Genomic DNA, 144,179 nt, shown 5'->3' with positions numbered 1-144,179 from the left:
AGATCTCTTCACTTCAAACAAAGGTCCCCCTGGTTATTTACTGATTCCGATATTTTTAAGTGCTGTCAGAGCAAATCATTTCCCTAAAAGAGACACCCCTCTCAATGCTGCTTTTAATCGCCACCATGAAATAATTGTGATGTCACTCCTACCTGAGTCAGCTAAGCCACTGCATCCATTATGTGATTAGTGCATTTCAAACAAAATTAAATCTTAGTAATTCAGGTGATTTATCCCATAGAAACAATGTGGAACATACGTGAAGTACTCTCACTATCCAACTGCAGTGCAGGCTGCAGCAGTCACCACAGCTTTCTAGTAACAACTACAGCCAGGCCCAGGTGACAGAGACACAAAAGGTTATTTTGTTGTCGTCATTTCCTAAGTGAGTTCCTTAGCTACTTATGATTCTCATAGGGCCACAGTAAATCTTTGGGGCTGGAACGATAACTGATAAGACTGCTAAGTCATATTTGTGCTTATTTCAAAAGCAATTATAGTGATTTATACTTAGGAAGAAAAATACATAATAAAGAGAAACTCTCTGTTTTCCATCCCCCACAACCATACATTTTAACTGCTTGTTATTATTTTGATTCAAAGTGCAATGAAAGAATCTATCTTCTCAAAGCTCAGTATACACATCAAACTCTAAAGTATCATGTTGAAATAGTCTCTGAGGCAGATCCCTGTTCTAAATACACAATTAAATAATGTGATTAGATCAAGTTTATTAGCTACCACAAGCTCAGAGGCAAGATGTTTCGTTTTCAATAATAGAGATTCTTTTTGTGTGAATACTGAGCTTCTAGATCTGCTTAAATTTTTGTTTGGATTGAAAATGATTTAAATTTTTGTTTGGATTGAAAATGAAAATTCCCTTTTGTTTGAGCTATTTATACTTGATGTAGCAGAGAAATATGTTTCATTCATTTAGAGAACATTATTGAACAACAGCTATTTCTCAGAAATTGTTCTACTTATGGTTTTAAGGATAAAAACACAAGCACTCTTGAGGTACTCACAGGTCTAAATACAAGAGAAATGAGAAATTCCAGAAGCACATGCATATAGGAACACAAAACTATAAATGAAACAGAAGAGAATGTCCTGAAGATAGGCTGAAAATGGAATTAATCACTCCAAAGTCTCCATTCAAAGGCTTCTACTTGAGGTGCCACTCTGGCAATCCTATTCCAGAAACTCTCAGTGTTATTGGTGTCTTACTCAGCTCAAGCTGCTATAACAAAATACCATAAACTGTGTGGCTCAAACAACAGAAATCTATTTCTCACAGTTCCAGAGGCTGGGAAGTCCAAGGGCAAAGTGCTAGCCAGGTTGGTTTCATTCTGAGGCTTCTTCTCTTGGCTTGTAGGCAGCTACTTCTTGCTGTGTGCTCAAGTGGAAAGAGGAAGTTCTGTTATCTTTTCCTCCTCTTATAAAGACACTAATACCATTATGCCTCTACACTCAGGATCTTATCTAAACTAATTACTTCCCCAAAGACTCTACCTCCTACTGCCATCACATTGGGGATTAGGACTTCTTCATATGCATTTGGATGGGATACATTCGGTCTATAACATTTGGTCTAACACATGGGTATTAGAAGCTAGAAAGAAGAAGGTAGCAAAAATACTGCATTAAAATTTGAAAAGCTAAAAATATTTTCTTAGTTTTGTCTGGGAAATAAAGAGATGATATCTGGAATGTGGCACAAAATTAGTACAATTAGTAAACTTAAAATAATAAGTGGACATTTTTGGAACATTTATCTAGATACTTCAGAAGAATAAATCTGATTTTGAGAAAAAGTGTTTTTAATCATTCAACCATAAAAATACTTATTGTTCTGAGTTCTATGGAAAATATAGTCGAGTATGTGACATGGTTTTCCAGTGCAGAGAACTTACTTTCTCGTTTACTTCTAATCATAGCACATAACACAATATAAAAGATGTATTGCTCCATTCTAAATTCTTGACTCAACATTTCTGGTTCAAGATGCCTGTCTTTATCTTTCTTACTTCAAAAAATCCCATTGAAATAAAATAAAAACAAATCCTCAGCAATCCTGTCAAACCAGGAAATGTGTCATCAGCGCAGCAGAACCTAAAAGCGTTTTTATGAGAATAAATTGATGGAAAAATGCAATAGAGCTGAATCATGAAGACTAAGATCATAGGGAATGGGGCCCAGAAAAAGTGAGCTGTGTGTTGTTGGCTTTACTGATCTCATGTGCACAGAGGCTAACTCTGAGTAACTGCCTTCCACCGGTAAAGCACTTCAAGATGGGATGGGATCCGCAGCATAGAGAAGCAGGACGAAGCCTCAAGTGATCTATTGTGCCATAAAGGACACAAAGCCTCCGCCCACAGAAGATATACAACTGGGGCTCCTGGGTGGATCCGGACGTTAAGCATCTGACTCTTGGTTTCCCTTCACGTGGTGATCTCAGTGTCGCAAAGTGGAGTACTGCACTGGGCTCTGGTTGAGCTTGAGATTCTCTCTCTCTCTGTCTCTGTCTCTCTCTCTCTGCACCCCCACAGCTCACTTGTATGCTTTTTCTAAAATAAATAAATAAAATCTTTAAAGAAGAAGAAGAAGGAGATACAAGTAAGTATTCCCCAACAGAAAACCAACCTAGGGGTGGCGTCTGGGTGGCTCAGTGGGTTAAGCCTCTGCCTTCTGCTCAGGTCATGATCTCAGGGTCCTGGGATCCAGTCCCGCATCGGGCTCTCTGCTCAGCGGGGAGCCTGCTTCCTCCTCTCTCTCTGCCTGCCTCTCTGCCTACTTGTGATTTCTCTGCCAAATAAATAAATAAAATCTTAAAAAAAAGAAAGAAAGAAAGAAAGAAAGAAAGCCAACTTGGTCTCATTTTTGCTACTGTGGGCATGGGTGCACACACACACGCACGTGCACACACACACGCACGCACACAACACAGGACTGAGTCTGCATCATCTGAATCTATATTCGCTGCCAAGACAACATAAACTTTCATGTGAACACTGGAATATTCTCCTGCTGTCAACAGCAATCTAAAATATCAACTGTAGATCTAACAGACAATGAGTCTTAGGCAACCATTTCAGGAAAATCAACAACATAAAGAAAAGCCAATAAAATCTATAAACAAAAGAAACAAATGACCCCGAGCAACCAAGGAGCATTTGAAAATAAGCACAACTAGTAACTTCTAAAAGATTCAAAAGGATAACTCATCCATTAAGAATGAGGCTGCTAAGAGAAAGAAATTACTAAAACAATCAATAAGCAGGATGAATAGAAAGTGAAATGCAGCAAAAAATCAATCCTACATATTGCCCCAGAATGCCATGCAAATAAGTAAAGAAATAAAAGAAAAATGATCAAAGGTAGGAAAGAAGAAGGGATAAGCCATGGAGTATAGATCTATAAATTCCAGCATCCATTGACCAAGTGCTTCTCTACAGAAGCACAGAACACAGAAAGAGATGGAGAAGAGGAAATAGGGAAAAATAAAAAGAAATATGTTAAAATACCCTATTCTTCAAAAAATGCTCCAGTTTATACTTTGAATAGCTCCAACAATTCTGGTCAAAAAGTAAATCAGGCTGATCCCAAAATGTGTACAAAAAAATAAAGGGCTGGGGCACCTGGGTGGCTCAGTCGGTTAAGCCGATGCCTTCGGCTTAGGTCATGATCCCAGGGTTCTGGGATCAAGTCCTGCATGGGGCTTCTTGCTCAGCAGGGAGCCTGCTTCTCTTTCTGCCTCTGCCTGCCACTCTGCCTGCTTTTGCTCACTCTCTCTCTCTCTCTCTCTCTCTCTCTCTATGACGAATAAATAAATAAATAAATAAAATCTTTTTAAAAATAAGATAAAATAAAGGGCCAAGACAATTAGGTAGATAAACAAAATAGGAGGGTTCTCTTTCCTAGAAAGCAAGACGTTACCAGCCAGAGTGATTAGATAGTGCGGTCTAGGTCTGGGAAAGACAGACAGTGCTATAGGACCAGGCAGCGAGCCCAGAAGCAGGGAGAGGTAAAGGAAAACTTAGCATACGGCTAAAGCAGTAACAATCTGTGAGGCCAAAACGGACTGCTTAGTGTTGGAGTACTGATTAGTAATATGGAAATAGGATCCCTGTCTCACTTCTTGCAAAGATAAAATCATTGCCATGAAAATTAAAGACTTATATGTGAAAATCAAAACTTAAAATTTGTTTAAAAAAATGGAAAATGTGTGTTAATGAAGATACAAAAAGGTGGAAGGTTCATGCACTCATAATTTGAGTGGAGCTGGCTTTACCGCTTTGGAGAGCAATCTGGCCATATCTATTTAATACCTACTAATAACTATTGAAGCTGAAAATGTGCATATCCTAAAACCCAGAAATAGGTAGCCTTAAGTAGCAGAAAATAAAAAATAAAAATAAAATGAAATTGGAAAACTAAACATCAATTAATAGGAGAGTAAACAAATTGTGGTATATTCATAGATTTTGGAATAATCAATGAATACTATATAGTAAGCATAAAAACAAATCAGAGCTACTTGTATCAAGATAAATAAATCTCAAAAAAAAGCAAGCTGCAAAATTGTGTGCATGGTATGATACTACCTGTCTTGAGTGTAAAAAGATACAAACATCGTATTTACCTGTATGAGTGTGTATATTCAAAAATATTTGAAATTACGTGGGAATCATGCACATTGTGTCATGGGAGTGACAATAGTGAAGGAGGTAAAGTGTTAGGATCAGGGCCAGGTACACAGGAGGTTTCAACTCTGTCTGCAACTTTTTTGTTTATGATAATATGACAATGTGTCATATGAAATGTCATAGAAATATGTCATAGAAAATATGACAAAATAAGATTTGATAAAACTGGCAAACAGTCATCCAAGTTTATCTTTATTTTTGTCCACATTTTTGTATGTTTAACATGATTCATAAGTCAAATATTTTACAATTAATTCAATAAATATTAAGTATGTTTTAAAAATAAATGGTGAACAAATGAATCAGTGAAACTTGTAATTAAATACAAATAAGGGTTAGTGTGAGATATTAAAAAACTATTAATAATCTGACCAGTTTGAGTGGCTTTTCCAGTGTCACACAGCTAATAAATGGCAGAGACAAGATTTAAACTGAACCTTTATTGAGCACCTCACTCCTCTTCTTAAAATACCAGAATAAAATATAAGAGCTGATTTAGAATACTGATTTGGCTAGGACTTCCTAAATAAAACACAACACCCCAAAGTCATAAAAACAAACAATACCACCAACACAATTAAAATACAAATAAGCACTGGGGGAAAATATTTGCATCCTTTAAAAAGGATTAATATTCAAAATACAAAGAGTTTCAACTTTGAAAGAAAAAGATGACAAAGTAAGAACATAAACATATGAAGAAGCAATTCACGGAAAAAGAAATATAGAGGGCCAAAAACAATATGAGAAAATGTTCCAAAATAAAACAGCATTAGATTAAAAGAATTTAAGCTGCTCATCACAAGCACTGCAGGCCAGAGTGTGGAGAAACACTTTTTCCTGTATCAGTTCTGGGACTCGAAAACTGGGTGTTAATTTAACAGTCTTTCAAAACTAAAACTGCACATAAAGAACAGATTTCCCACATAAATGTAAAGCTATATATACATGATTATTTGAAATAAAGAAAAATGGGAGGTGTCCAAAATACCCAGCCATAGGGAAATGGCAAGACAGAATAGAGAGTACAAATACATTATATATATTAAGTTATATATAAAACTATATGTTACATATAACAACAATAAGATAGGCACATGTATACTGAAATGGAAAGGTTGTCAAGAAAAATCAGGTAGTGAAAAAAGCACATCAAAGAACAATTTACTTAGGTTAATTCCATTAACTTAAAAAAAGGATAACAAAATTCAATATAAAAGTAACATAACTGTATAGTATACTCATGACATAGTGACACATATATAGATCTTATAATATTTTACACACATGTGTAAAACTATGAAAGTTCTCTAGAGAAACATACTAAACTATGGCCACTGGAGCTGCCCTCATTGAGAGGGGTGAAAGGGCAAATAGTAAAAGGAACATAAACATTTTACTCCATGTGCTTCTATTTTTTTAAATACAAATGTATGACTTTGAAGAACTTTCTAAATAAAAGTTATGAAATGTTCAAAATATAAATATCAAGTGTGGATTATTTATAACAAACAAATGCATATGTTATAGACTGAATCGTGTCTCCCTAAATTCAAAATTTTGAAGTCCCAACCCTCAGTACCTCAGAATGTAATCTTATTTGGTGATAAAATCTTTAAAGAGGTGATTAAGTTAATTGAGTTCAATAGGGCGGGGTTCTAATCCAAAATGACCCGTGTTTTTATAAGGAGATGAAGAAACACCAGGATGGTCACACATGGAGGAAAGACTATCTGAGGTCACAGTGAAAAGGCAGCCACCAACAAGTCCAAAAGAGGGGCCTTAGAAGAAGCAAACTCTGCTGACACCTTCATCTTCTTGGACCTCTAGCCTCTAGAGCTGTGAGAAAATTAATTTCTGTTGTCTAAATCATCCAGTCCGTGGTATTTTGTTATGGCAGCCCTAGCAAACTAATACACACGTTTAGGATTTCATTCAGCTTGGCCTGTGCAGACATGAGCTTAGCAGATTAGTAGAAGAAGAGTATGTGGGAGAATTTCAATGAAGCAATGAGATTCAGTTTGGATTGGTCCTGGAACCTCACTTTTTACTTTCCTTTCCTTGGACAGAGTTATCAGGGCAAATTAATGTCTTCCATGGCAATATCAATAAGCGCTAAATTGTACTTGCAATATACCAAGTGTAGTATATAAATTATCTCATTTATTCCTTGCAATAACCTCTTATAATAGATACAAACTTTAGTCCCATTTTATAGACAAGAACACTAAGCTTAGAGAGAGATTAGGTGAACTTAGAACTTAAACCCAGCGGTCTGGCTCTAAGACTTGGTTTTTTTAACTACTTCCCTCTATGGATCCCAGATTCCAAATCACATTTTTTTTTTTTTTCTATCTCTTCTGTATTGTGTCTGCCGCCTTTGGAGCAGGGAGATATATTCTGGGTTAAAACAGTGTGTTATCAAATCACTTAAAACCTTAATAGACTCTAAGAAATTTCAGAATGAATTGGTCATGTACAATATTACTAATTTGCTCACTGTACCAGTAATAAATATTCCTTTGACAAGACTAGATGTTATTGAGTTAAACACCCTGAAAATTGTTATTTTGGTATTCTTTTCTTTTATTGACTACTCCGCAGCCAGGCTTCATTCAGAATGACAGTAAGTACTACCTTACTTGTCTCTTTTGTTACAGAGCATCAATATTGATCCTTTTTCTAGCTCAACAGTCTTAATGTGATTGAATACTTACTGCTAGTCTTGACTAAAAGTACAAATGATGATAAGATATCAAATTCTAGAAAGTCACAGATTTTGGAAAAGGTAAAAAATGTTTTAGGCTTAAAAGATGTTATTTGGGGGCGCCTGGGTGGCTCAGTGGTTAAAAGCCGCTGCCTTCGGCTCAGGTCATGATCCCAGCGTCCTGGGATCGAGCCCCGCATCGGGCTCTCTGCTCAGCAGGGAGCCTGCTTCCTCCCTTCTCTCTCTGCCTGCCTCTCTGCCTACTTGTGATCTGTCTGTCAAATAAATAAATAAAATCTTTAAAAAAAAAACAAAAAAAAAAAAAAAAAAAGATGTTATTTGGAGGATTTTTTCTTTCCATCCATTGGACCATGAATCAGTCTCTCTCTCCCATCGTTACCCTCTTCTACTTTAATTAAAGAAAGAAGGGGTCTGTTCTGAATTAGTTCCTGAACCATCTTTCTGCAAACGAATTTCTCATCAATATCATATGCTCCAGTTACCTCTTTTAGCTCTTCCAGGGCCACAGATCATTCACTGATGGGCCTATTTGAATTATGTGCTATCATATGGACTAGACATGAGTAAAAAGATAAATATCAGATGTGCCTCTTTTTTAGTTACTGACACACCTCTTTGTCCCCCACGTTGTGATCAGAATTTTATTGTGTATCAGAACTTACTAGTTTGAATATAGAAAAGGAAAACTTTTTAATCTCACATGAATTTACTTTTCTTTAGCAGCTTGAGAAATAGGCATCAAAGAAAGTTAGCCTTTTACATTTGATCTTTAGAATACCTTGTTGTGTTCCACTATTATCCTCAAGTTCACATTAGAAAGAGTATCAGATAACATGCAAGTCTGCCATCCATGGTGATGAAATTCAGTCCCTACCCCAAGGCTGGTTTTCCTTTAAAACATGCTCCTACCATCAGACAATTCATGGAAAGTAAATATCACCCAACAACACAGTTCCCAGCACTGTGATTATTTAGTCCAGACTGACCTCTGGTCTGAGAAGAGGAGATTCTTTTTAGATAGGCCAGAGGGCTTTGGTGCCCTTAAGTATAATATAAAGTGGGGAATCAAGGTTCTCCCTGGACTTCTAGATGCATCAGTTTAATCAGACACAGCTCTCCTAAAGACAAGCATTCATTCTTATAGAGAGCATAGCCCAGGTCCATATTTTTGAAGAAAAGCAGTTTCCTAAATGCAACATGATCCACACAGATCCCTTACACAATAAATATCAGGCTATAATTTATACTAGTTAAAAGAATGATGACAGTCCTATCAACCCCTCTCCTTGGCTTTTTGGGTTGTTTAGAAAATAGCACAACCATAAAACCATCCAGTCACTGGTGCCTAGAAAAAACAACATGGATATTTCCCACTATTCTATACCTTAGGCCTGTTCATATTTTCATACTATTCTCTGTACTGGAATGAAATCTTAATATTTATGAGTCTCCTGAGAACACCCAGGTGGACAAGAGGGGAATGGGCCTCTCTTCTAAACAGAGAGATAAAGATAGCTTTAGCCTGTCTTTCTGGTGTATAAAAGATGTATGCTTTTGTTTGTTTTAAATGACTGCCTTTATCTCTATTTGGACATATTAACAAAATTATTTAATGAATTTTTAATCTTGAATGATCTCACTTCTTTTTACCAATTCTTCAGACTTATGTACAATATAGAATTAAGACAAATGTTCAAAAGATCATTTTATATACACAAATACCTCTCTATGAAGTACAGGTTAAATTATGAGTTTTGCTCAAGTAATTTCCTTTCTAACATCACTGTTGAGCAGACTGGTATTATCAAAGAAAATAAATGATCTAGAAAAAGATCTAGAAAAATAACCTAGTAACTGAATCACATCGATTTTTACAGAAAGAGATGTTTGTGGTTTCCTCTTTGAATAGTCTCCATTCTGCACTCTTCCCTCTAAATTCATCTGCTTTCATAGCTTTATTGTTATACAGAGGATTTCCTGTTGAAAATGGTATTGCTATACATTCAATTGATAATGTGTATTTTTGGAGATGATTAGGAATGTGTGTTTCAGAAACACTTAATTGCATATTTAAGAAGAATTGAGGTGTGTCAGCATACCACTATTATTTTACAAATAAAAAAGATAATTCAGGATGGAGGACAAACTCTCCAGAACTTGAAGATTCTCCTGATTGCACCAAATGACCTAGAGAATACATAAGAATGTGAGTAAGCTCCATAAGGGCAGGAATCACTCTTTTGCTTACTGATGTATTCCAAGTGCCAGATTTAAAATGAAGGGGTAGAAAACAATTTACCATGCTAATGTACATCAAAGAAAGCTGGAGTGGCAATCCTTATATCAGATCAATTAGATTTTAAGCCAAAGACTATAATAAGAGATGAGGAAGGACACTATATCGTACTCAAAGGGTGTGCCCAACAAGATCTAACAATTTTAAATATCTATGCCCCTAACATGGGAGCAGCCAACTATATAAACCAATTAACAACAAAATCAAAGAAACACATCGACAATAATACAATAATAGTAGGGGACTTTAACACCCTTCCCTCACTGAAATGGACAGATCATCCAAGTAAAAGATCAACAAGGAAATAAAGGCCTTAAATGACACACTGGACCAGGTGGGCCTCACAGATATATTCAGAACATTCCATCCCAAAGCAACAGAATACACATTCTTCTCTAGTGCACATGGAACATTCTCCAGAACAGATCCCATATGGGTCACAAATCAGGTCTCAACCAGTACCAAAAGACTGGGATCATTCTCTGCATATTGCCAGACCACAATGCTCTGAAGCTAGAACTCAACCATAAGAGGAAAGTTGGAAAGAACTCAAATGCGTGGAGACTAAACAGCATCCTACTAAAGAATGAATGGGTCAATCAGAAAATTAAAGAAGAATCAAAAAAATTCATGGAAACAAATGATAATGAAAACACAACTGTTCAAAATCTATGGGACACAGCAAAGGCAGTCCTGAGAGGAAAATATATAGCAATACAAGCCTTTCTCAAGAAACAAGAAAGGTCTCAAATATACGACCTAACCCTACATCTAAAGGAGCTGAAGAAAGAAGAGCAAAGAAAGTCTAAAACCACCAAGAGAAGAGAAATAATAAAGATCAGAGCAGAAATCAATGAAATAGAAACAAACAAACAAACAAACAAACAAAAACACCAGGAGAACAAATCAACAAAACTAGGAGCTGGTTCTTTGAAAGAATTAATAAGATTGATAACCCTCTGGCCAGACTTATCAAAAAGAAAAGAGAAAGAACCCAAATAAATAAAATCATGGATGAAAGAGGAGAGATCACAACCAACACCAAAGAAATACAAACAATTATAAGAACGTATTATGAGTAACTGTATGCCAGAGAATTTGAATATCTGGAAGAAATGGATGCATTCCTAGAGACAAATAAACTACCAAAACTGAATCAGGAAGAAATAGAAAACGTGAACAGACCCATAACCAGTAAGGAGATTGAAGCAGTCATCAAAAATCTCCCAACAAACAAGAGCCCAGGGCCAGACAGCTTCCCAGGGGATTTCTACCAAACATTTAAAGAAGAATTAATTCCTATTCTCCTGAAACTGTTCCAAAAAACAGAAATGGAAGGAAAACTTCCAAACTCATTTTATGAGACCAGTATTACATTGATCCCCAAACCAGACAAAGACTCCATCAAAAAAGAGAATTACAGACTAATATCCTTGATGAATACAGATGCAAAAATTCTCACCAAAATACTAGCCAATAGGATCCAACAGCACATTAAAAGGATTATCCACATGACCAAGTGGGATTTATTCCAAGGCTGCAAGGTTGGTTCAACATCTGCAAATCAATCAATATGATACAATACATTAATCAAAGAAAGGACAAAAACCATATGATACTCTCAATAGATGCTGAAAAAGCATTTGACAAAGTACAGCATCCTCTCTTGATCAGTGTATGGATAGAGGATACATACTTCAATATCATCAAAGCCATCTATGAAAAACCCACAGCAAATATCATTCCAATGGAGTAAAACAGAGCTTTTCCATTAAGGTCAGGAGCACAGCAAGGATGTCCATTATCACCACTGCCATTCAGTATAGTACTGTACGTCCCAGCCTCAGCAATCAGACAACAAAACATCCAAATCAGCAAAGAAGAAGTCAAACTATCACTCTTTGCAGATTTTATGATACTTTATGTGGAAAACCCAGAAGACTCCACTCCAAAACTGCTAGAACTCATACAGGAATTCAGTAAAGTGTCAGGATATAAAATCAATGCACAGAAATCAGTTACATTTCTATACACCAACTACAAGGCAGAAGAAAGAGAATTTAAGGAGTCCATCCCATTTACAACTGCACCCAAAACCATAAGATACCTAGGAATAAACTTAACCAAAGAGGCAAAGAATCTGTACTCACAAAACTATAAAGTACTCATGAAAGAAATTGAGGAAAACACAAAGAAATGGAAAAATGTTTCATGCTCATGGATTGGAAGAACAAATATTGTGAAAATGTCTATGCTATCTAAAGCAATCTACACATTTACTGCAATCCCTATCAAAATCCCACCCATTTTTTTCAAAGAAATGGAACAAGTAATCCTAAAATTTATTTAGAACCAGAAAAGACCTCCAATAGCCAGAGGAATGTTGACAAAGAAAACCGAAGTTGGTGGCATCACAATTCCAGACTTCAAGCTCTATTACAAAGCAGTCATCATCAAAACAGACTGGCACAAAAACAGACATATAGATCAATGGAACAGAATAGAGAGCCCAGAAATAGACCCTCAACTCTATGGCCAACTAATCTTTGACAAAGCAGGAAAGAATGTCCAATGGAAAAAAGACAGTCTCTTCAACAAATGGTGTTGGGAAAATTGGACAGCCACATGCAGAAAAATGAAACTGGACCATTTCCTTACACCACACACAAAAATAGGCTCAAAATGGATGAAAGTGTGAGAAAGGAATCCATCAAGATCCTTGAGGAGAACACAGGCAGCAACCTCTTTGACCTCAGCTGCAGCAACTTCTTCCTAGAAACATCCAAAGGCAAAAAATGAACTATTGAGACTTCATTAAGATCAAAAGCTTTTGCACAACAAAGGAAATGGTCAACAAAACCAAAAGACAACTGACAGAATAGGAATAGATATTTGCAAAAGACATATCAGATAAAGGGTTAGTATCCAAAATCTATAAAGAACTTATCAAACTCAACACCCAGAGAACAAATAATCCAATCAAGAAATGGGCAGAGGACATGAACAGATATTTCTGCAAAGAAGACATCCAGATGGCCAATAGACACATGGAAAAAGTGCTCCACATCACTCGGCATCAGGGAAATACAAATCAAAACCACAATGAGATACCACCTCATGCCAGTCAGAATGGCTAAAATTAACAAGACAGGAAATGACAGATGCTGGCAAGGATGCAGAGAACAGGGACCCCTCCTCCACTGTTGGTGGGAATGTGAGCTGGTGCAGCCACTCTGGAAAACAGCATGGAGATTCCTCAAAAAGTTGAAAATAGAGCTACCCTATGGCCCAGCAATCGCACTACTGGGTATTTACCCTAAAGATACAAATGTAGTGATCCGAAGGAGCACGTGCACCCAAATATTTATAGCAGCAATGTCCACAACAGCCAAACTAGATGCCCATCAACAGATGAATGGATAAAGAAAAAGTGGTGTGTATATATATATATATATATATATATATATATATATATATATTCCACACAATGGAATACTATGCAGCTATCAAAAGAAATGAAATCTTGCCATTTGCGACAACATGGATGGAACTAGAGGGTATTATGCTGAGCAAAATATGCCAGTCAGAGAAAGACAATTATCATATGATCTCCCTGATATGAGGAATTTGAGAGGCAAAGTGGGGGCTTGGGGGGGTAGGGAAGGAAAAAATGAAACAAGATGGGATTGGGAGGGAGACAAACCATAGTAGACTCTTAATCTCACAAAACAAACTGAGGGTTGCGGGGGGTAGCAGGGTAGGGAGAGGGTGGTATGGGTTATGGGTTATTGGGGAAGGTATGTGCTATGGTGAGTGCTGTGAAGTGTGTAAGCCTGACAATTCACAGACCTGTACCCCTGGGGCTAATAATACATTATATGTTATTTTAAACATTAAATTAATTTAAAGAAAAAAAGAAAAGAAATAATCTTGGGGCACCTGGGTGGCTCAGTGAGTTAAGCCTCTCCCTTTGGCTCAGGTCATGATCTCAGGGTCCTGGGATCGAGCCCCGCATCAGGCTCTCTGCTCAGCAGGGAGCCTGCTTCCCCCCTCCCCCTCTGCCTGCCTCTCTGCCCACTTGTGATCTCTCTCTGTCAAATAAATAAATTAATTAAATCTCTAAAAAAAGAAAGAAAGAGAGAAAGAGAGAAAGAGAGAAAGAAAGAAAGAAGAAAGAAAGAAAGAAAGAAAGAAAGAAAGAAAGAAAGAAAGAAAGAGAGAGAGAGAAAGAAAGAAAGAATCTTGCCAGGTTCAAGGCCCAGATCCTATGACAGCACAACCAGAGGATAGCCAGCCAGGAGAGATGAAGTAGTAGGGGATGAGATCAGAGAAGAAGGGCACACAGCCATGGAGACATTGTATTCCTGGTTCATTGGGAACCCACTGAACATTCTAAAGCAGGAAAGTAACAGTGTGACATTTTGAAGAAGAGCACATTAGTTGTTTTGTTTTGTTTTGTTTTACCTGTTGGTGCTTATCTTTAGCTCTAGAGGCATAAAGAGAAGAGGTCAAGGCCCAGAAGAAAAGAAACACTGAGAGAGGACACTCAGAGTTCTCTACTAGTTTAGAATTCTTAAAGGATCACCAAGAGTGTTTGTTTAAAACGCAGATTCCTAGAACCTACTCCTAAGAAATACTGATTCAGGGGGGTTTGAGTGGAACCAGGAGTTTGCCATTTAACAATTTCCCCCAGATGATTCAGGTTCAAGTGGCCTACAGATCACTTTGATTCGGTAATCATTTTGAGTAAAAAAGAAAAGAGTTAATGATTCTTTAGGGTGACCAACCCAGTCCATCATTAGAGGAAAAGAGCAGGAATCAGGTGAACAAAACCCATCCAGAAAACAGCTGGACCCTTGACTAGAATCGGATTTCTGATGAAAGTTTTCTGATGTTCCTTTAAAAGAAAGAGACAGAGAGACAGAATGTATGAACATAAAGGATATATGCTCAATAGTGCTTGGGTTCAGCTTGACCTGGTGCTTTGTGCAGGGCATCACATTAAAGCACCACATTTCATCAATAACTCAGTTTCCTAACCTGCCCCCATGCCTTCCATACTTCAATCCTTGTCCTAAATCTCTTTACAGCTGTGATTACAGTCCTCGTTGCCCATTAAGCTCTTGCTTCTCCTTGAATCATGGCAAGTCTTGTCTCTCATGGTTACAGGTCTTTGATTCTGGCTTTTGCATTTCTCTTTTGGTAACACACACAAAAAGCTGGAGTGGATAATGAGCACCATGACTCTCGCTGGTTCATCCTTTTCAGACAATACTTAAGCTGACTTTTCTGATCTGTCCATAATTGAGGGGACACCCAAAAAAGACATTTTGCACATACAGTAATGGATTGCTTTCCTCTAAAACTGTACCCATTTCATTCTGCAACCGTGGTGGCAAGAAATTCAACATGGCTTTCTGTTTTCCCCCTAAAAATAAAGAGGACTGAACATATTCACTGCAGAATTCCACACTCTCTCGTGAGATATGATCTAAAAGAATATTGCCTGAGCATATGGCTTCAAGAGAAGTTGGCAAGTTTCCTGGATAGCAACGGCAGGCAGCCAGGCCAAACTATGGCATATTATCCTTACCTGTAGGACAGACGGGGCAAGCGCATATCTTAATGGCAGTCAGGTCAAGGGTCCAAGCAGCCCACCACCAAATTTAAAAAGAAGCTGGTGCAAATAGAGAAAATCTGTTGCCTACAGCCAAGAGAGCGCAGGGCTTGAGAAAGGGGTGGGATGGGGCCCAGAGAAGCTCCCATCCCCACTGTGTCTACTGGGGCCCTCCACATATCTGAGTTGACAGCTCAGCCTTGACTAGAAAGAAGGAACTCTTCTTGCCCCTTGCTTTACTCCTTCACCCCTGAACTTGATTCCTTCATCAGAGAGAGGGAATGAGGACAGTCAGTGCCGGTAGTCTGGAATTACTATACTTGAAGAATGACCCCAGGCTGCAGATTCAATGGGAGTGCTAAGACAGATTCTTAGACCCATTTGTACGTACTTTCCAACCTGGATGTTTCACTTTTCTAGGTATAAATATAGTCGTTTTCTTTATGTTCCCAGGCTACCCAACCTCTTTATCCTGACTAAGAGAACAAAGAGATTGGATAGAGCTGGGTTAGCCATAACTATTAAAATTATTTAAATTATTATTGTTATTGCAATCGCCATACATTTTTAATAGGAATTTTAATGAAATTGTCTGCCTGTTAACTCGGGTTTCACCATCTGAAAGCTAATTCTCTTTTTTAAAAGCAAGTTCCTATGCCCCTTGCAGCATTTTATTGACAAAATTATACAACTTCTGTCCCACTCCACGTGCAGTCAGGCCTGAGGGGTCCCACCTGTCAGAATGTTCCACACAACGCCTCGTGCAGAGAAGGTACAAATGAATAATTATTGTATAAATTTGAAGGAAGAATTTTTTCTTTATGATTCTGAGAAGAGAGGAATATTTTTCCTTCCTAACAGGTATTTAGTGGTGATATCCAAGCATGTACTATTCGAAATACCCATTTTCCCAACCTCTTCTTCCTTCGTGATTACTAGTTCCTGGTGGTCACACTGACTCTGATTTCTTCCTTCAGGTCTATCCTCCAGACTGCCAACAGGATGTTATTTCTACAATGTAAATTAAATCACACAATTATCTTCCTTATAATAGTTTCACCCTCTGTAGGAATAAAAGCCAAATTTCTTTGTCTCTGCACAGGTTCTCAGGGATCCTTCACTCACACGTTTTACACCACACCAAACTCCTGGCATTTTCAAGTTCAGCACTTCTTACTTTTGCACATGCTATTTGTCTTACCTCAGATATTTCTTTTGTGCCTAGACGACACCCCATCTCCCTTCAATGCTCCTGAATTATCAACTGTCCCCGGGAGATGTCCATGAATTTGTCTGCTGAGAAAAACTTAATCACTGACAACACAACCTTGGCTCACTCCTTTGATGTGCTACTTCGTGCACAGTTGTTAGGAAGCCAGATGGAAAAGCAGACGGCTTGCCACGGAATACCTAGTTACCGCTCACTGTGTAAGCTGTGTGACCCTGGGCAAGTTCCCTAACTGCTTAGTGTCCCCGTGTCCTCACTTATCAAACGAAGATAATATAATAACTATTGCAGAAAAGAGTTGGGAAGGTTAAATGAGCTAACACAGGCAAAGTGTCTGATACCTAAGACGTTTGATAAATGATGGCTATTATTATTACTAAGTATACTTTATATTGAGGCATAACAGGCCTGAAGTATACAGTTCGTAAGTGTACAATATGATGAATTTTCTAGTAGTGAAACATACCTGTATATCCACTTGGATAAAAAGTAACACACAGAACTTCACCAGCACTCTAAAAACCTCCCTTGTCATTACCCATCCCTTCAAGGTCACAATTCTGACTTCCATCTGCTTAGGTTGGTTTTGTTTAATGGTACCTGTACAAACAGTATGATACGATATATAATTTTGTGTCTGGCTTCATTCACTCAACATTGTACTTGTGTGGTCTGTCCATCTTGATACATACCATGTAGCAATAATCCATTCATTTTCATTACTGTAGACCTGTGTATAACATTCTGTTATCCGAATACACCCTCAGCTTCATCGTTTATCCTAATGGAGTTTTGTGGCAGGGGGTTGGGGGTAAAAAAAAGCAAAACACATAACATGAGATCCACCATTTTAACAGATTTTTAAGTATACAGTACATTATTGTTAACCTTAAGCACAATGTTGTACAAGCAGATCTCCAGAACTTTTTCAGCTTGTATAACTTAAATTTATACACATTGAACAACAACTCTCCACTTTCCTCAAACCTCAGTTCCTGGGAATTTACTTTTTGTTTCTATGAGTCTGACTTCTTCAGATATTTCATATAAATGGAATTATGCAGTATTTGTCTTTCTGTGACTGATTTCATTAAGCATAATGTCCTGAAGATTCACCCATGTTGTCACATCTGACAGGATTTCCTTCTTTTTTTTTTTTTAAGTTTTTATATATTTATTTGACAGAGAGAGACACAGTGAGCGAGGGAACGCAAGCACGGGGAGTGGGAGAGGGAGAAGCAGGCTTCTCGCTGAGCATAGAGCCTGATGTGGGGCTTGAACTCAGGACCCTGGGATCATGACCTGAGCCTAAGGCAGACGCTAACGACTGAGCCACCCAGGTGCCCTGGATTTCCTTCTTTTTAAAAACAAGTAGGGACACCTGGGTGGCTTAGTGGGTTAAAACCTCTGCCTTCAGCTCGGGTCATGATCCCAGGGTCCTGGAATCGAGCCCCGCAACAGGCTCTCTGCTCAGCAGGGAGCCTGCTTCCTCCTCTCTCTCTCTGCCTGCTTCTCTGCCTACTTGTGATCTCTGTCTGTCAAATAAATAAATAAAAATCTAAAAAAAAAAAAAACAAGTAATATTCCCTTGCGTGTATATACTACATTTTCTTTACCCATTCATCTACTGATGGACTCTTGGGTTGCTTCCACATCTTGGCTATTGCTAGTAGTGTGCGATAAACATGGCAGCACAATAAGCACTGGATAAGTACCAAGAAGTGGGATTTCTGGATCACATGGATGGCAGTTCTATTTCTTTACTTTTTGAGGAAACTTATTGTTCTTCATAGCGGCCATTTTCCATTCTCAACAACAATGCACAAGAGTTTTAATTTCTCTACATCTTTGCCAATACTAACCATTTTGTGTTTGTTTGTTTTTAATGATGGTCATCTTAACAAGCATGAGGTGATAGCTCACTGGGGTTTTGATTTGCATTTCCTCATGATTACTGACCCTGAGCAGCTTTTCATATACCTGCTGTCCATTTGTAAGTCTTCTGTGGAAAAATGTCTGTTTGGGACCTTTGTTCACTTTTTAATTGGGTTATTTGGTTTTTGCTATTAAGTTGTAGAATTTCCTTACATATTGTGGGTATTAAGACCTTATCATCAGGGGGCACCTGGGTGGCTCATTGAGTTAAGGCCTCTGCCTTCAGCTCAGGTCATGATCTCAGGGTCCTAGGATCGAGCCCCGAATCAGGCTCTCTGCTCAGTGGGGAGTCTGCTTCCTCCTCTCTCTCTCTGCCTGCCTCTTTGCCTACTTCTGATCTGTCTGTCAAATAAATAAATAAAATCTTAAAAAGAAAATGCTTCCTCTTTCTTTCCCTTAAAAAAAAAAAGACCTTATCATCAGATAGGTAGTTTGCAACTATTTTCTCTCTTTCTGTATGTCGTCTTTTCGTTTTGTTGCTAGTTTCTTTTGCTGTGCAGAAGTTTTTAGTTCATTTTACTTTTGTTGCTTGTGTTTTGGGAGTCATATCCAGGGAATCATTGCCAACACCAATTTCATGAAGCTTTGTTTCATGAAATGTTTTCTTCTGGTAAGTTTACAATTTCTTACATTTATAGGTCTTACATTTAAGTCTTTAGTTCATTTTGAGTTGATTTTTGTATATGGTCTAAGAGAGGTTTGATCTCTTTCTTTTCCATGTGGACATCCATTTGTCCAAGCACCATTTGTTGAAGAGACTATCCTTTCCCCCTGCTGTATTCTTTATTCTACTATTGATGGACAATTGGCTCATTTCTAGTTGCTGTTTCTGTTTCTGTTTTGTTTTTACTGGTGGTGGTGGTGGTTATAAAGAGTATTAACATTCTCGTACAAGTCTTTTGGTAAATCCGTATACATTTCTCTCATCTAGAAATAGAATTGTAGGGTCTTTGGGCATTGTATGATCAATTGCAGTAACTGACAGTTTTCCAAACCGTATCTTCACTGATACTTGGTATTTTCAGTGTTTAGTTTCAGTTTTCTTTTATGGGTATCTTACAGTTATTTTAATTTGCATTTCCATAGTGACTAATAATGCTCATTACCTTCACAAATTTTATTGATCATTTGGATATCTTTTTTGTGAACTGGCTATTCAAGTGTTTTGCCCATTTGTAATTATGTTTTCTGGAGTATTTTTCTTATCAAGGTATAAGTCCTATGAATATAATTCTTTTCCAGATATACATATTACAAATATTTTCTCCTACTCTGTGACTTGTTCCCTTACTGGTATCTTTTAGTGAATAAGAGTTCTTAATTTTACTGAACCAATTTATCAATCTTTTCCTTTTCAGCTAATACTTTTTTTTTTAAGATTTTATTTTTATTTATTTGACAGATAGAGATCACAAGTAAGCAGAGAGGCAGGCAGAGAGAGAGGAGGAAGCAGATTCCCTGCTGAGCATAGGGCCTGGATCCCATGACCTTGCCCATGACCTGAGCCGAAGGCAGAGGCTTTAACCCACTGAGCCACCCAGGGGCCCCTCAGCTAATGCTTTTGATGTCTAGTTTATAAAATCTTTATCTACCCAAACATAATGAAAATATTCTCCTATGTAATTTTCTAGGAGTTTTGCTTTAATATTCACATTTAAATCCACAATCCATCTGGAATTTTTTTTTTTTAATATGTTGTGTGACAGTCAATTAGATAGCCACTAACCCAGCACCACTTTTTAAAAAAATCTTTCACCCCCATTATGCTTCTATCATTATCATATCACAGTCACTCTCATTAGCATTATCATCATCATTACCGTTTGTATATAAACCTGTCTTCTTACTAAACCATGAACATCTTTGACCAAGATTGTTCTGTTCAGTTTTTCTTCTATGCCTAACTCTGCTGCCAGGTAAGAGTTTATGTTCAAAAGATGTTTATTTAATGATGATGTCATGCCCATCTATAACATGGGTAGAGATACTGTGAGAAATCACATGAGGATTTTCAGAATTCAGGCATTCTGTCTCAGAATATTATAAGCAAAGGTGCTGACTGAATGTGGAGGGCAGTGAATCCGTATTGCAGATCCAGAGAGAGGGACTGAAATACTGCCAGTAGGTTAATGTTCTTTTGATTTTTCTCTACATTCTGGTATGATTGGATTCTCAGAAATACCCGCAAATGGATTTTAAGAACATTTTTTTAAAAATAAGGTAAATAATCCTAAGAGCCAGTGATGACAGACTGAATTCAATTGTTCTTCTGTAGCATATTTAGCTTTGGTAGAGTAGGAAAATGTAGTTTATATATTTTAGAAATGCACTTGGTAAACCCTCTCATGACACCCCAGTGAGTAAGAGCTGTGACTTCTAGACAGTAAGTTTCTCTGAGTGACTTTTTAACTATGTACTATGCTTGGCACCTAATACACCTAAATAAATCACTGTTAACAAGAGACTTAGAGTTTGGTGGATTTCTATAGAGCAGAGTTTCTCTGCTGAACACGAACTTATACACAGAACTTGTACGCTATTTAATGACCTGATAGTCTAGTCTATTCATATGATTCAACAATGCATAGGATTTTGAGGGGGGGGGCGCTGAAATAGAATAGAGAAGTTTGAAAGACTGAGAAGATGAGGAGAACAGGGCTCAGTATGCCAGGGGATGGCTTAGATCTACTTCTTTCTGACTGAGGTCAGGATTTCTCTCCTGATGATGAGAGGGATTAAAGACAGAATTTTAGGAGATGTGTTTATAAAGGTCACTTGAAATCATGGGCACAAAGGTTACTGCTCTAGGTCCAGGTGAACATTTCTCCCCAACTTTGCCATGGACCACTGAGGGGCAGGCAGCCCATGAGCCCAGCAGAACCACCTTGGGACAGTCTCACAGAGAACACAGGCAGCAGAGGTTGTGGTGATGTGACTCATGAAGAACATAAGCCACTTGCTCCTGGTTGCAAGTGACACACCATGACATCCCAGAAATTAGTACGGGTGGCTTTGACAGGGAACTGAAGAATTCCTTCTGTATCAAAGATAGAGCCCAAGTCACTGTAATTTGGAAGTTAAGACTTCATTTTAACAGGCTGGTGAGACCTGTGGAATTCTAGAACACATAACTAAGTGTCCATGCATAAAACTGCAATTTGAAATTCTAATCAATCCCAAAATCTTTGTATATGTTATGCCCCAACAATGGGTCTGTGATTAAAGGAGCGAGACTGATACAAAGCGAAGATCAAGCAAAGTTTTATTTCGCACCTAGCATCAAGAATCTAACCGAACGTTCGGGGACGCACCTCTTACAAGAGAGGGCGACCCTTCTGTTTCACAGTCTAGCTTTTAAGGGCAAAGGCCATGCGATTGGGCCTGGCCATGCACAGGTGGCCAATGAGATTGTAACACACACAGGAAACTCCACGTGATGCTAGGTGACCAACTGAATTACAATTTACCCTAGAAGACATTTGAATCAGCCTTGACTAGGATTGGCGCCAAAAGGGTTCCCAAAGGGCGGGGGCCCATACTCCTTGGTAGCTAGGGTGACAGTATGCAACCCCCTACTGATCGATGTCTCCACCTGGCCTGACCCACCTTTGTATCTGGGCTTTGTTACCTGGAGCTGGTTTCCAGGACTTGTTTTTAAGTGAATCCCCTGGGGGAAGGGGAGCAGGGACAGTTTAAGGGTTAAACAACAAGGTTTTTGTTTAACCTCAATGAAAGCCTCTTGCTAAAATATAAAATAGGTCCTTACAGTATACAATGTTTTATTTAAACTTTTTAATAATCCAACTAAGTTTCATTGGCAATAAATTTAGTTCTTTTTGTCTATTTTTCCAGAAAAACCTTGGAAATATATGTGTCAACTGTACTTCAATCAAATCAAAATAAAACAAAACCTTAGAAACATTTGTAAAGTTGTTGATTCTTCAACTTCTTTTGAATTTTCACTAGAATTATTTTTGCATTTGTATTTGAAAGAAAATATTCTCATGATACCCATAATTCCCTCATTATTAGAGCAAAAAAATGTGTCTCCAAGTATTCCAAAGGCATATCATCTGTTTATTAAAAAAAAAAAAAAAAAGTAGTTCACTTCATGTAATCACTGCAATTCTTGATAAGGTTATTTCTAACTTATTTTGTGTATCTTGCTAATACGTGAGCTCTTCTTTCATTATATTTTCTAAATGAGAATTGCTGGAACAAAACAATTACTATTAATTTTTTTCTTATATGCCATTTCACTGAACTTTTTTTCATATATGCCATTTCACTGAACTTTTAAAACTTACAGTGCTTTTTTATTTAGTTACATACATTTTCAGGTGTATCTTCACATATGCAAATAATAGCGTTGCCTTCACTTTTCCAAAATGTATGTCCAATTTATTTCTAGTTCAATCTTATTACATTAACCAGAACTTACAGAACATTGTTACGTGATAATGTGATTGTGGGCAGAATCGTCTATTTTTAAACCCTTCCATGTGGCAAAATGGAAATAATTTAAACAGTTCCTAACTCACTTATAAATTGAATTGAAAACCAGAAGAGAAATAACCCTAAGGGAAGAATGGACGGTGGGAAGGAAACAAGCCTATTCACAAATCTACATCTGGGAAACTGAGAAGAAAGGTACGGGGGAAAGACTGTGATCTGGTAATGTTCGCATGAAATGAGTATACCAGACCCTTCCCTGAACTCAGATCTTGAGAGAGAGAAGTAAAGAAGGAATGAGAACATTAGACGCAGTGTTGTGAATGGGATGTGAAGGAAAGGCAGCAGGTGCCAAGAAAGGAGACGGTGGATCACATGAAACAAATTTTGTCTTCCTCATGAATTCACTTGGGGTCAAGCTCGAAAGCACATATGACATATTGTATGAGGCTAATTTTAAGTTTAGCCGGAGCCATGGGTTCCCATATTTGATCTCTCTATATCTCTTTTGAAGTAAGAGCCAAATTTTATTGTCACCATCTTAGACATGATTCATAATTCACTCTGGGAATGGGATGGACAGTTTTTCTGAGGAATCTGCCGTAAGAATAAAGGTAATGTTTGGAGTCAAAGTGACAAATAATTGAGAGAAATGGAATGAGGGTTTCCCACAAGGACAGCTTGAATTTTTTTAAATAGAATCAATGTATTGGCAGAATTTACTGGAAGAAGAGAAAGAGAGTTAATTAGAGTTGAGTACATGATCACACTGACATATACTTTCATAATAGATGTCAAGCTTGCGGATAGAATCTGTACCCTAGATTTCTCTAAGATGCTCCCACAATTGACAAGCCTCTGGCTCAGCATGGAAACCTCTTCTTTACATAAAAGTGTTCTTTTCTAGTCAGAGGTTTTCCTTTCAGAGAATTAAATTTTAGGAAACAGGGGGTGGAGTGGGCTGTCAAGAACAGTAGGCGGAAGAGTAAGTCTTTTGGAAGTGCAGTGTCGGCTTGAATCGTGGCCTACCCCTTATTATATTTAATAGGCTGGACAAGTAACTTGAAATTCTGCAAACCTCAGAAATAAAACTTTCCACATAACAGAGTAGTGTAAAGGTTAAGCCATATATATAAATTTCATGACCTGATACCTGACACCCTTAAAGGAAATCAAAAGTGTTGTTTCTCTTTTATCGCTATTTATGTAGCATTTTGAAATATGCTATCATTTTAATATTTGTATTTTTTTAAAAATCTTTGTTCACTATCTTCTCCTTATTAGCCAGAAGTATCCATTGCCTCAGAGAAGTTTAATGTCTTTATATCTGGGATATAAGCATAAACAAAAAACTTATGTCCATTTCTGGACTTGCAAAATAGTCGCTTAAGTCCATCTCTGGACTTTCCATTAAAACTTTTGACCCTTTTTTTTTTTTTTAGTGTAGGCTCCATGTCTAATGTGGGGTTTGAATTCATGACCCTGAGATTAAGAGTCACATGCTCTACCCACTAAGCCAGCCAGGCACCCCGGGGCCTTTTTTGAGGGTGGGTGTTATAAAACCCAAAAGCCTCTCTTTAAATATCAAGGAACAAAAACTTGGAGACTAGGGCACAGTGTTTTTAATATAAACCACAGATCAGGAAAGACACAGGACACAACTCAAGTGCATACCCTGCAGTGAGGAGATTTTAATAGCTGAAACATACGCATTTTGTATTCTAAGTACTTTAGATATGTTAAGTCCCTCATCCTCACAAAAACCTTTTGTATGGATAAGACAACTGATGCTCAGAGAGGTTAAATAACTTATCCAAGTTTACAAAGCTTGTAACTGATGGCTCTGGAATTTGACCCTACCGTGACCTGGCTCCATCTGTGCTCTTATCTGTTGCACCACGGTGCTGTGCGATCCTACGAGCCTACACAGAAAACCACAAGGTGATGTCCCCTGGTGTCAGGGAGGGGGCCTGCGGCTGGATCCCATCAGCTTGTATGCCCTTCCCGGGACCCCAGTCCTCCCTGGCAGGGCTCAATCCACAGCCGCCCTCCAAAAGCCGTGGCTTTCTTAGAGTAAGGAAGAAAAGAAGGAAGGAAGGGAGGGAGGGAAGGGAAGGAAGGAAAAGAAAAGGAAACAAAAGAGAGAGAGAAACAGAAAGAAAGAAAAGAGGGAGAAGGAGGGAAGGAGAAAGGGAGCGACGGAGGGACAGAGGAAGGAAGGAAGGAAAGAAGGATAGATTGCAGTAGCATGCAGGGCACTTCTGCTTCCTACATCCTAAATGCCCCTGCATGTCAGTGGGGCATCAGGTGCTCCTGGAATTCAGAAACGGAGGAGGTGTGCTGAAATGTTCATGCTCAGGGAACACTGGTCCGGAGAGAGCTGGGGTCTGGGCAAGGAGAATGCAGAGTTGCTGTCCTGGGTCCTTATCAGGTTGGCATACTGCATACAATGTTCACCATTTCAAGGGGCATAAGGACAACCAGATAAGGTTTATAAGGAACCCTGAAGCTTGTAGGATTTGGGGGGTCCTTGAGAAAAAACAATACAAGATGGTAAATATAATGCTAGGAATGAAAGTGAATTTTTTTTTTTATATATTTGGGAAAAGAAAACAAATGTATGAAAGCTAACAAATACGAGTACCATAAAATCTAGATAATAACAACTTTTAAAAAATACTTGTTAATATCTCAGTAAGACATTCTACGTAAATTATTTGGTGCATACTCTGGTCATTTCTTCATATGATAATTATTTTACAATATTTTCTATAGAAGGAATGAAAAGGTAGATATCCTTCATTAAGGATAGTTGACTGAGTTTATTTTATTTATTTTTCTGACAGAGAGAGAGAGAGCACAAGAAAGGGGAGCAGCAGGCAGAGGGAGAAGTAGGCTCCCCACTGGGCAAGGAGCAGACCCGGGACTCAACCCCAGGATCCTGGGATCATGAACTGAGCCGAAGGCAGAACCCAACCGACTGAGCCCCCAGGTGCCCCAATTGACATTTGTTTCTAACTGATAGTTGGAAAGCATGAATCATGTGGCCACACATGCAGTTGTACCTCCTGTTTGTGTCTGTACCTTACAAACACAGGAATTCTAAGTTCTATTCTGCATTATTTCCATCATAAAACAATATTTATATATCATAATTATCATTGTATATGCTGCGTTACTGAGTGTATTTCTGACCTGGAAAATTTCTATGTTGAGTTATCAACAAGAATTAAATCCTCTGTTTACCATTTTACCCCTCTTGTAACTGGAAGACCCTTCCATAGGCTTCTTCCCAAGGCATTTTCTCTTCCACGTCCCATTTACTTCTAGTGCCAGGCATCGCAGGCACTATATCCTGATACCACTCCAGCCCTGCGAGATTTTGACTTGGTGCAGCAGATGTTAGGGATATTTCTGGAGACCATTCCTACCCCAGGTTGACCAGCATACAATTTAACTATTCATAGAAGTCACTATACACCACATGAATACATCACACTAAATACAAACTGAATGTATCCTCATCTCGACTTTCCCTTAGTTAGAGCCTCGAAATTCCTACCACCACTCCAAAGCCCCTTTATATGAGGGACAGTTTGGTGGAGTGGAAATCAAGTAGCAAGCAACAGTGGTCTTCCTTGCTATTAAAATATTTTAATTCTGCAAGTGTTACAAAATCAAAGACCACGCGAACCCCTCACTGCATCCCCTTCTGAGGGCTCAGAAGAAGTTCTGTGAATGAGAAGCCCTGAAATTTAAGCTTCATGTACTGTATTGTATATCCAACACCTCAGGCAACACCAAGGGAGATAGGATGTCAGAACAGGAACCCGAGGTTTTCCCTGGGGATCTGGATCCCATCCTGAGGGCAGGGAAGGGAGCAGCAACACTGACTTACCCTGGAAAAGAGGAAAATTTGAACTGAGAGTGACTAAGAAAACAAGACAGGGCAACTTAAAGTCTGCCCAGTTCCCGACAAGATTGGGGAGCTCATGGGCAAGTTGAGTTCAGTCACAGAAAATAACATTACATTTCTGCGTTTCTAAGCGGTGACTTTAAACATAAATCCCAGGACATATGAGAAGAAAATGATCGAAACAGAAAAGCCAAAGAATTTAACCCTCTGTCCTAAAAGGATTTTGAGTTAATACAAAATGCTAAAATAAGGAACAGATAACAGCTTGGATGGCTTTAAATAACTTCATGTGGTAACCTCTAAATCCCCAAGGTTTTGAATGATTTTGACAGAGACATGGACCCAGAATGGGTTTATCTGGTCTTGGTTTGAATGCGATATGACTTGTGACTGCTCCTGGTTGAGAACACCACCTGGTGACTGGCAAAGACCCTTACTTCTAAGTTTACCCTTCTCTCATCAGGAAGAGTGACAGACACAGTTGGAACAAATTACCCCACAAAAAAAGTCATGTAAAGGAATAAATTCAGTCAGTCCTGGTTACAGGCTGGCTTGTATTCTTCCAAAATTCGTGTGTTGAAGTCCTAACCACCGGTACCTGGGAAGGTCACTGTAACTGGAGATAGGGCTTTTAAAGAGGTAATCAAGTTAAAATGAGGATGTAGGAGTGGGCCCTAATCCAATATGGCTGCTGTTCTTATAAAAAGAGGAGACTGGTAAGAAAACAAAGACAGAGGGAAGACCACATAAGGACACAGTGAGAAGCCAACTGTCTGTGAGCCAAAGAGAGAGACCTCAGAATAAACTTACCCTACCCACACCTTGATCTTGGACTTTCCGCCTCCAGAACTGTGAAAAAATAAATCTTTGGTGCTAAGCCACCCAGTCTGTAAGTACTTTGTCATGGCAGCACCAGCAAACTAATGCAATCCCCAGTTCTGGGTAGAATAAAAGGTACCCTTTATGCTCACAGACAACCGCGCTATTCATGAAAGTTTTTAAAAACAGTTTCACATCTATATCTACCATCTCTACCAAATTTTTTTCCCTTATCTACCAATCCCTGTAGGGCACTGATGGACCATTGTAAGGGGGGAAACGTCCTAAAAACTGACATTGAAATAGGACCTATACCCCTGCTATTGGGTGTCTTAAACCGTGGATCCCAGGGACTAGTGACAATTTCTATATAGGAATTATCCTTTTTCTGTGATTTCTCTTGCTTTCTCTGGCAATTTAATTTTTCTCTAGGAATTTAATATTTTTATCTTTGAAGTAAATTTCTGAGCCTACATTTGGGATGGGCTTTCTTCTATTTGTTAAAAAAAAAATGTGTGTGTTTTGTGTGAGTGCATTTTATATAAAATATCAACATTTCAATTTATGGCCAAAAAAAGTTGTCAGCATTTCAGGATGGACACATATTTTAAACATCCTAAATCCCATATTTTGCAAGCTTTTGCATAACATGAAGTCTGCTTATCTAGGAGTGGGGTTATGATTTAAGCACAGTTAGTAGGACCATGGCTCCATATGCACTATAGCAACAATGAAGATTCTCACTGGTAAAAACCTACGAGGCCAGGCTATCTGTCAGAGCCTGCTGTGTTTCCCTGCTTGAGCTTGTCCTGCTCCACAAAGCAGGAAAGAACGCCCTCCCAAGGAGCCTACATCCCAATCCCTGGGCCCTGTGACAATGTTACTTAACATGGTAAAAGGGACTTTGCAGAGGTGATTAAGAATCTTGAGATGTGGAAATCATCCTGGATTATCAGGTAGTATGATGTGATCACAAGGGAAAGAGAGAGGCAGGAGACTCAGAGATGTGACCATGGAAATAGAGGTCAAGGAGAGACACAGAGAGAGACAAGAGAGACAGAATTTGAAAATGCTGCATTGTTAACGATGAAAATGGAGGAAGAAGCAGGAAGCCAAAGGACACAGCTGGAAATGACACAGAGATGGATTTTTATGGACAGCCTCCTGAAAGGACACAGCCCTGCAAACTTATTTTATACTTCTGACCTCCCGAACTGTAAAATTTGTGCTGTTTTCAGCCATAAATGTGTGATGGTTTGTTACAGCAATAATAGAAAACTAATACTCATATACTGCAAGATGCCCCTGCCAGCCCGACCCCTTACCTGCCCTGAAAATGACATGGAAAGGCCCGGAAATGTGCTAAGACCCTCAGTTCCACTCTCTACCAGAACACGAATTAAATCGTGCCCTCAATGTGACCCATTAAAAGCTCACTGGAGAGAAACCCTATGATTTTATAGGCTTTGAATCCATAGCACTTCCTACCTACTCCTTTCCCTTCCCTAATCCATGTGGACCTCTTCTAAACCCTGAGCTATCTTGACCCCCATTGGTCTGTCTTGATCAAGGCCCCCAGCTTTCAGGACCACGACTGCCATAACTTGCATAAACCTAGCCACAACGCACCCTGCAAGAGAGGGCCCCGCACGGACCGAGAGCAGGGTCTGAACAGAGATGAACAGAGAAGCTAAACCCTTTTAGGGAAGGACTGACATCACAAGCCACAAAGCTGGACTTCTTACGGTCTGGTTTCACGGAAGGACATAAATAATAGTGAACATTTCTTTGAATGCTCAGTTTATGCCAGGAAGTTGACCCGCATCATCTCATTTGATCTTTGCGGCAATGCTGAGTGGGTATTTTACTAGCCTTATTTTACCAACATGGAAACCGAAGATTCAGGAACATAATTACTTGGCCTAACCATACACAGCTGGGACTTGAGCGCAGGGAAATCTAACCCAGAACATTTGCAGAGACTTCCATCCAGCAGTGCAGTGAGGTCTTGGGCAGTTTGTTTCAAGGCTACACAAGTAACAGTGTCCGCAGTCATCACTTCCTAGGGGAGGGAAGCTTTAAAAAACTAAATGAAGAAAAGGTGAGAGTTTTAGGGCCCTAGCTAATGGGGAGAGAGTCCAGGACAGGGTTCCAGTCCAAGAGAAACAGAGAACAAAAGCAGAAGAGAAAGCCACGGAGATGCCATCTACAAGAGCACTGAAAGTAGAGTGAGGCTTCAGCCCAATGCTCACCAGGGAACCCAGGTAAACTAAGCTTTTCCAATGGGACCAAGGGGGAGAGAGGTTGTGGGAGCAGCAAACTTTGTAAGATTTCAAGTACAAGAGAGAAGGAAGTCCCCCCTCTATTTTCAGTGTTGTTTTCATTGACATGGGGCTCAAGAGGGGCTGAGGCTTTTGGTGTTTGGCCAGTTTCTTCTGGCCAGAGAAAAGGGCTAGAATAGGACAAGGTGAATAAAGAGGTATGTGGTGTAGTGATGATGAGGGTGGGCAATGGAGCCTCTCTGCTTGGGTTCAAACTCTACCCTACTGCTTACAAGCTGTGAGACCTTGAGCAAGTCAATTAATCTCTCGGCCTCAGTTTCCTGACTGCAAAATACAGAGGTATTACAGAACCTACCTGACAAAGCTTTGGAAGGATTAAATGAGAAGATATATATAAAACGTTTACAACTGGGTACAACACGTAATATGGTTGCTCTAAATGTTAGCCGTTACTATTACCTGCCCCTCGGAATGTTTCTTCTTCCTTACCCACCCTCCTTATTTACATGTGGGATATCGCTCACCAGCAAACTCCTCCTCCCAGGTGTAGCATGTAAGATCAGGTTAATTCTCTCAAGCTCTACCCCCATTGGGTTCTGGCTTCAGCAAGGCCAGGCCCAGTTTCCATCTTTTCAACACCCGTGTTCACCAGTCACCCACACATCGTGTGTATTTAGGTAGCATGCTTCTCCAGATTCCTCATTAACAAGGCTAGTCCCAGACAACAGAAGTGATATGAACTCTCAGATTTAGAATCTGAGCTAAAGATTTGATTGGCAAAGTGCAAACTCAACCGCGTCACATTGCTTGATTATAGCATGGGCTAGGACATCCCAACAAGCCTTAGGGAACATTGGATTAATCTATCACTTTAGGAATCCTTTGGCGGGGGGTGGGGGGGTTGTTGATGTGCAGGAGAATTCCTCTGTCCTTCAGCCTTTAAAGAAAATCTGAATAACAATATAAATTATTTTAAGTGCATTTGCCAAGATGATTCTACGGCAGAAGATCCTTACACTCTGCCCAGTAACACTGGGTAAAAAACACCCCTCCTGGATAGCTTATATGTTTATGAAAATCCTCTGCCCCCAGAAAACACGTATACAAACGTATGCTCAAAATTTTGCAGAGAATGTTAGAAATTTCATGGCACCCCCTGAAACGGGCCATGGACCCCAGGTTGATTTCTCGTTGTTAGTTTATAATCATTTTCCTTTTTATTATCATTCTTTAATATTTCCTTCATTTTTCTCCCACCCCACTTCACTTATACTTACCCCAACTTTGTAACCAAACCACATACAAACATATATATGTGTATTCCACATCCTTACCTCTAAACAAGTATCCTAGAAATTCTTAGTGAGCTGCTAATTGTAGGCTCAGCACAGGGCTACTGGACAGATAAAACAGTGAATAAGAAATGCCCCATCCCATTAAAAAACTTACAGACCTCTGTAAGAAAGAGGGGATTGAGAAGAGAGTCATACAGGCTCAGGAGACTATCCATCCTGGCTAATAAAATGAAACTTGATTTAATGGAGAGTAGCAGTGAACGAAATCTTAGAAGGGTGCAAATTTCATGTTGGCAACATTGCTAGTCTGACCTCGCTTTGCCTTTGGTTTATGTTAAATTAAAATTAACTTCAAACAGCATCAATACATTTAAAACTATTGGGGTTTTCCTCAGAGCTGAATCAATAAGAAGGTCTAATGGCTTCAGAACAAATTGATCAAAATTTCATTTAAAGTCTGGCATTTAAAGCAGAGCATTACAGGTAGCTTACTTGCCCTCAAGGAAGACTTAAATGTAGAAGTGCTGCAACGTAAACTGTTCTTCTGTGAGAAAACTGTGAGAAAGGTTGAGATTTATTAAAATGATGATGATGATAGTGATACCTGCCATTCATTGAACATCAGTGAGATGCTGGACACTGTGGTGGACTCTTCACATGCCTTCTCTCTCATCCCTGCAACAACTCGGGGTTAGGGGGACTATTACTTTATTTTATGTTTGAGAGAGGTGATTAAGAAATTTGCATAAAGGGGCGCCTGGGTGGCTCAGTGGGTTAAAGCCTCTGCCTTCGGCTCAGGTCATGATCCCAGGGTCCTGGGATCAAGCCCCTCATCAGGCTCTCTGCTCAGCAGGGAGCCTGCTTCCTCCTCTCTCTCTGCCTACTTGTGATCTCTGTCTGTCAAATAAATAAATAAAATCTTTAAAAAAAAAAAAAGAAATTTGCATAAAACCATACAGATAATATATGGAAGGATGCACATAAACATGCAATATTTGCATGAAAGTTAAGTCACTTTGATTTATGCACGTATTTTATAATACGCATTATATAAGGACCACCTACTTCTGTTTTTTTCTTTTTTCTGCAACTTCTATTTTAATCTTTAGATTTTAAATCTCTATGTGGTATTTCTCCAAAATTCCAAGAAAAAATGGTAGACATCTGTTGTTTTTGCCTGCCCAGCATTCACACCCCCTGTGAGCTTCAGCACCTCCATCCATCCACTCTTGGCCCATGTGATTAAGTTGGCCTGACCCCATGCTTCACCAATCAAACACTGCATTATCCTGATGACAGCATACCTGGTTCCAATCTTGGATTGGTCATATGACCAAACAGAGTGTATGAAGATTATCTCCCAAACTTTTGTTGGAACTCTTGAGAAAAAGAACTTTCCTTTCCACTAGGTTGCTAGAACGACAAGGCAAAAGCTTAGAGACAAAGGAACAACCTGCCTGAATTTGTAACTAGCAGAGGAATGACCTATCACATGATAAAGAAAGGCAAATTCCTGGATCCATCTGTATCTGAAGCCATTTGGGTTTTTCCATTTAATGATCTAATGAATATCTTTCTCCCCCCCTTCTCTCGCTCTCTTAATTCAATCGAACGACTTCTAATACAAAGCATAATCTGAGTCTATAACTTTTTATTAGATGTTAGTCAAGGTTCTGGAAACACCAAGACAAGAAGAATCACTGAGGAGATCCTGTGGTAGGCAGAATAATGACCTTCCCCCAACGATGTGCACATTCTACTCCCTAGAACCTGAGAATATGTTATTTTATATGAAAGAAAGATCTTTGCAGATGTGATTAAGGATAAAGACCTTTGGATTCCATTTGCAACGACGTGGATGGAACTAGAGGGTATCATGCTTAGCAAAATAAGTCAATCGGAGAAAGACAACTATCATATGATCTCTTTGATATGAGGAAGTGGAGATGCAATGCGGGGGGATTGGGGGGAGGTAGGAAAAGAAAAAATGAAAAGATGAGATTGGGAGGGAGACAAACCATAAAAGACTCAATCTCAAAAAACAGACTGAGGGTTGCTGGGGGGAGGGGGGACGGGAGAGGGTGGTGGGGAAATGGACATTGGGGAGGGTATGTGCTATGATGAGTGCTGTGAAATGTGTAAACCTGGCAATTCACAGACCTGTACCCCTGGGGATAAAAATACATTATATGTTTATTTTTTTAAAAAATCTTAATTAAAAAAAAAAAAAAAAGACCTTCAGATTCGATGGCCCAGTCTAATCACATTAAGTCCTTAAAAGCAGAAGAGGGAGGCAGAGAGTCAAGAAATGGAGTGGAAGAAGAATAAGGAAAAATTCTAAGTGTGAGGAGAAGTCACCTCTGTTATTAACTTGGAAAATGGAGGAAATAGGCTATGAGCCAAAGAATGTGGTATTCTCTAGAAGCTAGAAATGATCCCTAGCAGGCAGCAAGAGAAGGAGAAACTCAGTTCTAAAACTATAAGGAATTGCGTTAGACCAACAGTCTGAATAGAAAAGGTGTTCTCCCCTAGAGTATCGAAAAATAAACATGGCCTGCTGGTGCCTTGATTCTTGTCTGGTAAGATCCATGCCAGATTCCTGACCTATGAGCTACAAGGTAATAAGTTTGTGTTGTCTTGAGTCCCGACATTTGTGGTAATTTGTTACAGCAGCAGTAGGAAACTAATAAAGATTCTGATCACTCTATTGGCCTTGGAGAGTCTGGAAAGTCAGACCATACCACCATAAGTTCCTTAGCAGGATCGGCTGGGCATTAGGGGAGGAATCTGTGGGCCTAATCTTCAGGCTAATTATGTTAGCACACCCATACAGAGAGGGAGGATAGGAGGAGAGAAATGTAGCATAAGAGAAGGCAGAGATACTAAGCTAATAAAATATGTGCCTCATTTTGTGTCCCTGAGCAATCATGGGCAAGGAGTACATTTGCTGTGCTACGCTTGGGCTCTGGTCATCATGTTCAAATTTCCTAATTCAGCAGTAGTAAGGCTGTATCTTGGGGACCTAGAAAGCAGTAATCCATGATGGAGAAACTTCTCTCCATCACTGTTAGTACCCATGGCAGAGGTTCTGACAACAAGGGAAAGTAGTGACCAGAATGGAAATCAATGAGAATGTTGAATAAGAACCACAGGAGTTGGGGCGCCTGGGTGGCTCAGTGGGTTAAAGCCTCTGCCTTCAGCTCAGGTCATGATCCCAGAGTCCTGGGATCGAGCCCCGCATCGGGCTCTCTGCTCAGCGGGGAGCCTGTTTGCCTTCCTCTCTCTCTGCCTGCCTCTCTGCCTACTTGTGATCTCTGTCTGTCAAATAAATAAATAAAATCTTAAAAAAAAAAAAAAAAAAAAAAAAAAAAAGAACCACAGGAGCAGTAACACCGATGGGCCTAGAATGATCTGGGCTTCTGTAGCAGGAAAGTGATAGCAACCACTGGGGAGGAAGAACATGAAGTCCCCAGATCCCTTAGAGAGGGTGGAAAGAAAGGAGAGGGTCAGGGTCCCACTGAGAATTCTGGGGCAGGGCAGAGAAATCAAGGAGTAATAATTGGAATTATTATACAAGTCCTCAGTGCTCCCCCCAAAACCCCTCAGCCCAGCTGCGTATCAGTTTCCACGCACACTAGTTTATATTTACAGAACCTCCTCAGAATATGCTAAATGAGCTCATGCCTCCCCCCTTTTTTTTCAATGATATCCTTGCCTTCGGATGTCTTGGAGGCCCTCGCAAGGTCCGACAATCAAGGCTCTGTTAGTAATGGCTTTACGCCGCAAGGGTGAGACAGACAGGTTTCCAGCTCATGACCCATTTATGCTGATTTGACACAACGAGCAGAAGGCCTAGCCACTTCAGGCAGGATGTTTGTCCACGCTCCGTTTACCTGGCTTCAGATGTCTTCTGAAGAGCATTCATCAGGGAATGATTTATTCATAAATCTCTGAAGAAAGTACTGGAGAAAAAGACACCAAGTTTATGTGGAAAGTGGAAATCTTAAGCAAAATTTTGTTCATTCAAGGAAAATAACTTTTGTTGCAAAAGCATCCAAGCCACCTTTCTCTCTTAGGTAAATCACGATTTACCTAAGGATTATCATCTTAAAATGAAAGGTTATGTTATATGAAAAAATGATGCTATATTTGAAAAATCCTAAGAATTTTTAATTTGTCATTTAAACTTGTTAAAAATATTGAGACCCTACTTACAGACACTTCTAGCTATTTGGACTTTGATGTTAACGGGCAAAGAACAAAACAACAGAGAAATTAACAAAAGTAATAACAATAAGAGTTCCTTAGACCAGCGCTTGCTATATGCTGAGGAATCATAGGAATTCATAACAAATAAATACTATATTTTAAAAAGTCATACCCTAGAGATTTTATCCATGTATTCTTTTGTTTATTTACTCCCATGTGGATATAATGTCTTTATTCACTAATGACTCAATTGAGCTGATCCCGGATAATCTATAAAATGGGGACTAATGACTTCTTGATACACAGTTTGGAAGAAAGCATTCAAGATTCTACTTCTTACAGTAGTCTAAGCTTGGGAAATTTTAAAGAAGACAACTGGAAAGTGTTGGGTTGGTTTTTTTTTTTTTTCTATAAAGCTATATTTAGTTTTATTTGTTTATCTTCCTTCCTGCCTAATTGAAATATGAACATAAAATAATCTGGTTTCTGGTTACCAATCTCCATCTACTCAACAGAAAACAATGGCATGTCCTTTCTAACCTACAGGATTTTCTGAGTTGGGAAGGGCAGTTAATTGCGTTCATACAAATTACCTCATGGTAAAGAGCAATACACTGCCTTTCTTTAATCATTAAGGTGAATTTTTCCTGTAATTCTCAGAAATAGCAATCTGTAATGTTAATAATATACAGTAACACAATGTGGGTTTTTCTGCCCTTTGTTGTTCTTAGCAAATAGGGGCAAATTTGAAGTAATGTTAAGTGAGTGTTGCTCAGTAAACTCATGCACTCAATACAGGTGAAAAAGAAAATAGTTTTGTGGCTAAATCCTGTTTTTCTATAAATCACTTTGATTCCTGGCTTGTAATAAATCTATATTATCAGGAGACTGGATTTTTAAAATACTTTTAAGAATTATGTTCTTCTTACAGTCAGTCTTCAAACAAACAAACAAACAACAAAAACTAATGGAACAAAACCCAGGAATTTAGATTCCGTAAAATCCTCCTTTTAGCTTTGCTTGAGTAATGGTAGACAAAATGTCTATGATAACTCAGAGAATTTAAGAGGTGGAAAGAATCTTGACATCATCTTACTCTATGCTCTTCCCTACACCCCTCGGCCCTGCTCTGTGGGCAAGAAAGATGCCTGCTTTGCTTTCCACTGAACCCCATTTCAGAAAAGAAGGTTGAGGCCCAGAGAGTGGTGACCATTATCACCCCACTAACCGGTAAAAGAGCAGGACTCCTAACTTCCTGTCCAGTTTTCATTTCCTGAACCCAGAGTCCCTGGAGGATGTGAAGGGTCAGAACAATAATTCAAATAATGATGTTGATATAATGTTAGGGCTAGAAGGAATGCAGTCATCTAGTCCAACTCCCATATTTCCTAGATGAAAAATATGAGACCCAGATAGATTTTGAATTGTCTGAAGTCATAGTCATTGTCAGAGGAAAAGCAGAACCCACCCCCACCATCATCAGAAGCCAACAAGCTCTCTGTCGTAGGACCTGGGAAAGCAAGGCCAGCTATTGGGGAACTCAAGGGCTCTTTCATCTCTTTGTCTTTCATAGATGAGTCCTGTGTAAGCAACTTTCTCCAAATGAAGTGAGAAAAACTATTTCAAGATGAAGATCCTCAAGACGTTTCTAAATTCCTTGAGTTAATGATGACCATATAATTAATTGGCCTTTCAAAGAAAACACACTAACCTACCTCTCACCTCTCCCTTCCTGTTGTACATCAAGGAACAGGGCCATATTCTGCCTTAATTTGGCTTTGAATGTCATAATTACATCCTAGATACTCCAAGTGAAAATAGAGATTATCAGGTGCTGTTGGCGCATAGCTCTAACATGTCACTCTTTAGCTAAAAAAGAAAACATGTCCTAGGGGAGGAGCAAGTAGTGCTTAATGGATCAAGAGAAAGCAACTGTTTCTTTTAGTTGTACTTTTTACTTGCCCTATCTGCAATGGACTGAATGTTTGTTTCCCCTAAAATTCAGATGCTGAAATCTTAATCCCCAATGTAATGGTATTAAGAGATGGTATCCTTGGAAGGCAATTCGGTCATGGGCCTTTTGCAAATGGGATTAATGCCTTTACACAAGGGACCCCCAGAGCCTTCTTGTCTTCTCCACTGTGGAAGGATACAGCAGGAAGATAGCTGTCTGGGAACCAGGAAACAGGCCATCACGAGGCATTGAATCTGCCAGCACCTTGATCTTGGATTTCCCAGCCTCCAGAACTGTGAGAAACAAATGTTTGTTGTTTAAGGCATCTCATCTCTGGTATTTATTGCAGCAGCCCTAACTAAGACCCGTGAACTCCACATTTTCAATAGAAAGAACCATGAAATCCATACTAGTAGACTCTCAGACATGGCAGGGCATTTGGAGACGTTGGTGAGAAAAGCATTGAGTGGGTGTGATGCTGATGACTTTCTCAGTGTGCACTGGAAAACATATCTTGTCACAGCACCCTTGAAACTCCCTCTCACATTCGCTTGATACTCCAGGATAAGGATGTGTTTGCCACAGTGTCTCCAAAAAACTTAACTCTTTCTCGATTCATTGATAAACTGTGATCTCTCCGAAGTAGACTAACAACACACACCGCCGTTACATGAGCTCCACTTGTGCGCTGGGTACAGCGCTGTGTGCTTTCAATATATGACACCCAGTCTCAGGACAAACATTCCCGATGGCTCTCATGATGCTCCCTTTCCAGATGATAAGTCTGAGAAGGCCAGAATCAACCAACAGGTCAGTGAACAGATATGTCAACAACAGGTAACTTAACAGGTAAGTTAAGGACCAAGATTGCTTTCACCGGCCTCTCAACAGAGCAGGTGTTCTTTACAGATTCCTCTTCTCCTCTGATCCTACTCCTAATTTTACAATCCCCATCCTCTCATGGTATTCCATCTAAACTGGAGGTTTGGAAATGAGGCCCAACCTCAGAGAGATGGCCGCTGCTCGGGCAGTGGAGATGTTTCGCTAACTTCCCATGGTTTAGAGCCTCCATAACAAGGAAGAGTAGTAGAAGGCCCAAATGAGACTCCTTTCTTCAGTCGTGCTTTTTTACTCAGCCCATAGTCAATATTTCCAATAAGAAAAATAGTGAAATCCACATTACTCGACTCTCAAACTCAGCAGGGCATTTGGGGACCCTGGTGAGAGGAGCATTTGAGTGGGCTTAAGGAGATGTTTGAGCAAAGAAGAATTTAGAGATTGAATCTTGACACTTCTTAATCAGAACAATATTCAAATCCAAAAGGTGGAACAAAAATAAGTACTAACTATGGGATAGAGTGGGAGAAGGAAACAATAAGATTAAAAAGGTTTTAGAAATACTAAGTAAGATAGAAGGAATGTAGGAGGTGATGAGGGTGATAGTGTGGTTGGCAGGGGTGGAGTTTTGCCATGATTTTAAGTATATACCTAATAAGATTTAAACATGAGCTGTCAGAGGAATAGTTTCTAGGTTAGAACAAGGTATAGACAGAGGCTCAGAGGATCAGAGATTTGTTACTGTGCCCTAACTTTTGTAAAATCTTACATAATTATGTTGACTCTTCCAGCAGTAAAAACTGACCTACTCTTCATATTAACCTGGAAGTTAAATCTGGTCCAGGGTTGCTCAACAACCTTGTAACATTGAGATATTAACCAAAAGGAATTAGGCTTTATGTTTTCGGTGAGACTATTGGTTGAATTGGTGTATATATAAAATTTGTGTAAAAATAGTATTCAGAATCCAGTATCTTTTTCCTACGATAGTGACGAATTAAACTCTCATCTTTATCCTCATAGGAATGGCACATTCTTTTCTCAAAGGCTATAATGGGCCATCATGGACAAAAAGGTGACGAGTATATACATTGTAATCTGTAAGTAAAAAATGTATTATTTCTGTTTCTCAGGACTCAGCTATGAAGCAACATATAAAAGAAAATATTGTTACTATTCACCCTATCCTTTACAGATGTCGTTACTATTGTAATTTTATTTTAAAACTATACATTTTTGGCAACAACTGCTCTGGCCATTAGCTATAGAACAATACATAGGTAGATAGGTAGATGATCAATATCTAGATAGATAGATAGATGCAGGCAAGCATATACATACGTCTCTAAGTATCTCTGTGTGATACATGTATACTCTGTTACCTTAATCAAATTTGGTTAACTGAAATATTTCTAAACTTCAGAATTTTAAAATACCCATTACCAGGCTCATCTATGACTACTTGTGACCTTTGGGGTGGGGTGGTATTAAAATATCTTATAAGTTACAAAATTGATCTGTGTTGCTACAATCAGAAAAAAAAAAATCTCTCACAAAAATAAATGCCTTTGCCCTGTGTCATCCTAACATACCATACCCACCTCGAGGTAACTTCTGTTGTCTTCTCACCTCTGTGTGCAGTGGTCAGCTCAGGTGGGGGGGAGGGGAGCTTGTTTTTCTTGATGCACCTGATAGTTTTTAATGCTACTTTTTAGCCAGTGGCTACAATGTGTCCCACGTGTCTCAAGTCTTACAGGAATGCATAAAGTTCTAAAATTAAACATCAAAGATGTGTCTTTCCACTTCAGAAAGCCCTGTGAAAGCTTAGATTTCTCTGTCATCCAATGAGTAGAATATCAAGAAATATCTGAGTAGAATATCATCGGTTTTATGTCTTCGTCCAATGACAACGTAGAGTATGAGGAGACTAACCCTTCCAGCCGGAATCTGGGGAGGCTCCAAAAAGAGAAACTTTTTAAAGCCTTTGATCTCATTCATCCTAACCTGTGTGGTTAGTAATGCACTCAGTGAGTCTAGAAGACAGGTCTTTCTTAGCATTTCCAAGCAAGATTGTGCTGTATTCATTTGTGTGTGTGTGTATGTGTGTGTGTGTATATATACATATATATATATATATATTTTAGATAAAAGACGAAACATAAAGTACCACTCCATGCTACATAGATTTTCCTTCTCTTATTATTGATTTTTTTTTGTTGCTAGGCAATACACTTTAAAATCACTAAAAACACAATAGAAAATCAGCAAGTATTTTATTCTTACCCCTTTGCATAATTTTCTCTGTTGTCCACAATGCCATTTTGGGGGCTCTTAGCCCATTGGGCAGCCTCTCCTTTAATGAGCCTTGGGGCATCTACTTGTCCCAAAGCTGCAGAAAGCTGCAGAAGGTGTCTTCTGAGGAACTTCAGTCCCCACATGGAATGCCTACAAGAAAGCCTAGAGAAGATCACAAACAGAAAGAGATTCGGGTCAGATATTTGGAGAACACACATCACACAAGCAACAGTTACTGAGCACACTGAGGAAGCAAGATAACCATGATTCTTGCCCTCCAGAGGTCACATCCATTATTCTTAACTTATGAAGAGTTCAACAACAGGGTGGCGGTTGGTGTAAGTGGGGATTAAGGAGGAGTTGGGGAAGAATCAGTGAGAAGAGGCCATATTTAAGAAAGTAATGTGGATAGAAATCTTTCCCACCCCACGAGATAACTTGTTGGGCATTATCACATAAGTCAACAGTTACCAAACATGTTTCTAAAGAGAAAACTAGTAATATTTTCAGCTTTGTAGTCCATAAAGTCTCCGTCACAACGTCACAACTACTCCACTCTGCAACATTCCAATTAAACCAGATACAAGCGGTTGCTGGATTTGGCCCAGGGGTCATAATGGTTTGTTGACCCCGATATAAATAATCACCATTTCAAACCTGGATATGTTTAGAGGGTGATATAACCAATAGAGAAAGAAATAGAAGTATGGGTTTCATGAAAAAAAATGAGTTGGGCATTAATAAACATTTGATTTAAAATGACAACTATTTCCTGAGCATTTACAGTGTGATATTAGGCATAAGGGATAAGGAAATGGATAAAATACGAGCTCTGCTCTCAAGGAACTCACAGTCTGTCGTACAACAGATAAGATCATGACAAGGAGTCACAGCTCTAGAGAAGTACTGGGTCCCGAAACAAGCAGGCCATGTATGCAGCCTCAATAAAGTGCCTCATTCAAATCACATTAGTTCACAAAACACGCTCCTGGTTCAGTGAGCTGGGCTGAGAAGGACAAACTGAAAACGTTGCAAGTGCACGTTGACAAAGGATGTAAGTTCTTTGGTTTTAAATACTGAAAAAGTGTGGTAGCTGAAAAGTGTGCCCTCTTCTGAAGACGTCCACATCTTAACTCCTAGAACCTGTGAATATGTTACCTTGTGTGGTACAGGGACTTTCTGATGTGATGAAAGAAATACTCTTGCGGTGGTGAGATTATCCTGATGGGCCCAATAAAATCACAAGTGTTCTTCTACAAGGGACATGGGGAAGTCATACAGAGGAGAAGGTACCGTGGTGATAGAAACAGGAGTTGGAGTGATTCCGCTGTCAGGTGAGGAATGCCAGCAACCTCTAGAAGCTGGAAGAGACAAGGAACAGATTCTCCCTGAGGGCTCCCAGAAGGAACTCACCCTGCCAGTACCTTGATTTTAGCCCCCCCAAGTCTCATTGTAGACTTCTAATCCCCAGAACTGTAAGATTAAATGTGTGTGGTTTTAAGCTAAATTTTTGGTAATTTCTTAACATGGCAACTGTAGAAACTAAAACAAATAACACCAAGCTAAGTTATACAGTAATCAAATTTCATTTTTCCTCAAGCTCTGTGAGAGCAGAAGTTTTATTTTTTTTTTTTTAAGATTTTATGTATTTATTTGAGAGAGAGTGAGAGCATGAGCACAAGCAGAGCTGAGGGGCAGAGGGAGAGGGAGAAGGAGAAGTAAGGGAGAAACAAACTCCCACTGAGCAGGGACCCTGATGCAGGGCTCGATCCAAAGACCCTGAAATCATGACCTGAGCTGAAAGCAGACACTTAACTGACTGAGGCACCCAGGTGCTTTGAGAGCGAAAGTTTTATGTTCCTAGCACCTAGAAGAAAGAGTGCCAGAAGCAGAGAATATGCTCAATTAAGAAACAGTGAAATGATGAGTGTCTTAGTATCCTGTGATATTTCAGAATGATAGGAGAGTTTAAAAACTAGAGGAATGTTCCTACATGGAGAAAAAAAAATATTTAAAATGCTGTTGGAAACTATAAAAATAACTATGTCTTAGCCACATGTTTATACCTGAAAGATGCAGAATAATTATTACATAAATTTTAAGGTAAGTTAATTATTGAGCCAAATTCTCCAATACACAGTCCTTTTCTCATATACACCTCTGTTTATAAATGAGGTGGTCTAAATTTCAGTTCTGTTTAATAAATAACTAGGATTTTCTTTATCTGATCTTTTTCTGATCACTCCCACTGTTCCTCTTAGAACTGGGCAGGGAAAGAATTAGGGAATCATTTAGGGGTTGTTGTGGGAAGAAAGCTGAACCTGATGACTCCTATAAACCTTGAAGTTCATGTCCACATCCCTCAGCAACGCTCTGACAAAGAAGGATGACTTTCTCCCCTCTCTTAAAAACAAAAGCCTTTGGGAGGGTCTGAGTGGCTCAGTCAATTAAGCATCTGCCTTCAGCTCAGGTCCTGATCTCAGGGTCCTGGGTTGGGGCCCAGTATTGGGCTCCCGACTCAGCAGGAAGTCTGCTTCTCCCTCTCCCTTTGCCCCTCCCACTCCTTGTGTGCGCGGGCAGCTTTCTCTCCCATAAAGAAATAAAATCTTAAAAAAAAAAAAACAAAAAAACCATCAGGCTGATCTTCTATGGCCACTTTGCTTCTTTAAAGTTTTCCTAATTTAAGGGGTGGTAGATATAAGATAAAGAATGAAGAAAAGAAAATGAACTCAAATATCAAATTCAATAGATGCCTTTTTCTCAAACCCCAATGAGCCACAAAGCTTTATTAGTGAGAATCAATGGGGGCTGTAACAAACTCCCAAATTTTGGTGGCTTAGCATAGTTACCTGAATTTTGTGCTTACATAAAAACAAAAAATCCAAAGTAAATGTTCCTAATCAGTGGGAAGTCTTCTGTGCGGTTAGTCAGAGGCCCAGGACTTCCCAGGGCCTTGTAGTCCCTCCATGAAATCAATAGAAGAGAGAAGCATGCGGAACATTTATATGAGTAAGTGAGTGAGGGATGGATGGCGCTTCCACCATATTCTGGGCGTCAGAACTCTTTCGTACGGCTACATACCTCCACCTGCAAGGAATTCTGGGGACTACAGTACAGCTCGGTAGCGGGGAGGTAGAAAAAACTGATTTCGTAAAGATAAAGGCTCTGTATAAGCCGGCCGCTAGCCCCTCCCACCAACTCGTTTCCTGTTATCCTTTCCTTCCTCTAGGGTGTTCCAGCCGTTTTGGCCTTCTTGCGGCGCTTTAAGTAGGCTGAGGTCCTGTCTCAGAGCCTTTGTATCTGAAAAGCTATCTAGTTTTTCACTAGATACACACGCAGCTTGCCCCCTAACTTCACTCTGCTTCAAACCACTTCTCAAGAGGGTTCCCCGGACCACCTCTACTCATGTAAAATAGCACCCTGTCACTCTAGTCTCTTACTCTGTTCCCCCCCCGCATTATGACATTCATCACTATCTGACATCATAATGTAAATTTGTTTATTCAATTTTTATCTGCCCCCCCCCCCGCCCCAGATGGTAAGCTCCTAAAGTCAGAAACTTTTGTCTGTTTTCTTCACTGCTGTATTTGGAGCATCTAGAACATTGCCCAATGCATAATAAAACACCAAATATGCATTTTATTGAGTGAACTATGATTCTTAATAAGGACTTCAAATATGTAAACACCACAGTGGCTCTATCTTTGGGCACAGGCCAGAATATCTTGTCTCTTAACTCTGTCTCCGACATTCCACGTCTTCATCCCACTACCTCCTCTCCATCTTGGATCTAAGACTCATTTCAGGGATCTTTTCTTTTCTCAAAATGCCAGCTGCCCCATGTTCCGTAGTCCCTCCTGCGGAGCTCATGCCTGTGCGGAAATAAGCTGCTTATGCATCTATCTCCCCCACGGAACTATGAATTCTTCCTGGGCAGGACTGCATATTATTCAACTGTGTGTCCTCATTGCTCAGTATAGTGACTGGCATATGGCAGAATCTTAACAAATATCTGCTTGTCAGGACTGTTCAATGGTTTTAAAGACTTCTTGCTTCAGGGAAACTTATCAAGAGGAAGAAAAAAAAAAAATCCACTCAAACTTTCCCTAAGCAGTTTTAGTAAGAAAGTGGCAAAACATTATTCCTCCCAGCTCCTCCTCATTTGTAAGAATGCAAATAAAATTATTCTGTGAATCGTGTGTAATTAGTGCAATAGCTGTTAGAGCTGAATTATTTGTTTTAAATAAGTCATTATGATACCATAATATAGTTGTAATATGTTTTTATACAGGTACTTAGTTGTATTTTGAGATCCCTTGAATAATTGATGTACACATCCATAGTTCAGCTATTGTTGGTAATGATGTTATGAACATCAAGGTGCATGTACCCCACATCTTGTTTATGTAATTTTATAGAATTTAGAACATAATCTTGTTTTAAGTTGTCATAGAGATTTTAGTGTTTGTTAGTTTTTAACTCTGAATCATTTTGTTGTTAAACTCATGATCAGAGAAATCAGGCCTAGTGGTAGTTTTATTGCTATATGGAAAAAAAATAAGATCCATTTCATACTAATATGCATTTTTAAAAGATTTTATTTATTTATTTGAGAGAGAGAGATAGAGAGCACAAGGAGGCAGAGAGGCAGGTGGAGGGAGAGGGAAAAGCAGGCTCCCCACTGAGCAGAGAGCCTGATACAGGGCTGGATTCCGAAACCCTGAGATCATGACCTGAGCTGAAGATAGACACTTAACCTGACTGAGACACCCAGGAGTCCCTCATACTAATATGCTTTCTGACATAACTCTTAGAACTATCTTATGTAGAACTATCTTATCTTATGGAGAGATTTCTTATAGTAAATGAATCATTAGGGAGATAAGTCATCCTGGAAATTACATATAGAAACAATGAACCATTTGGTGATTAGGAAAATCAAGTATTTTTCTTAACAAAAGAAGTCTTTTTTTGCATTCATCTTTCATATGTATAAAGAGTTTCCAAAAAATCTGGTTACACTATCTCTGATAATCTTATCAGAGATACTTTCAATCTATAAAAACTAAAGCATATTATCTATATATCTAGGCTTTATGGATTCCCTATGTAAATGTATATATCTTCTATGATACATACACTCATATATTCACACATATATACACACATACATTCTATATATAAGAATATATATGAGGTATTATAACTCTGTGTGCATGTGTTTGTGTATATATAGATATAGATATAGATCTTCATGTTTACCATGGTCAATAGCCATGTCCCCCAGCAAAGGGAATCATGACTTTTAGAAGTTCTGTTTCACCACGTTATTTGCACTTTGTGGACTGATTAGGTATTTGGTCCTATCTTCCCCCAAGCCAAAAGAGCAGGATTAAGACATGGCACCCATACTGGCTGTGAATCCATAAAATGGATTCTATTTAGATCCTCCCCTAAAAATCAGTAGTTGTCTAAGCTACCACAGCATGGCGAATACCAGCCACAGAAAATTAAGTCAACTTGGTATTACAGTGTTGACATAGTTATCAATGAATATGAGTAAAAGTCCATAAGAGCCAAATATAGCCTGAAAGTCCATAAGAGCCAAATATAGCCTAAATTTCTCTGAGATTTGGAATAGGCATCAACCCAATTGACTGGTCAATTATGACTACTATAAGGACTTCAGGTTTCAGGAAGTGAAATGAGATACATTATAATCCTACTACCTTTAGGTGAGGTAAGAGGAAAGATAGGGTATGAAGACCCCTTTTTCCTTTGAGGTTACAGGTTCTACTACCATTCTAGAAGACCTGTTAGATAAATCAGATTTTCCATTCTGCACAAACCCAGAAGGCATCATTTATATAGAACACAAGTTATATTCCTTAAGTTGTACAATTTTATTACTAGATCAATTTAACCAGTCTGGGAAAAAACTGAATACTCTCATCAATCCACAATGTGATTATGAGTTTATTCATTCATTTATTCATTCATTATGAGTTTATTCATTCATTGATTCATTCATTGATTCACTTATTATGATGAATGCCAAGTCACTGTTTATTCTCGCAAGGACTTCATATCCATTACAGAAAACAAAATCAGGAACTCTATCTTATTTTTAGTTTATTTCTGTTTTATTTTTCTTTTGTGATGTAATACTTACTACACATTTCCATCAGGAATCTTTATAGTTCTGCGTTGAAAAATAATATTCCATCCAATATATAGTATGTTAGAGCTGTCAAAAAGAAAGATCAAAAGGCCAGCTGGCTGACGGGTTGGCTATTTAAGGCAGGGTCTCTTGGGGCTATAGTACCCATATGAGGCTAACACAGGCCAGGTGCTTAGCTTTGCAGTTTGCTAAAATCAATTCTATCTGTTCACCCCAGTGGTGATCAAACTCTGGGGAAATTAGTTGGACTAAACTCACAAGACATGGATATGCAAACCTAAGTATGCATTTATTTGCATAGGTTGACATATTTGGCAGGATACATATCATTGATCAAGATAATACATTAAGGAAACTGAGTTAGAGATGAAAAGGTTGCTCATGAGCTCATCCTTAGAATAACAGAAGTTAAGAATTTTTAAAAAACATTCCATTGGGCTAAACTAGCTGTTAAAATTATATTCTAGGGACACCTGGGTAGCTCAGTGGTTTAAGCCTCTGCCTTCTGCTCAGGTTGTGATCTCAGGGTCCTGGGGTTGAGCCCCACACCCAGCTCTCTACTCAATGGGGAGCCTGCTTCCTCCTCTCTCTCTCTGCCTGCCTCTCTGCCTACTTGTGATCTCTCTCTGTCAAATAAATAAATAAAATCTTAAAAAAAATTATATTCTAAATAGCTTTATTAAGATACAGTTCACATAGCATACAATTCGCCCTTTAAAATTGTACAGTGTTTTTAGTATATTCACAGTGTCATGCAACCATCACCCCTATCTAATTTTAAAACATTTTCATCACCCCAAAAAGAAATCCCCTACCCATTAGCAGTCACGCCCCATTTTCTCCTTTTCCCTGCCCTACAGACAGCCCTAGGCAACCACTAATCTACTTTCCATCTCCATAGATTTGTGTGTTCTGGACATTTTCTATCAATGGGATCCTATAATGTGTGATCTTTTGTGACTGACTTCTTTCACTTTCCACATTTTCAGTTTATCCATATTATAGCCTCTATCAATACTTTTTTATTTCCAAATAAAATTCTATTTTATGGAAATACGTACTAGTGTTGATAGGTATTTGGGTTGTTTCTACTTTTTAGCTGCTATGCATAATGCTATTATGAACATTTGTGTGCAAGTCTTTGTGTGGACATATGTTTTAGGGATATACACCTAAGGTGTAACTGCTGGGTCATATGGTGACTCCATGTTTAAACCTTCGGAGACATGTCAAAATGCTTTCCAAAGAAGCTGCACCATCTTTAATTCCCTTTGGCAGCTATGAACATTCCAATCTCTACACATGCTTGCCAGAATTTATTTTCTGTTGTGTAACGGTAAACATCCTAATGGCATGAGGTAGTATCTCATTGTGGTTTTGATTTGCATTTCCTTTGTGGCTAATGATATTGAACTTCTTTTCATGTGCTCGTTGACTATTTGTATTTCTTTGGAGAAATGTCTATTCAGATCCTTTGCCTGTCTTTTAATTGGAACACATATGACTTTTTTATTGACAAGTGATTTTACATGGTATAGATATGTCATATAATATGTATCCATTCATTGGCTGATGAGTATATGAATAATTATTTTGTTTTTATAGAGAATGTTGGTGATCTTAGTGGATGGGAAAGGGGAAAAAATCAGACTAGGGAAACTAACTTGATTTATGGGCTTGACTCAGAAAAAAAGTAATGGTGTATGAAAGAATGGACAAATTTCATTTCACAGAGCTAACATCTTTAAGGCGGGAGGAAGGTAGAGCAGACTCAGAAGTGAATGAGGCAGGGCAGTCAGTCTCTAGATGATGGTTATATTTGAAGCCATATGCTAGTTGCATTCTCTTCCCAGGAGGTCCACCCAATTTAGAGCTGGACTCTACCCAATCACCAGAAAAAGTTGCACCTAAAAAATTTACCACCTAAAGGGGCAGCCCACTACTATTGGAGAAAAAGGGCTGGCAAGATCTAAGAAGGGCTAGGATATCACACAAGCATGTTGGAGTAGCAGCAAATGAAGCTGGACCAGCAAAAGAAGTAGGATCATATGAACCAAATAGAACATAATGAAGAACAGGGAGGAAGATTGATCATCATAGTAGATATGGTGGTCCATGGCCCACTTCAGTCATTCCATGTCAAATGTGGAAATTCAGTGAGGTTATTTCCATATGCCACCAGCTGCAGGATGTGAGTCTCCTGCCTATCTTGGTCAGAGCTGGCTTGGGGACTAAAAAGCTTGAGGACATGCAGGGGAAAACTTGAGGTAACACAGAGCAAGAGAAAGGCAAGGACATCCAAAACTCTCCAGTCAAAAGATATGTTCAACACTAGCTTACATGTCTATCTATCACCTGGGTGGTTTTGGGGGGCTTTTTTGTTTGTTTTTTCATTCGAAGAAAGTACTAACTCTTCCTTTGGATGCTTTCTTCCATCAGTAGAACAGATTTGTGAGCCCTTGATCTAATACCCAAATGAAATGGTTAATTTGTGTTTAGGGGTTATATTGTATGGGGGGGGGAAGTACCTTTAAATACCAGAATCATCCCCAACCTGCTACAAAGACTCCACTATGAGAGTGCCCCCCCAACCCCCCACCCCCACCCCCCGCCCCTGCCACCCGGGAGGGAACAGCAGGTTTTTGGCTTCCAGGTCAAATGCAAAATGGTGGAACAAGTCATGCCAAATGCATACTACATGCATTGTTATCTCTGTATTTTTCTCATTTCCTCTTCCCAACAGTGTGCATCTCTACTGACGTAAGTTAAATGTGTGTATGAACTTTCGGCACTCTATTGCTTTCTTTGCATTAGTTATATTCTAATCCCTTTTCCTGATGTTACACCCTAGATAAATTGAGAGAACTGACTCTGGAGATCCATTGCTATTTTGGTCAATGAAATTTTTTTTAATAGAGACTTAGGACAGACGATAATCTCATTGGCAAATATTTTATTCAGAACTTAACCAATACTGTTTTTTGTATCTGCTGTGTGCTAGGAACTGTGCCAGGTGCCAAACAGAAACCAAGAAAATGATTCCTATCCACAAAGAAAGTACAGTCTAAGAGTAGTAGTAAAGAGGCAGACAAGTAAATAAGCAATGAAATCCCCAGTGGTGAACAGGTAGGTGCTCTATGAACACAAAGTGGAAGTACTTAACTCAATCCCAGGGACTCAAATAGCCTTTCCGGAGGAAATGAATTTACCTGGGACTTGAAAGTTAAATAGGTATAAGCCAAATGAAGGAGTGAAAAGGGTGAATATGGGGTGGTAAATCATGCCAGAGGGAACAACTTGCAAGAAAGCACTCGATGCATTGAACCACTCAATACATTTAAAATACATTTAAGGAACTTTATGAAGCACTCGATAGAATGTATCAAGCAGTTGATCAGAGTCTCTTTCCTGGAAAGTTTGAATCCAATGTGTGCAGAGAAAAAGAAGGGTTCAGGTAATAGTGGTGTAAGCAGAGAGGCAGAAAAAGAAGTTTTTAGAAGACTTCAGAGGCTTCAGAAAGAGAAGCAACAACCAGATGGCTGCTTCTAAAGGGATAGTGTGCCCAGGTAACCAGAGAATTTCTCACTGGACCAAAAGCATCACTGTCAATCATCGGTCTGCTGCTGTATCCTGAGCAATATATAAAGTTTTTCCATGCAGCTGTTATAAGAGCCTATAATAACTCTTCAGTTGTGGGAGACAAACCCAATTTGAAAACGATTAACCAATGTAAAATTCAATGGCGAACTTGAATTCAAGAATGACTGAATGTAATCGTTTAGAACCATTTCACTTGCTCTGCATCTTCCAGCTCCGTTTTTCTTTCCTTCATCTTCGTGTCTCCCTCATACAATCTGTCCGCAAATGGTCCCTATAAAAAGCTGCAGTTTCACACTTTACTAGCCAGGGGACCCCAACTTTCCCAAGGGTTCCAGCAATAGTTTGGGTCTTGCACCCATCCATGAACCAATCACTATGACCAGGGGCAGGTGGTTCTCCTATTGCTCCATCCTTAATTACATTATTTACACCCAGGGTCAGGGTCAGCTCCATCTAATCACATGGACCGAGTAATACGTCTGTTCAATGGAAAATTGAGATGCAGTCATTAGCAAGGGGTGAATGGACACCGAGAGGACAGAACCCGTTTAAACCACTTCTCAGCAGCTGAGGAGAACTGAGCATAATTTCTATTCCTTGCAGCCTAAAAGTACCTAGCAGAAATAATCATTTGAAAAATGGTCCTGTATGAAATGAACTTTCACTTCATGCAGTTTTTAAGTAGAAGGTGAGAGTTATCTGCAAGTGTATACAGCTAAAGTGGCCAAAGGTAAAAACCAAAGGCTTCTACATTGCACACCCATGACAAGAGCAGAGACACAGCCTGGTTGCCAGCACCTAAAGCTGTTTAGGACTCCTCCTTTTTCTTAGAGTTAGCTAGAAATCTTTTGTTAGGAAATGATTACTCTGTCTTCTCTCACTTTAATTAGAGTAATTGATTTTAAAATGCCTAGCACAACAGCTGGAGCAGAGTAAGTTCTTTAAAAAATTGTTTGCCTTGAATTCCACAAATGTTAACAATCAACAGGCAATGCGCTAAGTTTGATAATAGAAAATAGTATAATACAGGGGTGACGGGCTGGCTCAGTTGTAAGAACGTGCAACTCCTGATCTCAGGGTCGTGAGTTCAAGCCCCACACTGGGGGTAGAGGTAATAAATAAATAGATAGATAGATAGATAGATAGATAGATAAAAATAGTATAATACAAAGACTTGATCCTCATGGAGCTCTGAGTTTATTAGGGAGACAAAAGACAAAAACACAAACTATAGTACAGTGTTTTATTAACTACAACAAAGATTGATACTTGATACAGGCATATCGCAGAGGAGGAAATAATTAAATATGAAAATGGGTGGTTTTGGCAAGTGTTCCTGAAGGAGGTAAAAGCTAAACCGAATTTTGACGGGTGAATAGGAATTTGATAAGCGGCTATGATGAAAGGGCATTTCAGAGGGAGAGTGGGGGTAGACCACAAGAAAAGCAAAGTCGTCATGTTGTAAAACAATATACTAGTATATTCTAAAAACTATTACAGGAATAGAAATGTGAGTTTAGGAAGCAGCAAAAGATGATGCCAGTAGGACAAGCAGGGATTTGAGTTTCTCTTATCCAACCAGTTGAACAAGACTAGTTTAAGAATATTCAAGATAGAGACAAACTAAACATTTGGCAATAATTTAGTATTAGAAGAAGGGGGACAGGAAGAGGTGGTTGGGAAGGGAGGGAGGAAGGAAGAGAGGAAAGAAAGAGGGGAGGGAGGAAAATAAGTAGGAACCTGACTTGCTATGGTCTTCCAGAAATCCAAATGCAGTCAGGTAACATCAAAGTGGACCTGAACATAAATCTTCGGTGTTTCTATACCGATTCTCTCTGGAGGACACTGCTAAGGGATGATCCCAGAACCAACCTGATTAGAGCACCAGGATGTCTAGACTAAACAAACAAACAAACAAACAATCAAGGCAAGCCCATTCCTCATTCCTAAGTGCTCATTTTCAGAGCCCCCTGGGTGATTTGGTGACTGAATTCTGTCCAAATACTTGTGACTAGGAGAGTGAGTTCTGGAAAATAATTTTTCTTGCATGAAAAAAATTAGACATTCTCTTTTCCACAGGAATTCTTTTCTTCTGTTGTAGAGGAGGGGGAAAAATTTCTTTTCCCTCTACCCTCCTAGGTTCTCCAGTTAAGGCCCTACAAATTAGACAAAGGCAAATTAACAAGGGAAAAGGAAAAAATTTATTTGCACGTGCACCATGCATAATGCAGTAGAAACTCAGTGGCGGGTAACTCAAACCAGTGGGCTTATCTTAACAAAGAAGAAGTTTATAGAGAAGTGACAAGACAAAGGAAAAGGAGGTATAGGCTTTTAGGGACAGCAAACTGTGGGAAGGTAAACATATGAGAGGAACCTAATGAAAGACCAGGGTTATTTTAATAGATATTTTTGCAGACCCATCTTGCATCTTCTTCACATCAGAAAACTTTCCAAGGAAAGGGGTTTTATGGCAATCCTCATTTCTCGAAAGTCTGCTCTTTGTCAGATCAGGAAAGCTTCAAAAAGGCTTTTTTCTGCATCTGTTGATTTCCATTGGCCTCCAGCTCAAAATAATCCTTATTGCCAAAGGGGCATATTCTGCAGTCTACACCGTTTTGAATGTAGTTTGTGATGACAGCATTTTTGTAGCAACGGCAGCCTTCTTGTAGCCATGCAGTGGTAAGTATGTTCAGAGCCTAGTACTGCGCAGAATGCGGGGATACAAAAGAAATAGAAGTTATGGTCCCTGAGACCAAAAAGTCTATAATCCAGGGTGTCGAGACATGTACACATGAATTAACAGAGAACAATTAGAAAAGGACTTACAGTATTACTCAGTGCCAACCAACACAGCACTGACGGCAGCCCTCCCAAATCTACTTCTGGTAACTCCTTCCCGCCAGGGCTTCTTGCCAATCCAGCTAAACTGATAAGTTTTTAGGAAAGATGTGACATTTAGAGAAGATTCTAGTCTCAAATTCTTTTCTTTTGAAAATACATTGCTGCCTCTGGTTAAACACTACGAACAGCTTTCACTTAGGAAATACACTATCAGACAACCACTGGGCTAGACATTGGGCTTCAGTCTTGGAAAGGCACTTTTAGCTGTTGGACATCATGAAGGTCATTTAAACCTGGGATTTGGGCTCCTAATTTGTAAATTGGAGATAATGATCCATTCAACAAATATTTCCTGAGCACTTAGTAAGTGTTGGAAACTACTTTAGGTGATAATGATATAGAAGTAAACTAGAGACGAAGTCCCTGCCCTCATAGATAGTGGATATCAATAAACAAATATAGACTCTTTGAAGATGCGGTAGTAAGCCCCACGGAAAAACACAAAGCCGGCTATGTGTGTGTGTGAATGGGTTGGGGAGGATGGAGGGTGGCGAAGGGTGAGAGGGTGGGTGGGTAAGAAGATTAAAAGAACGGCAGGTAAGTGGGGAAGGGAGCTTCAATTTTTACATACAATGGTCAAGAACATCTCTTTGATAAGAGGTTGCATTTCCTTCCTTGTGCATGTTTGTGCGGGTGCTTGTGGCGGGGGAGGTGCGCTCCCGTGCGCGTATGCGCATGCGCAGGCCTACCTTTCTGGGGGCTTAAGGAAGAAGTCAAATAACTGAAAATATGTAAAAAGTGCTTGGTAAATTACTGGGCGCTGTGTGAGCATAAGGTGTTATTATTGTTATTATTGCAGGGGAAGTCTAAACTCCTTAGTTTAACATTTAAGACCTTGAGCAGCACAACCCTCTAACCTACCTTTCCAGTTTTATATCCATTCTCCTGTATAAACCTAACTTCCAAATTTATCCAATTCACTTGGTAATTAATCATGTATCATCTCATGTTGCTTTTCTTTTTATTTCTTCTGTTCAAACCCTTTATTATTCCACTTTTCATAAATTCTGTGTCCCAATAAAATGACAAACATTTCTACATCAGAGTGTTCCTATAAATGCCTTGAGCATAAGTGTTGTTCAATAATTTTTATTGATTTTGTTTGACATACTGGTTTAATGTCTCTCATCACTTTGAAAACTATCACTCAGTTTGGAATTTGATGTCATACTTAATTTTGCATCAGTTTTGACTTGCCTTATTTCTCCTGGAACAGTATACACTTTGAGAAGCAGAATTTTTGAAAAATTCTGTATTGTTAAAGAGAGCCTTTAATAGTGGTTAGGACTTCCCCTAAGGATTACCTCATTGTCATTCAGAGCAATAAGCATTCCCTAATCCTATAAGTCCCTTTCATGACCATATTCTTACAGATCTTCATGGCCTTTTCATGTTCTTAGGGTGTTTCTTGCCACTATACATTTATTATGGTCCCTTGAAGAACTTTCAAGTGAATTTTTCCATTGAAAGAATGTCCGAGAAGTCTGAGAAATCGAGGAGAAGAGAAGGATGAGTCAGGTATAGTAGAAACTATAGGATAAATACTAAGTGAGGTTTCTGTAGGTATCATAATGATCCTCCAAAAAATATCTACATCCTAATTCCTGGGGCCATGAATACATTACCATACATGACAAAAGGACCTTCACAGATGTGATTAAGGATCTAGAGATGGTGAGATTATTCTGAATTATCTGGGTTGACCTAAAGTAATCACAGTGGTCTTTATTAAAGGGGTGCAGGAGAATCAGAATAAAAGGAAGTAAGACAGTAGAAATCTGAGTGGTGTGGTCATAAGCCAAGGAATGCAGGCTGCCTCTAGAATCTGGGGAAAGATAAGGAAAGAAAAGATTATCCCCTCAGCGCCTCCCAAGGAATGCATAGCCCTGCTGATCATTTGATTTTAGCCCTATAAGACCAATTTTTCAGGCTTTAGACTTCCAGAACTGTAAGATAATACATTTGTGTTGTATTAAGCTCCCACATTTATGGTAATTTGTTACAGTGGCAGTAGGAACTAAGACAATGGTCTAGTAAAAACAACTCCTGAACTAGAAATCTGTCACAGTCTAGCCCCTTCTGCCTGCTTATTAATTGTGATTCTCAGGAAAATCACTCTACCTCAGTTTTCTTTCCTGTAGCATGAAATTATTCCTTACAGTGTTGTTGTGAAGACAGAGAAAATCATTTATGCGAGCGCTTTATAAAGTGTTTTGTGTGACACAAATGTTAGGTGTAAAAATTTGACCAAGCTTTTCTTAATGAGGGTGAGAACTAGGAGAAAGACATCTCTTCTTGGTGCACCAATACCTTAAACGGAAAAACATAAACTATAACCACCATAAAAACACAACCGCCCTTGTTGCTTAGAAAGGGGTCTACTGCAGGGACGGCCACTCAGCTATCTCCCCATCAACCAACTTTGTCCCAACCTTCTCTCCATCAATCAAACTGAACATGATGAACTGATTACTGCATGGTTTGACCAAGAACCAAGACACAGCCTTGGAGTCCTTCTTAACCTACCTTAGAAAGTTGCTTTCAGTCAACTAGAGTTGGCATGAAATAATTCATTTCAAAACCCTGGCCTAGTAGTTTAGAAAGTGGTCTCTTGGCCAGCAGCACGGACATCATGGTGATCCTCTTAGAAATGCTGATCCCCAGGCCCACACAACACCTACAAGATCTTGGGTGCTTCCTACGCACTGGTTGAGAGGATATATATTTTGGAGCGGTTTGATTCCCAGTCGTGCAGGTTACTACGGTGTGACCTCAAGCAAAGTGTCTAAATCGTGGAAGCTTGCTTTTTTTGCAGTGCAGAATAACACCCCCCTCACTGAGTTGTTGTGGGAATTAAGCACATATAAGGCATTTTGCACTGTGCCAGCCCACAATATTCAGTTAATAATAGTTCTTTTCATTGTATCATTTGCACCATCTACAGCTGCTAACCATACTACACATCCCATTTAGTATTACTGAAGCCACTCGTCAGGGATGATTTTCAAAGCCATCCACGCCCATGGATGGGGGCGGGGGAGTGGGGAGGAAAGACAAGAAAACTGTCTGCAATGCTATCTCCAAATACGCAGGACACTGTACATTTTGCAACACAGACTAAATGTCGGGGGGTTCCTTGCTTTCAGATCTTCACTGCACGTGGCTTTATTAGAAACCGTCTGCTAGAGTCTAGACACAGCCATGGAGCCTGGTGCTGGTGACCTGTGGGAAGGAGCAAGGGCCAGCATTCCTGCTGAGTCGCTCTTGGCCCCCAGTCCTCTACCTTTATCTCTTCTTTAACTTTCTGTCTGCCTCTGATCACCTTGCAGTAGAACCGTAACCCTTCAGCCTCCAGCCAGCTACGCCCCTTGGCGCGCAGCAAGTCGCCGCTGCAAACCCTTCCCCGGGGACCTGGAAGGCTGGGCTGGGGTGCGGCGGGGGCGGAGCTCGGCGTCCTGCTGCCGCCGCCGTCGCCGCCGCCCGCGGAGCTGCAGCCCCTTCCTCCGAGGCTCTGGCCCCGCGGCGCTGCCCTACGTGGACAGGTGAGCGCATCCCGGGCCTGACGGATGAGCAGTCGGGCACGTGAACTCCCACCTCCAATTTGGCTCCGTGCCGGGCAGCGGCGGCGGCGGCGGCGGCGGCTGCAGCCCCGCGGTGGGGGCGGCCCCCGCGGTCTCCGCCCGGCTCCTGCGCGCCGCCTCTGCTCTTTGCATAGTAATATCAGTTCCTGCAAGCACCCAGCTCGCTCCCGGAACGGGTCTGAAAAGGACCGCCGCTCCAGAGCCCGCCGGAGCCCTCCGTGTGGCGCCGAGAGCCGCTGCTTGGGACATGCGACGGGAAAACCCCGCCACAGCGCAGGCAGTGGCCCCGCCGCGCGGGGGAGAACCGGGCGAGAGCAGGTAGGCGACCGGCGGCCGCGGGAGGAGACGCCCCCCTCCCCCCGCCGCGCCCCCTTTGCCCAGCGTCCAACCCGTGGGACCGGAGCTTTGCGGTGTGCTCCGTAGTGACGGGGGATGGGTTCGGTCCCACATTTTGCCCGGTGATCGTTTTGCCTGTTGCTCTTGTCCCCATCGCATTCTGCGCTCCAGGAGGGGCCGTCTTTCTCTCAGGTGATGAATTTCTCTGCAAGGTCATTGCTCCCTTAGGTTCTGGCTTTGAAGGTAAACGGGAGAAGATACCTGCTGTTCTCGTTCTTGGGCGGGGGTTTTATAATCAATCGGGTGTGCACACTGTGAATGTACGAATAGATGTGTGTGTGTCTGTGTGTCTGTGTGTCTGTGTGGTCTGTCTGGTAATACTATACTTGCATTTTTCTCATTTTCCCATGCTTATTCTCTTTAGGGTCAAAACACTATAGTGTGTGTGTGTGTGTGTGTGTGTGTGTGTGTGTGTGTGTATACACGCACACACTTACATATGTAGTTTTTCCTGAAATAGGTGGAGACAGAGCGGGGGCAGGCAGAGGTTGATAAAGGGAAATCATTGTAGAGACCAGTTCAGTATCTAGAGGTGAACTTTGGAACCACATTAAATCAGGGTAGAGACTAGAGGCTATAAATGGTTCTTGGGAGAGGGCTTTTAGAAAAGATCTGAACAGTGCCAGCCAATACACACAACAGATTTTCATCCTATCCAGGCAGATCTAAAAGATACGCAAAATTTCAGACACTGCAGTGGGCAATGAAAGGGGGTGGTCCAGGGGAAGGGGGATACTTGGGCACTGGGAGGTGAATTTTAGGTGGTGGAAAGGCAGCAGATTGCTGTTGGATTTAAAGGGCCTCCTGAAGAAGCATTGGGAGAAATCTCTGCTTGAAGTGTAGACAGTTCAAGGTTAAGATGATGTGAATGTCTAGAAACCGGCAGAGGCAGTGGGGGAAAGGCAGGGGTTTAGAGGAGGAGGGGAGAAAGAAGCCCAGAGTCACCAAGAAGCAACTCCCTTTTATTAAGGTATCTTCTTCCAGTTAAAGTAATCCCTGGATATGGCTCATCTGAGTATTTTTCACAGCACATTTGTTAAAGAACCGTCGGTCCATATTTTTATTTTATTTTTGCGAGGAATCTGGGTCATGGTGGGACTGAAAGAAACTGAGTGTTTACAACACCAGCAAGATTTGGAGAGAGAGTTGATTAAGGCTTAGCTTCATGAAATATTTACACATCTCTTGCGTGGGCTTTTGTTTGCTTTTGTTGGTGCTGCTGCATATTTTACTTTGATAATGCTTTGAGCGTACTTCTCTCGAATGTGCTTATTTTCCAGTTATAAACTATTTTTTCTTTTCCATTGTGTTCACCATTGGCCTGCCCTGAGTCTGGGAATAAAGACACATGAGTCACAGCATAAAGAAGAAAATCTGCTCTGTCCCTATCTGCGAAAGACGGGAGTTTGTATTAGAGAATGTTCTTTAAATAGAATCACAAAGAGCACTTTTCAAGTTTCTATGTGTTGTTGGGGTGGGGGGGAGAGGAGGAAATGGGTTCTTGATTCATAAACAGGAAAAAAAGGTAGTACTTGCCATTGCAAGTCTGGATGGTATATCACTGGGATTTATTTTGGAAACAGAGCAGAGGAACTCATGGTGACCCATGCAGTGTGTGTTGTGTTGTGTTGAAGCTTCCCCTAATCCCTAACTAGACTTTTATGAAAATGATGAGGACAAAATCAAAAGTGCAGTGCGTTGCGTGAGAAGTGGAGGCCTGAAGCATGACCTGAATCAGGTCTGTCTCAAATGGAGGTCAGGTTAGGGTCCAACGAGCTGTTTGAAATTTAGGTGTTTTTTAATTGCCTCGATACACTTGCCTTAATTATTTGACCCTGTGACACTTTCTTGATCGTGCTCAAATATACTTAAAAGAATATATTAGACACAACTCCTCTTCACTGTATGAATTTCCAGTCAGAAAATCTACAGCTGATGGGGAAGCATGAAAATATCAGCCATGGAATCCCAAATCCTAAAAGACTGGCCTCCAAGATTCAGGACACACAATTCCAGCCTCAGCTCACACTTGGGGTCCTTCAGTGGTAACAGTTTCTGCCCTCGATGCACTTACTTATTCACTGATTCATTCATGCATTCGACATTTGTTTATCCAGAACTTACCATGATCTTAGACTATGGAACAGAAGAGAAGAGTGAGGGAGACACAGCCTCTGCTGGTACAACTTGGGAGGCCAGGAGTACCAGCTAGTTAAGTGCTCTGACAAGGCCTGCACAGGAAGCTATGGAAGCCTGGTCGTGGAGATAGAGAAGACAAGGACAGTGGCTGGAAACCTGAAGGACGAGAGGAACTAGTCTGATAAAGAGAAGAGAGAGGAACAATCCTGGTACAAAGACCAAAGGATGAAGAGCTGTAAGTAGCTGTAGGTAGGTGAAAAACTGCAAGTTGACAAAGATGGAAAGATGAGGCTGAAAGGAAGCTGATCGACCTTCAAACTGATATCAGAATTCAGAGCCCCTGACTCATCTGGTCAGTAAAAACCTTTTGACCTGGTTAAGTGAGGTACACACAATTATATGGAGGCGCTATGTTCCCCTCCCCCAACTTTATATCCTTCAAATATCTAGAAACCCCATTTACTAGTTTGTAATGACCTGATTAAAAGGGAGATGTGCCCTTGAGGAAGTCATAATTCTCTGTGCCTCAATTTCTTCATCCATAAAATGTCTACTACCTACTTCACGTATTGTAAAAATAAAAGGGAATGAGAGAATGGAGATTGGAGTTTATAGAAATGCAGAGAATCTTCTTTTTATGATAACATTCCTCAGGGCAAAAAGATGGAAAATACTGTATATGCCAAGGATTTAATTGTCCCAGATGACTCCAAAAGGCACAAGTATAATGGTCTGAAAAACTGAAAAAAAAAAAAAAAAAAAAAGTAACTCAGAAACACACTCTAAAGAGAGCCAGGTTTCATACAATTTTTTAAATTCTGTTTTAAGGGAGGGAAATATATATGGCGGTCCCACAGTAATCAGTAAGTGCCCTTCTGGAACGGGTCACAACCCATTGTGAAGTCAGTTTACTGGGTCTGATGGCATTTTTTTTTCTAATATTTTATTTATTTATTTGACAGAGAAAGAAAGATCACAAGTAGGGAGACAGGCAGGCAGAGAGAGGGGAAAGCAGGCTCCCCGCTGAGCAGAGAGCCCAATGTGGGGCTGAATTCCAGGACCCTGAGATCATGACCTGAGCCGAAGGCAGAGAGGCTTGACCCACTGAGCCACCCAGGTGCCCCTCTGATGGCATTTTTATTTAAAAAAATAAAATAAAAGTAAAGCAGAATAGAAGGATAAGTAAGTATAGCTCATGGAACTCTTTGATTAAATATATATTTATTTATAGGTATATAGACACATCGGACTATGATTTGGAATGTATATCAGATTATGCATCATGTTCCAAAAAGTCCAAAAGCTACTTCTTTAAGTGACGGAAAAGAGATGCTTCCAATTTGCAAGACCCCAAGAGTCAACTGGGACATCTGGTACACAAGCATGTACACAATATTCCAAAGAGCCAAACTGCCTTGAGAAAGGAAAGACATAATGACTTACCAGTAATTCATGGCAGTGAAGTTAGGAGAGGAGACCTTGTGGACTGCATTAATCCAGAAAGGCTTCAAGGAGGAGGTGGAACGTGAGCTAGTTTATGAAAGATCAATGGATCTGGGTGGGCCGTGAGGAAGGGGTGGTGTTCTAGAAGGAGGAAGTAAAAAATGAGGTGAGGTAATATGAACTTTATTTAAGAATCATTTAGAAAAGAAAAAATGGGAATCAAGTTGGGGGGGAGGGAATTGCAGCAGAAATTCTGTTTGGACTAAAATCTGACTCAAGAGTTGCAATTTATTTTATATCTAAGATTTCTTTTCCTAATACTACTGCTCTAAGAATATCTAGACAGAATGTCCGTCACGTCATAAATCTGTCATTTCCTGCCTTTAAGAAGAAATCTTTTTTGCAATAATTTACTAGCTAGGCCTTGTTTCGATTGAATTTAATAAACAATTGAAATCATGTGACACACCACACTGTAGCCTGAGCATTTCATTTCTCAGAACACAAGTACCATCATTGGCACAGAGGGACAAGGGTGATTGAGTGACTGCCCCAAATTGGGCAAACCTTTCAATTCTCTTCTGTAAGTCTCCTTTCCTGCATGCCTCTTTGGTATAAAGCCCCATGCAAGGAACCGACAGCTTCATGGAAAATGAAACAGACGGGGCACCTGGGTGGCTCAGTGGGTTAAACCTCCGCCTTCAGCTCAGGTCATGATCTCAGGGTCCTGGGATCGAGCCCCACATTGGGCTCTCTGCTCAGCGGGGAGCCTGCTTCCCCCTGTCTCTCTGTCTGCCTCTCTGCCTACTTGTGATCTCTGTCTGTCAAATTAAAAAAAAAAAAAAAAATCTTGGAAAAAAAAAGAAGAAAGAAAATGAAACAGACGACTTGGTACTCAGAACCCAAAAAGGAGGGCAGAACCTGGCAGATTTTATTTTCCAGTTGCACTCTGACTTGTTCATCATTTTAGTTAAATATTTAAATAGGGTTGTATGCATTTTGAGAAGTTGACATCAGTGTGTTTTGCTGCAACCTGATAGCTATTTCGAGTGATAAAATCGGGTGAGGAAGTTTTTATGCGTGTTTTTTAACGTGTTTGGTGGGCTTTTTTCAACTCTTGCTGGCTTTCCTATGGAATCAAACAATGTTATGATATTGATACCTTTAGAATAAGGTTATGCCCTTAACCGGAAGAAGAGGGCCAGTTAAAATAGACTCAGGTGCCTAAATAAGTTCGCTTTGGAGTAAGATTCACTTTTTATAAAGGTGTCCCGGAATCCTCGTTCATCTTCCTTCTCCGCATCAGAATGTGTAAATCAGTGATAACCTAAGTTTTTTGCAGAAGAGTCAAGTCCAGAATAATAAAAACATTTAGAGGCTTCATTTGAATTGAAAAGACATTTATTGAATTTTATGGGGGAAAATGTAAATGCGCGTACCATTTAGATTTCTTAGTGTCTTGAATGCCAGTGAGAAAAATTTTCACAGCTTTTTATCTGGGCTTATTGGAGTTGGCAACACAATAACAGCTTTCTAATTTTTCATGTCTGTAATTAGATTGTCGGCTTTATTTTAAAGCTAGCAGCGTAAGTGGGAGGCTGAATTATTATTATCAGGCAGTAGTAACTGACCCTTAGCTGGAAGGTTAAATGCTATGACCCATTGAAGCCAAATCTGAATCTGGAGGTAGGGCTTAGAAATCTGTATTTTACGATGGTCTTAAAGTGATTCCAGTAGCCAGGCTTGAACACCACTGTTTAGTCCTGCCTTTACTTACTGGGAAATAAAAACATTACAGGTGAATCCCATATGAGTGAATAACTTGTCCTAATCCTTCTTAGAGCTGCCGCTGAAATCTAGACTTTTTTCTATTCTCTACCAATTCTGTGCTAAGGGAAGAAGGAACAGGATCTGAAGAGAGGATTTGAATGGCTCCAGAGTGGTGGGGGGAAGGGAATTCTAATTATTCCTGCATCCCTCCCTCCCATATTGAGAATCAATGCAGTAAGCCTTTCTAAGTGACAGTGCAGTGATCTCTGTCCCAGGGATCTGGGATGTGGCAGAAAAATTGTGGGCATCAGCTGTGTGATCCGAGGCAAGGTGCTCTCTTGGCCTTACATACCAGATTCAATTTAAAAATGTTAATTCCTGGGTCTTAAACACAGTGGATACTCAAGCCAGCCCTGGAAAGATTGCTTTAGTCGGTAGTCACAGCCTGTGACCCTTGGAGACCCAAGCAAACCCTGAAAAAAGTCAAGGCTAGGGAGTAAAAATTCCCAAAGTCACAGGCACCTCCAGGGACCTCGGCGCTTTGCTAATTCAGTGACAGACAGCTGGACAGAGAGCTCCAGAACTCCTTAAAAAATCATATTTGCATCTACTAATTTTCTAGAGAAAAGGAGTTGCATAGGCTCCTTTTTAAAGCCTGAATTGCAAATGGTCCAGCAAAGTGGGAGATCTGGTTTAGGGGGAATAATCAAGATGTTTTATGGGGGATACACTCTTGATTGTTTTCTCAGGATATTAATTTCTAAATAACCTAAAATTAAAACAACCATATTAGGTCTATGGGAGACTCTTCTCTTTCTTTATAATGCACAACTTTGGGTAAATTAAGAGCTTGAGGGAGTTAAGCATTTGTTTTCCCTGTATTTTCTCAGTAATCAGAGCATCTTTTTTGTTTCAGTTCTTGTTGACAGTTTGTCTGAAATGTAATAGTCTGTGCCTATGCATCTGCTTAATAAGTACAATATGGCAGATATCAGGATTCAGAATTTTGCATCAGCTCCAGATTTTTGTTCTGAATTATGGCCATGTGGGATAGTGCTGCTGAATATAATAGAGAAATCTTTGTTTTCCTTCTTTTTTACTCTGATGTGAATTTGCTTTCTCCTGCTATACTTTTTTAAAACTGTTGTTCAGAAATGCAAGAGATAACTTGATTCCTTGTGGATTCCACTTTGTTAGACTTTGGTCATTGCCTTTGCCCTTACATCATTTTGCAATGCTCCGTCCTTCATCCTAAATTAGCTTCTCAGTCCCCTAAAACATGATTTAAAGATCAGTTATTTCAGCAACCCCTCTGTGATTCTTAAGCCCTAACTGTTTTCTTAAACAGCATGAGCTTTTAATTTGTACTTCGTTTTATGGTTTCCTAAGCACGTCTTTATTTGAATCCTATATATGATTTCTCCTTGAAAAATGCAGGTAAAAATTAAGTGACTAGAATTTTAATGATAATGAGAATTTTAATCAGTGCTAAGGTTAATAAATAGGTGTGCGTTTCCCTTTGCTTCCTTGAATGAGTCAAAATTGCTTATGACAAATGGGTGTAGAGGTTTGATCTTGTTTCCATGTTGAACATGTTCTGAAAGCAGTCAGAGAACAGAAATCTGTCAATGTCAGGGTCAGGGGCTGAGTTCTCATTAAGTGAATGAAAATGCCTATGCAGTCTCCTTTCACATGGGGATGATTTCATGTCTATACATATAGGTTCTCAGAGCAGAAGGATCCCTGGCTGCAAACATCTGAGAGACCTGATGCACTTCACTTAACCTGTCCAGTCCTCGGGCTTGAAGAAGTATGTGCGAGATCATAAGTTAAAAACTGGCAGTTTGCGGGACCAGCAGGAAGATCATGTTTTATGTGGCTTGTGGGTGTTTCTTTTTAATAAGCCAGTATTTAAAAATCAAGAGATACAGTATACAACACAAAATACTGATGCTTATTCTCTGGGTAGGAGCTAACTAATGGTATGTGCTATCTCTTTATTTCACACTAGTCCCCACCACTCCCTCCTGTCTCTCGGACACTGAGGCTTTCTTTAAGTTACTTGTACTCAACAACTTCATTTAATAGGAATTGAATTTGTGAAGTCTGGACTAGGTGTTTCCTAAGGATCATGGAGCCCTCCAGTGCTGTACTCATGAAAATGATCAGACTCTACAAAGTAGGGAGATCATTGCATCCATGTAGTTAACTTCCATAAACTATGAGAGTCTAACAAGTTTCCATCATCAAAATATGTAGATCTCTGAAAGATTAATGAATACAAACTGAGTTGACTCCATCTGTTAGTAAGAGAATAGTGAATTTTGTTTCCTTGTTTTACTGTCCCACATTTAGCAACAAGCAAACAAAACGAACCGTCTGAACAATTTATTCTTCAACTAAACCTTTACCTTAACCGATAACTACAACTTTACATCAGATTGCTCTATATATTTTTATTTTTTATTTATTTTTTTATTTTTTTTTTATTTTTTTTTATTTTTTTTTTTAAGATTTTATTTATTTATTCGACAGACAGACATCACAAGTAGGCAGAGAGGCAGGCAGAGAGAGAGGAGGAAGCAGGCTCCCTGCTGAGCAGAGAGCCCGATGCGGGGCTCGATCCCAGGACCCTGAGACCATGACCTGAGCCGAAGGCAGAGGCTTAACCCACTGAGCCAACCAGGTGCCCCATTTTTTATTTATTTTTTTAAAGATTTTATTTATTTGACAGAGAGAGAGAGAGAGATCAAGCAGGGGGAGGGGCAGAGACAGAGGGAGAAGCAGGCTCCCTCTTCATCCTGTGGGCCCCATCCCAGGACCTGAGCCCAAAGCAGATGCTTGACCAACTGAGCCACCCAGGTGCCCCTAAAGATTTTATTTAATTATTTGTCAGAGAGAGAGAGAGCGAGCAAGCAGAAGCAGGGGGAGTGGCAGGCAGAGGGAGAAACAGGCTCCCTCCCAGGACCCTGGAATCATGACCTGAGCCCAAGGCAGAATCTTAACCCACTGAACCACCCAGGGGCCCCAGTGTATTTTGAAATGCACCATATCTTTGTGTTACGTACAACTCTTCAGGTATATACCAAAGTTGCAGAGACTCCTGGAAGCCCAGAGCACATCTCAGTCTTTGAAGGAACCCGTGCATTCTATTCAGTCGGCTTGGCACACCGTCAGAAGTAGTGTCAACTCCTATCTCAGTTTGTGGCTTGGGCTGTCAGCCCATCGCCCAGATCCCTGCGCAGTCTGGCCACCGGCTCGCGTGGCCTTGCTCTGCTGCTACGGCTCACCACAAGCTGACCGTGGCAGAGTTGATCCCTTCGTGTTGTAAATAAAGACAAATGCCCTTTGGAGACAATCGGATGACAAACTCAGGCAGAGCTCTGAAGTAGAGAAAGCTCTTAATTAATAGCTCTCTGAAATCTCATTCTTTCTCAACGGCTGCTGCCGCGCTCCTTCCTCGTGCACACTTCACTGCGCGCCACCCCCACATCGTGCCTCCTACCTCGCTTCTAAAAACATCCTCACATCGAATTATTAATCCCAGAGTGCCCTGCTTCGGCAGCCTCACTCCAAGAAGACAGCGCTGAGAATAGTAGCAGGGGAAGCCAACAGACGACACAGCTACCTCGCCTCTACCGTTGCTTTGGACGGAGTGCGTTTCCTTGTAGGATGGGGTCCACGTCTGTAAGTATTAGGCCTCCTATCACCCGAAATGTCTTGATAATACATAAAAACCACAGGTGCTAAAATTCTTTAGGGATAAAGTTCATTTTCCTTTGTGACTTTAAATAACATAGATTTAGTTACACTGAAACTTTCAGGCTTGTAGGAAGAACTCTTGTCCTAGTCCCCTGGTGGTTATTTGGATGTTTAAAATTGTAATGATGAGTTTTTAAAGATCATCCCTCTGGGGTTTGTGGCTTTTGAGTAGTGAGTCTAACTCTCAGGGAGGGATGATAAAAGTTCATAATGTGAGCTTGATGGATTGGGGATGTATCCATTACTTCTGCTTTGCAAATGCAATAAAAGCATTCCTCAAACTGGAAATAGGATTTTATTTAGGAGATGAAGTATAGAATGTGAAAGAGAGCTGGCAGAAGCTCTGATTTAAGGAAGACGGAGACTTGGATCACTTAATACATCTGTGTTGAGTACTTCATATATATATGTTAGGCCCCGCGCTAATTCAAAATGAATAAAACATAGCCTGAACTCTCAAATAATTCCCAGACTCCTGGCCTACATCAACATATTAATAAATATGGCTCAGCAAAGTTAGAGTGGGCTCTTTTCCTGGGAATTCCTTGGGAATTCCCTGAGTAGCCTCACAAGCAGGCTTCTTTCTCTGTCCCAAACAAACAACCCCTGAACCTCTCTCTTCCTTCCTTTAGGCCCTAGAATTCACTTACTTTCCGTTCCTCTTCGCAGCTTCGCCAGCTGCTCGCCACACCTGGGCTCCTTTCTTCCCAGCCAGGCCACCTTGAAAACGAGAGGAAGCCTTTGCCACACTATACTCCCTTAACGTTGTCAAAAATAAAAATGCAGGCATGCGTACTTTCAACTTCATTCTGCTAAAAACCAACTAAGAAACAGGGTAGCAAATAGGACCAAGAGGGGGCAGGTGTAAGATTAAGAAAACTAAGTTTCTGCTGGCAGCTAGTTTCTATGTTATAGGACATTTCCAGCCCATGAGTGTACCAGAACGTCAGTATAACTTCATTCCCTCCCTTTTTCTTCTATGGGAGAAAACATCTACAAATGCAAGTGAGATAAATGAGAGTGACATTATTATAGAAATTACTTTATCATTGAGATTAGCGTAGCTGACGGTAGAGAAAACTGCGCTAAATTAGTCTTTTAATAAATCACTTGCTGTCAGTGGCACTTTACCATTGCTCATAAATGGTTTGTAATACGCTAGTGTATTTTAAGACAAGTTAAAGGCCACTGTTTTGCATTAGTGCTTAGACTTTCAAGGATCACCTCCACCCTTGGAAAATGATCTTGAATCAGATCATTATTGGGTAATGTGCCCATTTCGGGGTACTGAAAACACCTAAGTATTTTCATAGGTGCTCCGTGAAATACCCCATGTCCTCGTGCTATCCTTTTTTTCTAAGGTGTGCTTATCCCTCTTCCATGGTCTTCCTCTTCAGCACCTTATGACCTTGGAAGGTCAAGTGGTCTAATTCCTGTCTCTGGAATGCCTGGTGAGTGCTTCCACCTTTGTATGTTCATCCCTACTGAGAAGGGACCTTTCCTGTGGCGCAGAGGAAGTAAGAGAAGAGGGCAGCACCTAGATTTCAGAACTAATGATGATAAGCAGTAAAGAATGAAAAGCCAGCCAAACACATGGGGATGAGGAAGTAAAGTGGGGTAAAGGGAGAGCAGGAGCCCAAGGGAACCACTCAGGGCACTTTTGCCATCTTGATTCTAGGGCAGAAGAGAACCCTAGGACATTTCTCTTCATCCATCTGCTTTCCCCTATAAGGAAACGGGAGATGGAGAGACGACAGATCTGTTTGTTAATGAGATACAGCTCTTTCAAAACTGCATTCTTCAGGCTTTTTTGTTGGTGACATCCTGCTAAACCCATTTCTCATCTAGACCAATCTATGAGATTTGAACTATTACTTCCCCCATTGTAGAGATGAGGAAACAAATTAAAAACTTGCCCAAGGTTCCTCAGATAGTAACCAGCTGAGCTGTGTGCACATTCAAGTCGTCCAACTTCAAAGGTCACAGGCTTCACGACTGGGCCACACTGCAGTGTATTAACGTTATTAATTATTGTTACCACTGGGTCAAAAGAAGAGGAATAGTTGGGATTTTATAGATGGATTTCTTTCATCTCGGATTTTAGATTGCCGGAAAAAATTGAAAGCTTCTAAATCAGAAATAAGTCATTCTGTAAGCAAACACGGTGAGTTCAAGGACAAACATTTTAGGTTGAAACTTTACAAATCATGGTATAGGCGGTTAAGTTGAGAAAACAAAAATCTTTTATCAAAATATCCAGGTAACGCATACGTTCAGCAAACAGCGTTTCTTTGTTTCTCAAGAGAAGAACCAAATACATATCAGGTAGTCACGTGCTCACTCATGTGCGCATACAGACCTAGAACAAGGACAAGGGAGCATGTGCCTGTGTTTAGCCCCACCGATGGACTTTGGACTCAGAACTATTTATAGAACTAGTGTTTCCGTGATTGATGTTTTAATCATAGATACTCATTTACTTATGAAAGTTGAGCAATTCCTCATTATAGCTTGCAGCTAAGTGTTCTGGTTGCAAATTAAAGGCTGAAAAAAAGGCAGTCTGTGTACAGAAGGCTCATTTGAGACAAGTTCCTTCTGAAAACTATTTCTAATAATTAAAGACATTTGGCAGGGGGATGAAGATGTCATCTCTGTCCATTTTGAAGATGAAAATCCACTAATTATTTTTAAAGCCATGACTTCTGCCTTAATTTATTTTTAGTTCCTTAAAAAGCAATTGATGTTTTTTCCTAGTTAAGAAAAATAGGCAGAAGTCCCCTGTGGGCCTTGGTCTTATTACTGGACTCTTGCCATCAATCTGGAATGTCTTTACCACTTTGTGTGGTTGCAAAATCCGAATGCTTTGTTCTGGGCGATGGCATGGTAAAGTGCACCAGTTTTCAAAATGCAGGATATTTTGATCAGTGACCTGTAAGATGATCTTAGGTAGCATACAGATTTACTTTTTATTTTAATAGTAAAACATATGAATTTAATAGTAAAACAATGAATTTGTTTTAGTATAAATATATTAAGAATACATATAACAGTGTATTTTTAAATGCTGTATTTTGAAAATAGACCATAAACCAAGTATACTATATACTATAAGAAAAATAAATTACTAGCACATCAAACATGTGGTTTTACCATTTCTTAAGACTAGGCTAATGTTTTCAACTAGTGCAGCGGTTAAAGTCAATTGAATAAAAAAGGTTAGGCAAAAAATAGGGTAGATGAGAAGCACCATAAGGCAAAAATCATGAAAGTGGCACACAAATGTCACTCTCTGGGAAAGAGGTACTTGAGGTCATGTCATTGCCCAAGGCACCTCATTTTTTTCTAGAAGTGAAAAGCTTGGTCCAGAAATTCCTAAGAACAATTCTAGTTTTAATGTCCAACTTTTTAGAAATGGTCTTCCATTTTTTTTTCTTCTATCGTCGGCCTGTTTCCTGCAGTTGGGGTCTCTTCAGCCTTTTCTGGAACTTGAGTTGCCCTTCTTAGCCCCTGTCTCCATCACCACCAAGAACGTATGCATTCATTTATTTACATATGTATTCATGGAACAAACAGCCTGTGGAGATTTTCTGTGGTAGGTGTTGCCGGCATGCAAGAAAGCTAGAGGTCTGTCCTCTCTGACTTCTGTGTTAACTGAGTTTACATGTCTGTGATTCCCATTGAAGTTAAAGCCTTTGGAACCCTGGACTTCTGCCATAATCTTTTCTTTGTACTTCCTAAACGACTAAGAGCTCTTCATTGGGAAGTCCCTTCATTGGTAAAACCCATTGTCAAGGCTCATATTAGAAATTTAAAACATGTGCGATGCAACTCCTGAATGCGATTATACATAAGAATGGACAAAAGTGGCTTGTACATTTCATAAATAGAAAGGTCTAACTCTTGGGTTCTTTTGAATACAAAGGGAAAAATTAGTACTATCATGATTTTTGAGTACAGAATAATGCATCTTTGGTCAGTTAGAAATCTTTACAAGTTTGAGTGAAATGGAAAATTTTAGCATTTATGTTTTCTTGAAATCAGTTACATTGAGGGAGGAGTTGCATTTCAATGACGTTTATTGTTTTTCTATATCATTTACCCCTTAACAAATGGCTAAGGTATGAGTGCTGTTATGACTACTTTTTCCTGGGAATTTGTCCTTGAGAAACATTGTGGAAATGTTGCAAAGCACCTGGATGTGGTGAGTGTAAATTGTCTCCACTGTCTATGTAATGTCAATAGAGCCGTTTTATGCTTGCCAGCAATTCATAAGATTTTTCTATACTGGTGAAAAGGATATAGCTGTGGTTTCCTGCCGAAGTTTCTATATAATAGTGAAAAAGCATCAGAGGATGCCGTTGCTTATGGTTGTTTGCTTATGCACTGCTGCTCCTTTCTTTTTTGTAAAAAACAGGAAGCTGAAATTTGCTCTTAGATCAGTCGATGTTTAATACGGTCTTATTTATGGGCTAATGCGTAAGGATGTGAAGATGAAAAGATGCTTCTCTGCCTTTAAAGGCCATAAAATCTTACTATTAAGAAATATTAAAGTAAAGAAGTTAAAGCACTCATGACTGTATTCACTCTCAGTGCACATACGTTGCAATGAACATTGAGAACTTGGAATTGTTTTTCAAATTTTTAATGTTCCTGTTTTATCATGAGTAGATGTACGTTTCCAAATGTCACATTAAAATGTATTTTGAAGAAACAGCTAGTTAGCCAGGTGGTTTTTTAACTCTGGTAACTGCAACAAACTTCAAATTTGTTTTTTAGTTTTTCTCTGTTCTGTGCTCATGGATCAGACTTCCAGTTCCCCAGCCCAGTAGTTTTGAGTGGAAGTGAGCAAAGAGCATATTCCAAGTCTCTTTCTCAAAAACAAGGTAAAATCAGATAACATGCTTAGGCTGAATAAATCTACTATTGCATTTGATACTGTCATAATTTTTCTTAAAAAGAAAGCCATGCACAAAAAGAATATTTGTAACCCAGTATCTATTCTGAAAATAGGGGCAATATAATGGAAGCCGTACCAATTAGGAAAGCAGAACCACTGTGGTGGGTATGGAATAATGGATTTATTAGAAGTTTTACACCTTACACAATCAGGGGAGCTTATAAAAACAAGTTTGTGGGAAGCGTCTGGTATTGGGCGTGAGGTCATCGTAGGTTCGCAGAGCTGGCAGTGGTAAAGAAAGGCTGGATATGAGGCAGAGCCCAGCAAGGACAAACTAGAACCTGCAAAACTGGAACACATAGGACAAAACAGAATCCATGTTGGACTCCCATTTCCTCCAAACTCAGTGACCTGGGAGAAGCGGAGAAGGAGCTGGCCCTCGTTCACTGAAGAGCTGTTGGCGGCCCTGAGGGGCAGAGGCTGAGGGAGAGGTTGTGGTGAGGGGCTAGGACCTACAGCCTGACTACTGCCGGACGTCACCACAGCGAGTTGCAAGATCCATGCACAGCCACCGTTTCCCTACACCACCCTTCCAAGCATAGTCATGCTGCTGCCCTACTTCTGCCTCCAGATCCCACATAGTTTTTTCCCTTACAGCCAACTACACTGAAGAACTGTTTAGGGGAGGGAATTCTTGGGATGGATTTCCATCTGAGCTAAGTGGACGCTTAGTACAAAACCACCCCAGAAACTAGCCAATAGAAACAGAAATGTCTAAGGTTAGAAAGTCCCTTGTTTCTGAGTTTTGCTAGAGTCCTTTCTGCCACAGGACTCAGAGTCCGGTCTGCTTGTAAATGATACTTAAGACATTTTCTTCTATAGACTTATACAAAATTTCTTCTACCTGCAACTATAAGTTGTTGGTTTACTTCCATTCAAAAACTAAAATTTCAGAAAGAGTTATCTATTAAAAAAAAAAAAGAGAAAAGGTTCTAAGATTTCATGTCATTTAAGGCGCTGAGCTCATCTCCTCAAATTATATATCATCTTGCAATGGAAAAGTTGGTGAAATTGACTCTGCCCATGGCTGGGTGATGCAAGGATGAACATGCTTTCTGCCACAGTAGATTCGAAACTCCATTTTTAGATTTCCGTAGGTACTACAGAAGGTTAATGCAATATAATGTCACAGAAAAACGAACTGCCTTCCCAGTGTTTCTTTTATTTATTTGGTTTGTTCTGAAACTCTTGGGTGTGAGGATGTATGCAGTGGGGCCATATGACGTGGTGAGCTTACCAATGATGGAACTATTCAGCCAGATGCTGTAGTCAGGATTCCTGTAATGACTGAGAGGCTGGCCTGTGGCACTTCCAAGACACATCCATTTTTGGGATTCTTTGAGTCTTTATCAGGGATTCTGAACCCTCTTCCCCCCGCAACTCACTAGATGAATGATGTCTACATATAGGCTCCCCCCATAATTCCAACTTTTTCTGTCTCACCTAAAAAGTACATTGAAGTGCAAGCAAATGGCAAAAAAAAACAAAAATAAAGAATCAACCCAATTTTTTAAAAAAATGGGCAGAGGATCTGAATAGACATTTTTTCAAAGAAGACATACAGATGACTAATAGGTGCTCAACATCACTAATCATCAGGGAAATACAAATTCAAAACCACAATGAGATCACTTCACATCTGTTAGAATGGCTATTTTTTAAAACGACAAGAAATAACAACAATTGGAGAGGATGTGGAGAAAAGGACACCCTTGTGCAGCTTTGGTAGGAATGTAAATGGGTGTAGGCACTGTGGGGAAACAGTATGGAGGTTCCTCAAATAATTAAATTAAAAATAAAAGTATTATATGATCCAGCAGTTCTACTTCCGGGTATTTATCTGAGGGAAATGAAACACTAACTTGAAAAGATATCTGAGCTGCGATAGTCACTACAGCATTATTTGCAGTAGTCAAGTTAAGCAACTTAAGTGTCATTGATGAATGAACAGGTAAAGAAAATGTGATTTTACACACACACACACACACACACACACACACACAGGAATATTATTCAGCCATTAAAAAGAAATCTTGTCATTTGCAAGAACATGGATGGACCTCAAGGGCATTATGTTAAGTGAAATAAGTCTGACAAAGACAAAGTGAGATCATATGATTTCACTTATAAGTGGAATCTAATAAAACAAAAGAACACAAACAAAAATGAGCTCATAGATACAGAGAACAGACTGTGGTTGCCCGAGGTGGGGGTGGGAGTGAAATGGGTGAAAGAGGTCAAAAGGCACAAACTTCCAGTTATGAAATAAATTGGTCCTAGGAATATACTGTGCAGTGTGGGGACTCTATTGTGTTGCATGTTTGAAGATTGCCAAGAGAGTAGACCTTAAAATTTCTAATTAAAAGAAAAAGATTTTTAGCAGTATAGTGATGCCTGTTAACTAGACACTGTTGTGATCATTCTGCAATACATACAAATATCAAATCCTTATGTTGTACTTCTGAAATGATTATAATGATATATGTCAGTTATAGTTCATTTTATTTTATTTTATTTAAAGATTTATTTATTTATTTGACAGACAGAGATCACAAGCAGGCAGAGAGGCAGGCAGAGAAAGAGGAAGGGAAGCAGGCTCCCTGCTGAGCAGAGAGCCCGATGCGGGGCTCGATCCCAGGACCCTGGGATCATGACCTGAGCTGAAGGCAGAGGCTTTAACCCACTGAGCCATCCAGGCACCCCTACAGTTCATTTAAAAAAAAAATGCCAGTAAGTGGGACGCCTGGGTGGCTCAGTGGGTTAAAGCCTCTGCCTTCGGTCAGGTCATGATCCCAGGGTCTTGGGATGGAGCCCCACATCTGGGGCTCTGCTCCGCGGGGGGCCTGCTTCCTCCTCTCTCTCTCTGCCTACTTGTGATCTCTGTCTGTCAAAAAAATAAATAAAATCTTTAAAAAAGAATGCCAGTAAGTGATATAATTTATAAAATAAATAGTTCATAATCTCTTACTTGAGAACTAGTAAGAAAAATCTTGTTTTTCGTGTTGCCACAAATCCGTTACTATAATATTTCACCGTCCTAACCATATTTTCCAATTTGCCCCTTGATAAAGCAAGAAAACAGATATCTACAGTTTAGGCAAGTATCCCCAAAAACAAATGAAAATGGAAATATCCAATATGCATGAAAAGGGAGGAAGGTGCATAGTTTTGTTAAAATTTCTATGGCATAAGACAAGTGCTAAACTTGGGCAAATGAGATTAGGTTTGGCCACACCAGTTGTGTCAGTATGTGTTGATCTAATCTGATCACAGAGAAGCATTTATTTCAGTAGCGTGTGTTGTTTGCTACTGTTGCAAGTCTCAGCACTTGGGGTGGCGTGGCCACACATCCTACCTACAAAGGTGGCTAAGACTTGTTCTTTACCCACGAAAGACTCCGTCCTCTCATGGGAAGGATAACGCAAAGTTCAGGTGGAGGGGGAGGAGGAAGTATTGTGTGGCCTTAATGTGGAAGCGGAAATATTGCAGTTCGAAAGAGATGAGATGGTAAAACCATAGGAGTGGAGGGACAGATGATTGGTTAAGAGCAGAGGAGTGTTGACACCAAAGGAATAATAGGGTGTTTCTCTAGCAGGTGATGGGACTGTCAGTATCTCGGTGACGGTGGTGGTCATACAACCATGCATTTGTAAAACTCCTAGAACTGTACACCAAAAGGAGTACATGTAACTGTATGTGATTATTTTTAATTCTTACCAAACAAATTCAGCCTAGAATCGTGGTCCAGAGTTTAGCATCTTCCTGGTTCTGGAGTCAGAAAAACAGACCATATGGGGAAGATGCTAATCCTATTTCCTGCTTATTGACACAGAAAAATGTGCAGACTGAACAGATCTGTGCTCTGATGTCCAGAAATCTTGGGTTAGTTTCGGTCTCAAAACTCTCTTTAAATGGAGGAAGGCAAGTGTCATGGGACCCTGGATATCAGCTGACAAATTCTGTTGCCTAAAATAATGTTATGTTAACCATCTGGTAGGGGTGTGCGAGAGGAGTGTGAGCTTGCTGTGTCCTCTACTGACTGTGTGTGAATGCATGGGCTGCTCTCCCCAGTCTCGTGTTCACGGACTCTGAGAGCAACTGTTAATTCCAATATCATTTATTGAGGTCTTATTCTATGCGGAGTACTGTGCTACGTGCTGCGAAGGCTAAATATCGAGCTACTTAGAGTCTTCATCAAAAATGGAGCTTACAACCTAGGTGAGAGATAAGACTCAATAACTTCCTTCAGTCAGATTATGATAAATCCTGCAATAGGTTTTCTTGCTGTGTTATGGCTGTTGGGAGGAGAAACCATCCCTTCCTGCCACAGGTTATCAGGAAGAGCTTATTTTGCAAAGAGTGTGGCATTTGTCCTGAACTTAGAGAACCCAATAGATTCTAAGGTCCCTGAGAAACGGATCCTTTCTGTCTAATTTACTAGTCCCCCCCACCCCCATGTCTGGCATAGTCCCTGATACATTGTTCATACATCAATATTTTGGAATTAATTAATGAAAGAAAGAAAAGACAGCATTTTCAAAGGCAGAGAACCCATTCCAAGAAGCCATATCCTGCACAGAGGAATGCAGGGAAATGCTTCCAGCATGTTTGAGACCCTGAGAGTAGATCAGTTAGGCAGGAGTATAGGGGGTTGCGGGAAGCAGTGTTCCAAAACTGTGTTGAAATCAGACCGGAGGGCTTCTCCGGTATCAGGCTGAGTAAGTGTAACATTTTTCAGCAGAGGAAGGCACTGAAGGATTTTGAGCTGGCACGAAGTGATCAGATCTGTATTTTTCAATGAAGTCATTTGTCATTGATTATAAGACAGTGACTGTTAGTGATCGTACAAGCTGTGTTGGAGCCCTGGAGAGAGACCGTGCCGGGGGCACCTGGACCAGCTCGAGCAGGACTTGGAGAGGGAGTCGTTGGAATATTCCACCTGGAAAACAGGAGTCAGAAGCCGCGGGATCAAGTCCTACTCCGCTTCTAAACAGTGGGACAAATCACATAAGTTTCTGTGGATTTTTAAAAGCTATATAATGTGAGAGGTATGTTCTTTGAGTCCCAGTGATTGGAAAGAAAGTTGCAGATATTTCTAGCAGAGATGTGACAGGAATTGGGACTGCATAGACATCAGGGTTGAGGGAGTCGGAGCTGTCAACATGGCTCCACGTGTTTTGCCAGATCTGACTGGGAGAACGTTCGTGCTATTGACAGAAATAGAGATGTCAGGAGGAAAAGTTCATTTTGGCGGAATGATTTCGAATCCTGGGTGGGATGTGGTTTGGGATACTGGCATGACATGCCCATCAGATATCTGGCCTGCAAGTATTAAAATGGAGGAGGACAGGGGTGGAGGTGATGCCTGGGTGGCTTAGTTGTTAAGCGTTTGCCTTCTGCTGAGGTCATGATCCCAGGGGCCTGGGATCAAGCCCCAAGTTGGGCTCCCTGCTCAATGGGGAGCCTGCTTCTCCCTCTCCCTCTGCATGCCCCCTGCTTGTGCTCTCCCTCTCTCTCTCTGTCAAATAAATAAATAAAATCTTTAAAAATAAATAAACTGGAGAAGGATGGGAACATGGGGAGAGGGTGATGCCAAGAATTACAGCTATTAGATCAGCACCATTAGATATCCCAGCTGTGAAAGAGGTTTCCAAGGACAAGAAGGAAGAGGAGAGAAGAGGAAAATTCTGCTAACGCCCAGATTTAGGGGTCAGAAAAGGAATAAGTTTGAGCTAAGGCTACAACAGGACTGCCCAAAAGTAGAAAGGCAAGTCTCAAAGGTCAGTGTCAGGGAGAGGGGATCGGTGGTAAAAACAGAGCCAGCGTTCAAGAGGGATGAGGAAGAAAATCCAGTTTCCTCATTTTAAAATTGAGAAAATAATACCTTTCTTGCTGGTGTGTTGTGGAGAGTAAATAAGAGACAGTACTTAGTCTAATACCTTATGAATAGTAGGCTTAAAAATTGGAGCTCTTATTTGTTCTGTTTTTGGAAATTAATTCTCATTTTCAATATCCTTTAGGAATTTTTAAAAATGTAACCCAAACCTTGTGGGTTTTGTTGGGGGGATGGAGGGGCTGTTGCCTTTCTAAAAGATAAATCATAGGGGCGCCTGGGTGGCTTAGTGGGTTAAAGCCTCTGCCTCGGCTCGGGTCATGGTCCCAGGGTCCTGGGATCGAACCCCGCATCGGGCTCTCTGCTCAGCAGGGAGCCTGCTTCCCCCCCCCCCGGCCTGTCAAATAAATAAATAAAATCTTTTAAAAAAAAAAAAGATAAATCATAGGCTAAATTTGCTGCATAATAATGTCTCCTGACCTTTAAAGGGTAAGATGTGGCTCCATCCTAGTTTTAGAAGAGCTCCGTACTGTTCTGACAAGAGCTTAGTGTTTCTCAGCAACTCTCATTAGGGTGCCCTGCACGGAAAAACAAAATTCTCCTATCCAGGCCAATGTTGAATAATATAGCAAGTTACACGGGGTAAGAAGAACTTGCGCGTCTGCTTCCTTCTGCCCTAATGAGGAATCCATCATTTGTGCGGAATTAACACTAAATTTCAGACCTGAAGGTGGCACTGAAAACCTTGTTGACCCAGAAAATTGAGTTGGTTTGATACACACACTTTATCTTGGGAATAAGTGACCATGACAGCATACAACCACTACCAAATCTATTTGTGTTGTATTGATTATTATTATTATTTTTTTTAAATCTAAGAGGCTGAGCGTCTATGCTTTGATTCATAGAAGAACCACTTTGCTTTTTAAAGAGGGGGGGAAAAAAAACCCTCCTTTCCAGGATCACACCTCGTGTCTCACCTCAAATCAGCTACCTTGAAAATGTATGCAGTTAGGGACACGCAGTGAGAAAGCAGAAAAGGCTCAGGGACCACTGCAGTTGCCCTGGGGAAGCATATACAAGGCAAGGGGCAGGATTCCGTGATCTTTAAGGACCCAGGAGTCTCTGAAATTCAATGGCACGTCATTCCACATGTTCCGGTCATTAATCAAAAGTGTGTGAACTCCCAAGGAAATTGACAAAACGTCCCACCACTGCCCCCCGGTCAACTGACGTGTTTGCTGGTCCAACACTGAAACCAGAGCAAACTTTCTTCTATATTTTCAGTAATTACTAAAAGTCAAAATTATCAGGAATCAGCCTATCAAATCTTTCTTACTTTAGGCTTTATTATGACTTTCCTAATATTCAAAAACACTTCTAAACACACACATTTATTTTCCCCCTTTCATTACACATTCCAGTTAATGAAATCATTCATTTTGTTCACTCATTTCAAGGTATAGAACTTTGAAATAATTTCTGAAATAAAATTCAGTTTCTTAACCTGGTATTAAAGTCTGTTCCCCGGGGTACCTTGGTGGCTCAGTGGGTTAAAGCCTCTGCCTTCGGCTCGGGTCGTGATCCCAGGGTTCTGGGGTTGAGCCCCGCATCGGGCTCTCCGCTCAGCAGGGAGCCTGCTTCCCTCCTCCCCCACCCTCTGCCTGCCTCTCTGCCTACTTGTGATCTGTGTCTGTCAAATAAATAAATAAAATCTTAGGGACGCCTGGGTGGCTCAGTTGGTTAAGCAGCCACCTTCGGCTGGGGTCATGATCCCAGGGTCCTGGGATCGAGTCCCACATCGGGCTCCTTGCTCAGCAGGGAGCCTGCTTCTCCCTCTGCCTCTGCCTGCCTCTCTGTCTGCCTGTGCTCACTCTCTCTGACAAATAAATAAATAAAATCTTTAAAAAAAATAAAAATAAAAAAATAAAAAATAAATAAATAAAATCTTAGAAAAAAAAAATAAAGTCTGTTCCTCATAGACTTAAGCCTAGAGCCATGTTTCCCAGCAAGTATCTCAACCTGAACCCCATTTACACCCCATACCAGCTCTTCTCCTTCATGTGCTCTTAAGCTCCAGGCAGAGTTGACCACAGTGGACCACAGGAAGTCTATGATTTCCTCTCTCTGAATCTGTTGCTTGGGCTCCCCTCACCCCCTGCCCCAAATGCTTGGTTTTTAAAACCTAATCTTTACCCTGGGCTAGGAATCAGTACACAGTCCAGTTTGGCCAGTTTGGATGTAGTAACCACAGTAATGTAACTTCTAATGACATATAAAACCCAAATTTCAAAGGCTTAGGGAAATAAAAGTATATGTATATATTTTTAAAAGTCTTTACCAACACCTCCAAAAATCCTTTTAAGTTCTTCTGCACTCCCACAGCCCTTTCCTCTCCATGTCTAGGACAAATCATTTTTAGGGAGATACCGTCCCTAAAATGTTCAATTTTGAAGCATATCAGCCAGCTTTTATATATTTTTATATATATTTGCATACCCCCCACAAAACTTAGCACAACACCCAGTACGTGGGAATCCTCAATAAATGTTTATTGAATTCAGTTCAGTTTTCCACTGGGTTCAGCATTCCTTAAGAATTTGAGGCTGGATTAGGAGATTTTAAAAATAACTTGCTGTGTAGTATCTTTACAAATCCTTGTAAAGTTAACAGTTGGATTTTTTGAAGTGTCTTTATTGTATCTAAGGTATTTATTATGCATAATATAATGAGAGAAAGTGCAGTTTTCCTGTCAGTACTTGGTGTGACTTTTCTTTGAGATTTTTATTTTCAAATCATTCTGAAAGTTAAGAAGCTTCTGGAACCAGTGACAAAAGAGAAAGACAGGAAATTAATGTATAAGAAGAGATGTACGTAGGAAATGGAAATAAATTGAAATTGGAGTCACATTCTAAAAACCCAAAGAAAAAAGACAAAAGAACTGTAATATTTCTAAAGTAAGCTTTCTGAATGTGAGATGGATTCTCAAATGAAAACAAAATATATCTGGTGTGGTAAAAACAATAAAGGAAAGCATCATTGAAGGTGAATTTGGCTGAAATGGAAATATCAAAGCCATTCTGAAGCAACCCCCAGACAGAGAATAAGAAATCAAAAAACAGTACGTGGTTTGGGGATTATTATACAGTGGTTATAATGAGCATGACCCGGGGCGCCTGGGTGGGTCAGTCAGTTGAGCATTTGACTCTTGATTTTGGCTCAGGTCCTGATCTCAGGGTCATGGGATCGAGCCCCAAGTCAGGCTCCAGGCTCATCAAGGAATCTGCCTCAGGATTCTCTCTCTCTCTCTCTCCCTCTGCCCTTCCCTCTGCTCATGCATGCATGCATGCTCTCTTTCTTTCTCTCTCTCTAATAAATAAATCTTTAATAACAACAACAATAACAATAATAATAATGTGCATCATCCACCTGATACTATCATCTGTACAACTTTAACAAGAAGGTTAGCAAAAACCATAGTTCCATTGAAGCAAGTTGGGCTTCGGAATGAACATTTTTATATTTTGCAAATTAGTGTTCCACCTAACTTCTACTTCCTCTTACTGCTCTTGTGAACACATTCGGAGAATACAACAACCCCTCAAGCATCGTGTTCTCTTGATTTTTATGTGTGTATGCATAAGGAGAACATATTCCTTCAATCTGAGAAAAAAAATGAGTGTGGTTGAGCCACCTCTAGAAAAAGGAAAATGTCTAAAAGTTAAGGGAAAAAATACGTTCTGCCTAAGAAAAAGGGAGAGAGGGAGAATATGAGCAACCGATGAAGTCAAGCTAGAAAATGATTAATTTAAGTGAAAAACTAGTGTATTACTTCTTTTTCCACTGAAGATAAATTAAGCTGTTGGGACAGTGGAGTTGCAGATTTAGGCAAAGAGTGAACATTCTAACAAGCAGCTTGTCTGTGATGATTCCCTCCCGAACACCCAGTCCTCCATTGTTCTTCTTGGATACACTGATGTACTTTATCTGCCTCTTTCCCGTGTCAGTTTCAGTTTGCACACAGGAGAATCTTGAGTAATTTGTTTTAGGAATATCTATGGAGAAAGGAGTCAGTAAGATCTGAGAAAAATAAAAAGAAGTGAATTGTACGACAGAGTAGAGAATTAAGAGTTTTGCAAATGCAGCCCAAGGTTTCCAACACATTATTTTCAAAATTAAAATCGCAAGTTATGGACCGTGATCCTTGGGTTGTGCCATGCTGATGGAGTGGATGGGGTGAGAAGGCAGGGATATGGCAGGGACAGGTGACTTGCAAGGTAGACCTGGTAGTAAGTTCGTATTAATAAGAAAACCCAAGTAATTCTGCTACCTCTCTCACCGGTAGTGCTGCTGCCTGCTAGCTAACACTAGCACCATGTTTTCTTCTGAGAGCCTGAGAACATACAAGAACCCTATGAAGTAGGTGCTGTTTTCATGTCTGTGTTGCAAGTGTTAAGAAGCCTTAGGCACTGAGGAGTTAAGACATTTCCCCAAGATCACACAGCTGGTAAGTGGCAAGCTAGGTGTGACTCCAAACCATCTGATCCTACAAGCACCCTCTTAACCGCCATGTCTGTATAGCCTCTCACACAGAGAAATATTTCCAGAAGGTCCAAGACAGAGGAATTCTGAACTTCTGATCATTCTCTAATGTATTGTTTTCGATCTTCTCCCTCTGCTCATGCTGCTTCCTTTGTCTTGGGAGGCCTCCTTTCATCAACCCTCTCCTTCACTTGGGTGACTCTGCATCCTTCAGATTTCAGCTCAGGGGATCATTTTGCTCAGCAAAGCTTTCCAGAACTCCCCTCAAGATAGCTGGTTCCTTTACCTCACAGACTTATGTGGGGTACTCTGTGAATACATCTGTTACAGCACTGACCATATCATCCTGTTACCTTCCTGCCTCATCTTGAAGCCTTGGATGTTCCCTCTGTCTCCTCTTTCACATCTAGTCAATCACAGTGCACAGGTGATTTGACCTCTTTCATATTTCTGGATCCATCCCTACCTCTCTTTTCCTATGATCGCTGCCCTAGTTCTTACAGTTCTTCCTGCAGTAGCCTTCCCACAGGTCCCCCTTCCTCTGGTCCTTATCAGCTGCCCATCCAGCCCTCAGTGACTGCCTGTGACCTGGGGAAAAGAGGTACCCTCCTAGCACAGTCTCCCTTGGCCGCTGCCCTTCGCCCCATCTCTTGACAGATGGCGGCTTTATGCCATCAGCCTCGCATCTGGAGCTCTAGCAACGCTCACTTATTGTTGCAACCCCACCCCACCCACAGCCACTCCTCCCAACAGGCTGTCTCTCCCTCTGTACATCTGCTCACGCGTTGTTTGTTGTTCATGTGCGCCTGAAGTGCCCTGTCCTTCCCACTGGCAAGCTCCCGCTGGGCTCACAAGACGGTTTTGCTGTTTACACTCAGAGGCCCTGGGTGGCTCCTCCTTCGGATGCGCTAACACTGTGCTCTCAAAACACCCTGTCCCTTCCTCCTTCAAGGGGCCCGCTAGCTGGTTTCCAATCAATCCTTTTAGGTTTCTGCCTCTGCCTCTAGATGAGAGCTTCCTGAAGGGGAAGACTGGTATATTCACCACTATATCTTCGATGCCTGGGACATAGCTAGTTGCTATGTCTCCATAAATGTTTGATGAGTGAATTAATGGGTTAGTATACATGTTCAAGTGTCACTTATATAAAATACACCTAAATAACATTATTTCCACCTTTCAGGCCTCATGCCTTACTACTTCTCCTCCCTCCCCACTCGTCATTAAACTTGCAGCAATTCCCAAAGCCCATCTTGTGTGTCCCATGATCTGTGGGATTATTGACACTGTTTTGGATGCTTTTTCCTTCTCAGTATCGTCGCAAGTCTCCGCAGGTCGCCCAGGAAGCCTTCCCTGACTGCGCAAGATGGACGGCGTCATTCCCTTCCTTTGTTACTGTTGAAATTTCTGGCACTGAAATTGCCTTTGACCCCGGCAGATGCCAGCCCCTGAAGACAGGGATCGTGCCTTGCTCAGCTCTGTGGCCGTCTGATACCTACCACAGGGCCAGCACTCGTCTGTGTTAAACTAGCTGACATGGCCAAAATATGTAGCCTCTTCCATGGTAGTTCAGGCCCTTTGTTTAGCTGCATAACAGTTGAGTGAATAAGAAAAGTAACTATTGTGAAGGTCCTGCTTTAATGTCTTTTCCTAGCCTTCAATTAAGCAAGATCTTCTACAGTCAAAATGCTAAAGCCCTTGACAACCTTTGTTAATTTTAATCACAGGTGGTCTTCTGAGGCCAGAATAGATGTGGCTGACGTTCTTACCACTTTTAGAAAAAAATGGCCTGCATTACCGTCTGAAGGAACTATAATTGTATGTATGGCAAATAATTAGATTAATGAATTCTTGAAAGTAAATGAGTCCAGCTTTTCATATCTTTATTAGGCAAACTAACACGTATTTGTGAGGTGTGTCACATAAATGCTGAGACTGACTTGTAATTCCCATAATAACGAAGTGGCGAGAGCCCACAAAGCCACTTCAGCCCATGAAGAGGTCATTTTTAGTGAATAAAGTGCCGACACTTCTGACAAGTAAGACTCAGGCTGACATCCTACATACTGTGGATGGATCCTTCCCTAATGAGCTCCTGTAAACCTGTGGGTTTACCCAATAAGGAATTTACACCACTGAAGCAAGCGGGAAACCACAACTGCGGGATGGTCAGATATGATGTCAAGCTTCCAGACTTCCATATATTTTATTGTTTATGAAGGATAGTTCTGTTACTTAGATATTCATATATTTATTCTTATTATAAGCTGCTAGTCAACTTCTGGTAAAAAATGCAGAGCAAATAATTCATAATTTGAGATAACAAGAACACAATTCTCATCGGTACTAGTGAATAAAATTACCTCAGTAATACAAACAGCTCTTCTTTCATGTTAAAGTAATTTCATTATCAGTTCATTGCACCTTGTTGGCCTTATGTGAAATCTTATTTTTCCCATTTACTTATATCCTCTCTACTTGGTGATTTGTAATGTTCCATTTGAAGGAAATGAAATCACACTTCTTTCGAGGCATGTTAACATTCACTAAATGTTAACTGCACAACTTTTTTCTTGCCAGTACCCTGCAGGATTCTGGGGCTGCCAGGTAGGCAGCCTCTCAGTGCTCCTGGAGCTTATCACCTAACCAAGAAAACACAAGGAACAAAAACCTAACAATGACAGCATAGCAGCGCGTTATAGCAGAGAGAGAGATGCACAGGTGCAATGGGAAAACAAAAGAAAGACATCCAAGGCTTGAGGGTGAGAAAGCACAAGGAAAGCCTGCCAGAGAGGTGCTAAGCTGAATTGAGGTTAGCAAGGGAGAAAGAGTAGGGAGGGGTGTATTAGTCTCCTAGAGTCACCATAATAAAATACCACAAACTATGTGGCTTAAAACAATAGGAATTTAGCCTCACACTGGTCTATAAGCTAGAAGTCTGAGATTAAGATGTCAGCAGGCTTGATTTTTTCCAGTGACTCTGAGGGAGAAACTGTTCCACGTCTCTCTCCTTGCTTCTGACGGTTTTCAGCGATCCTCACCGTTCCTTGATTTGTAGACACACTTCTGCAACCTCTGCTTGTGTCTTCACAGGACCTCCCCAGCTGTGTGTCTCTGTGTCCATATTTCCTTCTTCTTAGGACACCAGTCACCCACCCTAACCCAGGATGACCTCCTCTTCACTGGTTTATATCTACAAAGACCCTGTTTATAGGTCAGGTCACATTCACAGGTCGCAGGTGGACCTAAATTTTAGGACACAGTGTTCAACCCAGTGTATATAGGGCTTTCAAGATACAGGAAGCAGTATGGATGAAGATGGAGAAGCTCTGACATGTTTGGGCAACCATAGACCCTTCTTAATGGTTGGATTGAAATGCTCAGGATCCGACCAAGTTATGAATCTTCAGAGGTAGCAGGAGTCTCATCACAAAGAACCTGTGTGCTAAGCACAGGAATTTGAACTTCCTTGTGGAACGTGTGGATGTCATTGAAGGATTTTAATTCTGGAAGCTACATGATCATATTTGCATTTTAGGAAAATCTCTCTGGCAGCAGTGTGGAAAACTGAAGAAGATACAGATTGGAGGCAGAGAGATGATATAGGAAGTCCTTAAGACAATTCTGGCAAGAAATGCTAAGTGTCTACATTATACCAGCAGTAGGGAGACTAGGTAAGAGATGGCCGATAGAGGAGATACTTGAAGGATCTGTAAGGATTGTGGTTAGTGAGATGTGAGAAAGGAGAAGAGAGAGGCAAGAGTGGTTTTGAAGTTTCTGGCTCAAGTGAAAAGATGGAGGTAACATTGGCTGAGATGATTAAAAGAAGGAATATGCCTAGAGGTGAGAGTGGATGAGTTTTTGGACATAACCTAATTTGAGGTCTCAGTAACACTTCTAAATGGAGAACTGCTCTTCTGGAAATTTTGTGAGGTCTCCAGTTCTGGCTGGAGGTGAATTTGAGATTGATGAATATATAAGTAATTGTGTCCCCCAGGTTGAATGCATTAAGTGAGAAGAGCAGAAGGTCTAGGAAATGCCAATATTTAGGAAATGAGCTGAGGAAAAAAGAACCAGAGAGTGGTATTAAGAAGGACTTCTGTAGAGAAAAGAGGAAAAGCAAGTGAGCGTATCATAGATAAGAGAGCTTCCAGAAGGACAGAGTGCTCCGAATGTCAAATGCTTTGTGCAGAGAAGTCAAGATAAGGAGAGAAGGTGTTTATTTGTTTTGGCAAAATCCAGCCTTTGACTTTAGCAAGGGCAGTGTTGATAGAATGCAGGAATGACCAAGGAAGAATCAAGATGATAGACTGGGGAGTAACTGTGCAGGAAGGGGCCATAGGGACTGTAGCCTGTCTTTTAAGCAAGTTGGACTGTGAAGGAGGCAGAGCCATATAGGAATTATGTAGGACTCAATAGCTGCATGGGCTTAGGGATGAGTGTTTCAGTGATGATAGATATTCAGCCATTCTGTGATCCAGCTCAACGGGGAGAACATGAACTCTAAGTGGGCTTGGAGCAGGGGTAGTAGCAGGAAAGGAGTATAGATCTCTCTTCTAAATAAGGTTGTCTACTGAGGACATGTTCTCAAAGGAACTGAGGGATCTCACACAAATGCCACCATGAACTTTTTGTTAAAATGAATAAAAATCTCCTTTCCTTTAAGCTCCATGTAATGGTCTTTTTTTTTTTTTTTCTTTACTGCCCACTTCTCCCAAATCCCTGTGCTTTTATAACAACACCCCCATTTCCTCTTGGGGAATTGATTTTTCCCCTTCTCCTGCAGCCTTAATAGAAAGAGCTATCAGTCAAGGTGCTCTGCCCTCTCCTATATAAGGACTAATTGGGTCTCTCTCCCGGGACTTTTGAATCCGGAGCATTTAACTGACACAGGTGTTTGGGGGGGATAATTAGAATTCACTTATCCCTGATGATAGGGATATACCTTGGTTTCGACTGTCTTCTGAACCTTTGTAGCCTTCCCTTTCATTCTTTGACTTCCCCATTATCTTGGGTAGGTTGTAGTGTCTAAGACTCTGGAGCCACACAGCTTGGGTTTGGGTTTCTAGGAACTAATGAGCCCAGTGCATAGAACAGTGGCTAATCAGAGTAAATGCAATAGGTGTTTGTTATTATTATTCCAACAAAGTTCTCGTCTCTGTAAGTTAGCCAGGATCATTTATTGCTATGTGCTACCAAGTAATCCTAATGGATACCTCCTTTATTTCAAATGAGTAACATTTCGTTATACCAAACTTGAAAATGTGTATATAATTAATAATTCCATAGGGATTGACCATTTACAGTGGTTTGAAGAGAGAAGGAAAATTGATTATATTATAGCTATGGCAAATGGATGAAAGTTCTCATTTAAAAATCAAATAAAGGAGATTAGCAAGAGACATTAAAGGCTCTTGTGATTGTTTGGCAATGGCTGTTGATAGAAGTGAGGTGGCTATGATGGTTTCTTTCTAAGTTCCCTGAAGACCGTGGAAAATGCAGTATGCAGCTTTAGAGGCTCACGTCACTTATGTCTCCTAGAAGTTAATTTTTCTCTTAGAGCTTCAATTTTCTCACTCTGAAAATACTCACTGCTGTCTGACACTGAGTTTCAGGGTGGTTTGTGACATAGTAATATTGCAGCAATAGCTAACTGATAAGGTGGGTAAGGTGGGTTATAAAGCTGTGGGATTAGGTATGATCACCCAGGGAGGAAAGAGGGTAGTGGAAAAGGCCAAGGAATAAATCTGGCATTCAGAGTTGAGGACAAAAAGTTACTCAAGTTGGGTAAGACAGGAAAAACAACAACAACAACAACAACTAAATAGTCTATGGATCATGGAGGCATGAAAAGCATGTATTTCAAAGAAGAAAGAGGCATATGTTGAAGCTGGCTAAGAAGTCAACTAAGATAAAAGCCAGAGTCTTTTGGATCCATCCACCTCAAGGTTACCAATGATCACAATCTGACGGTGGGTGGAATCCAGTGATGAAGGCTGGATTTTATGAGTCAAATAGTAAGCAGCTGGTGACAAGATGATATATCCTGGGGCCTCAGACACCCAAGGGCAGATGATGGAAAACAGGAATTTAGAATGACCAAGATGTCCACATCGGGTGGCCTGGGAGTCAGTGGGCCCAGCAGACCTGACAATCTCCTGCAGACATGTAATCTGAAAGTCAGTATTGTTGACTGGCTCTACAAGGTTCCATGATAAAAGGGACAAAGCTAAGCTGTAGATTTGATTAGGGGAGTGATAATAGGTAGGCACCCACATGCAGTGACATCTGGGTCAGCACAAGCAAAGCACAAGTGGTTCTGAATCAGGAAAGAGTTCAGTACTGCTTGCTCTGGAGGTCCTGGCCCCTCCCCTGGCCTGTCCAGTTTGTAGACTGAAGACTGACCCATAGTGTTGAGTGTTCTGACCCTGCAGGTCTCACCTGCCTCCCCCTAGGATCATCCTGCCCCTCACCCAGACAGAGGGCCCACAAGGACAGAATCTGACACTTCTCGCAGGGGTTTAGCTCACAAATAAAGGGAACACTGGCTACCCTGGTCACTATTTGGGCTGGAATCTACTGAACCACTCTCAGAACCCAGCTTTGGCCTCAAAGGCCTCTGTGATGGAGAAAGGACTCTTCTGTGGCTGCAATACCCCTACTGCGTTGAATGGTTCTAGGAGAAGATATGTTTTTTGTTTGAGCTGAAGGCCCCTCCCAACAAACATGAGAAGTTTATGTATCAGAATGAACTGTTGAACAGAAAAAAAAATTAAAAATTGTTACAATGGAAAATTTTTATATTTAGGTCCATCTAAACAAGCATATTTGACACCTATCCTTGTGAGCTATCATTTTACAAACATATTCTCCCTATCCCCACCATGGGAAATTTTTTTTGAGAGAGAGAGAAAGTGTGCATGCACAGGGCCCAGGGGGCAGGGGTGAGCAGAGGGAGAGGGAGAGAGAGAATTCATGCTCAATCCCATGATCCCAAGACTGTGAGCCAAAGTCAAGAGTTGGATGTTTAACCAACTGAGCCACCCAGACACCCCCGCTATGGGAATATTAATCATGTGTTCCATCTAGAGTTGCAGGAGTCCATCTTCTGCTGGATTTTCAGCAAACAGAGCTCTACCCAGCCGACATGCCCACTCCACAAATAAGGGTAGGAGAAACGATACTTTTGCCTTTGATCTCCCATCACAGGAATAATAGGGAGGAGGCTGGAAAACACTGCACTATGTCAATATGTCTGACAATAATAAACTGTAACTTTTTTCCTCATTTCTTCACACTTCAGTATACTCACATTTACCTTTTAATGCATTTATGTTTCTTTGCTTTTATCCTTAAAGGCTTCAGGTGGGGTAAAGGGAGAATATATTTCTCATGTGTAACAGATTACTGTAGTTTCTGTAGAGAACATAAGAGAGCTATCTAGCTTTTTAAAAGAAATTGGGTGCCTGGGTGACTCAATTGGTTAGGCATCTGCCTTCGGCTCAGGTCATGATCCCAGAGTCCTGGGATGGAGTACAGAGTTGGGCTTCCTGCTGTGCAGAGAGTCTGCTTCCCTCTCTGCCCCTCCTCCCAGTCATTCTCTTGATCTCTCCCTCTCTCTATCTCTCTCAAATAAATAAATAAAACCTTTAAAAAAATTAACTGTCATTTACATTAGCACCCCAAATAAGTGAGATGCTTAGCTATAAAACTAACTAAATATGTACAATATCCATATGTAGAAAACTAATAACTTGGTGAACAAAATCAAAGAACTGAATAACTAGAGAGATATTCCGTATTCATGGATAGACTCAACATTGTCAAGATGTCAGTTCTCAATTTGATCTATAGATTCAATGCAATCCCAGTCAAAATCCTAGTAAGTTATTTTGATATCAAAAACTCATTCTAAAGTTTATATGGAGAGGCAAAAGACCTAGAATAGCCAACACAGTGTTGAAGAAGAACAAAGTTGGAGGACTAACTCTGTCCAAATTCAAGACTTAGTATATAGCTACAGTCATCAAGACAGTCTGATATTGGTGAAAAAATAGACAAATAGATCAAGGAAAATTGGTGTTGTCGGAGTCTAGCAATAGACCCACAAATATAGTCAGTTATATTGCAAAGGCAATATAATGGATCAAAGATAGTCTTTTCAAAAAATGGTGCTGGAACAACTGGACATCCATATGCAAAAATAAAAAAGAAAAGGACAAAGAATCTATATGCAAATCTTACACCCTTTACAAAAATTAACTCAAAATAGGTCATAGACCTAAATGTTAAATGTAAAATACAAAATCCCTAGAAGAAAACCTAGATGACCTTGGGTATAACAATGACATTTTAGATACAACACCAAAGGCATCATCCATGAAAGAACTGATAAGCTGAACCTCATTACAATTAAAACCTTCTGCTATACAAAAGATAATGTCAAAGGAATTAGAAGACAAGATACAGACTGATATTTGATCAACAAGAGACATTATTGCAAATATTTGCAAACATCTGATATAATACTGTTACTCAAAACATACAAAGAACTCTCAAAACTCAACAATAAGACACCAACCAGGAAAATGGGCCAAAGGGCTTAACAGACACTTCACCAAAGAAGACATACAGATAGCAAACCAGCTTAAGAGAAGATGCTTCACACTGTATGTCATCAGGAAAAACGCAAACTTATACACTAATTAGAATGGCTAAAATCCAAAACAATGACAACACTAAATACTGACAAGAATATGGAGAGCAGTGGGAACTTACTCATTGCTGCTGGGAATGCAAAATGGCACAGCTGCGTTGAAAGACAATTTGGCAGGTTTTTACCATACAATCCAGCAGTAGTGCTGTTTGGTATTTACCCAAAGGAGCTGAAAATTTATATCCACACAAAAACCTGCACATGGATGTTTGTAGAAGTTTTACTCATAATTACCAAAACTTGGAAGAAGCCAAGTTGGCTTTCGGAGGGTAAATGGATAAATGAACTATGGTACATCCAGACAATAGAGTATTACTTGGTGCTAAGAAGACATGAAATCCAATGAAAAGTCAGAAGAATTTTAAATCCATGTTACTAAGTGAAAGAAAGAAACCTTTAGGATTCTATCTGAAATTTTGCAAAAAACAAAATAATGGAAGACAGTGAAAAGATCAGTTGTTTTCCAGGAGTTGGTGGGGCAGGGGAGAGGTGAAGAAAGGAAGAAACAGGTGCAGCCCAGGTTTCCAGGGCTGTGAAAATACCCTCTATGATACCATGATGATGGATATATGTCATTGAACATTTGACCAAACCCACAGAATGTATAAGGCCAAGAATGAACCCTAATGTAGACAGTTGTCATTGGGTAATTATGATGTGTTGATGTAGGTTTATCAGTTGTATATGGGAAATCTCTGTACCTTCCCCTCATATTGCTGATGGTTAATTAATCATATTTCTCAACTCAGTTTATGAGCTCTGCCCTATAAAGGACCCTTTTTTTTAGTTAATTAAGTAATAATTCATTTCTCCTTATCCTTCTACCTCACTTCTATCCCTCTCCTCATGGGCCATTATGGCCTGTCCTTCCATTTTTATAAAGCCCTATAAAAAAGATATCATAGCAAATGTATCTATTTCTGTTGTAACAAATTTTAAAAAGATACTACTGCTGATGGGATCTTTTTCATCTAGTCTCTTAGCATACATAAATAATAAGGAAAAGGAAATCCAAAATCTAGGTAGCAATAGAAGTGGCTAGTGCAACAGCAATTAATGAAGGGGATCTATAAATTAAGCAATATTGCATTAAAATGTACACTGGAATACCATTAGCAAAAGCTACAATACTTGAATTAAAATAAGTATTCCTAAAGGGACCTAAAGACCAGGGTATAGAAAATACACAGAATAAGTAAAATTTGTGTAAAATATAATTATACATGATCATACCTGGTGCATAATAGGTGACCAGTAAATATTTGTGAAAGAATGGTTGTTGTGTTCAAAACTCATTTTTTAATATCAGAAAATACTCTATGTTATATTCTGTGCGGCCCAGGACAAGGTAGTTCTAGGTGTCAAGACAAGTCACACTGTTCATCCCTATTCTACTGATTTTAAGCAAAAATTTACTAGAATTTGATTCTCCTGAGGCAGGTAAGGCTCACAGAACTTTCCCTTGCAATTGTCTGCCTGGCCTATGTTAATTATAGACGTTATTCATTATGGAGCTGAGGGCTCTTCATAAAACTGGTCCACGGCTAAGACCAGTCAGACAGATTGGGGTTTTGTTTTTCCCGTTTCTTTGTGAAATGTATCTACAAATATTAACCAGTCTGATTAGGATCCCGATTGCATTACAGTGACGGTGTCACAGTTTGTCATTCCTGGTGACGTGAACACGAAGGCAAACAAAGGTCTATTTCATTAAGGAAGGTATAAATAACAACTAAGGAAGGGGTTGCACAATCATTTTTTCTGCAGTTCTTTGTGGAGCTGGTAGGAAGGGAGTGAGGAGGAAGAAGGGCTGCATTCCACTCCTGCTCCAAAAGTGGATGCAATTATTATCATGTTGGCTGGGGGAGAAAACTGCCAGAGCAAATCTTATCCAACTGTCAGGGAATCTGTTCTGAGGAAGGAAGAGGAAAGTTATCCTTTAGCCTTTTATCTCTGTTTTGACTCCTTTTTCTACCGATTCCAAGATATTCAAATACAACCAAAGGTCAAAGAATGTGCTAATTCCGTCTAGCTGTTGAGTGGCTCCTGGCTCTAGGCAGGATGTTCTTATTTTGTTATTGATTATAATACCTTGAATAGTAAAATGTAGACATCATCGGTAAAAATTTAAAATTAGGTATCTGACGTCTGTTGTATTATTCAAATTAGAGGGCCAACCCTGTCTTGTATTCAAGCTCTCTCCTTAGACAGCAGTACTGTTTTACTCTTAGATTAGTTGCCTTCCACCCCCACCCTCATAGCCTCATGTGTGGGTACATGCACGCACACGTGCACATGCGTGCACACAGCTTGCCTGGTTTCTTACTGGGAAATACAGAAGTCACCAGGACATGGTGCTTGCCGAAGAGGCTACAGCTCCCATGGCCACATGTGTAGTTCCCATCCAAGGTCCAGGAACTTCTGGAGATTTAAATCTCAATTTGTAGCAAATATTGGACCAATACAATAATTGGGATTATCCATTAACTTGAGTTTAGGACTTGGGAAAAAATTTACTGAATTTGCAGATAAAATAAACTGAGTAAAATTGCCATGTAGTGGATTTACCAGATCTTTTTTAAATTAAGAAAAATAGGGGTGGCTCAGTCAGTTAAACATCTGCCTTGGCCTCAAGTCATGATCCCATTGTCCTGGGATTGAGCCCCATGTTGGTCTTCCCGCTCAGTGAGGAGCCTGGTTCCCTCTCTCCCTCTCCCGCAACCTCCACCCCGCTTGTGCTCTCTCTCTCTCTCTGTCAAATAAATAAATAAAATCTTTAAAAAAAATTTAAGAAAAATAAATCACCTACCAAAAAAATGTGAGTCCCTCCCTCTTTCTTGTTTTCATCATTTCTAAAGCTCTATGTGTTAGCTTCTATGCTAGGCACCAGAGGCTCAAGCTAAATATGGTTATCTCTTTTATGGAGCTCTGAGTTAATCTCCCTGTTTTTCTCTCTGTGGCTTTCTGTGGAATCAGTTTGGTAGATTTTAATCAGCATGTTTAAATGGAATGGAATCGAATAGAAAATATCAGAAGATGAGTATTGTTTCTAAGTAACATTTTATTTTAGTGGTCTAAGCATTTGGATATGAATGTATGTACTGAGTTGTGATATAATTTTTTATATTTTGGATTGTGCCCCAAAAGCTTGAAATCCACTGGTACAACTGATATATTTACAGAAAAAAATTGTAATATCCTAAATATCCCATTGAAGCAAAAGTCCCATTAACCACAATTATTTTAAAATATTTAGAAACATGCCATCAAAATAGGACCAGACAAAATCAGGGCAAATAGAAGTTTGAGTTGAATACACCCAAAATAATAGAGAATGTGAAAAGAATATCCCATTTTTATAAATCTTATTTTTTAAAAAAAGATTTTATTTATTTGAGAGAGAGTGTGGGGCAGGGGAGGGTCAGAGGGAGAAGCAGACTCCCCACTGAGCAGGGAGGCCCCATGTGGGACTTGATCCTGGGACTCCAGGGTCATGACCTGAGCTGAATGAAGGCAGTCACTTAACCAACTGAGGCACCCAGGTGCCCTCATTTTTATAAGTCTTAAAATTGTAAGTGCTATCATTATCATGACCACCATAATGGTATGACTGACCATAAAACTGAAAGAAGATTCTTTATGGGGCTAGTAGAGGTGTATGTGGTGTGGTACGACATGACCCATCTCAACACCAACACCAGCAATTGCCGTTTGCGACTCTACTGCCTTCCCTTTCTATCCACTTGCTAAAGTCTTCTAGTAAAACAATTTTTACAGTCTTCCCACCAGCACCAGGTCCTTGTTTTCTCCATCATCCTCCCCAAGCAGTAAGTCCAAGTCCTGGTAATTCTTCCTTCAGAAGATGTGCTGCATCCATGTTTTTTCTCTTTCCTCTTCTGTCCTCATTGCTTGTCCACACTATTGTTTTAACCACTTATTCATCTTCTTTACTCCTCTTGGCCTAATATATCCCATATTTCCCACGTTCTGTCAACTGGTCTTTGTGCTACCATTCCTATCCTCTGCACTTCCTTCCTTGTCCTAGCATTTCTGAGAGCTGAAAGAATTTGAACTCTGAAATCAGTGGTATTGCTTATTAGCTATTGACTTTGGGTAAGTTAATTAAATTTCCCGATCTTCATCAGCTATAAAATGTGAGTTAAATGAGTCCTACCTCATAAGATTATTGTGGGTTTTAAATGAGATAATGCTTACAAAGTCTTTAGGTCATAGGAAGAGCTGGAGCATAGCAAGTGCTCAATAAAATACGGTACCACATCAATAACACATCACTAACCTATATGATGGAGTGTACGCTCTTCAAGACAACAGTTCACCTGTCCTTAGGCTGACATAATGTATTCATAATATCAGTCAAGTCCTCTTGATTCACAGCCTGACCACTGTACCTATCCCTGAGGATTGGAGCCTCCGTAATTTTTGCCTTCTCCCTCAGCTGCCATTTCTGCAATGCACACACCTTTCTGAGCTGTACCTAGTTCCACCATCTGTGTTGTACTCCCATGTTTCATTTCATTCACTTGACCCTTAGCAATATACATGATTAGTTATTATTTCTCCTGTGTGTATCATCATGCATGAGATTTGTAGGAGGGATGCCATGGTAAGCAGACATCTAAAAAATGCCAAACATGGTGAAATACATACAGGAAAAACAAAGTGTTTGCAAGAATAAAAGTAGATAAACCATTTGTATGCCTAGAGTCAGTGAAATACTACATTTGTCTGGCAATTTGGGTAAGTTATTTCATTCTTGTTAACTCACCTTTGTTTCCTGAGCATAAAAGCAAATCACAGGGAGACTTAGCTAGTTACCAGATTTTATGTAGATCTCAGGAGTCATCGGTATTAATCCGCCTTCTTCAACCCTGGGAAACCAACTCTGCTTTCCCCACTGGATAAGGAGAAGCCATATTTCTCCCACTCCTTTGTCCTTTTCATGGTGAATATATTTACCACCTCCCCTTCTTCACTTCTTTTAACTTTTTAATGTCACTATCTGTTTTATTTTGGTAATTTTAAAATGGTAATTAATCAACGAATCTTGTGAAATACTTTCTCTCCAAATGAGAAATAAGGATATTCAAGATGACTAAGAGAATGAACAAATGCTCAAGATTTCCATGCTATTGATTAAATTTATCTGATAGTTCTAAAACAGTATTTTAAGCAAAAGGGACATTTATTCCCATTGTTCCTCAAATATTTGTTTAAAGCTTCATGCAGTGGAACCCTGCTGCTACAGAAAAATATTCCTTTCTTTCCAGAAACATTTTTTGAACACCAATTATGTATCAAGCCACATAGCAAGAGATGAGATTCTTTTGTAGCACCTAATAATTTGCTTGGGAATAAATGGGAATCCCTATTGCACAGTGTGTTGGTTTTTTTTTCCCTAATACTTGAGTAGGCTTGAAGAACTGCATTTTGCCCTGGGTAGGAGAATATGGCTCTAAATAATGGGTATCTTAACCTTAATCCAACCAAAATGTCATTCAGGCATAATCACCTCTTGGACCCTGTCTGCTCTAATTAACAATTTCTGTAATAAATTTCACACCTGGGGAATTAAGTATTAGAAATCATTTGATATAAGAAAAGTGACTACAAACTACAGTAGCCTCTTGGAGGAGGAGGAGGAGGAGGAGAACACCAAGAAGTTGAGGTTGTATTGAGGTAGGGTGGACATTTTAAGAGACCTAGTTCCAGAAAGGTGCCCTGAAAAAGTTTGGTGGTAGACAGTATTGAGGTGATTTTCTCTTTAGTAATTGCTTCACACATTCAGCATGCTAGCCTGCTGAGAAAAATTCATTATTGCTCAGTTGAATCATTAACCAGATTTGTAGAGGAAATCCAGTAGGACCGTTGCAATAGGGAGCATGAGAGCAGGAAGCACCCACAGTGGTCATCTTTGAAAAACACAGTTTGTGCCAGAGTATTAAGTAGTGTTCGAGAAATTAGAAGTTTTTCCCTCAGGGAACCAGTGACTAACTTAGAAATGTTCAGAGATCCCTCTGGGGTGGGAATAAATCCCACCATCCCACCTTTCATGAACCTTTATACCCATGTATAGCAAGCATACCTCAAAAATTATATGTGCTGCTCCTCTTTCTCCTTCCAACTGATATTTCTATCAGTTGGAAGTTGTAATGTTGCCTTATAATCATTTAAGAGCTTTTATAAAATTTCACTTTTTAAAAATATTTCCTAGCCCACTGCTTAAGCGAGGTATGAAATATTCAACAACAGGTTATCTGGGGGATAAACATCCAGATTTGCAGTTTGCCAATTTCTGTGGTGTGAATATTCTCTCTATGGCCAATTTCAGGCTACCTGTATGATGTTCGTGACCCAGAGTAGGAAAGAGTAGGAAAGAACACAACCAGTTGTGTGGGCAGCTCCAACACACTTGGACTGTAAGCCTCCAATTTCCATTGTTCATTGCTCACACACCTTAGTCATGGCTCCTTTTTTTTTTTTTAAAGATTTTATTTATTTATTTATTTATTTGACATAGAGAGAGAACAAGTAGGCAGAGAAGCAGGCAGAGAGAGAAGGGGAAGCAGGCTCCCTACTGAGCAGAGAACCCGATGCGGGGCTCGATCCCAGGACCCCGAGATCATGACCTGAGACAAGGCGGAGGCTTAGCCCACTGAGCCACCCAGGTACCCTGGCTCCTGACTTTTTATATAAAAGGGAATTGCAGGACCCACATAATTGGAAACGGAAGCTGCGTATTAAATGCACTATTTTTATTGGACTGTATGTTTATTGGGAGTGAGTTGGAGACAGAGACGGCCGTGGTGGCAGTGCAGGAAGACCCCCTTGCCTGCCGTTCACCCACCCTCCACACAGCCACCCTTTGGGAAGCTAGTCCAGTTTTATTCCCTATTTGACCTCCCCCAACATTCTCCTAATCACTGATTTGAAATCTTGGAATCATCCTTGATTTTTTTCCTAGCCTGATGTCCTTCATGCCACCTGTCAATAGATGCGCCAGTGCCATCTCACCCATTGTTTTCATATCCCTTTTTTCTTTACATTTATTCTAACAACATCAACGGATTCCTCCTTACCTCCTACGTAGCGATAGCCTCATAACTGATCTCCTTACCTGTGGACTCTTCCTTGCTGGTCAGTACACATCAAAACCTGCTTCCTTTATAAACTTCCTAATTGCTTCACTGGCCTGTTGCAAATCATGTAGTTACTTCTACCGCCTACCAAAACGCCCAGGTCTGTTAACAATGCCATTAAGACGTTCCGGTCTCAGCCGATCTAACATCCACAGATTTTAGTTCCTAGAAGCTCCTTGTATAAAACTCCGTACCAGTTGTTTCACGAAGACCATCCCAACTGGTAAGTCAGGCACATCCAGGTGTGTAGTAGCTGTTAAATATTTTCAGTGATTCCCCTGCCTATGAGAACACCCGTGTTTACATTTCCAGGACAACCCCTACCCTCCCTGAACGGATGGTATATTCTCCCCGTATCTGCGCCTTCCCCCTGTACAGCTCAAAGATTCCCAGTCATTCAAGGTCAAAGCATGGAGCCCTTACAGACATTAAAAAACAGGGAAGATAATACTTCGTAAAGCCAGAAGTAGAAAAGAAATAACCGTGGCATCTAAATGGCTTAAACCAGATGCCAGAGACTGACTGGGGCCGATAGGAAAGAATGTCAAGGACCAATGAGAAGCAGTGATAAGCAACTCCCAGAAAAGGCACGTTAATGTTCTGGAATCAGAGCTATCACGTGCCTCGAGGTCAGGGTGATTGTTGACCTTCTAAAGCTGGGTGAGTCCTCTCTAAAGCAGCAACATGCAGAACTACCTCAGCGGAGCAAGCTTAACCCTAGATTTCTTCCCACACACCTAGTGGAGTCTAATTATGTACTTGGGACTCACGCAGAACTGGGTTAGGCAAAGAGCAGGTGTAATATCTGAAAACCGAGAGAACATTGAGATAAAACAAGATCTAGACGTGGAGCTTCAGGGAGGAACAACCTTCCCACTTTCTGCACTGTGAATATTCTTAGCAAGGGGAAGCTCAGAGATGTAACACGGTTTATAAAATGTGAAACCTTGGAGCATTGGAATCTGATTTGGTAGGAATCTTGTTTCTCCATTCTTACTTTTCCTTACATTTTTTTGCTACATTTTACATGATCGAAATAAGACTACATTTACAAGGTTTTAAAAATACAAAACAGGGGCACCTGGGTGGCTCAGTGGGTTAAGTCTCTGTCTTGGGTTCAGGTCATGATCCCAGGGTCCTGGATCGAGCCCCGCATTGGGCTCTCTGCTCAGCGGGGAGCCTGCTTCCCCCCTCTCTCTGCCTACTTGTGATCTCTGTCTGTCAAAATCTTTAAAAAAAAAATAAAAAACAATAAAGTTTCAAAAATCACCCATAACCCCACCATAAATCAACCCCATATATTTTAGTATATTTCCTTCTAATATTTTTTCTACGTATATATTTTCTGCATATAATTAGATGTGCATTTGTTGTAGTCCGTAGCATCATAATTTGTTGAAACAATTGATCAACGATTAGAGAAAAATGAGGGATTATATAAACAATACATATATTCTTAAGATTTTTCTTCCAACTTAAAACATTTGAATTTGCATCATTCACTAGCCTTTGGACACAGGGCATATATTTTCTTTGAGAATGGAACCACTGGTTGGAGTTACATATCCTCTTTCTTACAAAAATTCTTCATGGACCCTCAGTATTTTTCTACTTCAGTTTTTACAGTGAAGCAAATACCCTAATTAAGAATAAGAATGTTAAGTATTTATAATTGCTCTCCTCTTTCACAGTTGTCTCACTCACTCCTAATTCAACAGCTACATTTTTTAGCGACCCACCTTCATCAGGTTTTTATCAACGCATTCAACTTAGTTTCAAAGAAACAAAACACTTCTGCACTCTAGTTTCACCTTTTTAAAATGTAACATAGTCAAATGATGTGGTGACGAGAACAAGGACGACTGGTATGAACAAGTTCAAGGAACGCCACTGACTCTCAGTTTCATACAGGTTAGCAGGAGCAGAACCAGGCATGCTCACCAGCGGCCAAGGTTCCATGAGTCATGAGCTCCATCAGTAAATTTTAGACTGGGAGTAAAAGCTCATCAAACTAGGTGGAGGTTGTTTGGAGAGCTCCTGCTTACAACCCTGCAGTGAAACCTATTGGTCATAAGCCCTTACCAGTTATTTTGTTTGCTTTCTTAGGCTCAATTCCTGGTAGAATTGGTCCAAAGAGTGTAGATATTTGCCTTGTTCTTCATCAATGGGTGCACCTATAACATGACTGAGAATGCCATTCTTACCCCACCCTTGCAAACATCAAACATTATTTTTAATCTTTGCCAATTAAATAAGCATATACAGTGTTTTACCTGAATTTACCTGAAGATGTTATGATATAATATGGTGGTTCTTAATGCCGTAGACTTGCCAGCTTCACCTAGGAAACTTTTTAAAAATTTTCATGTCTTATAATTTTGGCTACAAAGTATTTAAGATGGTTACAATATAAGTAATGAAAAGCAGCGTATTATTTTCTTGCTATGTGATTTATTCTAAAATATTGGCAAATAAATTATATTAGATTTATACCAACTAAAAAAAAGGTGGGATGGGGAGAAGAGGGAAAGGGAAGGAAGGAAGCTTGGTCCAATGATAGTGTAGTCAATAAGCATCAGCTGAAATGTTTTTGGAAATCAAACAACATTTTTAACGTTTAAACTTGTACGAAATCATAGTAACCTGGGATTTTAGTATAAGCATATGTTCCTCGCCACTATTACCTTAGTGAATTCATCAGAATTTTTTAAGATGTTTTAAATGTTCCAAAAGTTACCTGAAGAGGAAATAAAAGTATTCTCTAGGTTGGAAAGACATATCTGAAACAATTGTGTTTAACGTTTGATATTTTTCTATAAATTTATTTATATATTACATATTCTTCTCAGTATTTTAAGCAAAAAGAGACATTGTAATAAGTTACTTACAAGCCCCCAAATAAGATGTACCCCACCTAGGGTTGGAATAAGAAGATGTCCATCTCTGTACACAGTAGGTATCTTTGGAGGAGTAGACTTTGTTGTCTAAATTAGCCAACAGGAAAAAAGAATAAAAGATAAATACATATCTTGTGTGTCCCTTTTGGTTAAGACCACATCACAAATGAAAATTGAAGCATGTACAAGAATACTTATGGTGGCAATATAACTCAGTATTTTTAACTACACACCTCCTCCAGAACATCCATTCGCTGTATATGTATGTCCTCAAGGCAAAATCTATCTTCAAATTCTAGTAGAAACTAAATGAAAATCATAGAAACTGTGGCATATGATGAAGGTAGGCTAAAATGCAGAAGGCAACATTCATTCATCCAACCTGTGTTTGTGAGAGCTTATTATGAGCCATTCGTTTCACTAGGCACTCCAGGTATAGAAAATGAGCAGAAGTAGATAAAAGTGCTGCCCTCTTAGAGTCTGCATTCCAGCCCGCATGTCCAGAAAACGGTCAATAAATATACAATACTCACAATACATGGGTAAATGTTTCAATACTTTAAAAGGTGATTAGTGCTATGAAAAAAAAAAAAAAACCAGTAAGCAAGCATGATAAAACTTTCAAAGTGACAGAGAGTAGAAGTCAGAAGACTTGCAATGTAACAGTAGTTTCGTCTAGAAGGACCTCCCTGAGAGGGTGACAGACACCTGCACAAAGACCTCAAGAAGCCCTGTGTGATCCCCACCCCTCCACCTTCCTTCTCTAATCTCCCCTCCTACACAGCTCCAGCTGTCAGGCTGAACTCTCTTCACTCCTCCCCTCGAGCTCCTGCCTTTGCAGGGGCTGTGCCTCCTGCCTGGAGAACCAAGAATGAGGCAAAATGTCCTCAGTTCCCAGAGATCACTAAAACAATAAACAAGTGGCTACAGGAGATGAGAGATTTGATAGTTACTTTTGGTTGGTGTTATTAGAGAAGGTCTTAGGGAGGAATTATCTTTCAGAAGTACTTTTCAGATTTACTCACTGTCTTCTCTTTTATCCGCGTATATAATGAGTTCATTTTTACTTCCCATTCCCATAATCTTGGAGGCAATAGAATTTGGGAATCGGACTCACTTGGTTTTGAATTCCAACCCTTCCACTTATTAAACAAACAACTTGGATGAGCTAGATTTTTCGGAGCCTCAGTTTTCTCCTCCGGAAAAATGAAGATAAACCTTCTTTGAAACTTGTCGGAAGAAAAGTAACATAGAAGGTCTGGCAAGTGATAATGAGAGAGGACACCGGTCTTAAGAGGGACATGAATCAGAGAATGAAGGACAGTTTTTTAAGCTGGGCTGAGGAGAGTGTATCTTTTTTTTTTTTTTTTAAAGATTTTATTTATTTATTTGACAGACAGAGATCACAAGTAGGCAGAGAGGCAGGCAGAGAGGAGGAAGCAGGCTCCCTGCCGAGCAGAGAGCCCGATGCGAGGCTTGATCCCAGGACCTTGGGATCATGACCTGAGCCGAAGGCAGAGGCTTTAACCCACTGAGCCACCCAGGCGCCCCGAGGAGAGTGTATCTTATTTTACAGGTAGTGGAGAACTATTAATTGTTTTGCACGGAGAAGTTTCGTACCTGTATGTTTGTTTTAGAAAGATAACATTAGCAGCAGGTGGAGGGCGGGTTTTGGAATGGATCGATCAAGATCAGGTAAGGTGGCCTGACATTGCCTTGCTGCGAGATACGATCCATTCAGGGAAGCGTGGTGGCGTTTGAAGAGGCGGACTTGGTTACTGGCAATTAAAATATGTATTCTAAACGTTATATCTTTCCATTTAGTCAGTTCTCGTCAAATAGACAAAATAAATAAATCACTTTCATCGTTCTTTTGACCCAATTTCATAGAATTTGGCTTTAGGCCATTCTTGGAGGATTTATTGTTTGAGGAATGTATATAATTTGAGAACCAGCTGTTAGAGCAACCAGCAAGAGGAAAGAGGGTGAAAAAGAAATCAGCTGAAAAACAGGAGTCAGAGAGTCTGGGAAAAGAAACTTAAGTAAACTTTTTTTTTTTGGTGGCCCAACAGGCATCACTTTATAGAAAGCATTTTTCGGCTGTTGACTTTGAAAAATAATTACATTGCCTAGCTTGGAGCTTGTAGATAGATAGCCAGGATAGATAAAGAAATTATGGTTTCCTTTAACTAGTTTCATGGCCAGGCTAACCTGCTTGCATAGCAAAAAGCAGATGGAAAGAGTGTGGAAGGATCGACCGGCATAAATCCATCATCACTGACAGAAAAGCTTCAGCACATGTGACTGTTCAGTTTTGCCTAGTTGAGAAGCATCAGCTTTTAATTTTTTTTTAATTATTTTTGAATAGGCAATACATTTATATAGTTTAGAATTCAAGAAGGGCAACAGGCTATAGAGTGAAAAGTCTTCCCACATATCCTGTACCCAGGCACCCTGTTCCCCTCCTCTGATAGCAATTTCTTACTTACCCTCGCAGAGATACTTGGTGTATATACAAGCAGAATATATTCTTTGTCCCCTCTTAATACAAATGCATATTAAACATACTGCTTTGTATCTTAAGATTTTTTTAAATTATCGCTGGGTGTTTGTTATTTAATTTATTTTGGAGATTGTTCTGTATGAATACGTAAAGAGTTTTCCCTTCTTAAATATGAGTGCTTAATATGAGTGCTTAAATATGAGTATACCATTATATGAAAGTACCATAATTTTTATAACTGACCCTCTCCCTATTAGTGAACTTCTAGATTGCTTCTAATCTTTTATTTCATACAGTGAATAACCATGTACCTACATTGATAAGTACATTTATTTATTTTACCCATAAGGTTAGCTCCTAATGTGGAATTGCTGAGTCAGTGTGTATGTGACCTTGGATTTTTGACAAGTATTAGCATTGTTTTCTATAGACGTTATACTAATTTGCATTCTCACAGGTGGAATACAAAGAATACTGTCTCTGACAGGAGAGCAGGAAACTATAATTCCTGCCTAGCTGGACTAGGTTCAGAATTTCTTACTTCAACGCCTAGGCTTTCATTCTCAGGGTGTTCTTTATTATCAAAGGTGAATATGCTCACATCTTCAATCAGTGGTTCTCACCTGGCGACAGTCGTGCCTCCCAGGAGCCCTTTGACAATGTCCAGAGACATGTGTGGTTGTCACAAATGGGAGGGTGGTGGCGCGGCGGGCATCTTGTGGGGAGAGGCTGGAGATGCGGTGAAACACAGTGCACGGACAGTCCGCCCCCCCCCTTCCCTCCCCACAGTTATCTGGTCCAGAATGCCAGTGGTGCAGGGGTAAGCAGCTCTGACCTAGATGAACATCGACTTCCTCCCCATCACCTTAAATCCATCTTTTCAACCTTAGCATTCTTCACTCTCTAACCTAAGGTCTCTGCCAAATAAAACGATGTGCTTCCATAGTACATTTTTTAGAAATTTTTCATTTCTGTTACAACATTATATTGTATTGAAATTAAGGATTTGCAGGAACTTTGGGCTCCTCAAAACGTGAATATATCTTATTTATATTTGTATCTAGAATATGTGACACAAAGAAGGCATACTAAAGGAGTGACTGGATTTAGCAGTACTTCCTAATTGTCTCAGTGTGACTTAAGGGATTATGTTCCTTTTAATCAAAGACCATTCTTTTTTTTTGCTATTACTTGCTTCACCTTTCTCTTACTTTCAAATATCCATTTTTTGTTAGACTACACAGGTAATTTTTTCTAGCCTACAAAAACATTGTACCAGGAAATGTCAACTGAATAAAAAGTATTGGCCTTTCCCCTGATTTGAACTACTGTGAAGTTTATTACCCCAGCATTAGTCACTTAATTACATACCCTCCTGCTCATTTATAACTTCTGACTGAGTTCGTCTTGTCTCGTCAAATGGATTGAAATCTCCTTCAGGGCAAAAATCAAAACTTGAAGTACCTCATGATGCTGAACACCGTGTTTTACAGACTCATAAGCAGGAGAGTGACAGGTTGTTGATTCTTTTTTTTTTTTTTTTTAAATCACAACTCACAGACCAAACCCAAAGATCCTGACCTCAGCGTAGAGACTGTTCATTCTCAAGAGCAGAGCACTGGGGTCCTCCTTAAAAACAACAAAAAGGCAGCTCTGCAGGAGGTCCAGACGCCAGGCCCCAAGGACTCTGTACTTTCCAATTTGCCTTCTCCCTGGCTTCCCTGTCCCCTAGAGGAGCACGAGAGCTCCTACTGACCAGCTCCGTGCACAGCCTTTTCCGTTTCTGTTTCCTTCACCGCCAGGACTGCCACCGGGCACGTTCCCCTCGTTCGACATGATTAAAGACCCAAGTGTGGGAGGAGAGACTCCTGGCCCGTGTCTGACGGGAGCCAAAAGCAGAAATCACTAATAAGCTTTTAGCACGAAGCTGGGTAGCAAGGGTCTCCGCTTAGGTTCCCACTCGGCACACACCGGAGCTGCCTTTGCCAGAGGGAAAGCAGGTGGAGTGGAGGCCTGGTTTTAATGAGATCGCCATGGTGTGGGGGGGAGGAAGCGGGGGCGCGGAGGGAGTGCAGCAGCCAAGGAAAAAGGCAAGGTCAGGGAGGAAGGGAGCAAGGACAAGAATACTTGTTTGTAAGGCTGAGTGGTGCTAAATATATCCTGAGAAAATTGGGATGCAGGGCAGCTTTGATCATAGCTCACGCTGGATTTTAAAATGCAAATGCAGAGCTGCTTAGTTTATTGCTAATAGCGTGTTGTTGAACCATCAGTTAGCGCCGTGATCCTGTTGCATTCTCTTTGCAATTAAAATAAGCTCGCAGTTGAAGTTCTTCAAAGCTGAGTTGCAAAAGAAGAGGAAAACGTTCAGAGTTGAGTATCTATCTGGCAAACCAAGGAAATGAGAGTCAGCTTGATTAGAGAAGAGAGACTATAACAAAACAAATATTTTAATCATTTTCCCCTGAAGCGTTCAATTTTTTAAAAAAAGCTTTATTTTAGGCATTTTTAAACAGCAGCTTTGATATTTAGCTATGAGTTATCTCCACAGGTAGGAAAATGGAGCTGTTGAAGGGTTAATTTTTCAGGTTATTGAAACCTGAGTCTTGATTTTGCTAAGGACCCAAAGGTTCATCATGTCTCGCACATGATCTAAAAAGAAAAGAAAAAAAAACTCATTATCGTGTTAGTTTTTGAATTAGCTAAAGTTTCCTCTTCAAATGGTAGTCATTAGGGGTTTGGGAGAATATAAAAGGTAAACATTTCCACCGGACCGTTTAAAACAGACTATAAAATATATTGCACAGTTCCCTCCTTAGGTAAATGATGCCAAAATAATAATTTCTTAAAATACTAATAATTCATGATTATGTATCTGTTATCTTCCCAAAACTATGCTCACAGTTTAACTTATTTCCTTTAAATGCTATAACAGTAATGCGAGGCACTTAAACTGAGTTTTGTGACGTTTTTCCTTAGATAAAAGGCTATTATTATTAATGGATGGTGTGGGGAAGGTTTCCAGGCATGAACCCCCTAAAATTATCTGCAGGTGTCTGTGTGTGTGTGTGTGTGTGGGTGTGTGTGTGTGTGGGTGGGTGCACGCACATGTCTGTTTCTAGAGAAGGGATCCCTATTTTTCATCAGCTTCTCAGAAAAGTCCGTGGCCCTTAAAATATCCAAATTCCTTCTGTTCGTCTGAAATAGTAAGAGGGTCTTGGAGCAGGAGAGGGAGGTCCTTATCTCATGTAGTCAAAGAATGAATCTCACGGACAGAGGAGAGTGAGTGAGTAAAGCGATAGAGTTTTATTAAGCAAGGATACAGAAAAAGCTCTCAGAGAGAGAGTGAAGTTTGATGGGGTGAGGTATGGAGCAGATGACCAAGAAAGAATTCTTGAGATGTCTTTGGTGCAAAAAGTGGTTTTATTGAAAGCACGGTGACCAACCCCTGGGCAGAAAGAGCAGCAGCACCCAGGGTTGGGGGGCGGGTGGCTGATTTTATGCTTGGGAGCTGGGGGGAGATAAGGAAAAGGGAGGTTTTCAAAAGAACTTTCATATGCTAAAGAGGACCTTCGAGATTCCGGAGGCCCTGCCTTTGTCAAGTTGAGGTTGTTTTTCCCTCTAGCAAGGCATATTAACATTAAGACCGTGGGGAGCTTCTGCCTGTCTTAAATATTTATCAGTGGACTGCAGATTATAAGGACATTTAATTTTATCTATATTTCCTTCGGGAAGGTAGGTCATTGATAAGAATGCTTTTTACTTGTAAATCACTAAGACGTCTGTGAACTGAGGGAGACTAGTGCCTGGCGGGACTGTAATCTCTAGAAGTTAACCATTTGTTTTTTCTTCCTAGGGAGTGCCTCAGGAATGTCACACAGATTCCTTGGGGGTGGTGGGGGGGATTGCGGGGTATCAGCTTGTGCTTTGCTCTCAGCTTGCCTTCCGCTCCCTCATCAGTCACAAGGCTATGTTTCCCGAGTCTTCTGTTGTTTTCCTTGTTGTCTGATGACAGTGCTTGCCTCCGTGAAGAGTGCCCCGTTTCCCTCCTTGTGTGGACTCTGGAGTCGGAGGGTCTGGACTTCAATCTGGTCTCTCTCACATACCGTGTATGTGGTCTTGCCTCAGTTTCCACAACTGCAAAGTGGAACTCCTAGTAGGTCCCACCTCAGAGTTATTCTGAGGATCAAACACGTTCACCTCCAGAACAGCGTTTGGAATACAGAAAGCAAATCAGTAAGCGCCTGCTGAGCCCTTTGACGCTGTTGTGAATTTAGAAGCTGCCTGGTCAGGTTTTGTGTTGACAAAAGAGGGGGGATAAACTTGGGGTCTAAATACTTCCTAAAGCCCTCTTTTCCTTCTTGGTTTTCATCCACCCCTGCTTACAGTGGAATTCAATGAGATAATAATAAGCCATGCGTTTGTTTTTCCAGACTGGCGTTGAACCAGAGAACCGAATAGGGAGAGGGATGTAGCTTGTTTTCCTGAGCCTTTATTACAGGAGCCATTAGGGTTGAAAGTCTACCTGGCGCTGTGAGTGGCACCAGCAAAGCAGCCTTCTTGTCTCTTCAGCCATTCTGATTTGCTTTAGACGCAGCTCGAAGGGAAGAACCAGTGTTTCAGCGAGTATCTTTGAAGTGCATTTGAGGCAGCTGTTAGTGTGAAGGTATGAATTTTTAAAGAAAGAATGAGCTGCTTTTCCTAGCTTGTGGGTGTTTCTTGGGATTGAATCACCTCTCCTTAAAACTGTGCGCTGGCAGGATCTGCTGGGCTCAGAATGCAAATATCTAGGCAAAGCTCCTTGATAAAAGGGAGCAGAAGAAAAAAAAATCAGGTTGAATAGGATGTCAGATCACATTTTTTTTCGTTATCCTTTTCTTAAGGAGTAATAGTCTCTTACCTCTTGCCTCCCTCTTCTTCAAGGGTCTTTGCGTATCCATACCTGAAGGCTAAAAACTCCTGGGAGATGTCTGGAGACCAACGTATCACCAAGGTCCCTGTAACACCTGCCTAAAATGTCACTAAAGAGATGCGATAACATCCTGAAGCCCTTGTTCTGGCAATGCGGCAGTTGTGAAGCAGGCAAGGGTAATTGCTGCCCACGGGATTATCGCTGTGACCTGCAGCCGATCAGCATCCTGCTGGTCCAAGAGTGCCAGGCTTCTCTCCGTTCTCTCTGTCTAATGCTCTTTCCACCGGAGCAGTTTGGGAGCAAATCACAAAGGGCTGAGATTCCCTGCTGCCTGTCTTATTAAGCGTGGGTGTCTGTTATGAAAATAGGCAGCATGGCACAGTAGTGGAACCCACTGTTTTCAGGATGAATGGTGGCCATGGCAGCCTTCAAGAAGGCGGGCTGTTCATAAAGTGATCAGTTATGAATGTCACTGTAGTCTGTGTTAAAGCCGTCCAGGCCCCTGAGTTGTAAACCCCTTGCAAAAAAGAAGTCTCCCCCTTTGGAGAGATATATATCTGTATCTGTATCTGTATTTATATCTATATCTATGTATTTTTTCCCCTTCCTTTCCATTTTCTTTCCAGATATGTGTGTGTATTTTTTTTTCCCTTCCTTTCCATTTTCTTTCCAGAGTTACAGATAATAAGGAAGGAGCACAGAAGGAGCCCAGGCATTTGCATCCATTAAAATTCAGTTCAATAGAAATTATAGGTCTTCAGCCTTGAGTAGGTTACTTAACCTCCGGACTCAGTTTCCTTCCCTGTAAAAGGTGGATAATGTGTACCTTGCAGGCTTGTTGCATTGCTACAACAAGGCCTGAAATCCTTGCTCCTGATTTTAAGGGCAGAAGGACCAAAGGGACATGCTATTAAGAGTCTAGTACCATCAAACTTAAAGGCAGATTCAGAGGTACCGTTAGGTCCTGTGTGGTTCGTGGCCAATTCAGAAAGAATTCATTTTGCTACAAAGAGTCTCATGGACAATTCATATTCACCACAGCAAATGACAAAGACTACAAGAACTCCCTCTTGGAATGACTAGTCAGTCTCCTTTGAGCCCTCTTTTTTTTTCTTTCTTTCTTTGTTTTTGTTTTGGGTTTTTTGGGGGTTTTTTTTGAGATTTTATTTGAGAGAGAGCACACTAGGGGGAGAGAGCAAGCATGAGTGGGGGGCAGAGGGAGAAGGAGAAGCAGGCTCCCCACTGAGCAGGGAGACTGACAAGCTGGTGCTGCTCCTCAGTTATAAATTCCCACTTATTCTTGCAGGTGTATTTGGAGGTGAACTTGATCTTTCTCTCTTTATGCAATAGTCTTGATACCTGTCCCAAGAGTCTTGAATAAAATCTTCCTTACTGTTTTCACAAATGTCAGAATAATTTTTTCTTTAACACAGATCAAAGCCTAAATATTGAGGTTTTCAAAAGAAGCTAATGCTCATCAGGTGTTTGATATGTGCGAAGATGCTGTTTGTTCTAAATGCTAAATCTCTTCTGTGAGGCATCTGGATGGTTCAGTCCTTTAAGTGCCTGCCTTCAGCTGGGGTCATGATCCCAGGGTCACAGGATCAAGTCCTGCCCACATCAAGACCCCCTGCTCAAGTTGGGAGTCTGCATCTCGCTCTGCTCTGTAAACCGCCCCCCCCCCCCCGCTCTGCCCAGCTTATGCTCTCTCTCTCTTTCTCAAATAAATAAAATCTTTTAAAAATAAATAAATCTATCCCTCACAACATCTCAATGAGGCAGTACTATTATTATTACTATCCTCAATTTATAGATTAAAGGGGTTTCCTGAGAGGTTAAGTTACTTGCCCAAACACAACTAGAGCTGGCTAGTGGAACTGATACTCTAATCCAGAAATTCTGGCCCCATGGTCCATGTTCTTAAACACAATGCCATCCTGCCCTCAGAGGACTCAAAATTAGGTTGGGAAGTGTATTCTGTCAGTGTTCTTAGAGCAAACTTCTCAAACTTAGCTGCCCTCACAAGCCTGGGTAAGTAATACTAACCAGGAACACAAGGTAGGTGGGGAATGCATCACCCGGAAGGTCCGTGCTCATCAGATGGCCAGCCCTCATCATCACCACCTAGTGGTTACTGTCTAGTAATTCACACCTTCTGGGTTTTTAAAGATTAACAAAGAGAGAAATCTGACTTTTTATGAAAGATCTCTTCAGTTTGGAAAAAAGAAAAAAGAAAAGGAAGAAAAGGGAAGGAGGAGGGGGAAGGAGATGGGAGGTGGGAAAGAAAGGGAGGGAAGAGAAGGGGAAACCATGCAGTACACACACCCTGCCTCCTGCCTTCAAGCACGTGGTCATTTGCTCACTGGCTCGCTCTTTCTCTCTCTCTCACACACACACACCTGCAGGAGGGATTCGTTCAGCCTGTGGGCTACCTGTAATTTCATTTTTAGAGGTTATTAAATCTTACCTTAATGGACTCAGCTTGGTTTTAAAAGATACATCCTCCCTACTCTAAAGTACCAAGTAATTACTTTTTAAATGTCCTATTTGTCTGACCTATGGGAGACTATAGATTTCTGCTTTTGGTTGGAGAGGGGACATGAAAAGAGGAGAGGTGGGGTTTTTTTCCTGGGTGCATGAGGATGCTGTGACAATTACTTTAGCAGATTTGTTTGAGAGAAATTTTGATTTCTTTCTACCCGTGAAACAGATGAATTACAGGCAATCTGGTTTTTCTTTTTGATTCTTGAGTTGATGGATAATTTTACTTCTATTAACAATTTTTTTTTAAAAACACCCTTTCAGAGTTAAACCAGTATAAGCAGTTAGCTATCTGTGGAAAATGGAAGTCAGTGCAGTGAATTCTGAGAGTTTTCTGAAACCCGTCATCTTTTTCTCCGTCTTCCAACTTCCGTTGCTGAACCTTGAGCTGTTTATGTTTCACAGTCATCTTTCGCAAACCAGGTTTCTTGGCTCCTGCTATAGAACACAAGAGATGTTCTGTACTCTTAGCTTCATGAAACCTTCCAGCTTTTGTAGCAGGTGTCCACAGTACTTGCTTTTAATTGTCTAACACTGAATTACAGATAAAGTTTCATAAATAAGATACAACCATTTTCTTTAAAAAATAGCACTCTTTTAAATTGAGTTTTGATTAATACTTCATGTCCTCAGTTACAATTTCCTATTATTTGGAAGTGTGGTGGGGATTTAATAATGGCCATTTTGGAGGGAAAATGGGATCAATTAACACCTTTTTATGCACAAGACTTTGCATTGTCTCCTGTGGAGTGAACAGAAAAGCGTCAATAAGCATGTCCCCTTCCCTTCTGGAACTTGAAGTCCTTTTGGAGAAGTAATGACATTTATACAAGTAACAAAGGTACAAAAACAGTGTGAAAGAAGGACCCAGATAACCATAGCTGTATGATTTTAAAAGAGACATTATGACTTGAAAGCTTTAGAGGCCTTCAGAAAGAAAATGATATTTAAGTGGAGTCTTGAAGAATGGGTAGGCTTTTTGAGGATGAGGAGGCCAGAGAGTGGGAGGAAAGGCATACTAAAGGCAGATGAGAAAGAGGGAGAGGGGAAGATGAGTCTGGGGCCCAACAAGTGATTGCAACAGAAAACTCCAATAAAGAAGACATGGCATATAAACCTGAGGAAAGGATTAGAGTGAGCAGAAAACAGTCAAGACCAAGGATGGGAATATTCAATTCAACAGGTTAATATGCATAATAAAGTTACAAGGAAGAACTGGTTTGGAGGAGAAAAAAAAGTTGGATATATAGTTTAAAATTCAGAAATACTTTTAAAAGTTTAGTCCTTTCCCACTTCTCAGTACCTCCATCTCTCCTTGTCTGTCTTCAGTCATCACATTCCTTCCATTAAGACCTAATATGTCTCATTCTAAATATTTTTTAGAATTTATATATTCATATGCAAACACGTCTGTATGCGCACACACACAAACACACAGTGTGTGGTTTAGGTCAATGTGTGTTTAGGTCAGTGTGTGTTTTAGTGTAGTATTTTGGGTCCTTGCTTGACAAAAATGAAAACATCTGTATTCTTTTCCTTCCCTTGCCCTTCTGGCTCAGTCATACCTGGGGGAAATCCCTCCCAAGTGAAAACTTAACAGCCTAAACAGCTGTTTCTTTTAATGGTCACATAACGCTCTCCAATAGATATGTCATGATCTCTCCCAGTATTCCCCCATTCATGGAGAGCAATTTGTTCCCAGTTTTCTGCCCCTACAAATAGTACTTCAATAAGCATACTTGTATCTCTGTCTAGACATGCTGCTGTTTTAGTTCTGTGGATAGAGGTGGGATCACTGTGTCGAGGATGTGTATTTTTCATTTTAAAAACTAAACTTCCTTAAGAAAGCTGTATCAGTACACAGTTTGCACCCACAAGTAATAAAAATACTGCCTTTCACTAGGTCTCCTCAGGCCATAATGTTATAGCTCTTCTTTTTTTTTTTTTTTTTAAGTTTTTGCAAGTGCTGTTGATGTAAAATCTCATTGTTACTTTATTTGCATTCATTTGACTACAAATGAATTTGATCATCTTTCCATAAGCTTGCTGAGTGGGTTTCCTATCTTGCAAGCTGCATTTTTGTATTCTGTGTCCATTTTTCCAATGGACTGTTTTGTCTCCCTGTAAATTTTTTTTTAAGAGAGGGCACAGGCACAAGCCAGCGTGTGAGTGGGTGGAGAAGGAGGATGAGTCAAGGAAGGGACAGAGGGCAAGCGGGAGAGAATCTTGAGCAGACTCCATGCGCAGTGCAGAGCCCCATATGTGGCTCAATCTCATGACCCTGAGATCATGACCTGAGCAAAAATCAAGAGTCAGACACTTGACTGACTGAGTCCCCCAGGCACCCCGTCTCCTGTTAATTTTTAAGAGTGTCTGCTGTATTATAGATATTTTTGCAAGTCCTCTAGGGTTTTAAACATTTTGTTTTTCAAATCTATCATACTTGTTTTTTTTTGTTTGTTTGTTTTTTAAAGATTTTATTTATTTATTTGACAGACAGAGATCACAGGAGGCAGAGAGGCAGGCAAAGAGAGAGGAGGAAGCAGACTCCCTGCTGAGCAGAGAGCCCAATGTGGGGCTCGATCCCAGGACCCTGGGATCATGACCTGAGCCGAAGGCAGAGGCTTTAACCCACTGAGCCACCCAGGCGCCCTATCATACTTGTTTATGGTATCTTTTGCCATATAGAATTCTTGGGTTTTATTCAATCACTTAGGTTTATGGTTTTTCTTATAGTTTCTGTATTATCTCCTTTGCTAAAAGAATCCTACTCTCTCTGCCCCTAGATTATTTATGTTTTCCTAGATTTTCTTTTAGGCTTCTTATTTATTTGTTTATTTTACATTTCAACCTTTAATCCATCTAAATGCATCCAGGATTTATTTTTGGAATTGGTGTAAGATAAACATCTAGTTTTCTTTTCTTCTAGATGCATTAGCAGTTTGCCAGCTCCTTATATTAAATAATCCATCACTTTGCTGCTAAATTGAACTGCCTCTCTTGTCACATATTAAATCTTCATTTATATGTGGATCTATCTCTAGATATTCTATTTCATATATCTGTTTAGGCCTATTTCAATACTTACTGATTTGATTACAGTAGCTTTATAGGATTTTCTGGTAGCGGGTAAATCAGACTACACAAATGACTCTTGGGTCGTTACCATATGCTTAGGTAAATACATTAAAAACCTGTTTGCTAGACAGCAATGGGATGCAAGCAGGTACTAATGCACCAAAATAACACTTGTATAATTAAAATATTCTTTTCAAAATCTTTCTTCCCAAGATCTCTTTTTATATCAACAGATATGGGAGAAAATTTTAATGTGCTTGTAAGATCTGGCACAAATGACCGGCTGGTGTATTTTCAGGCCTTACATGCTGTACCGTATTAATGATACTGTTTCCCTCATTCGCAGATGGACCCCTCAGAGGAATCATCCCTGACTGAGTCTTCACTCTGAGCTGAGACTGCTTCCAAGAGGGAGACTGCTCTGGGGAGAGTGCTGAGGTTTTCCTGAAGAAAAATTCCATGGGGACCGTACCTGACCCTTTGAGATCGGCTAAAACTTCCTTGCTTGCAGCTTCTGGAAAAGAAGAGGATCTAGAAGAAGTGCAGCCTGCCTCACCTCGGTCTCGACCAGCCCTCCTCTGTAAGAACACCAATGGCCTTTCTGGCCCTCCTGAAGGGCCCGTCCTCAGCCCCAGGGCAGCTCCTGAGGTCTTGATGCAGGCCTTTGAGCATGAGACCACCCCACCGGACATGTCTTCCCCCAGTGTCTTCAGTGAGGTGGAAAAAGCGTGTCCTCCACGCAACTCTCCTGGCAATACCCAGCTGCCGGGAAGCAGCGAGCCCACAGCACCAGCTCCGTGTTCTGCAGCAGGAAAGGATGTTCTAGACGAAGCATTTACAATGCCAGCCAATCAACACAGCCACCAGGCCATCCCAGGCGACCAGCCTAGTGCCAGCCCCTCAGCAGGACCTGATGATACGCTGCTGAAAACCCGGAGAACCTCAGACGGGGAGCAACCTGGAAAGTCAAGTTGTCCTGTGGGCAGCACCCAGGGCAACAGCAAAGCCCAAGTGCCCTGTGATTTTCCCTCTCAAGAAACAGTCCAGGGACTGGTGCAAACTGCAAATACAGCGGTGCCTGTGTTCAGCTACACCTCCTCTCCTGGAGGCGGACCTGAAGGGGAGAGGCCCGGAGCCATTCCCGACTCCCAGACAAGGTCCTGTGAGTCTCCAGCAAGAGAAGACAGGTGTTCTGGACATACACAGCGCTCTGCCACCTGCACAGACAGCCAGGCCATGACTTCTGTGACATCTCAACCATCCCACCTCACTAGCCAAGGGTCCGCGTTTCCTCCAGATCTGAGAAAGGTGCCATTGCCTGCACAGCACCAGGTGTCAAGGTTCAAAGAAGCAAGTACAATGACCAATCAAGCTGCCGGTGAGGTCCAGGGGGTTGCCAGCAGGGCTCGGCAAGATGCTGAGGTGCAGGCAGTGGCAAGTGTCGAGAGCAGGTCCGTCTCCACCAGCCCCAGCATCCTTACCGCGTTCCTAAAGGAAATCCCCGTTCCCGAGCGTCGGGAACCACAGGAGCAGCTGCGTGTCATCTGCCACGGCAGCAGCCATGGGAGCCACACGCTGGAGCTGTCTGACGACATCCTAGCCCCCCAGGAGTCCAGCCAGTGCCCTGGCATCATGCCAGAGGTGCACATCCAGGCAACTGCAGCAGTTTCCATGGCTTGCCAAGGGGACTGCAAGTTGGGGAGCCTCCCAGGGGAGGTCCTTCAAATCTCCGCGATCACTGTGGCATCTGGCAAGGCTCAAGATGTGTGCAAGAAAGATGGGGGGTCAGCAGGTATGGCCCCGACGGGGGAGGAGCCCACCTCCAGACAGCTTTCGGACGTGAATTCTAGCTCCCAGAAAGCTAGCCCCACTGACCAGATTTCCGTCCGCGCAGGAAGTCAAACTGAAACAAATCATGAATTGGGGAAATTTGAAAGCAAGCCATCTGAGTTTGCAGTGAAAACCACAGATGGTCCCCAAACAAACCCAGACTGCCAACTCTCTGACTCTTGTGGCCCTGCCAGCAAAGCCGACCCGTCTGGGAGCGTGGATCCCGCGGGTAAAGGACAGGCAGCAGAGCCTGTGTCTCCGCGCAGAGTAAAACAGCAGGAATGTCGGGGCACCGATAGCCTCGAAGCCAGGGCAAGGGCAGAGGCCAAGACCCTGCTGCTCAACCCTAAATCTCCAGAAAGTGCAGGCGCTGGATCCGCTGCCAGCCCCACGCCGTCCCCGGTCAGGAAGAACCAGGACGGTACCTTGGAAGAAAGCAGACAGACCAAGACGGCCACCAGCCTGAGCCTGCCGGCTGACTCCATGGGGGACTCCAGCCCAGGTTCCGGCAAGAGGACCCCTTCCCGCTTGGTCAAAGCCAGCCCCCGCAGGGCCAGCCGCGTCAGCGAGTTCCTCAAGGAGCAGAAGTTAAACGTGACAGCGGCGGCCGCACAGGTGGGACTCACCCCGGGAGAGAAGAAGAAGCAGCTCGGCGCCGATGCCAAGCTGCAGTTGAAACAGTCCAAGCGTGTCAGGGACGTCGTGTGGGACGAGCAGGGCATGACCTGGGAGGTGTACGGTGCCTCCCTGGACCCGGAGTCCCTGGGCATCGCCATCCAGAACCATCTACAAAGACAAATCAGGGAACACGAGAAATTAATCAAAGCTCAAAGCAGCCAGGCCCGGAGATCCATTTCCTCAGACACTTCTTCCAACAAAAAGCTCAAAGGAAGGCAGCACAGCGTCCTGCAGTCCATGTTGCAGAACTTTCGACGCCCCAACTGCTGTGTTCGTCCTGCCCCTTCTTCTGTGTTAGACTGAAAGGGAACGTGTATGGGAACGCTCGTGCACAGTTACGGTATTCCTGAGTGTCTATGTATGTCAGAGCTTACTTAGTTTTTTGGTTTTTTTTTTTTTCCGAGAGACCAGTTAGAGAAAGCAAGTATTAACTATAGGAAGTGGCTATGAAGCGTTGTTGGGTCCTTTGATTAGGGTTCCGTGAATGAAAATGGTTCAGTTCGCAAGAAAGGACAAGAGAAAAGAAGGAAGCGTTACTGAAGGTTCATGACCTTAATTAAGAGGAAGTAATATTCACTGGGTTTTTTTTTTATTATGATGTTGCTTCTGGAACTAGCATTATCATTAAACATGTGTCATTTAGAATTACTGCCTCAATTTATCACACTCTGGTATTTCCATTAAAATCCCTGCTTAATATTAAAAATAGCAAAAACACTATAAGCAAAAGCACTGTTAGACTCTCTAGTCGTATTGCAATAAGAATGCCACTACCACACAAAATTTAAATAGATGATAAGAACTAAAAGGTAAAAAATGTGAAACAAATTTTGACTCACTCTTAGGCCAGATGACATTAAGTAAAAGCATTTAAATGCATAAAATACCAAACATGAATTAATACTTGTAAACATCTGCAGATAGCTGTTTTTGTAAACCTTGTTATACCGTTAATAAATGTAAGAAAGTTACGTTAGGAAAATGACCTAAGTTTTGACTATGAATACCGCCCACATAAAACATGAATTTGTATATACAAATTTCCCTGCACGGAAGACAAGGGGAGCTCTATGATTCTGACTGGATTAAATTCATATCTCTTTAGAGGAAGTACATCGACCAAATTCTTGGAAGGAGTTCTTGAATTATTAATAATACTAAAGTTTGTGCTGTACAGGTGTCCTCCAAAAACATCCTACTGAGAGTATTAAGGTTTCAGTAAAGAATTATGAATAGCCAGTTTACCAAACACTCTCTTCTCTGTGTTGAAAAAAAAATAACAAAAGCAATACATTTAATTTCACCTCCTGCAAACAGGCTGCAGTTTCTGTCTTTCTTTTGACTTGCTTGGTCAGTAGCTACTTGTTCAATAGTAGCGTCTAATAGAAAATGTAGTCAACACCAAATAGAACAGAAGCTTCCACACAGTTTTTGTTATGTAGACGAATATCATGTAATTGCCAAGTTTCTAATCTGTAGTAAAAAGGTAGCCTGGGTGAACTTACTGATTTTAAGAGAAATACCATCCTATCTCATGCTTCAAATCCAATAAAAGAGGCCTTCACTAAAACAGGGTTAGAGCATCAGGTGGTCTATAGTTTTTGAGAACACAGCCATGTGTTTGAGCTCAGTCCACACCTGTTTCCAGAAGAGGAGGACGTCCTTCTTGCCCACGACTGTCTTGCAGGGCACCGGGCGGGATGATCAGCAGTGGCTTGAGAGCTGGGAGAGTGTGGAAGAGGGAAATGAGATAGGGCCCTGGAAAAGTTTCCCCTCCTAGATTCATTGCAGGCCTGGACATCGCTGGTGTCCACCTTGCATTAGAAAATCAGATTGTTTAACATGGAAGGGGTGCTCACTGGTTGCCTTGCCTGAGCTTGTTCCCCTCGATGAGTCCGAAAAGAGTGTCTGGCCACGTATTCCCTCTCTCTGGAAACTCACAAATGCCGTTGGTGCAGGAAGCTCACAACCTCTGTTTTGCCCCCCCCCCCTTTTTTTTAATTATTCTCTTTTGCAGATTCTGTACATATAAGGCAAAATCATACCTGAACTGTAACAGCCACATGCTAAACTGGGCACAGCCCAAATTAATATATAGCCATTGGTTTCTTGCAAAGCAATTGGAGGGTATATGAAGACCGCCTAAAAGGCTCCAGTCCCAGTGCTCCCAGGGCCTCGGAAATAAAATTACAGTTGTTATGCTTGGAACTAATAATGAATTTTTTAACGAGGTGCGTTTTCCCGTTTCTTACCAATTGGCCTCTTTTAAGAACACTACCTGAAATAGAAATTGCCATCAAATTAGCAATCACATTACTATTAATGATGAGAGATTTAGTCTAAAACTCTCTTTGGGCCTTGAATATCCATTCATAGTAGTGTTCCTGTGGCTTTTGTTGGAGATCCCTCTGCCAGGCTATAGTCTCGCTCCGAGTCCGTCCTCCCTGCCTGTCTCCCTCACCCGTTGGCCTACATGCTGTATATGCACGGAGAACACCCTGTGTACACAGTAGCAGCTGTCAACAGTACCCGCTCCAGATGGGTGGGCCCCAGGTAATCCTCTGCCGGGAAGTGGCCAGAACAGGCTGTTCCTGCATTAAAATAGGAGGAAAAAGAAGAATGTAAGCATCTGGGAATAATAATTATTTTCATGAGTTTGGTGTAACCACATGAATTATAAAGAGCTCAAGTTAACTTATAAATTTGTAATTCTAAATTTATAAGTTGTGAAGTTTAAAAATTATAAATAGTTCAAGTTAAAGATGAAGCAGAGGCCTAAGAGAGTCGTCGGCATGTGTCGCACATGAAACAAATTAGGAAAATTACACTGAATTACTTAAAACTAAATTTAGCGTTGCGGTGGTGCCTCTCAGGGTAAAGACTTGTTTGATGGAGTACCTCTAACCAGGTTTTTTGGGTACTGGAACGAGCCTTTCCTTCTTCAGCTTTAATGGTTTAACTCTTCACCTTTACTTTTCCCCCACTCCAGGGATTGTCACAGAATAGGAGGAAACCTTTCTTGTTTGGTTGTTTATTGACTCTTAAGGAAGGAACAGCTTTTTAAAACTAATAAAATGGACCATCAAATGGCCAATTAAGGAGCCTATTGAAGACAAGCCCTGCTTTTGCTATAGGATACCCTGAGTACTCAACCACATAAAACCTTGATTTGAAGATTTTCCTTCCCTTCAGTCTGTGACACACGGCATTGACACACAGTAAGGCGTTCGTGACGCTTTAGGTTCATCCAACAAATGAACGTGGAAAATGGTTTTTGTGGCAGATTCTTTGAGCTTGTTTGGCTCTATTCTCAGCTTACCTGTACGACACATACCAGGTTGAAAGTTGGTTGTTTTTTTTTTTTAAGATTTTATTTATTTATTTGTCAGAGAGAGTGAGCACAGGCAGACAGAGAGGCAGGCAGAGGCAGAGGGAGAAGCAGGCTCCCTGCTGAGCAAGGAGCCCGATGTGGGACTCGATCCCAGGACCCTGGGATCATGACCCAAGCCGAAGGCGGCTGCTTAACCAACTGAGCCACCTAGGTGTCCCGAAAGTTGGTTTTATCCTTAATTTCTTTTAGATATTTTCCTCCTCCTGAATGCTTTTTAGTCATTGAAATATATGGATGAAATACCTTATTGGGTAGATAAATATAAAATATTTTTTAAGCCAGTAGCATAAGAGATGAGTTAGAACACAGTGCCTGGAAGATAATGAGACATTTGAGATGTTCAGACGCTATATGGCTTACCCAGTAAATACTAGAATTTAAATATTTTTTTTTCTATTTTAATGACCACAAGAAATATGTCATTGCTTCAGCTATTCTATGTTTATCTTCAGTGCTTTCCTAATTATCTCTTTCTGGATTATTGGCTTTGATGCCACAGACCAACTGCTTTACACATAGTAAAATCCTCATTTATGTTTGTGTTTTGGATCAATGGCATAAGTTGAACATTTTGTTAGGTCAAAGAAACCTTTTTGTTTGCGTCCAAAATGAAGTATTTATAAAATATATTGGTATGTTTTCCTACCTTGACAAGTTCAGCTGCATTGAATATAACTCGGTTTTTGATGATTTCTAAATCTTTTTAGAATTGTCTGATAATTGTTATTTTGGATACCAGTATTCTTCATGTTACTGCTTACATAGCAAAAGTTAAATAAACTGTAGTGAATATGCATGTATAACATATACCCTAGAGGTTGAATTTTGGAACCAAATCCTTGATAGGAGCTTGAAATTTTAAGGTAGATAACAGAAGAAGAAAATGACTTTGGGTTGCAACCGAGAGTTTTGAGGTTTTATGGTTCCTAGCTTATTCCAATGTTATTCCTCTCATTTCTAGGAATTCCCATCATTCCGGGAGTACCTGTATATACCACATGAAGATTATAATATAATGTGACTTTAAAATGTGTTTACAGAGAATATATATAAGTGTGCTGTTAAAGTAAATTGTTTGGCCTTTGCTGTATCCACTCAGTTACTGTTTGCTGCCAAAATGTGAGAAAATATCTTCTATTCCTCCTACATATTGTGCAAGTGTTAAAAAAGTTGTCCATTTCTAGTACCATATAATTCACCACTTCCCTTGTCTACTTTTTAAGAATCAGTATAAAGAAAACAATACCTTAGGATAAGGACTGCATATACATATATGTGTTTTTACTGAAAATTGGGCCCTTGCAGCCATGTGTGGGCCTCGACCGGTCTGATTTACTCATCGTCTACAATGCTGCCATGGAAATGATGCTGTTTACTCTCTCCTGCTTTGTCCTGAGTGGTATTTGAGAAATGAGGCCTGTGAATTTCCCTTTGTGATAACAGGGTGAACTCAGCAGTATCTTGGATAAATGAGCTGACCATCTTGTCCCCACCCCTGTTTTGTCTACACAGTGAATCAGAAGTCTTGTCTGTGTCTGCTTCAGTGTTTGCTATTTTATATTGATATCTGAGCATTTTGTTTTCTGTTAGCAATGTTCTTTGATGCTGTGTGTGGCCCTTTTGGTTGAATCTCTCCAAATGTGGGTCAGCTGCTGCCACCTGGCAAGTAACAGGTGATACACTGAATCTCCTGTCCATTCTTGTAACTATATCCTTCTTAATGAAATTCTGCAACTGGCTGAGTAATTACAACCATCATCTGTGCAGACACATGGGCTTAAGGATGTCTACAAAATTTTAGACATTTTTGCAAAAGGGTAAAAATATAGTCTTGTAAATACTGAAACATTTCCATGAACTTTATCCTACTCTTGGGGGAAAAAATTTTCTCCTTGGCTACAGAAATAAGATAAACTTGATTTGTGATGACCAAGGACATAAATGAAGATGGATTGAGGTGGAAAAAATCTGTCTCACAAGTAATCAGTGACATCTGCCAGAGGTCATTACAGCTACTCTTAACTGTGAACATTCACCAGCTAAACTACTTACTTGCCACAACCAAATAACCTCTCTCAAAGTAAATCCAGTATATCTGTATATACATGTAAATAGAAAAAACAAAAAGAATCCTGAAAAATTACTGTCGACTATCAGTTAAATCAAGGTGATGATAATTGTAAAGAACATTTAAATCACCATGGGCCTTGGTGAAATGACCTTGGAGGCCAGAATGGTGCAACAAGATGTTATTCACAAGTTTGGTGGTTTTTCTTTTTTTTTTTTAAGACCCAGATATCTCAGATACTCATCTTGAGAATAAAGACTGTTGAAAATGAAATTAAAGCCAAGCAATAATGTGCCAAAAAGAGGCAGTTAATACCAGCAAGTGCATCTATATGGGCACTCCATCCTAGAATATGGTTTGCTCCATGAAGACTGACTGTAACCCACAGGATAAAATAAGCGAAGGCATAACTTCTGCTTTCTTGCTAGAAATACTTGTTTAGGAGCTCCATTACAGAGGTACGGCACCAGTGAGCATTAGTAGGGATACGGTCGACATCTCTGTCTTAGTTCTAGCAAAGACAAAAAGGAGCCAAAAAGTCTTGCCAGCTTAGAATTCAAGACAGCTCCAAACCGAAACTTCATTGAAACGGAGAGGTTAGACACATAGTAATCACTCTTCCTGGATATTTGGGTGTAGAAAAGCAATTCACTTAACTCTGCCTAGAGGATTACCAGCCTTAGCTATGAAAAAAATGGGTTCCAAATGTAAAATAACTAAAACATGAGTACTCAACTTCAAAAGGGGCCTCAAATAATGCCTTACAGAAAATGGTGTTTCAGATGGGCGTTTCTAAGTACTAATCCTTCATCAAGTCTTCTTTCAGTTCAAGCTCAGAATCGATTGGCTGCAAACCTGTAGGAATAAGTCACATATTTTACACTTCAGAAAAAGATTCTGATGACCAGTCAGCATGGTGATAATTATTATTAGAAATACCCTAGTGATTTAAGTGTGCTAAGGAGAAAAAAATGGGAGAGAAGTGCTAACTTCCTTCTTGATCTCTTATGATGTGGGGATGTCATCCATTTATTTGCAGGGTGAAAATTATAGCTTCTTTTTGACGTTGCGGCTAGCATTACTCTTTGTTACTTTAAAAAATTGAAGTGTCTATTCTTTAACAAAGCTTTTAAGCACGTAAATAATTTTTTTCTGATTTATATCATTGCTTTAATATCATCTAAAGACTACATATAGAGCAAACTGTGCTGAATGGGTAGAAGGGGCATACCCATTTTTATCAGGATCTGCTCATGATTTTAGTTGAGATTCCTTAGCATTTATTTTAGGCCACATCTTTTTTTTTTTTTTTTAAAGATTTTATTTATTTATTTGACAGAGAGAGATCACAAGTAGGCAGAGAGGTAGGCAGAGAGAGAGAGAGGGAAGCAGGCTCCCTGCTGAGCAGAGAGCCCGATGCGGGACTCGATCCCAGGACCCTGAAATCATGACCTGAGCCGAAGGCAGTGGCTTAACCCACTGAGCCACCCAGGCGCCCCTATTTTAGGCCACATCTTTGAGAAAATTGTTTTTCATAATGTTTTTCCATCACCTCTTGAAACGATGTTGGTAAATCCGAAGACAGCAGTATTATAGTCACACTCCGCCATCCCTAGAGGAAAGGAGAGACTAATTTTTGTTTTCAGGACATCTGGAGATAGCTTTTCCTGACCCTGAGGTCAACAGGGCCTGAAAACTCAAGAAAGAAATATACTAATAATTACTAAATTTCCAAATGTACTTATCTCTGCTGTACTAACGTGTGAACAGTATGTTGTGCATAATACTGTAGCTGGTCGTGGTGCGTCCATACATTTTGTAAGTGTGTACAGTCTGTGAGTGGTTGGTTTTCTCTTTTTATGTGTAGAAAAAAAAATCACATGCTGTGTCCCATTTCAAAACCCAGTTCTGCCATCAAGTAGGCACATGTACAAACATGAATAAAGCCAACAGAAGTGTGTGTATGTATGTATTCAGTAACAGAATTTGTCCTTTCATTTTTGAAGGTCAGAAAGGGCTGTTTTGTTTGTTTGTTTCTTTTAATCATCTCTGAGAGTCGATAACGTACTTATCTCAAAGGCTGAATACATTGGCTGTACACTGGCATGTTACTAAATATGCCGGCTTAATTAACCGTGCCATTTGTCACAGGTAAGGTCAGTTCTTTGACCACTGGGATGATTTACATTCCTCACACATCCTCTCTGTGTTAAGTGTGTGACTAGGATGTACATACTATGGGTGTGATTGTGTACATACCTTGTATGAATTATCTAAATCCTCAAGGAGTCGTAGGAAAGCAGGAAAAAGAAACAGTTGTTCAAAAGCCTTAAAAGGGCTAATCAATGAGTATTTTCATTTTCTACACATAAAAATGTATACATGGCATAACTGTAAATAGCTTACACACCTATATATATATATACACACACACACACACACACACACACAAATGCATTTTATTCATACTGTTAATATCTAAAATCACAAAACAACTAATTGGAAACTGCATCTTTCCATGACTGTTCTGTTTTACATACATTAATATTGAATCAAATAACTCCCCATTAAATGGTGTTCTACTCCCAGGTAGCAGATTTGGTGCTTCAGAAAGCTGAGCCTCACTATGAAAATCTAGTCAGTGTCTTACTCAGGCATAGACTGGTACCTGAGCAGCTTCAAAGGTTTGATGCTACTGTTCAAGCACCTAATTTTATATCTGGTAAAGACAAACACGAGGGAAAATTAATGTTTTGTAGGCTCCATTTGTACATTTATTTGCACAGGCTGGTAAAAGCCCTACCTTTTCTTGGAGAACCGTCCCTAGATTTCAAAACAGTGTATAATCATTCAAAGTGGAAAATGATTGTAGGCATTCTGTTGAGATTGGCAAAACAATGTTTAGCAACACCAAAGAGAAGTCAGAGTAAAATTTTTTAAAAAACTGCAGACGATGTTGGTAGGATAATAGAATATGAACAATCAGGAGTTCCTTAAATGAACTCAAATAAGTTACTATTATTGATAACAGGCAATGCTGTGTGAACTAGATAACGAGATGAGACATTAGCCAGGAAACATCAACACTGGACATTTGTCAATTTACCACAATTCCAGTTGGTGAACTGATGTTTGAGTTTCTCTCATTTTTTCTAAAAGGAAATACTCTATTAGAGATCAAAAACCCTGATCTGGTTCCTAAAATCTAATCAAATTTGACCCTGATTCCCTGACACTAAAAATTTGTTGGCTGGGTATTAGGTTGAAGATCGAAATGGATATAGGAGAGTTCCCGTTAATAGAGAATTCTGTGTGGCAAAGTGCAAAAATAACCACTTCTCAGTAGAAAGTTAATATTTAATACAAATCTATGTTTTAGAGAATGAATGTGCCATCTTTATATCATAGATAAAAATAAAAGGTTAACCAATAATAACACAATTATAACTGTAGCTGACTGTGTTTTTTAACTGCTAAAAACATACTTGTTTATAAGAACAGGATACCTAAAATCTTCATGTTTGTCAATATTTCCTATTGCTTAAAAGATAAATTCCTGTAATTATTTTGGAGTATGTGTATTAATTTAAATGCCACCCAGAAAAACTATATAGCTGTCAATGTGAAAATCATTTATGTGTATAAATGCTCAACTGAGAAAGACCAAAAGTATAATGTTAAATCTCTGAAGAAACAGTAATATTCAAAGTGAATTCCACTTATGAATGTATCAATATTAGAATCTAAATCTATGTCTTTTCATGATGTCTATATATGAAAGTCATAAAATGGTTTAATCAAGAAAGCCCCCATCCTCCAGGAATTGACCTACAAATAAAATTTCATTTCCTAGGAAAAAGATGGAATCTTAAGATTTATATAAGGATAAATCAAGATTTTGTAATTATATACACTTTTGTTCTCATTTTGGATTTGATTTTTGAATGAAAGAAGGGAGGAAATTCAATGGATGACTTAGTTTTACCCTGAAAAAATTTTAAGTATGATTTTTTTTGCATTTCATTTTCCATAATAAACATAATATAGATTAAAATTTACTGACTTTTTTTTGTTATTGTTTTTGCCACTGCTGTCAAAAATGTTCTTTTAGCTCTGGATGTTTAGAATCAACTGATTTTCAACAGGATGCACATCTTTTAGAAATCTGCAGCGGAGCTGAAAGTATTTACAATGAAAGTCTTTATCCCCCCCTCCCCCTTTAATTAAAATAGAATCCGCCTACAATCAACAACACCTGCAGGTCATCAGAAGCAGTGATTTTTTCCTGCTCTTGACTTAGCGCGTGCGCGTGCGTGAGTGCGTGCGCGTGCGTAGGTACTTCTGATCTTTCTTGGTGACAGTGATGAGAGCTCAATATTCGTGGAAACTTACAAGAGGGGGTGGAGGTACAGGGCGCATCTGCTCTTGCGGCAGCATGGAGCACCTATAACGAGGCTGACACCGTCTTACAACTAGACGTAGCTGCCTCTTGCCCAGAGCCACCCAGGAACGTGCTATGTAATTCCAGGCTTTCTGCTTACTCCCCCCTAAATAAGTTGGGTTCCTGCAGTCTAAGTTCCTAGAAGACAGAAAGCCCAGCCACATCCTCCAATCTAGCTTAACCATCATTAAACCTTAACACTATACTTAGATCCCTTCGTGCCTCCTTGAATCTATCTTTACCAAGGAACTGTAGAGTGGGAGAGATAGAGGATCTATGAACCTCAACTCTCAGAAAACGATTTAATAAATTTTCTATGAACTTTAAACAATGATTGTTTTCAAAAGCTCCAACTACTCTGTGGGTATAGATATATACACTATTTTGGCCTAAAATAGGGCTGCTATGATGTAAGTCTGGTATATATAGACATTCCTTCTTGGCAAAATTAAAGCCCATACATCTCCAAAGATCAAGGACTACTTGGGGAAAAGTTAGACCACACAAAGTTCCTCAGAGGGGCCGAGAGAATTTGTCTTCTGCCAGTAGCTGTTTCTGTCCCACCAACCAGGTATTTGTGTCATTAGGTGCCATTTCCAGCCAACTGTTCTCACCCACCCACATCTTTAATGCTGAGTGGTGAACACAAGAGCAGCCTTCTTAGCATAGTCTGGCTTCACTGGACTGATTGTGAACTCAAGATACCTCTTGTTTCCTGTGAAGAATCTGCCTTTGCAAACCACATAGGATCACATTCAGTCTACCACGTTCTTAATGAACTCATACATGCCAACATTGTTGAGTTTTCCTCAATGCCATCCTAGACCATCAGTCAGCCAACGCACAGAGTTCTAAAATCTTTAGGCCCTTAGAACTATCTTAATGTTCCATAGACAGTTTTTCTAAATATATCACAGAGGACTAACATAGTTGAAATTCAAATTGTCAGGATGGAAGCTAAAAGTGCTCGAAAGATTTCTGGTGGGAGTATTGGCATCTCAGGGATGATTATCTCCCTACATCTTTTTTGGAGTCCCACTTGACACCTCTCAATCAAACCGCACAGAAACCTTGCCTGCCATTAAAAAAAAAAAAACCAACCTAAGCGGAATGTCATTGTCCAAGATATTATAGGTGTTTAGAAGCAAGATAAGATTTCTTAAAGGGCTAGAAAGTATTTGCCTGTCAGCTATAGCTATATTTTTTTTTTTTTTAAGATTTTATTTATTTATTTGACAGAGAGAAACACAGCAAAAGAGGGAGCACAACCCGGGAGAGTGGGAGAGAGAGAAGCAGGCTTCTTGCTGAGCAGGGAGCCCAATATGGGCTCCATGCAGGCTCGATCCCAGGACCTTAGAATCATGACCTGAGCAGAAGACAGACACTTAACTGACTGAGCCACCCAGGAGCCCCTATCTATGTTCTTTTTTGCCCGAAGTCAATACAAAGAATAATAGCTATGTGCCATTCTGCTGGTCACTTTCACATAGGTCTTCACTCTTGGGAGGCATTGCAGGTAAATAAATGCACACTGTTTTCCAGTCAATTATTTTTCAGATTAGATACATGAGACATATAAATTGGATGTTCAAAGGGATATAGTGGTAAATACCCAGGCTTAGAACCAGGAAATCTGGTTTCAAATTTCAGCTTTAAGGCTAAATTCCTTGGCCAAGTCATTTAGTCTTTGTGAGGCTCAGTGTGTTCATCTGTAAATTGAGGGTAGCAGTAGATACTTGGCAAAATTGCATGGATCGAATAACATAGGCAAAACAACTGAAAGGAAATAAAATAAAATAAAATGAAAATAAATAAATAAATAAATAAATAAATAAAACCTTTACCAACTAGAAGAAAATGGCAAAAATGCCAGCCTTTTTACATTGAATGATAAAGTTGAAGCAAAGAAGAAAGCCTTTTTACATTAAATGATAAAGTTGAAGCAAAGAAAGAAAACTGGGAGAAGGGGAAGGAACTCCCATTTGGTTTTTTGGGTTTTTTTTTTGTTGTTGTTGTTGTTTTTTAATGAGGATAATACATTCAAGCATTGAGAGTTGCCAGATCTTTAAGATTTAGGAAAAGATTTCTGATGCAGTTTAACTTTCTCACACTAGAAACGATTTTTAAAATAGAAAGTTAAATGCTAATAAAAATATTACCAATTCCAAAAAGGAAGGAAAAGGGAAACCTTTGGTAAGTTTACACTAAAATTTAACACTTAGATAACTAAGATTCCATATGCAAATTAAGTCATGTGTCTAACAAAGTACTAGAATCTAGAAAAATAGGAGGAGCATCTCCAAATCAGTTACAAAAAGGTGAACAAGACAACAGAGAGATTTGTCAAACTCTCTAGGCAAGCATCATAAATGTATGAAAATATGCCCAACGGCACTAACAAATCTCTGTCCCCCACAGCTGAATGCTGTTGGAGGAAACCCGCCAAATGCCTGGGGGCTGAGTTAGGAGCTTTATGTCCAAGAGCTGGAAGATAGTACCTCAGCCTGCACTAGGAGATCAGCAAGTTGGAGATCCCCGGCGATGTGTGTAGGTGAGTGAAGAAGGGAGGGAAGGAGTGTGTGCACTTGAGCCGGCACACACACATTTAAAGGAAAAGGAGAGACAGGAGAGGGAGGGTTCTCTAATCTCCAGACAGCTCAGGAGAGAGGTTAGATGTAAACACCTGCCAGGGTGTGCCACACTAAGGACCTTCTCAGGTCCACCCTTGTTTCTCTCTCTCTCCCTGGTCTTCAACCAGATTATTTGGCAGAATTAGAATCTCAAAGGGGTGGAAGGAAACAAGAATCCCAGGCACGAACCCCTTCTTCATACGGATCTGTGGGGCTGACAAAAGGAGAACTTTAAATTACAAACAAAATAAGGATGACTCCATGAGACTGGGCATTTTAAATTTCAGTTAAGACTGCATTTACAATTTGGAGTTACCTGTACCTGCTGAATCTAGGTGGGGTCCCCCAAAAGTGAAATAAACGATGTCACTAGTAATGACCTTGCCACCTGACACGAAGATTTGTGTGAACAGAAAATACTGCTTGTAGCAGGAAAGTCGCAGGTGATTCCACTTTGATTTATTCGGGCCCACGGTGGTAGACAACATTCCAGGACGATCCTCAAAACCCTTGGCCCCCTGATGTACACATGCCTTCCCTCCGTGATTCAGTCAATCACTGGTGTGAAGTGGCTTTATAAATGTAGTTCAGGTCCCAAAACCCTTGACCTTAAAATAGATTATCTTCATGCAGCAGAATCACATGAGCCCTTTAAAAGGGGAGTTTTCCTCCAGCTCGTCCGGGAAGTCAGAGAGACCCACTCCAGCACGCCTGTAAGGAAACAAGAATTCTGTGTTGCCAACCTCAAATGGAGGCCACATGGCAAGGAACTGCGGACACCTTGTAGGAGCTGAGAGAAGTCTCCAGCTGGTAGCCGGAAGAGAAACAGCTCCTCGGCTCTACAGCTACAAGGAAATCAATTCTGCCAGCAACCAGGGAGCGCGGGCAGAGAAGCCCCACGCTCAGGTGAACACCACAGCCCTTCTCCAGCACCTTGATTCCTGTCAGGCAAGCCCCACATCGGGATCCCGGAGAATCCAGAAATGCCGCACCCATAGGTCTGAGCACAGAAATTGTGAGGTGACAAACACGCACTGCTTACATTCACTGACTTTCTGGTGATTTCGTTACCCAGCAAGAGAAAACGAATACAGCCCCCAGTGAGGGATTCAAAATTGCCAAAGATCAACCTTGCAGACAAGAATTCGTTTCTATGCTGCCCGAACCGGGACACACGAACCCTTTCACCCTGAAGAATCACTTTTCCTGAAACGTCAGGTGGGAGTTTTAGTGGGTAAGTACTTCTGTCACTTGAATGTTGGAGCAAACATAAATGCACATAGATGTGCCGGAGATCTGCCGTTTGCTCTCGTCCACCGCCTTCAGCCTTCCGCGTCCTCTGTGTGCACTTACCAGCTGACTTGCGGAGACCCCAGGCCCCCTTGCCGTGCTGCCATGCCCATTGCTTCCCCCGTCAGAGGTGCAGGCTGGAGATGGGTGGCAGCGAGGAGTAAGGTTGGGACATTTATGTCCCGGATACCCCTCCTTGGGTGCTTTGTGTTGTCTGCATCGTGTTCCACAAAGCCAGAACCCCTACTGGGCACATCTTCCCACTAGGCTGGGTTGTGGTTACTCCAACTTTCCTGGACTCCTCAGGCCTTGGAGTGACATACATGACCCCAACCTGTCACTAGACCCATGGTACTACTTTATGATTGCCCTAAAACCTACCTACACCTTTATATACAAGCTCTTCATAAAATTCTTCTCAATTACCCAGTTTGAAAATGCCAGGTGTTTCCTACCAGAATGCAATTGGTACAGGAGTCAAAGGACACATTCACCTTTTTTATTTTTATTATTTTCATTATTTTTTTATCATGAAAAAACTGTTTTTAGATTTAGCCAGCTGGACTCAGCTTAGATGATCCCAATTTTGTTGGCAACATCCAAAGCATCATAGTTAGGGGCCAGTCGAACACATGCCTTCTTCTCTCCATCAGGCCTGATCAAGATGTTGACCTTGGCTACATTAATGTCATAGAGCTTCTTCACAGCCTGTTTGATCTGCTGCTTGTTGGCCTTAACATCCACAATAAATGCAAGCGTGTTGTTGTCTTCTATTTTCTTCATGGCTGACTCAGTAGTAGGGGGACCTTGATGATGGCACAGTGATGAAGCTTGTTTCTCCTGGGGGCGCTCTTCCGAGGGTATTTTGGGCTGCCTTCCGAGACGCAGTCTTGGGTCGTCGGAACTTAGGTGATGTGCGGATCTTTTTTTTGTGACTGTGGACGCCTTTCAGCACCGCTTTCTTGGCTTTCAAAGCCTTTGCTTTGGCTTCGGCTTTGGGAGGGGCAGGGGCTTCCTTACCTTTCTGTGCCATCTTTGTAAAAGGGATTTACAAGTGGATGCCTGGGTGGCTCAGTGGGTTAAAGCCTCTGCCTTTGGCTCAGGTCATGATCCCAGAGTCCTGGGATCAAGCCCTGCATCGGGCTCTCTGTTCGGCAGGGAGCCTGCTTCCCCCCTCTCTCTCTCTGCCTGCCTCTCTGCCTACTTGTGATTCCTCTGTCTCTCTGTGTCAAATAAATAAACATTCACCATTTTTAAATGATAAAACATGAGATTTCAGATAAATTTCTCTCTTTGGGCTGGCTTCTTCTAGCTATACCCCTTCAGCTTCGGGTATTACTGCTTTATTACTCTCACTACCTTCAGAGATGGTACTCTAATCTGAAAAACATTTCCTGGTTAAGTAATATGGATCATATGCATATAATATTTTCTTTACTGTATGATACAGTGTCATTTTCAGTAAAAGAGAAGCCTTCTGGTATGAAATAGGCTGGGATAGGTTTTACAAGATGTCTCCAGGTTCAGTATTTATCTCAAGGCTTTTAGGATAAACATTTGAAGATATCATAGACTCAATTTCCCCACTCACAAAATGGGATAGTTGGAATTATTTGGCCATTACTCACAATTAAATTTGTATATAAATGATTATACCTTCGTATTCTAGACTGTTTCTATCAATAATAATAACTAAGGTATATGTTTCCTATATACTAGTCATTATTCTGAGTTTCTTATATACACTATCTACTGCTCTTTACAGTACCCCTATGATGTCAGCATTACTATTTACCTTTCCATTTTACACATGAAAGCTGAAGTGCAGAGAGGTTAATTACATATAGCTAGTTAGTGGTGGCAGCATGACTGAAGGCCATTCAAGCCCGGTGTCATCATCTATTTACCTAACTAGTTCACTATGACTGCTTTACTGTACATGACATGCTAATGACAGGATATGGGATACTACTTCAATAAAGCTTAATGGTTTTCTCATTGCAACCTAACTCATTCTTCCATTAGCCCTTAGGAAGTTTTTTTAACTCTGCTACTGGAAAATTTTTTGCTGCATCACTAATAAAGTAACAAATCTTCCCACATCAAGGGTGGAGTATTAAAAAAGGGAAACAATTACTTCTAGAAGAAAACGATTTACTCAAATATATCTCCTCTAAATAGCATAATGGGAGGAAGGAAGAAAAAATAAGTTATGTTATCAAAATATCAATTTTCTTTTTTCTTTTTTTTTAAAGATTTTATTTATTGAGAGAGAGAGAGAGAAAGAGAGAGACAGCATGAGCAGGGTGAGGGACAGAGGGAGAGAGAAGCAGACTCCGCTGAGCAGGGAGCCCAACTCTGGACTCAGTCCCAGGACCCTGGGATCAGGACCCGAGCTAAAGACAGACACTTAACCGACTGAGCCACCCAGGTGTCCCAAAATATCCATTTTCTTTTCAAATCTCATATTCACAACAACAATTAGTTGTACACCAAGTCTGCGAAAAAATAAGAATACTTACTGAAACTATAAAATTTCTTATCCTTTTCAGGGGACAAAAAAGATCTCAGTGTATGAAGGCATTATTTTATGTCACCTGAAATACTGTTGTACAAATTAACTAAAAGCTGTTTCTTGTTTGGGGGGAGTTTGTTTGTTTTACTGGACAGTATTCTTAATGTTGGGTTCTGCAGAATGCTCTGCAATGCATCATCATTTTCACTATTTTAGTAATAATATACATATTAACTTAAACGTTTATGGAGTGTTATAAAGATAGTACTTTGCAAATTAACTTATTAGGTCTGTCCACATCTACAACAGGTTATTAAACTGTTTCGCAGAGGAAAAATGTGAGGTTCATATAGAGGAAATGTTTACCCATAAACAGAATTATATGTCACAGACGATGAATATTATTTGTTTTGTTATGAGCCTGTGATTTACTTGAAATTGATATTCTCAAGTTCAAAACTTAATAATATACTATATTATATATACCATTCTGGAAGTGAGAATTTTCACTTTATTATGGAGTCCTATGTTTCCTTATTGATCTTTGCTCTAGTTTTTCTATTCATTATTGAAAGTGGGGTATTGATGTTTCTAAATATTATTATGGAACTATCAGTTTTACCATTTTTCTTCATATATTTTGGACTGCTTTATTATACACATATACATTTATTATTGTTATATCTTCCTGATGAATTTTTCAATTTCTCAGTATATAATGTCCTTCTTTATCACTTTAATTTTTTTGAAGTATAGTTGACACACAATTAGTCTCAGGTGTACCACACAGTAATTCTACAAGTTTGTATGTTCTGCTATGTTCACAAGTGGAGCTACCATCTATCACCATATAACAACATTACCTTACCATTGACTATATCCCCGATGCTTGTACCTTTCATCTCCATGACTTACACATTCCATAACTGGAAGCCTGTACCTCCCACTACCTTTTACCCGTTTTGCCCATCCCACCTTCTACCCTCTGGCAACCACTAGTTTATTCTCTGTGTTTATGGGTCTGCTTCTACTTTTTTGTTTTGTGTGTTTTGTTTTGTTTTGTTTTGTTTTAGATTCCACAAGTAAGTGAAATCATAGAGTATTTGCCCGTCTCTGTCCCACTTATTTCACTTGGCATAATACCCTGTAGATCCATTCATGTTGTCACAAGTGACAAGACTTCACTCTTTTTTATGGCTGAGTAGTAGTCTATTGTATATATACACTACATCTTCTTTATCCTTTTATCTCAATGGACACATAGGTTGCTTCCACACATTGGCTATTGTAATAATGCTGCAGTGAACATTAAGGTGCAAATATCTCTTTGAACTGGTGTTTTCATTTTCTTCAGATAAATACCCAGAAGTGGAATTGCTGGATCATATGGTATTTCTATTTTTAATTTTGGGGGGGGAACCTCAATACTGGTAGCAGCAATCAACATCCCCAGCAACAACATACAATGTTTCCCTTTCTTTAACGTCCTAGCCCACTCCCGTCATTTTTTGTCTTTTTGATTAGTCAGTCTAATCGATGTAAGGTGATATCTCATTGTGGTTTTGATTTGTTTTCCAAGACGATTAGTGAAACTGATCATCTTTTCATGTCCCTAGGCCATCCGTGTGTGATCTTTGGGAAAATGTTTGTTCAAACCCTTGTATTTATTGTTTTGTTTTTTTACTTTTTTGTTGTTGTTTGTTGTTGTTTTAATTTTTTTTCAATTTTTTATGGGGTGGTTTGGATTTTTTTTTTAATTATGTGAGTTTTTTATATGCTTTAGATATTAACCCCTTCTTGGATGTATGATTTGCAAATATCTTCTCCCATTCAATAGACTGTCTTTTAATTTTGTTGACAGTTGCTATTTCTGTGCAAAAGCTTTTTACTTTGTAAACCCCATATAATCCCATTTATTTATTTTAGCTTTTCCTGCCCTTGCCTGAGGAGATTGAGCCAAAAATATATTATTCAATCTATATTATCAGAGTTTACTGCCTGTTTTCTTCTAGAAGTTTTATGGTTTCAGGTCTTATATTCAAGTCCTTACCATTTTGAATTTAATTTTGTGTATGGTATAGGATAGTGATCCAGTTTCTTTTTTTTTTTTTTTTTTAAGATTTTATCTATTTGAGATAGAGTGAGAGAGAGTGCAAAAGTGGGGGCGGGGTGGGGGGGAGGTAGAAGGAGAGGGAGAAACAGGTTTTCCCCTGAGCAGGGAGGCTGCTGCAGGGCCTGATCCTAGGACTCTGGGATCATGACCTGAGCTGAAGGCAGACACTTAACCAGCTGAGCCACCCAGGCACCCCTCCAGTTTTATTTTTTAGCATGTAACTGTCCAGTTTTCCCACCACAATTTATTGAACAACCTTCTTTTCTCCATTGTATTTTCTTGCCTACTTTGTCATAGATTAATTGACCATTTATGCATAGGTTTATTTCTGGGCTCTCTATTCCATTCAGTCAAGTGTCTGCTTTCCTACCAGTACCATACTGGTTTGATGACTATAGCTTTGTAGTATAGTCTGAATTCAGGGAGCCTGATACCTCCTGCTTTGTTCTTTCTCAAGATTGCTTTGGCTATTTAGGGACTTTTGTGGTTCCATAGAAATTTTAGGGTTTTTTTTCTAGTTCTGTGAAAAATACCATTGGTATTTTGAGGGGAATTGCATTGAACATGTAGGTTGCTTTGCGTAGTAAGGACACTTTAGCAATATTCTTCCAATCTATGAGCATGGTTTATGTTTCCATTTATTTGTGTCATTTCACTTTCTTTCATTAATGTCTTAAGGTTTTCAGAGTACAAGTCTTTCACCTCCTTGGTTAAATTTATTCCTAGGTATTTTACTCTTTTTGATGCAGTTATAAATGGGTTTTTTCCCCCTTGATTTCTTTCCTGGTACCTTATTATTAGTGTACAGAAATGCAATGAATTTGTTTTGCATCCTATAACTTTACTGAATTCATTTATTAGATTTAACAGTTTTTTGGTAGAATCTTTAGGGTTTTCTAAATATAGTATCATGTCATCTGCAAATAGCAACAGTTTTACTTCTTTCTTTTCAATTTGGATCCATTTTATTTATTTATTTTTCTTGTCTAATTTCTGTGGCAAGGACTTTCTAATACTATGTTGAATAAAAGTGGCAAAAGTGGGATCCCTGTCTTTATCCTTTGTTTGGCTATGTGATGTGTCACACTGATTAATACACAGATGTTGAAATATCCTTGCATCCCTGGAATAAATCCTACTTGATCATGATGAATGACCCTTTTAATCTATTTTTGAATAGAGTTTGCTAATATTTTGTAGAGGATTTCTGCAACTATGTTCATCAGTGCAAATACTGGCCTATAATTTTCTTTTTTGTGTGGTACCTTCATCTGGTTTTGGTATCATCTTGTTTGGGACTCTGTGTTTCCTGGACCTGGATGTCCGTTTTCTTCTTCAGATTAGGGAAGTTTTCAGTCTATTATTTATTCAAATAAGTTTTCTCCTTCTTTTTCCATCACTTCTCCTCCTGGGACTTCTATTATGAGAATGTTAGTACACTTAATGTTTTTCTAGAAGTCCCTTAAGCTATCCTCACTTTATTATTTTTCTCATTGCTGTTCTAATTGGGTGATTTTTACTATCCTGTCTTCCAGAATCATGGATTTATTCTTTTGTTCATCTAATCTGCTATTGATTCCCTCTAGTGTGCTTTTCATTTATTTATTCTATTCTTCTAATCTTCTGATTGGTTCTTTTCAATATTTTCTATCTCTTTGTTGAAGTTCTCACTGTGTTCCTCCATTCATCTCCCAAGTCCAGTGAGCATCTTTGTGATTATTAACTTAGAAATACTTAATCAAGTAAATTACTTCTTTCCATTTTATTATGGTCTTTTTCTGGGGTTTTATCTTGTTCTTTTGCTTGGAACATATTCCTTTGTCTCCTCATAATGTTTGACTTTCTGCATTTGTTTCTATGAATTCAGCAGAATAACCACCTCTCCCAGTCTTGAAGAAGTGGACTTCTATAGGCTCATCCCCTGTGTAGCCTGCATGAGCCTGGCAGCTTTGGCAAGGCAACTCGAACTGCAGTGGGCATAGGTTAGGGGGTCCCCGGGCATGCTGTACTGGGCCTACCCTGGCAGGGTGGCTGGAGCCAAAACAGATGTGGCTTGGAGAGGATCTAGAACCCACTAGAACCCACTACCACCACCTTGGTGGGACAACTGGGTCCAGAGCAAATATAGACTGAATGTGTCCCAAAGCATGCTACTCCAATGGTGCCCTGACGGGAGGGCTGGAGCTAGAATGATCTTGGGCAGGGTGGACTAGGGCACCTGTGCTATCAAGGTGAAGGGGGAACTAAAAATAGTGTTTACCAGCACCTCCAAGCCCAGAGAGAAATCTAACAGTTCTCCATCCATTTGGCAGATACTCTAGGGTTAATAAATGGTTTTCCTTCACTTATAACCTAGCTGCCCTTTAGACCGCTGTTTTTTCAGTGTGCCTCAAGGCAGGCAAGTCTATGTGTGGGCCCATCAGTGATATCCCTCCCTACTACATGTTGTAGCATTAGGGTTGGGGTTCCAACCATTACTGTGTCTCCATCTCTTCTCCTTTTCATGTGGGCCCTCTGTTGTTCGTCATGCAGAAGCTGTTGAATCAGCCTTTGGTTCTTTCTAAGAAGGACTTGCTCCATATGGAGGTGTAGATTTAGTGTGTCTGTGGGAGGAGGTGAGTGCATGGTCTTCCTACACCACCGTCTTGGATCCGCTTCCCTGAAAGTTATTTCTTATCTCTTGTAGAAATGGGGATTGCTGGGGCGCCTGGGTGGCTCAGTGGGTTAAAGCCTCTGCCTTCGGCTCAGGTCATGTCTCAGGGTCCTGGAATCAAGCCCCACATCGGGCTCTCTGCTCAGCAGATAGCCAGCTTCCAACTCTCTCCCTGCGTGCTTCTCTGCCTACTTGTAATCTCTGTCTTTCAAATAAATAAATAAAATCTTTAAAAAAAAAAAAAGAAAAGAAAAGAAATGGGATTGCTTTCTACCCTCAATAGTATTTTAATAATTAATTATAAAATTTTTATGAACTTTGTAAGTGTAACTCATAAAATATATGAACAAGCCTTGAGCATACTTTAAGAAAATTAAAAAAAATGATTAGAAGGTATAAATTTTTAAATTATAACTTCCTTTATGAAAGAACTAAAGCTTGGTGTAAATTTTTCCCCTTTTAAGGTGAAATGCTCATCTAAAGATAGTAATCCTCATAATATTGGCTAGATATATGGACCGAGATACTTAGTCATTCTGAATTTATATGTAATGTAATCACTTACTTTTGAGAAGGTTTTAGATTTATCTTCCAAGGAGTTACATTGTAATAAAACATGTTTGTGGATAAAGAATGAAAGGAAGCACAGACACAGTATATTTATGCTTCCTCTCAGAAAAATAATAGAAATTCTAGAAAAATAAGCACAGACACAGATGACTTGGCAGATAAATTCTCAATTTATCTGCTTTTTTATCTGTAAAAGCAGATACAGATTATATCTACTTCTGAGAACTTTATAGGACATACCAACTCTGCCTCTAATTGGGAGAATTTTTCTACACTAGGTCAAATGTCAAACGGAATCTTAATCTTAGAACCTAAAATAGATTCAAGCAAAATGACATCAAAAGAACCACGCTTTCATTCAGTAGACATAAATGAAGCATCCGCACCAAGCACATATGTGACATGTAGGTGTTAGAAACATGAATGATCCACAGATCTTACGGTTCAGAGGTTCCCAGATAGGCAAACCATAAAACACCACAGTACATATAAATCAACAACAACAACAATAACAAACCAACACACACAAAAAAGCAATTATCCGTTACTATAGGAGCTCAGAAGATGAACTGCTAACCCCTGCTTATAGAGCTCAGTCAAGAAGATAAAAAATAAAAACAGGAAAAGACAGCAGATAAAATGTTAGACTGTGTATTTGCCTTCCGGTGTGTATAGAATATCATGTATTACAATGTCACACATTATTTGCCACTAGATACATAATATATCATATTGGTAATATGTATGGTAATATGGTAATATGTATGGTAATATGAAAATAACATACCATATTGGTAATATGGTATATTTTATATATATATAAAATATATATATATTTTATATATATAATTATATATATTTTATATATATATAAAATATACCATATTAATATTATAATATTAATTAATATAATATTAATTTATTTTATATATAAATAAAATATTTTTAAATATTTTATATACATATACATATACATGTGTATATAAAATATAAAAATATATATTTATATATATAAAATATACCATATTAATATTATAATATTAATTAATATAATATAATATTATAATATAAATATAACATATTTATATTTATATATAAATATAAATATATATAAATATAAATATATAAATATATATATTTATATATAAATATAAATATAATTTATATAAATATAAATAATATAATATTAATTAATATAATATTAATATTATAATAAATATATTATATATAATATATATAAAATATACCATATGGTATAAAATATACCATTATATATAATATATATTATATTATATATAGTATATATAGTATATTATATATGGTATATTATATATGTATAATATATGTATAATATATATAATATATAGGTATATATATGGTATATATATGGTATATTATATATATAATATATGGTATATTGTGGTGTGTATATATACCATATATATAATATACCATATTTTATATATATATGGTATATATAATATACCAAATTGGTAAATTTTAATGTGCTTTTTTTAGTCACACATTAATTGGTGAGATCTAATAGTTTTAAGTGATAGTACCACAAGAAATTATTGTGTGAACATTGAAAAGAAAAATAGTATCACATATATTGTATAAAATGTGTATATATAAAATATGAAGTGGCAATGCACAATGACTTACGACATGAAGAGACAGCTGAAATTTCATTATGCAAAGCTCCTAAATTATGTTTAGAAGCAGTAGTTGAGGAAGACTTATCTGGCCCAAAATAATACCTAAGTGTTTCCTTTTTTTTTTTTTTCCCTGTGAAATATATGGTACCTATTGTTTTCTTTCACTTTTACCTGTTCTGTTTGAGATCTCTGGAACATAAGTATAACAATGAATGCCAGATGTTAGTACAGGATTACAAAAATGACCTACCAGTGTTTATTAATACAAAAGCAATAAATCACATGATGTTCTTGAGTGAAGAAACCATGCAGGTCAGCACAAAATTGGTGTGAAACAGAAGTGTGTACTTTCATTGTGCTCAGCTTTAGGGCTCTCCAATATAATTTACCCCAAGGTGCTCAGTATGCCCCCTAGGAATTACAGGACCTGCTCAGTATGCCAGCTGTCCACACACAGCCATCAAGAATATGGTATGTGAAGATTTACGGCAGGAGCAATTTAATGACTATGCTCATGTATTAAAAGACACCAGTGCATGTCAGCAGCCTGTTCAGATGACAGGGCTTCTCACTGTCTATGTCTTTCTTGTTGATGACCCTCAAAACTGGGAGTTTCGAAGAAGCAACAGGAATAAATAAAAAATTATGCCATTAATTGAAAACTCTCTAACACATTCTTTCAAGTTCTTGAGAGACATCACAGTTGTTTTCTGACCTTGAACTAAATGGTCATCGTTTGCACAATCCTATATCATGATGCCTATCTCATGTGTTTCACATTTTAGTCACTGAGAAAGACAAGGTTACTGTAGTCTGGGTTTTCTTTCTCAGTCTTTTCTTCTGCTCTTGGGATATTGGAGAGGCTTCAAAATGAAAATTCTCTCAGTTTAATTTAAAAGGGCTAGGGAGGAGCAAACCTCCTCTTCTCACTATTTGACTAATCTGTGGATTTCAGAGAGTTTTTGCCCTCATAACATGAATAGGATTAATACCAAAGTCCTTTGAGCTCCTATGCTACCTACAGTGTGAATTGGCTCCTCAAAAATATTGGAGATTTTAGCTATTATTACCACTCCTCTCTCAATACCCCTTATACCCAGACACACAACTCCTGTATTCTTCCAGGAGAGAGAGAGAGAGAGAAATAAATTGCATCCTTTTTATGATTTAGGGTTAGAAATCACATAACATCCCTTTTGAGATAATCCATTAATCGAGGCGGTCGTAAACAAACCCTGCTCAGATTCAAGGAGAGAAGGGAGCATAAACCCCATGGAGAGGAGTGCCAACCACTTTGTAAGAAAAGCAGGAGACTGAATATAATTTATAATCTGTCACACCCTCCATCCAAGGCATGGAGGGCCCAGTCCATAGAAATACAATGGCCTTTCTCTCCTACTCAAGGGTAGGAAAAATAGTCATATTCATCCTCTTACAAGAATAGACAAAATGTTTCCTCTAAAAAAATGTAAAATTGTATTATTTATAACCAGCTGGAAGTATATAAACTTGTTTCTGCCAAATCCATTAATGGGGATCTTTAAACTGAGGTTAATGTTAGGAGTTGTCAGGGTTAGGATATAGATTGTAGACTCAAGTTTCTAATTGGATTATTGTGATTCTGTGATTTGTAAGAGATATATACAGTTCAGCCATGGACAACATGGGTTTGAACTGCTTGGATCCACTTACACACGCATTTTTTTCAATAAATACAGTACAATACTGAAACTTATTTTCTCTAATGAATTTTTAAATAGCATTTTTTTCTCTATTTCTCTATTTCATGTAACATGCAAAATATGACTAATTGACTGTTTATCTTATCAGTAAACCTGGTCAATAGTACACTATTGGTAGTTAATTTTCTGGGGAGTCAAAATTATATGCAGATCGACACCCCTAGCCCCCAGTATTATACAGTGGTCAACTGTATTTTGTCTTCACCCTATTCCTGAGACACAGCTCCTAAAACCCTCAAAATTTCCTAAGGGATGAGAGATATAAGGGTTTCTTTTTTATGTTTATGAGGACTTTCAGACCCAACTTGTAAGGCCAGGGGATCCAACCATGTGATTAGAGAGTTGAAACTTTCAGTCCCACCCCCTGACCTCTTGAGAAGGAAGAGGGTCTAGAATTTGGATTACTTGTCAGTGGCCACTGATATAATCAATCATGCTTAAATAATGAAGCCTTCATAAAAATCCAAAAGGACAGTTCAGAGAGCTTTCAAGTTGGTGAACACAGAAAGTTCCAAGGAGAGTCATACACTGGAAAAGGGAATGAAATCCACCCTCTCCCCATACCTTTCTGTATGTATCTCTAACATCTGGTTGTTCCTGAATTGTATCTTTTTATAATAAACTGGTGAAGTAGTAAGTAAAATGTTTCTCTCAGTTCTGTGAGCCACTCCAGCAAACTAATCAAACCTAAGGAGAGAGTATTAGGAACCTCTGATCTGTAGCTAGTAGGTCAGAAGCACAGTTGACAAGCTGGACTTGTAATTCATAACTGAAAGGGGAAGGGGAGGGGCAGTCTTGTAGACTGAGCCCTTTAACCTGTGGGATCTGATGCTATCTGCAAATAGTGTCAGAATCGAGTTGAATTACAGAGCACTCAGCTGGAATCCCAGTTGCTTGGTGACATAGGGAACAGCCTCCATGAGGGCACACAGGGGAACTGGGTGTAGAACCCTTGAGATATATTATGACTTGGAACCAAGTTGTAATATCAGTAACTAGTAACTTTATATCTGTCCTGAAAGTATGTCAAGAAATGAATAACATTTAAATGTACCCAGTTAAAAATGCAATAGTTAAGGCTTTATGATAAACTGCTTGGCAGTTTATTGGGAGGTGAGTCTCTTGAATTAATTTCCCTTTAGAATCAGAAAAAAGTTTGAACAATTTGTCTAAAATACACACAAAATTCAAATAAGAGAAAGAAACAGCATTTAATTGAAATATGTAACATAATGATCTAAACCCTAATTACTGGTAAGAATAGCAAAAATCCCATTTTCTTATTTTTAAGTAAAAATTAATAGAGTTGTAGAGTATGGACTTAGGTAAATTGTTGTAGGGAAGGAAAAGTAACGTTCCCTCTACTTTTCTGAGTTCTTAGCTGAGACCCCTTTAGTAGTAGACAGATCAACAAGAAAAAAAAAGTTATTAACACATGTACCTCATGTGTACATGGGAGAAACCCAAGGGCAAATGAGTAATTCTCCAAGGTGACTTAAATTCAGATTTAAATATTGTTTTAATAAGAAAAGAAAAAGAGGGAAGTAGACTTTTTAGGGGAGAGCAAAGTTCCCTTAGAAGAATAGATGGGAAATCTGATAGTTCATAAGGAAGCTCGTTTGGGAGTACTATGGACTTCTTGTCTCCTCTCACATGATGAGACTCCTGGGAAGAGGCCACTGAGTCCCTTTCGGAAGACCTGTCTTTAGGCAAACAAGGAGAATCCTGAGAAAGCCTTTCCCTACATTTGCTGTTTTTCAAGGGCCTACAGTTCAAAATCATCAATATACTGAAAGTGACATATTTTGAAATAGCATATTCTGCTACCCTTCATTATCAAGAATCACAAGCAAAGTACTTTTTTAAATAAGTGCCTTCTGGGTGTTTGAAGTCTTCAGCAGGTAGGGTGCTTTATTCCCCCTCATACATTTTTAAAGATCTGTTAAATACTTAAAAATTTCCACCTTCAAACATCTCTATATTTTCCTCCCTTGCAAGACACTTCCAGTTAAACAACCGTACCTTCAGTCAGGCCTTTGTCTAAAACATATTGAAGTCTGAATGGACATATTCCAAATAGAGAGCTGATCAGACTTGAGGGAGGGAGGCAAAAGGAAAATCTCTACAGGTGGACCCTCAGTTCCGTGTCCTGCACAAGACAATGTAGCTAGATTTCCACTAAGATCCTCTTTGGAATTTGGGGACCCCAATGAACATCTTTTTCCCTCTCTACAGATTAGGGAATACCCCACCCCCCTACATGAGAGGGAGCTATCCTTCACCCCATCCTGGGACTCCAGAGTTAGCTCAACTTGGCAGTGAAAGCCAAGGAATGAAGCCAAGAGCAGCTTGAGAAAAAAAGAGACTGTGACTGCCCTCTGTTGGAAAGCCCTGCATGACCGGCCTCTCTGAGACTCGGTACCTCCCAGAGGCCAGTTCCCCACCATTCTCCCTCAGCCAACTAAACCCATAAATATTTCCTCTAGGCTAGTTGCTATTCTCTACTCTCCCTGTCCCAACTTGCCACCATGCTTGTTCTCCCAAGATCTGTACTGCAGCTTCTTAAGCAGCGCTAAGTAAGGAAACCTTGGAATTCCTGCTTTCCCCACTTACTAATCTCGATGACCTTCTGCCACAAGCCCACTCCATCTCACCTTCCCCCACCTCCATCCAAAACAACAAAATACTTCATCTTTACAGCTGAGTTGAGTGGAATGGGCTACCACCAGCATATCTGATTGCTGGACAGTTTAGTAATTGCGCTATACATTTGCTGAGTTACTTTCTTATAACAGACAGCTATGGGCTATGGATATTAAAAAGGGTTAGAAGAAATGGTACAAGACAAAAAAAAAAACAAAACAAAACCAGCACTGAGTTAGAGAGTTGAGTTCTAATACTAGCTTTATCGTTGCCCTATTTATCCTTGTCCAAATGGAAGCTCTATCACTATTCCCAGTTTAAGGTCCTTAGACCCCCTAGAGATTCTAGAATGTAATAAAAAGATTTATGAACTCCAAGGGCCTATGCATGAATGACAATGTGTATGCTAACTAAAACATTAAAATTCTGAAGAACTTAATTGCAATTATCTAATTTTTAGTAAAAAATATATAATTAAAATA

At 40.0% G+C, this 144,179-nt stretch overlaps 1 protein-coding gene and 1 pseudogene across 2 annotated transcripts; one reads left to right on the top strand and one right to left on the bottom strand.

Annotated features, from left to right (window-relative positions):
• Positions 1–66,149: 66,149 nt before the first annotated feature.
• On the top strand, positions 66,150–116,762 carry GPRIN3 (GPRIN family member 3). Its single transcript, XM_080797631.1, has 2 exons — positions 66,150–66,267; positions 113,822–116,762. The coding sequence occupies exon 2, from the start codon at positions 113,935–113,937 to the stop codon at positions 116,284–116,286; it is 2,352 nt and encodes a 783-aa protein (XP_080653757.1). The 5' UTR covers positions 66,150–66,267; positions 113,822–113,934; the 3' UTR covers positions 116,287–116,762.
• A 13,611-nt stretch (positions 116,763–130,373) lies between these two features.
• On the bottom strand, positions 130,374–130,836 carry LOC308339203 (large ribosomal subunit protein uL23-like; annotated as a pseudogene). Its single transcript has one exon. The product of its transcript is annotated as a large ribosomal subunit protein uL23-like (transcript).
• Between the last annotated feature and the right edge of the window lie 13,343 nt (positions 130,837–144,179).

This window comes from Martes martes, assembly GCF_963455335.1.
Source record: "Martes martes genome assembly, chromosome: 2".
NCBI classification, from domain to species: domain Eukaryota; kingdom Metazoa; phylum Chordata; class Mammalia; order Carnivora; family Mustelidae; genus Martes; species Martes martes.
The sequence above is the reverse complement of the archived record's forward strand: the minus strand, read 5'-3'. Positions and strand labels throughout refer to the sequence as shown.

What these genes read in the sequence shown, in the direction of transcription:
- GPRIN3 (XM_080797631.1), top strand. Translation starts at nt 113,935, where the DNA reads ATGGGGACCGTACCTGACCCTTTGAGATCGGCTAAAACTTCCTTGCTT.